General features: G+C 36.9%; 3 protein-coding genes and 1 pseudogene across 8 annotated transcripts; all 4 read left to right on the top strand.

The window, feature by feature from the left end:
* The first annotated feature begins 8,294 nt into the window (after positions 1-8,294).
* Positions 8,295-13,611, top strand: LOC142875610 (histone-lysine N-methyltransferase SETMAR-like; annotated as a pseudogene).
* Positions 13,612-30,470: 16,859 nt separating this feature from the next.
* On the top strand, positions 30,471-49,310 carry LOC105862726 (guanylate-binding protein 2). Its single transcript, XM_012749236.3, is given in 11 exon segments — positions 30,471-30,666; positions 32,782-32,989; positions 35,737-35,864; positions 41,358-41,467; positions 41,786-41,982; positions 42,589-42,831; positions 43,683-43,963; positions 44,610-44,822; positions 45,618-45,720; positions 45,957-46,150; positions 47,264-49,310. Coding segments are annotated over 10 exon segments (1,776 nt in total). The 5' UTR covers positions 30,471-30,666; positions 32,782-32,799; the 3' UTR covers positions 47,381-49,310.
* Positions 49,311-58,446: 9,136 nt separating this feature from the next.
* On the top strand, positions 58,447-104,139 carry KYAT3 (kynurenine aminotransferase 3). Of its 6 annotated transcripts, XM_075999783.1 has the most exons (15): positions 58,447-58,633; positions 62,522-62,603; positions 75,987-76,045; positions 76,668-76,812; positions 80,742-80,891; positions 84,999-85,088; positions 87,214-87,339; positions 87,434-87,554; positions 92,952-93,028; positions 94,004-94,093; positions 94,510-94,696; positions 99,898-99,971; positions 100,241-100,327; positions 101,904-101,980; positions 103,924-104,139. In XM_075999783.1, the coding sequence occupies exons 2-14, from the start codon at positions 62,523-62,525 to the stop codon at positions 101,964-101,966; spliced, it is 1,350 nt and encodes a 449-aa protein (XP_075855898.1). In that variant the 5' UTR covers positions 58,447-58,633; position 62,522; the 3' UTR covers positions 101,967-101,980; positions 103,924-104,139. The 6 variants fall into 6 exon arrangements, with proteins under 6 accessions (XP_075855898.1, XP_075855899.1, XP_075855897.1 ...); XM_075999784.1 differs by lacking the exon at positions 103,924-104,139 and having other exon boundaries at positions 58,447-58,583; positions 101,904-103,052; XM_075999782.1 differs by lacking the exon at positions 103,924-104,139 and having other exon boundaries at positions 101,904-103,052.
* A 12,061-nt stretch (positions 104,140-116,200) lies between these two features.
* Positions 116,201-143,540, top strand: GTF2B (general transcription factor IIB). Its single transcript, XM_012749238.3, has 7 exons — positions 116,201-116,322; positions 120,557-120,663; positions 135,619-135,752; positions 138,705-138,851; positions 138,968-139,097; positions 140,634-140,915; positions 142,991-143,540. Exons 1-7 carry the CDS (start codon positions 116,306-116,308, stop codon positions 143,122-143,124), a joined length of 951 nt encoding a protein of 316 aa, XP_012604692.2. The 5' UTR covers positions 116,201-116,305; the 3' UTR covers positions 143,125-143,540.
* Positions 143,541-144,179: the final 639 nt, after the last annotated feature.

Raw genomic sequence — 144,179 nt, 5'->3', positions numbered from 1 at the left:
AGATTCAATGCAATACCTATTAAAATCCCATCAGCATTCTTCACAGATATAGAATAAATAATTTTACGCTTCGTATGGAACCAAAGAAGACCCCGAATATCAAGAGCAATTCTAGGCAACAAAAACAAAATGGGAGGCATTAATATGCCAGATATCAAACTATACTACAAAGCTGTAGTAATTAAAACAATATGGTATTGGCACAAAAACAGGAATATTGACCAGTGGAACAGATGTGAGATTCCTGATATAAAACCATCCTCATATAGCCGTCTCATCTTTGACAAAGCAGACAAAAACATACGCTGGGGAAAAGAATCCCTCTTCAATAAATGGTGCTGGGAAAACTGGATAGCCACCTGTAGAAGGCTAAAACAGGACCCACACCTTTCACCTCTCACAAAAACCAACTCACGCTGGATAACAGACTTAAACCTAAGATATGAAACTATTAGAACTCTAGAGGAAAAAGTTGGAAACCCTCTCCTAGACATCGGCCTGGGCAAAGAGTTTATGAAGAAGTCCCCAAAGGCAATCACAGCAGCAACAAAAATAAATAAATGGGACATGATCAAACTACAAAGCTTCTGCACAGCCAAAGAAATAGTCATGAAAGTAAACAGACAACCTACAGAATGGGAGAAAATTTTTGCATCCTATGCATCCGATAAGGGACTGATAACTAGAATATACGTAGAACTCACGAAAATTAGGAAGAAAAAATCAAATAACCCCATTAAAAAGTGGGCAAAGGACTTGAACAGAAATTTTTCTAAAGAAGACAGAAGAATGGCCAACAAACATATGAAGAAATGCTCAACATCTCTAATCATCAGGGAAATGCAAATCAAAACCACAATGAGATATCACTTAACCCCAGTGAGAATGGCCTTTATCAAAAAATCTCCAAACAATAAATGCTGGCGTGGTTGCGGAGAGAGAGGAACACTCCTACACTGCTGGTGGGACTGCAAACTAGTTCAACCTCTGTGGAAAGCAATATGGAGATACCTTAAAGCGATACAAGTGAATCTACCATTTGATCCAGCAATCCCATTGCTGGGCATCTACCCAAATGATCCAGTGACACTCTACAAAAAAGACACCTGCACTCGAATGTTTATAGCAGCACAATTCATAATTGCAAGGCTGTGGAAACAGCCCAAGTGCCCATCAATCAAAGAATGGATTAATAAAATGTGGTATATGTACACCATGGAGTACTATTCAGCTCTAAGAAACAATGGTGATATAGCACACCTTATATTTTCCTGGTTAGAGCTGGAACCCATACTACTAAGTGAAGTATCCCAAGAATGGAAAAACAAGCACCAGATATATTCTCCAGCAAACTGGTATTAACTGAGTAGCACCTAAGTGGACACATAGGTGCTACAGTAATAGGGTATTGGGCAGGTGGGAGGGGGGAGGGGGGCGGGTATATACATACATAGTGAGTGAGATGTGCACCATCTGGGGGATGGTCATGATGGAGACTCAGACTTTTGGGGGGAGGGGGGGGAAATGGGCATTTATTGAAACCTTAAAATCTGTACCCCCATAATATGCCAAAATAAAAAAAAAATAATTAAAAAAAAAAAAAAAGAATTCTGCTGCCATAAACATTCAGGTGCAGATGTCTTTATAATAGAATGTCTTATGCTCTTTTGTGTAGATGCCTAATAATGAGATTGCTGGGTCGAATGGTACCCAAGTGTCCGTCAATTCATGAGTGGATTATTAAAATTTGGTATATGTTTACAATGGAATATTTCTCAATTCCAATAAACGACATCGAGCTAGCACTGCTTATATTATCCTGGATTGAGTTTAAGCCCATTATCCAAAGTGAGGTGACACAAAATCAGAATAATCGGCTTCACATATACTCGCCATCAAATTGGTACTGACTGATTAACACTATGGTGCTCAAAGGGTGGTAGTGTTATCCAGGGATTTGGGGATTGGAGGGGTAGTCCCACATCTGAGGGATGTGGTGAACATTGTGAAGGGGAAGCGCATACCTCTACCCCTTGCTAGGCAGAGGGAGAGGCAAAGATACAAAATGTAACCAAAATGTTAAAAAAAAAAGTCGGGTGTGGGGCAGGTAGGAGCAGGGAGGAGGGGATGGGTATATACATACATAGTGAGTGTGATGTGCACTGCCTGGGGGATGGACACGCTTGAAGCTCTGACTTGAGGGGGGGAAGGGAGACAAGGACAATGTATGTAACCTTAACATTTGTACCCCCATAGTATGCTGAAATTAAAAAATGGACTTCTGTGGGTCAAATATTAATACAATGAACCTTCTTTTTTGCCTTTCTGTAATGTGCTATCCCAATAGCCATTTTGCTACAAATAGAGATCCAAATACTGCACAGACACCATTGCTTTGAACACTCTGTGTCAAAATATGTCACAGGAAAACATATACATTCAGTTTAAATCAAATTAGGCATTTTGAGGACTCTTTAGGTGAATTTTCAGTGGAGCAGCAACTGCACATGGCATAAAATTATCCTGGCCTATGAGACAGAGGTAGCCCCAGTGGAAGAATGTTGGGTCTGGAGGTGCCTTCAGAAACAATTGTTTATTTATTCCTCATTGAATGCTTCTTAGCCAGAGTGCTATGGGTTTATATTTAAAAAATCATGTTCTTGTCCTGCTGAAACAGAAAAGAAGTGGTTTGTAGAGATAAGCCTATTATACCCTAAGTAACTCTCCATTGCTTTCAGTTTTAATCTAAAGCACAAGTATAGAAAAGACCATTTTGAGTTGTCTTGAATTGACAAAAGAGCTTATTTTCTATCAAGAATCCCTTTATGCAAGACCATTTTAAACATAACAACTGGAAGCATATGCAACTTGGAGGAGGCCATGGGAGAAACATCATATTTGAGAGTATCAGCAATTATCTGTTGCTATTGTTTTTCAAGAGCAAGTACAAGGCAGTCAGTTCTTGAACTCTTTCTACATAAAGACTAGTCATTTTAGGAAGCTTAGGAGTTGTTGCTCAATAAGTACAGAGTTTGACTTGTGCAAAATGAAAAAGTCCTACAGTCTGTTGCACAGCAATGTGAATATACTTAAAACTACTTAACTGCACAGGCCATTTGCACTGGGGTTAGGTGGTATCTCATTGTGGTTTTGATTTGCATTTCTCTACTGATTAGAGATGTTGAACATTTTTTATATGTTTGCAGGCCAACAAAGAAGACAGGTAGTCTGTCTTCTTTGGAGAAGTTTCTGAGCATTTCCATTGCCCTTTTCTTGATGGGGTTGTTTGATTTTTTTCTTGTTTATTCTTTTAAGTTCTAAATAGATTCTTGTTATTAGACCTTTATCAGAAGTGCAGAGAGCAACTATTTTCTCCCATTCTGTGGGTTGTCTATTTGCTCTAATGATCATTTCCTTGGCAGTGCAGAAACTTTTTAATTTGATCAGATCCCATTTGTTTATTTTTGCTGTGGCGGTGATTGCCTTGGGGGTCTTCCTCATAAATTCTTTGCCTAGACCAATATCTGATAGGGTTTTCCCAACATCTTCTTCTAGGATTCTTAAAGTTTCATGTCTTAGGTTTAGGTCTGTTATCCATCTTGAGTGAATTTGTGTGAGCGGTGAGAGGTTGGGGTCCTGATTTGCTCTTCTGCATATTGCTAACCAGTTTTCCCAGCACCATTTATTGAAGAAAGAATCTTTTCCCCATAGTATATTATTGTCTGCTTTATCAAAGATTAGGTTACTGTATACAGATGGTTTGATCTCTGGAATCTCAGATCTATACCAGATATCGATGTTTCTGTTCTTGTGCCAGTACCAGGCAGCTTTTACTATTATTGCCTTATAGTACAGCTTGAAGTCAGGAAGATTGATCCCTCTCAGTTTGTTCTTTTTACTTAAGATTGCTTTGGCTATACGTGGTTTTTTTCTGGTTCCATACAAAGTGAAGGATTATTTTTTCTAGATCTGTAAAGAATTCTGGTGGTATTTTGATGGGGATTGCATTGATTCTGTAGATCACCTTAGGTAATATTGACATTTTAACAATATTGATTCTTTCAAGCCATGAGCATGGTAGATTTTTCCATCTGTTTAAATCATCTGCAATTTCTTTTTTTAGTGTTTCATGGTTCTCCTTGTATAAATCTTTCGTATCTCTCGTTAAGTATACTCCTAGATATTTAATTTTCTTTGGAGCTATAGTAAATGGTATTTCGTTTTTGATTTGAGTTTCTGCTTGATGGTTTTTGGCATATATGAATGCTTCTGATTTGTGTATATTGATTGTATACCCTGAAACTTTACTGAATTCATTTATCAAATCTAGGAGTCTCTTGGATGAGTCCATGGGGTTTTCTAGATATAATATAATATCATTGGCGAAGAGTGAGAGTTTGATCTCATCTGACCCAACTTTGATTCCCTTAATACCCCTCTCATGCCTGATTGCTATAGCTAAGACTTTGAGCACTATGTTAAATAGGAGGGGAGAAAGTGGGCATCCTTGTCTAGTTCTGGTTAGAAGGAGGAATGATTTCAATTTTTCCCCATTTATAATGATGTTTGCCTTTGGTTTGTCATAGATTTAATGGATTTAATAAGATTAAGGTATCGGCCATCTACGCCTATTTTATTAAGGGTTTTTATGATAAAGGTATGTTGGACTTTATCAAATGCTTTTCTGCATCTATTGACAGACTCATATGGTCTTTGTTCTTGACTTTATTTATAAAGTGGATTGCATTTATAGACTTGGGTGTGTTGAACCAGCCTTGCATGCCAGGAATAAACACCACTTGGTCATGGTGAATTATTTTTTTGATATTTTGCTGAATTCTATTTGCTAAAATTTTGTTTAGGATTTTTGCATCTATGTTCATGAGGGATATTGGTCTTGAATTTTCTTTCTTGTTGCATCTTTTCCTGCCTTTGGTATCAAGGTGATATTGGCTTCATAGAATGAGGTAGGAAGAATACCATCCTTCTCAAGGGTGTGGAATAGTTTCTGTAGTATAGGTATAAGTTCATCCTTAAATGTTTGGTAGAACTCTGGGGTGTAGCTGTCTGGACCGGGACTTTTCAATTTGGGGAGGTTTTTAATTACTGCTTCAATTTCTGAGCTTGTGATTGGTCTGTTCAGGAACTCATTTTCTTCCTGGGTAAACTTAGGGAGGTTGTGGGATTCCAGGAACCTGTCCATTTCGTCTTCATTCTGTATATTTGGGCATATATATTTGTATAGTAGTCAAACATGATGTTTTATATTTTTGTGGAGTCTGTTGCGATCTCTCCATTTTCATTTCTTATTGAGGTTATTATAGTCCTTTCCCTTTGAGTTCTTGTCAGCCTAGCCAGAGGGCTGTCAATTTTGTTGATCTTTTCGAAAAACCAGCTTCTGGTTTTGTTGATCTTCCATAAAATTCTCTTATTCTCCATTTCATTTAGTTGAACTTTGATCTAAGATATTTCTTTTCTTCTGCTAGGATTGGAGTTGGTTTGCTCTTCTTTTTCCAATTCCTTGAGGCTATTCATTAGGTTGTCGGTGTCTAATCTTTTTGTTTTTTGGATGTGAGCATTTATTGCTATTAGTTTTCCTCTCAGATATGCTTTTGCTGTATCCCAAAGGTTTTGGTAAGATGTGGCTCCATTGTCATTTTGTTTGAAGAAATTCTTGATTTCCCTCTCAATTTCTTCCTTGGCCCAATAGTCATTCAATAGTAGGTTGTTTAGTTTCCATGACTTAGTGATGTGGTATGTATTTCTGTTAGAGTTGAACTCTAATTCTATACCACTATGGTCAGAGAAGACACAAGGTGTTATTTTTATTTTCTTGAATTTTTTGAGCTCTGCTTTGTGGCCTAGTATGTGATCAATTTTTGAGAAGGATCCATGGCTGCTGAGAAGAATGTAAATTCAACTTTATTTGGGTGAAATGTTCTGTATAGACCTGTCAGAACTTTTTGTTCGAAATCTTTGTTTAGGTCCCTTATTTCTTTACTTAATTTCTGTTTGGAGGATCTATCCAGTTCATTTAGTGGTGTATCGAAGTCTTCTGCTACTAGGGCAGCATTGTTTAGGGTGGTATTTAGCTCTGATAAGGTTTGCTTTATGTAATTGGGTGCTCCTGCATTGGGAGCATAAATATTAAGAATTGTTAGGTCTTCTTGTTGGATCATCCCTTACACCATTATTAAGTGGCCTTCTTTATCCTTTTTAACTTTTGTTAATGTAAAACTAATGTTGTCTGCAAATAATATAGTAACCCCTGCTTCCTTTTCACTTCCATTTGCTTGGATGATACTTTTCCATGACTTGATCTTCAGCCAGGAGGCATCTTTAAGGTTTAGGTGTGTTTCCTGTAGACAGAAAATACTAGGCTTTTGGAATTTTATCCACTCTGCCAGCCTATGTCTCTTCAGAGGACAGTTTAAACCATTTACATTTATTGTGAGGATTGAAATTGGAGGAAGATTTCCGTTCATATTGATGGGTGAAATCCTGTTGCTTTGACTTAGGGCTTGAGTCACCATGAAGTTCAAGATCTAGACTTTAATTCTTTGAGGATTTCATTTTGAGGAGTGTCTATAGCCCTGTTCACTGTGGAAGGCAGGTCTGAGAATTTCCTGTAGTGCTGGTCTAGTCTTTGCATAGTCCTTCAGTGATTGCTTGTCTGAGAAGGATTTTATTTCACTCTCATAGATGAAACTTAATTTTTCCGGATAAAGAATTCTAGGTTGGGCTTTGTTCTGTTTTAGAAGATTAAGGATAGGCACCCACTCCCTCCTGGCTTGTAAGGTTTCAGATGAGAAGTCTGCAGATAGTTTGATAGGCTTTCCTTTGTAGGTTATTTGTTGTTTACGCCTTACTGTACGGAGGATTGCTTCTTTAACATTTACTTTGGTCAGCTTAATAACCACAGGACGAGGCGATTGCCTATTCGCATTGTGTCTTCTGGGAATTCTGTGCACTTCTTGAATTTGGATTTCCAGATTTCTAGCTAGGCCCCGCATATTTTCCTCCAGTATGCTGTAGAGTAAGTTTTCCAACCCTTGTGAATGTTCCTCTTCCCCACTTCTGCAATGCCAATCATTCTGAGGTTCGACTTGTTTACATAATCCCATACTTCCTGTAAGCTTTGATCTTGTCTCTTGTCTGTGCACCCTTTCTTCCTCTGATTTGTTTAGCATGTAGGTATAATCTTCAAGCTCTGAGATTCTTTCCTCAGCATGATCTATCCTGTTTTTGAGGCTTTCCACTGTGTTATGGAGTTCCTTGAATGTTTCCTTCATTGCTAGAATTTCTGTTTGGTTTCTCTGAATTACTTCTATATCTTTGGAGAATTTTTCATTAATTTCCTGGATTGTTCTTGTGGTTTCTCTATGTTGGGATTCTATTTTCTCTTCAATTCCATTGAGCTTTCTAACAATCTATATTCGGAATTCTTCCTCTGTTAGTTTAATCATCTCATGTAAGTTGGTGTCAGTTGGTAGAGAATGAGTATTTTCTTTTGGAGCTGACTTTTCTCTCTGATCTTTCATGGTTCCTGATGTTTTTCGCTGGTTCTTCCTCATCTGGATACTTTGTAGAGGACCAGAGATGCTAGAAGTCGATTATAAGCTGTGTACTTGGGTTCCCAAGGAATGATCCTTGGAAGACCTGAGGAGGATGTGTTCTGGTTGTGTATCGTCTCTCCCAAGGGTTCTTCGAGACCTCAGGAATAGCAGCCTCCTTTGCTTCTCTGCCTTGCTAAGACAGGCTCTACTCTGTGGGCACAGAACACCAACCACTGAGTGCAGCAAGATACCACTCAGGTTCAAACTTGTGAGATAGCTGCCCAACAAAGCACCACTCTTAACTTTCCACCCTCATAAATTCAGCTTTCAAGGCCACCTGCCAGGTTAGGGCAGAGGGGAAGACTGAGTTTACTACCAGGGCAGCCTTCCATAGTGTTTTCACGCTAAGGAGCGGCTCGGTGGAGCTGGGAAGCAGTTGCTAGTTTCGGACCCTCTCCCACTTGCTTCTGCTTCAGCATAGCCCTGGGAGCTCAGCAAGTTGTCTTCTCCAGAGGCCCAAACAGATCAGCCAGTTTAGGGTAGGAGAGGTTCAAGAGAAACGCTTGAGCACTGCCCTCCGCAGAGTCTCCAAGCTTAGGGGCATTGTGGCAGTGCTAGGAAGTGGCTGCAGGGTTTGGACCCTTTCTACTCCCGCTACTGATTCAGTGGGGTTCTGGCAGTTCAGAGAAGTGTCTTCTTCAGCCAATTGAAGAGTTTGTCTGGTTTGGGGTAGTAAGAATGCCTGGCAAACTCCGCCAGTGCAGTACTCCACAGCTTCTCCAAGCTGCAGTAAGGTAGTGGGGCGGGGGAGTGGCCACAGAGCTGGGCCCTTCTCCCTACCCACTACTGCTTCAGAGGCGCTGTGGGCTCGATAGGCTGCCCTCCCCTGAAGCAGGAACAGTTCAGCTGGTTTGGGGCCCTGAGGAAGCCGGGATAACGTCTCCCACGTGGCTCTGCGTGGAGTCTCCAAGCCGCGGGGGCTGGGTGGCAGAGCGGGGGAGCGGGCACAGAGCTGGGCCCTTCTCCCTACCCACTACCACTTCAGCGATGCTGTGGGCTCGATAGGCTGCCCTCTCTTGAAGCAGGAACAGTTTAGCTGTTTGGGGGCCCTGGGGAAGCCCAGTGAATGTCTCCCACACAGCTCTGCACTGAGTCTCCAAGCCGCTGGGGCTGGGCGGCGGAGATGGGGAGCAGGCACAGAGCCGGGTCCTTCTCCCTACCAACTACTGCTTCAGTGGTGCTGTGGGCTCGATAGGCTGTCCTCTCCTGAAGCAGGAACAGTTCAGCTGGTGTGGGGCAGTGGGAAAGCAAGGAGAACATCTCCCGCACGGCTCTGCTCAGAGTCTCCAAGCTGCGGGGGCTGGGCGGTGGGGCTAAGGAGCGGGTGCTGGGTTCAGACCCTTCCTGCACTCCCCAGTGCTTCAGCGGGGCGCTGTGTAGAATTCAAAATGCTGCCTGCTTCAGGGTCCTGTCCAAACCGCTCATCTGCCCACGTTGCCACCTCCCATCAACTTCAGACAGTTCCCTGCCTGTGTGGGCGTGGGGACCAGTGGGGAAGGGATCTTCTCCCTGTGTGGGGGAGAAGGGATGATTCCTCTGGCCAGCCCGTGGGGTGGCTGGCGCGTGGGTGTGCTCCCTCCCCACTATACTTCCGACTCCCGGGTTTTGTGAAAGAATTTCCATTCACCTTTAATTGTTGTCCACAATTTCTGTATCCCAGTGTCTCTGCCTTCCTGCAAATCTTCTCCAGAGTAGGTGCAGATGACCTGCGTGTGGTTGTCCATCCTCTTCACCCCTCACCCCAAGAGCCCAGAGTCAAGAGGGTAGCACTATTCTGCCATTTTCCCCTCCCCCCTCATTATGTTTTAATTTGCATTTCTGTGATGACTAGCAATGTTGAGTGTTTTTTCAAATGTTTGTCAGCCATTTGTTCTCTTTTTCTTTTAAATTGGCTCTTTGTGTCTTTTGTTTGCTTTTTAATGGGATTATTTGTTTTTTCTTACTGATTTGTTTGAGTTCTTTATAGTTTCTGTATATCAGTCCTTTGTTAGATGTATAACTTTCGAGTATTTTCTGCCATTCCATAGGTTGTCTGTTTACTCTGTTGAATATTTCTTTTGCTAAGCAGAAGCTTTTTAATTTAATGGTCCCATTTTGTTTTTGTTTGTGTTTTAGTTTCATTTGATTTGGGGTTCTAAGTCATAAATTCTTCACCTAGGCCAATGTCAAGGATTGTTTTTCCTACTTTTTCTTCTAATATTTTAATAGTTTTTATTCTTACATTTAACTCTTTAGTTAACTCATCTTAACTTACTTTTTGTATATGGTGAGAGATAGAGATCCAGTTTCATTCTTCTGTATGAGGCTATCCAATTTCTCTAGCACCATTTATTGAATAGGGTGCCCTTTATTCAAAATATGTTTTTGTCCATTTTATCAAAGATCAGTTGGTTTTAGGTATTTTACTTTATTTCTGGGTTTGCTATTCTATTTCATTGGTTTATGTGTCTACTTTTATACCAATGCTATGCTGTTTTGGTTACTATTGCCTTGTAGTGTAATTTGAAGTTGGGTAATGTGATGTCTCAAGATTTGATCTTTATGCTTAGGATTGCTTTGCCTGTTTGCCATTTTTCTTGATTCCATATGGAGAAATTGAGAAATGTAAAGATATATGACAGAAAACAAATAGCAAAATGGCAGAAGTAAATCCTTCCTTATTAGCAATTTTTTTAAATGTAAATGGATTGAACTCTAAAATTAAGAGGAAAAGATTGGCACAATGAAACAATAAAAACCATGAACCATCAATATGCTGTGTACAGGTGACAGATCTAAGATCCAAAAGCATGGGGCCCAAAGCAAAAGGATAAAAAGAGATTCTCCACATAAATAGTAACCAAATGGGGGCTGGTGTGGCTATACTGGTACCAGACAAAATAGATTTTTGTGCTAAAATGTTATGAGACAAAAATGATATTATATGTTGATAAAAGGGACAATTCATTAAGAATACATAACACCTAGAAATATATATGCACCTAACTGCAGTGCTCCAAAATATGTAAAGCAAAAATTTTTTTAAATGAAGAAAGCAATAGAAAGGTATACAATAAGATTTGTAGACTTCACTACCACACCTTCAGCAATGAATAGAACTAGACAATAGATCAATAGACATATAGTAGACTTAGACAATCACTATAAACCAATTAGACCTAAGAAATGTACAAAACATGCCACCCAACCACAGGAAATTAGACATTTTTCTCAAGTGCACATGGATCCTTCTTTAGGAGAGATCTCATGTTAATAGCACACCATCACTCAATAAATCTAAAGATATTAAAATCATATAAAATATTTTCTATGATCACAAAGAAATGAAACTAGAAATTAAAAAATAGGAGGAAAATTAATAAATATGTGTAAATTAAATCACATACATTTAAAAACCAACTGGTCAAAGAAAAATTGCAAGAGAAATTGGAAAAATTTTGAAACAAAAATGAAAGCATCTCAAAATTTATGAGATGCAGTGAAGGCAGTGTTTAGAGAAAAATTTATAATCATAATGACATACATTAAAAAAGAAAAACCACTCAATAACCTAAATTTACACTGCAAGAGAACACTAAAGCCAAAGCTAGTAGAAAAAAATTAAGTTTAGAACTGAGATAAATAAAATAAAAAACAGAAAAATATGAGAGAAAATTAACAAAAATGAAAGTTGGTTCTTTCAAAAGAATAACAAACTTTGCAAAACTTTAGCTATATTGACTAATAAAAAAGAAAGAGGACTCAAATTACTAAAATAACAAATAAAATCATAGATATTCTTATTGATCTTGAGCAATTAGACCAGGAAAAGAAATAAAAGGAATCTAAATTGGTAAAGAGGAAGGAAAACTCTTTCTATTACATGTGACATGATCTTATATAAAGAAAATGCTAAACTATCAAAAAAAAATACTGTTAAAGGTAGTTAATATATTCGGCAAAATTTCTGGATACAAGAGATACACCCCCAAATTATTATATTTGCATACACTGGCAATGAACAATCCACAAGGAAATTAAGAAAACAATTCCATTCATTATAGCATAAAACAACAGGAATAAATTCAATAAAGGAGTTGAAAGACTTGTACTCTGAAAACTACAAAATATTGCTGAAAGAAATTGAAATATCTAACTAAATAGAAAGATACCTCACATTCACAGGACTTAATATTGTTAAGATGGCATTATTCACCAAAATGATCTACAGATTCAATGTGATTCTTATCAAAATTCTTTCCTTTTCAGAATATTTAATAGAAAAGCCAATCCTAAAATTCGCATAGAATTTTAAGGGATCCTAAATAGCCAAACAACTGTGAAAAAGAACAAAGTTGGAGTACTCACACTTCCTAACCTCAAAATATAGTATAAAGAGCTATAATAATCAAAACATTGTGGTACTAACATAAAAACAGAACAAAGGAATATAGTTAGGAGTCTAGCTATAAATTTATACAGCTATGGTCAATTGATTTTCAACAAGGGTGCCAAGAAAATTCAATAAGTTAAAAAAAAAAGAAACAGCCTTTTTAATAATGGGGCTTGGACACCTGGATACCAACATGTAGAAAAATGAATTCGCACCCTTTCCTCCTACCCTAAGCAAAAATTATCTAAAAATAGATCAAAGACCTAAATTTAATAGCCCAAACTATGAAACTAGTAGGAAAAAATAGAGATGAATTTCTTTATTGTGGATTTATCCATGATTTCTTATTAGCTTGGTGCATAAGTAATTGTGGTTTTAGCATTGTTGAAATTTGCCTTTTGATTTTGGAATACATTCTTAAATAAATGTGGTTATGTTATACATCATTTTAATGTACATTTCTTGCTTTATGTTTTTTGTTAATGACATTACTTGTTTAATTTGTATTTATTTTAGACTATGGAAATGAGGTTAGACAAAAAGCAAATTTGACTAATTTTCTTATTCGATTTCATAATTGGATGTAAAGCAAGCAGAGGCAACATGCAACATCAACAATGTATTTGTCCCAGGAACTGCTAAGGAACATACAATGCAGTGGTGGTTCAAGTTTTGCAAAGGAGACGAAAGCCTTGAAGATGAGAAGTGCAGTGGCCGGCCTTCAGAAGTTGACAACGACCACTTGAAAGCAATCATCGAAGCTGATCCTCTTATGACTACAAAAGAAGTTGCAGAAGAACTCAACATCGACCACTCTATAGTCATTTGGCATTTTAAACAAATTGGAAAGGGGGAAAACTTGGTAAGTGGGTGCCTCATGAGCTGACCGAAAATCAAATATCATTTTGAAGTGTCCTCTTCTCTTGTTGTATGCAACAACGAACATTTTCTCTATCTGATTGTGACATGCAATGAAAAGTGGATTTTGTACAACAACCGGCAATGAGCAGCTCAGTGGTTGGACCAAGAAGCAGCTCCAAAACACTTCCCAAAGCGAAATTTGCACCAGAAAAAGGTCATGGTCACGATTTGGTGGTCTGCTGCCAGTCTGATCCAGTACATCTTTCTAAATCTCAGACAAACCATTACATCTGAGAAGTATGCTCAGCAAATTGGTGAGATGCACCAAAAACTACAATGCCTGCAGCCAGCACTGGTCAAAACAAAGGGCCCCATTTTCTCTACAACACTCTATCACACCTTGCACAACCAAAGCTTCAAAAGTTGAACAAATTGGGCTACAAAGTTTTGACTCATCTGCCATATTCACCTGACCTCTGGCCAACCAAATACCATTTATTCAAGCATCTTGACAACTTTTTGCAGAAAAACACTTCCACCACTAGCAGGATGCAGAAAATGCTTTCTAAGAGTTCCTCCAATCCCAAAGCATGGATTTTTACGCTATAGGAATAAACAAACTTATTTCTCATTAGCAAAAATGTGTTGATTGTAATGGTTCCTATGTTGATTAATAAAGACGTGTTTGAGCTTAGTTATAATGATTTGAAATTCATGGTCCAAAACCACAATAAATAGAACACCAAAAGTACATACAGTGAGGAGGGGATCAAGATGGCAGACAAGAAACACCGCTAGACAGACTGTCTCTCTAGAAAAGAGAGATTCTAGCAGAAATTAGAAGAAAGAAGCAAGCAGATGAGCATACATCGGACGAGGGTCGAAGGAGGGGTACCTGAGACCACGGGAGACTCCACGGGAGGAGGTTGTGGAGAAGAACTGGAAGCAGAGACCTCCGGAGCAGCCTGAAGACCAGAGGCAAGGGTAGGCACAGCAATTAACTCTCCCCTCCCTTGCATCTCAGACTGCTGATGGGCTCCCCAGCAGGTGGAGAGGCCTGCAGACATCAGCCCAGAGACGGCCACCACCAGTGAGCGGTAAGCCTATAGCGGACGCGGCACCAGGCTCCCAACTCCTGTAGGGCACTTCCCTGTGCACAGACCCGAGCCACGCAGCAGGCACCATATTGCCTCTTTCTCCCCTCCCCGACCCTATCAACGGCTACCAAGAGATACAATATAGCCACTAGCTGGAGGCACCTCCAGGGAATGGGACCTTCCCTTTTGGGATCCTACAGCTGACTGAGGAGAACTCAGATGGTGAGCTCCCTACCCACCAGCCCTCCCAGGTGCTGCTTGCCCAGTAATCCCAGGAGAACAGGGCAGACCCTGAGACTGAAAGACATAGAGCCAGCTTGGGCTCCCCATGGGTGAATTGAGATTGGCACTCCCCTCCCTGATGGGGATGTAGTTTGAACTCTTGGATCCGGAGGTCAGACCTACAGACCAGATAGATCCCAGGCACGCAGGTCGTGCATTGCCCGGTACACATAAGGGATATATGCGAAAAGCCTACTGAGGTGTGTGTGCCTTCAGGGGCAGATGAGTGTCCTAGAAGGCAACCCTCCTCCCAAAGGGAGGCTGTGCACCCAGAGCAGGTGGCGGTCCTGAGCAGGGAACCTCCTGGCTGGCATCACAGCCAGGGGAGGCGCAATGGCGGGAGGTCTAGCCTGCTGGCAGAGGCCCAGGAGTAGCCACGGAGTTGAGGAGGGTGGAAAGAAGCGAGCCCCGCTCCAGACTGTGGGTCTTAGACCCACCCCCACATGTAGACTTTCTGACTGAGCAGAGTCATTCCAGCCCCTCCTTGGCAGCTTTTCCTGGAAGCAGAAAACAGAACTTTGACTCTGGCTAACAGTATTGGTGGTGCCTGAGGGCAAGCTTACCCAACCCAGCTCCACCGAGACTCTCTCCTAGACCAGCCCCCACTGAGGGGGAGAAAAGGATACACCTGAAAGTCCCAGGGCCCCACCAACCACCTGAGGCACTAGAGTGCCTCTCTAGAGGAACAAGAGCTGGTCACAGGTCACAAAAACAACAGCATAGCCTGTTCCTCCAAGCAAGCACCACCTACTGACAAGGAGGACATCCTGCACAGCCTTTTCATGGCACCTACTGACTCATTATACAGGGAGTGGTCGAATCTGATGCACAGACACCACCTACCCAATCAGAAACTAAACAAGGCATGTGAATACCCAAACGAAAACCTAAAGGAAAGAAGCAACAACTGATTGACATGGGAAGAAATTAGAGAAGACACTCAGGAAATATGAAGAACCAAACGGAAAACACAACCCCAAAGAGGACGACCAGCCCCTTAGAAACAGACACCAACCAAAATCAGGCAACCAAAATGACAGAAGAGGAATTCCAAATGTGGATCATAAGAAAATTCAACGACCTACAAGAACAACTCAATAACCAACACAGAGAAACCACAAAAAGCCTCCAGGACCTGGAACAAAAGTTGACTAAAGAAATTGATACAATGAAGAAAAGTTTAAGCGAACTCCTGGAAATGAAGAATCAATTCAGGGAACTACAAAATTCAGTGAAAAACCTCAAGAACAGGGTAGATCAAACAGAAAAAAGAATCTCAGAGATCAAAGATAACACCTTCCAATTAAATAAATCAGTCACAGAGATAGAGCAGAGAAACAAGAGAAAAGAGCAAAACCTACAAGAGATGTGGGATTATGTGAAGAAACCCAATGTGAGGGTCATCGGGTTGCCAGAAGGGGAATAAGACAACAATCAAGGGTTGGACAAACTATTTGAAGATTTAATAGAGGAAAATTTCCCAGGCCTTGCTCAAAATCTCAATATACAAGTTCAAGAAGATCAGAGGACCCCTGGGAGATTCAATGCAAACAGGAACATGTCACGGAAATGCAGTCATCAGACTGAACAAAATATCAACTAAAGAGGTTTTTCTAAGAGCTGTAAGATGAAAGAAGCAAGTAACATACAAGGGAAAGCCAATTCAAATAACACCAGATTTCTCTACTGAGACTTTACAAGCAAGGAGAGACTGGGGCCCCATTCTCACTCTTCTGAAACAGAACAATGCCCAGTCTAGAATCTTATTCCCTGCAAAACTAAGTTTTGTGTATGAAGGATAAATCAAGACATTCTCAGATAAGCAAACACAGAGGGAATTCACCAAGACAAGACCAGCCCTTCAAGAAGTACTCGAAACAGTGTTACCCACGGATCAGCACAATAAACACGGATGTAAATCTACTCAAAGCTAAAGATCAAAGCCCAGACACTACAATGGCTCAAGAGAGAAAACAAAGCAACAAAGTTAAACCCAACATAATGAACAGAAATCTGCCCCACCTATCAGTTATCTCAATAAATGTGAATGGCTTGAACTCCCAACTCAAGAGACATAGGATGGCTGAATGGATAAAAAAAACACAAGCTAAATATCTGCTGCCTTCAGGAAACACATCTAACTGGCAAGGATGCAATTAGACTAAAGGTAAAGGGATGGAGAACGATATTTCAAGCCAATGGAAGCCAAAAGAAAGCTAGTGTGGTGGTGCTGATTACAGATAACTTAGTTTTTAAATCAACAAAAGTAATAAAAGATAAAGAAGGTCACTATATAATTGTGAAGGGTACAGGTCAACAAGAAGACATAACAATTCTAAATATATATGCACCCAACCTTGGTGCACCCAAATTCATAAATCAAACTCTACTTGATCTAAACAAATGGATAAACAACAACACCATAATAGTTGGAGACTTTAACACCCCACTGACAGCACAGGACAGATCCTCCAAACAGAAAATCAACAAAAAAATAATGGACTTAAACAGACCCTAGAACAAATGAGCCTGACTGACATTTACAGGACATTATACCCTCAAACCACTGAATATACATTCTTCTCATCAGCTCATGGGTCATTCTCTAAGATTGAATATATCCTAGGACACAAGGTAAACCTCAAGAAATTTTTAAAAATAGAAATTATACCATGTATCTTTTCAGACCACAATGGAATAAATGTAGAAATCAATCCTAACAGGAGTTCTCATTTCTACACAAAGTCATAGAAACTAAACAACCTTCTGCTGAAAGATCACTTCATAAATGAGGCAATCAAGATGGAAATCAAAAGATTCTTTGAACTAAACTACAAAGGTGACACAAGTTACCAAAACCTGTGGGACACAGCTAAAGCAGTCCTGAGAGGAAAGTTTATTTCCATAAATGCCTATAACCCAAAGTCAAAAAGATCACAAATAGACAACCTAATGAATCATCTCAAAGAGCTGGAAAAAGAAGAACAGACCAACCCCAAACCCAGCAGAAGAAGTGAAATCATTAAGATCAAATCAGAACTAAACGAAATTGACAACAGGGAAACTATATGGAAGATTAATAAAAGAAAAAGTTGGTTCTTTGAAAAAATAAAAAAAATTGACACACCTATGGCTAGACTAACAAAAAGCAGAAAAGAAAAATATCTAATAAGCTCCATCAGGAACAATAAAGGAGAAATTATAACTGATGCCATGGAGATATAAGACATAATTTATGAATACTACAAAACCTCTATACACACAAACTGGAAAATGTGGAGGAAATGGATAATTTCTTAGAAACACACTGCCTCCCTAGGTTCAACCAGGAAGAAACAGAATTCCTGAACACACCAATATCAAGTACTGAAATTGAAACAGCAATAAAAAACCTTCCTAAAAAGAAAAGTCCTGGACCAGATGGTTTCACACGCGAATTTTACCACACCTACAAAGAAGAACTGGTGCCCATCCTGCAGAAATTATTCCACAACATTGAGAAGGATGGAATCTCCCCAACACATTTTATGAAGCGAACATAATCCTAATACCAAAACCAGGAAAGGATGCAACAAAAAAAGAAAACTACAGACCAATATTCTTTATGAATATAGATGCAAAAATTCTCAACAAAATCCTACCCAATCGAATCCAGGTGCTTGTCAAGAAAATAATTCATCACAACCAAGTGGGCTTCATCCCAAGGATGCAGGGATGGTTCAACATATGCAAATCTATGAATGAAATTTACCATATAAACAGAAGCAAAAACAAAGACCATGTGATCCTCTCAATAGTCACAGAGAAAGCATTTGACAAAACTCAACACCCTTATATGATAAGAACGCTCAACAAAATAGGTATAGGCAGGGCTTACCTAAAAATAATACAAGCCATATATGACAAACCCACAGCCAATATCATACTGAATGGGGAAAACTTGAAAGTATTCCCACTTAGAACTGGAACAGGACAAGGTTGCCCACTATCTCCACTTCTATTCAACATAGTGCTGGAAATCCATGCTACAGCAATCAGACAAGAGAGAGGAATTAAGGGCATCCAAATGGGAGCAGAAGAGATCAAACTCTCACTGTTTGCTGATGACATGATATTATACCTAGAAAACCCCAACGATTCATCCAAGAGATTCCTTAATCTGATAAATGAATTTGATAAAGTCTCAGGATACAAAATCAGTACACAGAAATCAGAGGCATTCATATATGCCAACAATAGTAAATGTGAGAACCAAATTAAAGACTCAATTCCCTTCAAAAGAGCAACAAAGAAAATAAAGTACCGTGGAATATATTTAACCAAGGAGGTAAAAGACCTCTACAGGGAGAACTATGAAACACTGAAGAAGGAAATAGCAGAGGACTTAAACAGATGGAAGAATATACCATGCTCATGGGTCAGCAGAATCAACGTTGTTAAAATGTCTATACTACCCAAAGTGACCTACAGAGCCAACACAATCCCTATCAAAATACCATCATCATTTTTCACAGATATAGAAAAAATAATTTTACTCTTTGTATGGAACCAGAGAAGACCCCGTATAGCAAAATCAATCCTAGGAAATAAAAACAAAATAGGAGGTATCAATTCACCAGACTTCAAACTATACTACAAGGCTATAGTCATTAAAACAGCTTTTTACTGGCACAAGAACAGGGACATTGACCAATGGAACAGAACAGAGAACCCAGATATAAAACCATCCTCATATAGCCAACTAATCTTCGACAAAGCAGACAAAAACATACACTTGGGAAAAGAATCCTTATTCAATAAATGGTGCTGGGAAAACTGGATAACCACATGTAGAAGACGGAAACAAGACCCACACCTTTCACCTCTCACAAAAATCAACTCACGCTGGGTAACAGACTTGAACCTTAGGTGCGAAACTATTAGAATTCTAGAGGAAAATGTTGGAAATACTCTTCTTTGCATTGGCCTATGCAAAGAATTTATGAAGAAGACCCCAAAGGCAATCACAACAGCAACAAAAATAAACAAATGGGACCTAATGAAATTAAAAAGCTTCCGCATAACCAAAGAAACTGTCAAGAGAGCAAACAGACAACCTACAGAATGGGAGAAAATCTTTGCAAGCTAAATATCTGATAAAGTGCTGATAACTAGAACCTATTTAGAACTCAGGAAAATCAGCAAGAAAAAATCAAACAACCCTATCAAAAAATGGCCAAAGGACATGAACAGAAACTTCTCAAACGAAGACAGAATAATGGCCAACAAACATGAAAAAATGTTCAACATCTCTAATCATCAGGGAAATGCAAATCAAAACCACAATGAGATATCACTTAACTTCAATGAGAATGGCCTTTATCAAAAAGTCTCCAAATAACAAATGCTTTCAGTTTTAATCTAAAGCACAAGTATAGGAAACATCATTTTGAGTTGCCTTGAATTGACCAAAGAGCTTATTTTCTGTCTAGAATCCCTTTATGCAAGACCATTTTAAACATAACAACTGGAAGTGTGTGCAACTTGGAGAAGGCCATGGGAGAAACATCATATTTGAGAGTATCAGCAATTACCTCTTGCTATTTGTTTTTCAAGAGCAAGTACAAGGCAGTCAGTTCTTGAACTCTTTCTACATAAAGACTAGTCATTTTAGGAAGCTTAGGAGTTGTTGCTCAATAGGTACAGAGTTAGACTTGTGCAAAATGAAAAAGTCTTACAGCCTGTTGCACAGCAATGTGAATATACTTAAAACTACTGACCTGTACAGGCAAAAGTAGTTGTAATGGTCAATTTTGTGTGTTTCTTAGCACAATTTAAAAGGAAAAATGAGAAAAATTAATATACCAGTGATCATGAAATTTAAATTTGAATAGAAATGTAGAGAATTACCAAATAATAGTAAGACTGATTATACCAATAATAGTAAGACTTATTTACAGCAATAAACTGTGATCCAAAATGAAAATAATACAAAAAATAGTAACTATAATTCAGTTTATATTTGCCCACTATAGGCAGTACAATTCCAGTTCTGGTGGAACTTTGCAAAGTGACCCTAGTTTTCACTCAGAAATATTGGTTGATAATAGGAGCCAACCAAATGTATTGGAAAAGATTTCACTATAGTATTAACAGAAAATGTAAATGATGGTCCTATGTAGTGTGGTACTGAGTTTAACAGAACAAACAGAAAACAGAACAGAATAGATAGTGAAGAAACACATTTAAATATGAGTAAGAACAACTGTTAGGCCATTTTTTTAGTTAACAAATAATAACTGTTATGGGATATAGAATTATATTTCAATACATATATATCATATGATCAAATAAGACTGATTAGCATAGCCATCACCTCGAACATTTATCATTTCTTTGTTTTAGAAACATTCAAATCTTGTCTTAGCTTTTTGAATATTACAGTAATTATTGTTAACTATATTCACCCTATAGTGCTATAGAACACTAGAACTTGTTCCTCCTATGCAGCTATAATACTGTATCTGTTAACCAATCTTTCCCTATTCTTCCTCATTCCTACACTTTCTATCCTCTGAGAACCACAATTCTACTCTCTACTTCTATAAGCTCAACTTTTTTTAGCTCCCACATATGAGTGACAAAATGCAGTATTTATATTTCTGGGCCTGACTGATTTCCTTAACATAATGTCCTCCAAGCTTATCTATATTGCCTTGAATGACAAGATTTCATTGTATTAATGGTGGAATCGTATTCCATTGTGTAGTTGATGGACAGTTAGGTTGCTTCAATATCTTCCCTATAGTGAATGATGCTGCAATAAACATGGATGTAGCTATCTCCTCCACATACTGATTTCCTTTCCTTTGGATACATGCTCAGGGTTGGGATCACAGGATCATATGGACGTTCTATTTATAGTTTTTTAAGAAAGCTCCATACCATTTTCCATAACAGCTGTGCTAATTTAATAAACATTCTAACTGGGGTGAGATAATGTATCAGAGTGCTTTTGATTTGCATTTCCCTGATGATTAGTGATGCTAATTCTTTTTTCATATATCTGTTGGCCATTTGCATCCCTTTTTTAGAAATGTCTATTCAGATACTTTGCCCATTTTTAAATCAGATTATTTATTATTTTGCTGTTGAGTCATTTGAGTTTCTTATATATTCTGGATATTAGTCCCTTGTTAGTTGAATAATTTACAAACATTTTATCCCATTCCATAGGTTGTCTCTTCACTCTGTTGATTGTTCCTTTTGCTGTGCAGAGCATTTTAGTTTAATATAATCCCATTTGTTTTGTTTTGCTATTGTTCAATGTGCTCTTTTAAGTCATACTCATCAAATCTTTGCCTAGGCCAATGTCCTGAAGTGTTTCCTCTAAGTTTTCCTCTAGTAGTTCTAGAGTTTCAGGTCTTATATTCAAGGCTTAATTCATTTTGAGTTAATTTTTGTATATGATGAGAAATAGGGGCCTAGTTTCATTATTCTGCAAGTGGATATCAGTTTTCCCAGCACCATTTATTGAAGAGGGTATCCTTTCCCCAGTGTATGTTCTTGGCCATTTTGTCAAAATTAGATTGGTTCTAAGTGTGTGGATTTAATTCAGTGTTCTCTAGTCTGTTCCATTGGTCTATGTGATTGTTTTAATTCTCATGCCATTATTTTAAAAAAGTAAAATTCAACCCATTTCACATGAGTGACATCAAAGTAAATCATGGATAAAAGTTTCAATGATCCAATTTGTGATCACAGGCTACATTATTTTGGTGTTCGGTGCTTCTCCTTTCCTATCCTCTCTAATCCTCTGCTTTTATGATGTGGATGCAAGTCAGTCTTACTAAGTAAGTCCTCTTTAGGTCAGTGACTGTGTCTTGTGGGGAGCTGTCCCAGACATGGGAGAGTTAAAGTGTGGCTGCTGCCTGGAAAACTAGGGTCCTTGAGACATAGCACCTGGCGCCTTAACTCAGAGCTCTGACATTCTTGGCCTTTCTTCCAGCTCATGGAGGATGCTGGAGACAGCAGTAGCAGTTATAGAAGGTCACTGAAGTAATCCTGTGCACACAGTCCTCATAGCTTATAGGCCCCCCGAAGCCCTGCACACTCCTTTCCCAGGATTGTTAATTATGCTTGGGTGCTCTTTTCCTTGAACTGTCTGAGTGATCATAGTTGAGTTTTTGTAGCTTTATTGATATCAGAAGAAAGTTAAGTTGTAGATTAGAAAACTGCTTAAGCAAGGGAAAGGACTATCAAAATGACTTAAGGTTGAAAGAAACAAGAACTGTTTTGTTTTCTGGTTTAATGAAGACATGTACCACCTGTTCCATTGCATTTCACTTATCCTTTGTTCTTATCCGTATAAATATAGCAACTGAAATAAACGCAGCACAGCAGTCACCAAGGATTCCGTCCTCTCGCCCCCATCTGTTTGTTGTCTCTTCATTTCTCAGCCTCTCCCCCTAACTCCAAATGCCGCACATGGCCGGCTGGTTCTGGCAGTGTCTTATTAATCTTCATGCACTACTTGGCATCTAGCACAGTGCTGTGCACAGAGTACATTTACTTTCTATACGCATGCATTCATGTGGTTGATTGGTTTTCTAACTTGCAGGTCTCGTCTCCTTTCTGTATGAGACTTTATGGCCCCACTGAATGAATAAATTCCTGCTGCTGAGCACTGCAGAGCACACTGCACGAATTCTTCACATAAAAACATTCCACACTTGAAAGTCAGTCTGTTCTTGGGAAGCTAATATTTGGGACAATTTTTGAAACCCCTAAGCATATATATAAACATGATTGTGCCATGTAATAATATTAAATTATGAATTAATTTGATCTATGACTATCTACTTTAAGGATGTAAGGACCCATAGACTGTAAGCCAAGTAAACTAAGTGAGGAATTGTAGCTTCCTCGTACCAGCGTTTAAAAGAAAAAGTCCCTAGAAAATTTTTCCAGCAGCCTGATGTAAAAACAAAATGTACAAACACTGCTTCCAACTTATTGTACTAAACAGGAAGAAGCTGTTTTCTTAACTTCTAGTCTATTTCCCAGAAATGGAGAGCTTATTCCTGCTTTCACTTTCAATCTGATGTGCAAAGTTTCAAGTTTTCCTGAACTGACACCAGAAATTCTTCACTGATGAAAAAAAGTAGAGGGCCTTAGACTTTTCATTTATAAGAGGACTAATCAGACTTCAAAGTTAGGGAGAGTAATGGGAAAGGCATATAGTACCAGAATGTCTCAGTCCACTTTGGCAATATATTGAGCCATGAATAAACCTAATTTGATCTGCTTTTAACACACTGACTCATTTGAAGAAACTTCAAGTCAGGCAACTGTTAGGGCCTTGTAGCCTGACAAACTGTTATGTAAAAGCCATGGAGCATCTTTAAATGGTATTTAATGGTTTGTAAAATGTAGATAATAATACTTACATCATAAGTAGTACTGAAGAATGAATTTAATTAATAACACCTGTAAAAAATTTAGCACACTGCCTGCCATATGCTAGATACCAAGTGTATTTTACTTCTAATCACAACACTAACTTAGGCTTCATTGCCTCAAGGAAGCCTATGTACTATGTGATGAAAATGTGGTAAAAATTATTATGTGCGTATATGTTCTTTTTCAGTAAATATCAAAAATTTCCAATTAAAACAACATGCCATTTTCTACCTGTCACTTGAGTTAAGATTAAAAGGCATGATTCCAGCTTTTGGGGAGGATGTGAAAGGTAGAATAAGCACTTGGAGGAGTGGGAAAAACAACAGATACTTCCAGAAGCAAATTTCATAAAATGCCTCAAAAATCTTAAAAAAGAGCATAATCTTTAACCAACATGTTCACTTCTACAGTTTTGATAAACGAAAACACATTGAAGACTTACTATGTGTCAGACACTGTTTTGAGGTACAAGGGATTAAGCAGTCAGAAACAGACTAAGAATTTTGCCATCACGGAGAGAATATTCTAGCAAACAAAATTGTATGACATATTGAGTGTCAAATGACCACAACTTCCATGCATAAGAATGAAGTAGAGATGAGGCAGAGCAAGAGCTGGCAATGTAGAGCATGGCAGTTTAACGCAGGAAATCAGAAATGGCATCAGTGAAGTAGCATTTCACACCTAGAGTAGTCAGAGAAGCGGGGCAGAAGTCACCGGGATATCTGGAGAAACAACCAGCATCAGAGTCAGAAGGAACAGCAAATACAAAGGTCCTAAGGCAAGACCATGCCCAGCATGTATGAGAAAGGCCAGGCAGGCCAGGCAGTGCCATAACCCTGTAGTCACTTGTGAAGACAGGTTTACACATCCGTAAGCAAGACGGAATCAGCCTAAGAAGAGTCTAGGCCTCCTTTGACCTGCCCAGCACAGCCACAGGTGGGATGAAAGGAGAGAGTGAGAGGGTAAGTAAGTGCATCAAATGCGTCTGATACAGTCCACCCTTTTCCCACTATGGTCACTGTGCCGTACATTGAATTCAATCCATTGCTACCTCTCCACGTTAGAGACCAACTGCAATTCTATAAAGGACTTAATACACAGGAGATAGCAGTACATGCCCCAGACTTCGCTCCTGCAACTTGTCCTAAGGTCGTAATTGATATTCATTACCTCCATCCTCCACCATCCATTCTAGATTTTCTTTCCTTGTCATAGCCAAAAGAAGGCATTATACTTAAACTATTAAAAACAAAAACAGGCCGGGCGCGGTGGCTCACGCCTGTAATCCTAGCACTCTGGGAGACTGAGGCGGGCGGATTGCTCAAGGTCAGGAGTTCAAAACCAGCCTGAGCGAGACCCCGTCTCTACCATAAAAATAGAAAGAAATTAATTGGCCAACTAATATATATATATATATATATATATATATATATATATATATATAAATCAGCCGGGCATGGTGGCTTGTGCCTGTAGTCCCAGCTACTCGGGAGGCTGAGGCAGGAGGATCGCTTGAGCCCAGGAGTTTGAGGTTGCTGTGAGCTAGGCTGACGCCACGGCACTCACTCTAGCCTAGGCAAGAAAGCGAGACTCTGTCTCAAAAAAAAAACAAAAACAAAAACAAAAAAAAATTTGAGTTGTATGCTTAAAACACTCCTTCTACAAGACTCACCCAAAAGAAAACATAACTTGAAAGAAACTATTCAACAACTTCAGGTGTAAGAATGTTGGCATATTCTCTGGTTGACAACAAAATGAGCACCACACAGCACATTCTACTTAGTAATGCTTTTTAAAGCATACATGCAGCCCTTTGTCTTTTCTTTTCATAATAATTATATTGTCATATAATATAGTAATGCTACTACCCACAAATACTGTTCACAAATACTGTGCAACCATTCAGAAATTGTTTCACATTGTTGGACAAATTTATAGATAGATGGTTTTCAGGTGGCAAAAAAAATACCAACTTTCTGGGTTTTCGATAACTTCAGCTCACAGTTATCACTATTGAATAGTATTTGTCAATCTCATGGAAAACTTACAATACTGGAGTCTGATTTATTGATTTATTATTTTCCATATTTATATATTTTTTATTTTGATTAATGTATCCTAATCTATTTTCCATACAGATGCTACATTTATGGGGTTTATTTTTTTTTCTTTTTTTTTTTTAGCGTATTATGGGGGTACAAGGGTTAAGGGTACATATACTGCCCATGCCCTCCCACCCCCCTCCAGTAAGAGCTTCAAGTGTGTCCATCCCCCAAACATTGCACATCATACTCGTTGTGGTTGTATATACCCATCCCCTCCTCCCCCCTTTCACCCTCCCGACACCCGATAAATGTTATTCCTATATGTCCACTTAGGTGTTGATCTGTTAATACCAGTTTGCTGGTGAATACATGTGGTGCTTGTTTTTCCATTCTTGAGATACTTCACTTAGTAGAATAGGTTCCAGCTGTATCCAGGAATATACAAGAGGTGCTATATCACCATTGTTTCTTAAACCTGAGTAGTACTCCATGGTATACATATACCACATTTTATTAATCCACTCATGGATTGATGGGAACTTGGGTTGTTTCCACAGCTTTGCAATTGTGAATTGTGCCACTATAAACATTCGAGTGCAGGTGTCTTTTTCATAAAGTGACTTTTGATCTTTTGGGTAGATGGCTGGTAGTGGAATTGCTGAATCAAATAATAGATCTACTTGTATCGCTTTGAGGTATCTTCGTATTGCTTTTGTGGGTTTTTTTTTTTTTAATTTTGGCATTTTCCCAAATAGTAATGCAAAAATGGATCAAGTTCAGCAAGTAGTTACATGATTCCCATGAAATTTCCATTATTTGAAAATGTCACTTTCAATCATGACCTCCAGTAAAGAAAGCCTCATTTAAAATGTATTAACTGCCACTTTTCATTCAAAATAATAGCAAATGGTCATTAAGACTTTGTTAAGTGTTATTATTTGATTTACATAGAATCCAAATTAAACTGCAGCCTTCTTATGCTGTGAAACTTTCAACTTTCTTGATATATTCAATCACTTGGAAAACCATATGTTGTAAATAAATCTGTCCTAGTGAAAACAGTTTACTAACTAAACAATACATGCAGACTTTCAGTTCTAGAATAGACTAGCCAGAATCTCATAATAGTTTGAACAGTTTTAAAATTTTGAATAGTATTTATTAATCTCAGGAACAAATACAGATCTAAGTAGTCCCAACATAAAGTAGCTCCAATCCCTCACCCCAAAGAGGGTGAAGAATGAAACCAAAGGATTCCACAAGTCCTGAGTCAAATGCCTATCATTTTACAGTAAAGAGGATAGGCATAGAAAATAAGATATCAACTATTTGCTTCTTAGAGCCACATGTCCATTTTACCAGTCCATTTGCAATGACCGGTTTAAAACATCCGTTACATATCAGTGTTCCCTCACAAGGGGGAGGAGCAGAATTCTATCTTTTAAAAAAATAAACTACAAAAATGTGTATGGCCTAACAAGGACTTTACCTAAGTATACCGTGGTTCTGTAAGAGAATTTTTTTCCTTTTTGCAAAAAATGCACGTAGGACTATTTAGGAGTAAAGAGACATCACGTCTGTCACTAACTTTCAAATAGTTCAGATAGAGGAAAGAAACTAAATGTAGAAAATGTTAACATTTGGGGAATTGAGGGAAAGATGGTATAAAAATTCTTTGTAATATTTTGCAACTTTGTGTAAGTCTGAAATTATATCAAAATAAAATGTCAAAGGACATTATCAGGTTGAGAATTTCCCTTCTGTCCCCAGTTTGTTGACTATGTTTATCATGGAGGGTTATTAATTTTATCAAATGCTTTTTCTATGTCTACTAAGATGATGTCATTTTGTTCTTTATTCTGTTGATGTGGTGTTTTACATTAACTGATTTTCACTTATTAAACCAAACTTGCATTCTTGGGCTAAATTCCACTTGATCATGGGTACAATCCTTGTTATACATGGCTGGATTTGGTTTGTTAGTATTTCATTGAAAAATTTTACATTCTTTTTCACAAAAGATAGTGGTCTGCACTTTGACTGTCATGTCTTGTCTTTGGGTTTAGGCATATTTTAATACTCACCTCATACTGAGTTGGAGGAGAGGAATTCCGTCCCCTTCCATTGTTTTGTCAAGTTTTTGAAGAATTTGTATTAATTTGTCTTCAAATGTTTAGTAGAATTCCCCAGTGAGGCCATTTGGGACTGAGCTTTGGGACTGAGCTTTTCTTGGTGATAGGTTTTGATTAGTAATTCAGTCTCTTTACTGATAGTTTTATTTAGATGTTCTCTTTCTTATTGAGACAGTTTCAGTAGTTTGTGTCATTCTAGAAATTTTTCCATTTTGTATAATTTAATTTGTTGGCATGCACTTCTTCCAACTATTACCTCATAATCCTTTTTATTTCAGTAAGTTCAGTAGTAAAGTTCCCTGTTTAATTCCTGATTTTAGTATTCAAGTCTTCTGGGACTTTTTCTTTTTATTTTTCTTTTGGCCAGAGCTTTGTCAATTTTGTTGTTCTATTCTAAGGATAGATTTTGGTTTTATTGATTTTTCTCTATTTTTTTCTATTCTCTATGGTTTCCAATAGTCTTTATTATTTTCGCCCTTCCACTTGCTTCAGAAAATATGCTTCTTTTATCAGTGTCTTAGATGAAAGAAGGTTATTGATTTGAGATCTAGTGGTATCTTAGTAGTTGCTCTAAGGCTTACCATATAGACAATTTATCAGAATACCCCTCAAATTTATGCCAAATAAATTCCTGTGAGATATAGCATTGTTACTGTCATAACTCCATAACTATTGGTTCTTACCTCTTTTGGTGCTATTATTGTTATATATCTTAAATCTATATATGGGTCAGGTGCAGTAGCCCATGCCTCTAATCCTAGCCCTCTGTGAGGCTGAGGCGGGAAGATTGCTATAGCTCAGGGGTTCAAGACCAGCCTGAGAAAAAGGAGATCCTATCACTACAAAAAAGAGAAAAACTAGCTGGGCATGGTGGCATGCACCTGTAGCCCCAGCCTCTTGGGAAGCTGAGGCAGGAGGATTGCTTGAGCCCAGAAGTTTGAGGTTGTAGTGAGCTATGACGCCACTACACTATACCCAGGATGACACAGCGAGACTCTATCTCTAAATACCTTAAAGTGATACAAGTGGATCTACCATTTGATCCAGCAATCCCATTACTGGGCATCTACCCAAAAGAACAAAAGTCACTGTATAAAAAAGACACCTGCACTCGAATGTTTATAGCAGCACAATTTACAATTGCAAAGTTGTGGAAATAACCCAAGTTCCCATCAATACATGAATGGATTAATAAAATGTGGTATATGTATACCATGGAGTACTATTCAGCTATATGAAACAATGGTGATATAGCACCTCTTGTATTTTACTGGATAGAGCTGGAACTCATTCTATTAAGTGAAGTATCCCAAGGATCCCAAGAATGGAAAAACAAGCACCACATGTACTCACCAGCAAATTGGTATTAACCAATCAACACCTAAATGTCCACCTAAGTGGGTGTTGGGCGGGTGGGGGGAGAGGGTGGGTATGTGTATACATAATGAGTGCGATACGCACCAATTGGGGGATGGACACACTTGAAGCTCTGACTCAAGGGGGGAGGGGGGAAGGGCAATATACATTAACATTTGTACCCCCATAATATGCTGAAAAAAATAAATAAAATAAATAAATAAATGTGTGACAAACCCAAGAATACATATTCACAATTATTAATTTATATAATTTCATGCCTTCTAAAGAAGCTGAAAGTGAAAGCATACATTTATAGAGCTTATTATATTAACTTCCTTACAAATTCTGTTTCTCTTTATTTATTCCTGAGGGTTCCAGTTAACATCTGGTATCATTTCTTTATTCCAATGCAGTTTTTCTCCCACCTATCTCCTTTGTGCTGTTCTTGTTAAGTATACCACACTTCTACATGTTATATGCCCTGCAATACAATTATATACATATTGTTTCACACAATTGTTTTCCAAAATCAGTTAAGAGGAGAAAGGAAAAAAATATGCATCTATGCTGTCTTTTATAATTCCCTTAGTGGAGCTTTGTTTTTCTATGCGGATTTGTAGTACCATCTGAGGTCACTTGAAAACCTTCTTTTAGTATTTCTTACAAAGTAGATCTGCAAGCACTACATTTCCTCAAGTCTCCAGGCTTGAACTTCTTCATATACTATTTCAATATAGTCAGTTCCTTCGAAAAGAGCTTCAGAGCTCTCTGACTTTATGGACTGCCTCTTTCCCTAGGCAAAATCTCTGAGCCATGGCTACTTCTATGGGGCAGGGGTGGTGGCCTCTGGTCTTCTCTACTTGTCTCTCCCAGCATAGAAACTCTTCCCCTGCAAGTGAACCAGAGCAAGGGTGATTAGGCCAGGTATGCTGAGCATTAAGTGGCACGTGCTAGATGTTCATGAATGTGTACAACATGTCCTTTCCCCACTTGCTACAGCTCTAAAAGAGTAAACAGCTACACATCCTGAATGTGGCTTTTATTTTAGGAAATTAGACCTAAAATTGATGTGATATCTCCTCATTCTAGGATTCTCAAACTGACCTCCAACCTTAAGACATATTCCATTATATTCCATGCATAATGGACATTTTTTTAAAGCAACAAATGGTCTCTAAGATCTCTTTCCACAAAAAAAAAGCTGAAGCTTCTGGTTGAGAAACATTGAACCCTCCCAGCTGCTAGCACACACTAGAAGTTCCTTTTATGGTTGTTGAGTCACTCTGCCTTGAACAAAAGTACTTTCTGTTTCATATTACTTTAAATTCATTTCAGAGGTGGCTCAACTTCTAATTATTTGGTCACTCTTATCCAGGAAGCTCCACAACACTGGAGCGGTAGCGAGAGACAGAGAAGTGATAGAAATCACTCCACCCAAACTGAGGAGAAAAAGAACAGGTAAGAACATTTACTACTCCTTTTTCTTTGAGGAGCTTTCTCTGCAGCTCCAAAGAGCCTCTGCTCAGGAACATGGAGCCTATAAGGTTGGGGCAGGAATGGGAAAGGATTTCTAAGGGTCAGTTAGTTTTCTTAAAAATAACCAGAACCAAGTTAGGTTACAGCTGAGCCTGAAGTAGAACACAGGTCAGATGAAATCCTGATGTTATCTGTTATGTTATGTCCCTAAGTGCCACTACTGTGCTTGTGTTGAATTAGCCACCAGCAGGCAGGGGAGAGTTTGAGATGCACTAGGATTGGTTTTCTCTCTGTTGACATTGTCTGTGTTGACTAGGGACACAATTAAACTTCGATTATCATTGATGAGGCTTGTTCTATTCTGCTGCTATTGCAGCTAAGAAATTGAAAGGGCTACAAATGGGTTCTTTTCATGAAAAGGAAAGAACAGTGAGATGCAGGCTAAGCGGCCCCCTGACACTTTTAAAGACAAAGGAAGAACAAACTGAAACCCAGAGTGAAAGATGAAGATTTAGGAAAGTAGCATATCTTTTAATCATATAGTTGAACTTTGTTTCAGAGTGGATTTCTTCCTTCAGAAATAGTATAGACTTACTAATTTAATGCCCACTCTCCCCCGCCCCCATAAAACTAGAATTCCTTCTCACTACTTTACTAAAGGGCTTCTTCTCTAAAGAATCTCCTGTACAGCCTCAGTAACGGGAACATCTTTGTTTATCTTGACCTCTCCATGCCCTCTGATGACCTTAATCCACTTTCTGGAAACTCCTCCCTAGAATTCCTTGGCAAGGCACCAGCCTCATTCATCCCCTTCTTGCCTGACAGCTCTCTCTCTCTTTTCCAGACCTTACCCTCCTCCTCCTCCCCACTCCCTCGACTCGCGACCTCTTTCTATTTCTCCCTCTCTTTCCCTAACAACTAGAAAAACAGAACACAACAGAAAATCTAAATGTGTGTGGCTGGAAATAGAGAAGGTTTCCTTAAACTACTTCCATCCAGCTCTCTGGATCTGCATCCTGATCTTTAATCCTTATTGCATAGTCTTTACTGGAAACATTCAGTATTCACAATTGTGCACTCATACCACACTGAGTTAGAAGCTAATTTACAGTGAAGATAATAAAGCTTAAGTTTCAGGGCCCCTCTCTTGCATATGCCCCTTCCAAGCTTTTGGAAGGGGCCTAGTGCTGTGTTTCACATGGTCACATAATTTGATAAAATTTTCAAAAATAGGTTATATTGGTTCCACTTCCAGAATGTCAATGTGAGGGGTTTTGTGAGTCTTCATTCCCATAATATAAACATAACTATTAACATTTAGAGTTACAGAAAGGAACACATCTTAAAATATTTAGAAATTGTGCTAAGGGCATTCATCAAACAATGAAACATTTATTCATGAGGGTCTTTATTCAATGTAAGAATTAATGAGTAAATAAATCAATATTGAATTTATTACATATAGCCAGGATGCAAAATAAATTCTGTAAATCCTATTCTATCTTCTATTCATTGGTGCAAATTTTTAAATAAGAATCCAAAAGGAAAGTTTTTCACAATAAATTAAATGAAAGATTTGGGTCATGAGAATAGTTGAATGTTGATAAGTCATTGTTATACCAACATTTTTTTTAATGAACTACATTGATAATACTTCCACAACTTTCTCAAATTATAGAAATTTACCCTCATATATCTCACTGATTGATGCACACAAAAATTTCAGAAATTGTATGACTCCATCTGTAGTTGCAAAAGACTGGAAATTCTCCTAAGCAAAGTAACTCAGGAACAGAAAAATAAATGCTACATGCTCTCACTTATAAATGGGAACTAAACTATGACTACACAAAGATACACAGAGTTGGTATAATGGACACTGGAGACTCCAAAGTGGGGAGGTTTGGAGGGGGTGAAGAATGAAAAATTACCTATCAGGTACAATGTACATTCAGGTGGCATGCACACTAAAATCCCAGGCTCCACCACTGTACAATATATACATGTAATGGAATTCAACTTTTACCCCAAATACATTTTTTAAAAAGAAAGAAAAAAGAGTGGAAATTCTCATTCATCCCATAACTTCCCTTGCAGACAAGGGAAGACCTGGACATGGCCTCAGAGATCCACATGCCAGGCCCAGTGTGCCTCATTGAGAACACCAAAGGGCAACTGATGGTTAATCCAGAAGCCTTGAAGATCCTGTCTGCCATTGCCCAGCCTGTGGTGGTGGTGGCTATCGTGGGCCTCTACCGCACGGGCAAGTCCTACCTGATGAACAAGCTGGCTGGGCAGCAAAAGGGTGAGTAGCACCAGCAGAGCTCTGGCAAGTCCCTTCTGTGCACCTGCACAGTCAGCATTCAGTCTGGGGATCTGAGGAGGCAAAGTTAGAGGTGGGGATGAATACTGAAAGCTTTCTATCCATCAATGTACTCTTATCTTCACTCTGTTCTAGGGGATAAGAGTCAGCTCCCTAACTCTTCCCACTATGCCTTAGTTTCCCCTTTTAAAGGAATAAATTATTCTTTCCACAGGAGAAAAAAAATAATTAGTATACATAATAAACTACAAATCATTTATTATTAATAAAACTTTCATGTGGTAACAGCAAGTTTACATTGATCTTCAAGGTTAAAAAAATGTCAGTCTGTATAGTATATTCTTTTTGTATTATTATAAAATATACATAACATAAAAATTTACCCTTGGAACCATTTTTTAAGCACACAGTTCTGTGGTATTAATTAAATTCATATTGTTTTGCAACCATGGCCACCATCCATCTCCAGAACTTCTTCATCTTCCCCAACAGAAATTCTGTAAACAAAACTCCACATTTGCCCATCTCCCTCCCCCCCACCAATCTTTATTCTGTCTGGATGACTTTGCCTACTATAGGAACCTTATATAAGTGGAATCATGACAATATTTGTCCTTTTGTGACTGGCTTGTTTCAATTTATATAATATCTTCAAGGTTCATCAATATTGTAACATGTGTCAAAATCTCTTCCTTGATAAGGTTGAATAATTGTATGTGTATGCCGATATGTTTATCCATTCATCTGTCAATGGACACTTGGATTGCTTCCACTTTTTGTCCATTATAAATAATGCTGATATGAACATGGGTGTACAAATATCTGTTTGAGTCACTGCTTTCAATTCTTTTGGGCATATACCCAGAAGTGACATTGCTGGCCCATTTCAGTCATTCCACGCTTAATTTTTTAAGGAACTGCCCTACCACTTTCCACACTGTACCATTTACATTCCCAAAAGAAATGCAAAAGGCTTCTAATTTCTCTACTTTCTCACCAACATTTGTTATTTTCTTTCTTTCTTTTTTTTTTATAGTGGCCATCCGAATGGGTGTGAAGTAGAATCTCCTGAGGGTTTTGATTTGCCTTTTCCTAATGACTAGTGATGCTGAGCATCTTTTCATGTGCTTCTTGGCCATTTGTACATCTTCTTTGGAGAAATGTTTATTCAAGTCATTGCTCCTTTTTAAACTGGTTGTTTGTTTGTATTGCATTGTAGGAATTTTTTATATTTTGTAGATATCAATTCCTTATCAGATACATGGATAGCAAAGAGTTTCTCCTATTCCATTTATTGTCTTTTTTACTCTATTGATAGTGTCCTTTGGCACACAAACATTTTCAATTTTGATGAAGTCCAACTTACCTACTTTTTCTTTCATTGGCTATGCTTTTGGGTCATATTAAACAAATCATTGCCAAATCCAGCATTATGAAGTTTTTTCCCCTGCGTTTTCTTCTACAAGTCTTCTAGTTTTAGCTCTGATGTTTACTCCTTTGATCCACTTAGAGTTAATTTTTGCATGGTATAAGATAACAGTCCAACTTTTTTTTTTCTTGCATGTAGATACCTAGTTTTCCCAATGGCATTTGTTGAAGAGACTCTCCTTTCTTAATTGAATTATCATGGCACCCACATTGAAAATAATTTGACTATATATGTGAGAGTTTATTTATGAGCTCTCTATTCTCTATTGTATTCCATTGGTCTATATGTCAGTCTTTATGACAGTCTTTATGTCTTTTAAATACCATGGTTTTGTAATATGTTTTAAAACTTAGTGTGAGACTCCAACTTTGTTCTTCCTTTTTAAGATTATTTTGGCTATTTGGGGGATTTCTTGGAGTTTCATATAAAAATTAGGGTGGATTTTTCTATTAATATTTATATGAAATAATTCATTGGAATTTTTATAAGGATTACATTGAATCTTTATATCATTTTGGGCAGTAGTGACATCTTAAGAATATTGTCTTCCAAACCATAAACACAGGGTATCTTTCTACACATTCACATCTTCTTTAATTTCTTCAAGAATGTTTTTACTACGTAAGTCTTTCACCTCCTTGGTTAAGTTTATTCCTCAATAGTTTGTTATTGTGATGCTAGGGTCAATAGAATTGTTTTCATAATTTCCTTTTCAGATTGTTCATTGCTAGTAGTGTATAGAAATGCAATTAATTTCTGCATCTTGATTCTGTATGCTGCAACTTTGCTGAATTCTTTTATTAGTTCCAATAGATTTTTGTGGAATATTTAAGGTGTTCTGCATGTAAGATCATGTCATATGTGAACAGAGATAATTTTACTTTTTTGTTTCCAATTTGGATGCCTTCTATTTCCTTTTCTTGCCTAATTACTCTGGATAGGACTCCCAATACTTTATGGAACAGAAGTGATAAAAGTGGGCATCCTTTTCTTATTTCTGATAAGCAAAAGCTTTAAGTCTTCATCATTGAGTATGAAGTAGGCTGTGGGTTTTTCACATATGGCTATTAATATGTCAAGGTATTTTCCTTGTGTTTCTAGTTTATTGCTTGTTTTTTCTATGAAAGAGTCCTGAATTCTTTCTTGCATTAAATATTCAAACTTTCCTATTTCTCTGATTATAAGATCAGTAGTGATTGTGGTTTCAGTTATGTCTCTTAGTTATGCTACTTTTGCATCAATTTCCAGAAATGCCCACTGTTTAATCTCCTTCACCTCTTACTCCCTCTCTCCTTTGCAGGTTTCTCTCTGGGCTCCACAGTGCAATCTCACACCAAAGGAATCTGGATGTGGTGTGTGCCTCATCCCAAGAAGTGAGAACATGCCTTAGTTCTGCTAGACACCGAAGGCCTGGGAGATGTAGAAAAGGTAAGGGTCAAGGATTCAATTTTTGAATAAGTCCTTCATCTATGAATATTTTATGTACGTTTTAGTTTTTCCTTTAAAAAGAACTTGCTCTAAACCATTATATGTCTTCTCATTTCTGTTTACATGGCATGAGGCCAAGTTTAGCAACCAGAGGTGAAAACAATTTTCAAAAGGCAGAATACTAGCAGAAAAGCATAGTGGTAAATAGACAATATTCTACTAACAACAGACTATAAGTTATGCAAGTTAACACAGTCGCATGAAGATAGCACAATAAACACGATGTCACGAGTCATCCTGCAGAGAATTTATTTAAAGATGTGGGTACTGGTTGAATCTTTGGGGTTTTCTAGGTATAGCATTATGTCATAAGCAAACAGTGAGAGTTTGATCTCTTCTCCCATTTGGATGCCCTTAATTCCACTCTCTTGTCTGATTGCTATAGCATGGACTTCCAGCACTATGTTGAATAGAAGTGGACATAGTGGGCAACCTTGCCTTGTTCCTATTCTAAGTGGGAATGCTTTCAATTTTTCCCCATTCAGCATGATATTGGCTGTGGGTTTGTCATATATGGCTTGTATCATTTCTAGGTAAGCCCCGTCTATACCTATTTTGTTGAGCGTTCTTATCATAAAAGGGTGCTAATTTTGTCAAATGCTTATTTTGTGTCTATTGAGAGGATCATATGGTCTTTGTTTTTGCTTCTGTTTATATGGTGATTTGCGTATGTTGAATCATCCCTGCATCCCTGGGATGAAGCCCACTTGGTTGTGATGGATTATTTTTCTTGACAGGGATCTGGATTCGATTGGTTAGGATTCTGTTGAGAATTTTTGCATCTATATTCATAAGGGATATTGGTCTGTAGTTTTCTTTTTTTGTTGCATCTAAATGAATTTGGTAAAAAGTCTCAGGATACAAAATCAATACACAGAAATAAGAGGGTCTGACTGACATTTACAGGACATTCTACCCAAAATCCACTGAATATACATTCTTCTCATCAGCTCACGGGACATTCTCTAATATTGACCATATCCTAGGACACAAAGGAAATCTCAAGAAATATAAAAAAATAGAAATCATACCATGTACCTTCTCAGATCACAGTGGAATAAAACTAGAAATAAACCCTAACAGAAACACATTTCTACACAAAAACGTGGAAATTAAACAACCTCCTACTAAATGATTACTTCATAAATGAAGAAATCAAGATGGAAATAAAAAATTTCTATGAAGAAAATGACAATGGAGAGACAAGTTATCAAATCCTCTAGGACACAGCTAAAGCAGTTCTGAGAGGACTGTTTATCTCATAAATGCCCATAACCAAAAGTCAAAAAGATCACAAATAGACAATCTAATGAAATGACTCAAAGAACTGGAAAAAGAAGAACAGACCAATCCCAAACCCGCAGAAGAAGTGAAATCAACAAGATCAAATCGGAACTAAATGAAATTGAACACAGGGAAGCTATTCAGGAGATTAATAAAACAAAAAGTTTGTTCTTTGAAAAAATAAACAAAATTGAAATGCCATTGGCTAGGTTAACGAAAAGCAGAAAAGAGAAATCTCTAATAAGCTCCATCAGGAATAAAAAAGGAGATATCACAACTGATCCCAGAGAGATACAAGATATAATTTATGAATACTACAAAAATCTTCATGCACACAAACTGGAAAAAGTGGAGGAAATGGACAAATTTCTAGAAACACACAGCCTCCCTAGGCTCAACCAGGAAGAAATAGATTTCCTGAACAGACCAATCTCAACAGCTGAAATAGAAAAAGCAATTAAAAATCTCCCTAAAAAGAATAGTCCTGGTCCAGATGGTTTCACACCTGAATTTTACCACACTTACAAAGAAGAACTAATACCTATCTTGCAGAAACTATTCCACAACATCGAGAAGAATGGAAACCTCTCCGACACCTTTTATGAAGGGAATATTACTCTGATACCAAAACCAGAAAAGGATGCAACAAAAAAAGAAAACTACAGACCAATAGCCCTAATGAATATAGATGCAAAAAATTTCAACAAAATCTTAGCTAACCGAAGCCAGACGCTTATCAAAAAAATAATCCATCACGACCAAGTGGGCTTCATCCTAGAGATGCAGGGATGGTTCAACATATGTAAATCTATAAATGCTATTCACCACATAAACAGAAGCAAAAACAAAGACCACATGATTCTTTCAATAGATGCAGAAAAAGCTTTTGACAAAATTCAACACCCTTTCATGATATGAACACTTAAGAAAATAGGCATAGAAAGGACATACCTAAAAATGATACAAGCCATATATGACAGACCCATAGCCAACATCATACTGAATGGGGGAAAATTGAAAGCATTCCCACTTAGAACTGGAACCAGACAAGGCTGCCCACTATCTCCACTTCTATTCAACATAGTGCTGGAAGTCTTGGCTACAGCAATCAGACAGGAAAATGGAATTAAAGGTATCCAAATAGGGGCAGAAAAGATCAAACGTTCACTGTTTGCTGATGATATGATATTATATCCAGAAAACCCCAAAGATTCAACCAAGAAACTCCTAGAACTGATCAATGAATTTAGTAAAGTCTCAGGATACAAAATCAATACACAGAAATCAGAGGCATTCATATACGCCAACAACAATCTAATTGAGAACCAAATCAAAGACTCAATTCCCTTCACAATAGCAACAAAGAAATTAAAGTACCTAGGAATATACTTAACCAAGGAGGTAAAAGACCTCTACAGGGAGAACTATGAAACACTGAGGAAGGAAATAGCAGAGGATGTAAACAGATGGAAATCCATACCATGCTCGTGGATCAGCAGACTCAACATCATCAAAATGTCTAGACTACCCAAACTGATCTACAGATTCAATGCAATACCTATTAAAATCCCATCAGCATTCTTCATAGATATAGAAAAAATAATTTTACACTTTGTATGGAACCAAAGAAGACCCCAGATATCAAAAGCAATTCTAGGCAACAAAAACAAAATGGGAGGCATTAATATGACAGATATCAAACTATACTACAAAGCTGTAGTAATTTAATCAATCTGGTATTGGCACAAAAATAGAAATATTGACCAGTGGAACAGATCTAAGAATCCCATTGGTATTGGCACAAAAATAGAAATATTGACCAGTGGAACAGATCTGAGAATCCTGATATAAAACCATCTTCATATAGCCATCTAATCTTTGACAAAGCAGACAAAAAACATACACTGGGGAAAAGAATCCCTTTTCAATAAATGGTGCTGGGAAAACTGGATAGCCAACTGTAGTAGGCTAAAGCAGGACCCACACCTTTCACCTCTCACAAAAATCAACTCACACCAGATAACAGACTTAAACCTAAGGTATGAAACTATTAGAATTCTAGAGGGAAAAGTTGGAAACACTCTCCTAGACATCGGCCTAGGCAAAGAGTTTCTGAAGAAGTCCCCAAAGGCAATCACAGCAGCAACAAAAATAAATAAATGGGACATGATCAAACTAAAAAGCTTCTGCACAAAGAAATAGTCATGAAAGTAAACAGACAACCTACAGAATGGGAGAAAATTTTGCATCCTACGCATCTGATAAGGGGCTGATAACTAGAATGTACTTAGAACTCACAAAAATCAGCAAGAAAAAATCAAATAACCCTACTAAAAAGTGGGCTAAGGACTTGAACAAAAACTTTTCTAAAGAAGACAGAAGAATGGCCAACAAACATATGAAAAAATGCTCAACATCTCTAATCATCAGGGAAATGCAAATCAAAACCACAATGAGGCCGGGCGCTGTGGCTCACGCCTGTAATCCTAGCACTCTGGGAGGCCGAGGCGGGCGGATTGCTCAAGGTCAGGAGTTCAAAACCAGCCTGAGTGAGACCCCGTCTCCACCATAAAAATAGAAAGAAATTAATTGGCCAACTAATATATATAATATAAAAATCAGCCGGGCATGGTGGCTCGTGCCTGTAGTTCCAGCTACTCGGGAGGCTGAGGCAGGAGGATCGCTTGAGCCCAGGAGTTTGAGGTTGCTGTGAGCTAGGCTGACACCACGGCACTCACTCTAGCCTGGGCAAGAAAGCGAGACTCTGTCTCAAAAAAAAAACAACAAAAAAAAAAAAAACCACAATGAGATATCACTTAACTCCAGTGAGAATGGCCTTTATCAAAACGTCCCCAAACAATAAATGTTGGTATGGATGCAGAGAAATGGGAACACTCCTACACTGCTGGTGGGACTTCAAACCAGTTCAACCTCTGTGGAAAGCAATATGGAGATACCCTAAAGCAATACAAGTAGATCTAGCATTTGATCCAGCAATCCCATTACTGGGCATCTACCCAAAAGATCCAATGACACTCTAAAAAAGGGACACCTGCATTCAAATGTTTATAGCAGCACAGTTCACAATTGCAAAGTTGTGGAAACAACCCAAGTGCCCATCAATTCATGAGTGGATTAATAAAATGTGGTATATGTGTACCATGGAATACTACTCAGCTTTAAGAAACAATGGTGATATAGCACCTCTTGTATATTCCTGGATACAGCTGGAACCCATTCTACTAAGTGAAGTATCTCAAGAATGGAAAAACATGCACCACATGTACTCACCAGCAAATTGGTATTAATAGATCAACACCTAAGTGGACATATAGGAATAACATTTATCGGGTGTCGGGAGAGTGGGAGGGGGAAGGAGGGGATCGGTATATACAAACATAATGAGGGAGATGTGCAACGTTTGGGGGAAGCTCTGACTCAAGGGGGGAGGGGGTCATGGGCAATATACATAACCTTAATATTTGCACCCCCATAATATGCTGAAATAAAAAAATAATAATAAAAGCAGAAAACAATAAAATAAAAATAATAATAAAATAAAATAAAGATGTGGGTACTGAACCCTCATGACTTGGTGTTTAAATTTAAACTTTGTCACTAATTTAAAGGCCTTAAAATTATTTGACTTCTTTTAGCCTCAGCTTTATAATCTATAAAATGTATGTAATAGGTCTAGATTTTCCTCATGGTATTGCTTTGAACATCTAACAAGATAAATAATTTCAGCAACAGGTGCATAATAATTGTGCAATAAAATAGCTACAAGTGTTATTAATCTTATATAAGTCAATGTTGCTATTAAAAAAGAAGAGAATTTTTAAAATATTAATTGTATTTACAGCTTTAGAGTGCCAGTCAACCTTGACTGTTTATTTTGCAATGATTATTACCTGCCAATGATCATAAGAGGACCTAGTGAAAATCAGTTTAAGCCAAAAATACTAATCAAAAAATGACCCAAAGTCCAAGAACTATGGAGAATCATTTTTGTTTGTAATTGAATTCCTTTTATTGATCATTCATCTAAAAAAAATCCTCTAATGTATGAACATACTTTTAGTACTGATCATCTGGAAAGTACCATGAGAATGAAATATGCTCCTTATCCAAATATGTTATGATTTCCAGGGTGACAACCAGAATGACTCCTGGATCTTTGCCCTGGCCATCCTCCTGAGCAGCACCTTTGTGTACAACAGCATGGGAACCATCAACCAGCAGGCCATGGACCAACTACAGTATCCTTTTGTGGTCCTGAATAGTACAAAAGTCAGAGGGGAGACCTGTATTAATAAACCAGCTGCCTGACTGTGAGTCTTGGGGAATTTAGCTCAAAAAAAGGAAACATAAAAAACAATTCAAGTACAGGGGAAAGATCCCATGTATCTACTTTAGAATAGAGGTTAAGTAGAATACGGGTTAAGTTTTTAACCCGTATTCTACTTTAGAATACAGGTTAAGTTCAAAGGCAAAATGAGAGTTGGGGAATATGTGTGTACCTCATACAGGATGGTGGTACTCTTCGTTTTGCCACTTTTCCTTAGTTAACTACTCAGCTATGTGACAGAGCTGACAGATCAAATCAGAGCAAAATCCTCACCTGAAGAGAATGAGGTTGAGGATTCAGCTGAGTTTGTGAGCTTCTTTCCAGACTTTGTGTGGACTCTGAGAGATTTCTCCTTGGACTTGGAAACAGATGGAAAAACCATCTCAGCAGACCAGTACCTGGAGCATTCTCTGCAGCTAAAGCACGGTAACAGGGACTTACCACTGATAAATTAGAATGACAAAACATGAGAAATTATCATTTTTGAGTTTACCATTCATAGTTTTCTTACATTTACAGTTGTCTATTTTCTCTAGGTTGCTATTCCTTGGAATTAATGCTTCTTTAATATCTGAATAAATAGCTTTGATTTTAAATTATATTCTCCCTTACTCTAGAACAAGTTTTCACCTTTTCATGTGCTATAATTAGGTTAATTTTATATTCCATGCTTAGAGTTTGTGATTCTCTATTTAGCCATAGAATATGGATTACAATGGATATTTATGTGAAGAAAATAGATTAAAGTATGAACAGTGTACTAGTCCAAATGTTGGCAAACTACAGTCCACAGATAAATGATGGCCAATACAGCCGGCTAGCTGTCTTTGTAAACAAGGTTGTATTAGAATAATGCTGTGCTCATTCATTTACATGTTGTCTATGTCTGTTTTCATGCCACAATAACAGAGCTGAGTACTTGGAGAAGAGACCAGCTGGCCTGCAAAGTCTAAAACATTTACTATTTGGCCCGTTACAGAAAAAGTGTGCAAATCCTTACAGGAGGATAATCTCTTTTTTATGTTCTTCCAGGTACCAGTCAAAAAGTTAAAAATTTTAATCTGCCCCGTCTCTGTATCCGGAAGTTCTTCCCAAAGAAGAAATGCTTTATCTTCGATCGGCCTACTCATCGGAAGAGGCTAGCCCAGCTTGAGACACTACATGAGGATGATCTAGAACGTGATTTTGTGCTACAAGTTGCAATCTTCTGTTCCTACATCTTTAGCAATTCCAAAATTAAAACACTTTCAGGAGGCATCAAGGTCAATGGACCTCGTGAGTCCCCTTCCCAGTCCTTTCACTCCTTGCTAAGATTATGGGAACATGGAATAATACCAACCTACTTTCAGCTTTGAAAAATGTAAAGTTACTATTATTGTTGTGTTAAATTCCAGAAGGCACCAACATTTCTAATACATTTTGTTAGTCAAATTTTTGGTTGGAAAAGAGCAAAGGCCAAAGGAAAAAGTTCTATCACTTAAAATTGCCTGTACTGCCCTATACAATAGCTCCTAGACAAATGTGGATATTTAAGCTTAAATGTAAATTAATTAAAATAAAGAAAATTTAAAAGTAATACTACATGGCTATATTTCAAGGGCTCATATCTACATGTGGCTAGTGGCTACTGTAGTTGACAGCACATAGAGAACATTTCCATCACTACAGAAAGGTTTCTTGGACAATGCTGTGCTAGATAAACCAAATGGAGGACTCCTTTTGATGGGGATAGTGTCAATTATTCCATAAATATTGATCAAATGCTTACTATGGACAGGCTGATGATATACACACATAAATGAAATAAATAATGTTTCTTTCCTAGTGGTCTTTGGTATTAAATTGAATGCAAACATTCAATAAACACAGGCCTATGTAATCTAGAAAAAGAATTCTCAACCTTTGGTTATGCATACATATGATCTGAGATCTTCCCAAAGAGAAGGGTATAATTCAGTAGATCTGAGACAGGTGCTGAGAATCTGCATTTCTAGTAAGCTTCCAGGTGATTCTGAGAACACTGATGCTGTGAGACAAAGAGGTGGTAATTCAAGTGCTCAGAATTACACAGAATAGAGACTTTTCTTTACTTGCAACCAACATTACCATTTGTTCTCTATTTGTAGGCCTAGAGAACCTGGTGCTGACCTATGTCAGTGCCATCAACAGTGGGGATCTGCCCTGCATGGAGAACGCAGTCGTGGCCTTGGCCCAGATAGAGAATTCGGCTGCAGTGCAAAAGGCTATTGCCCACTACGACCAGCAGATGGGCCAGAAGGTGCAGCTGCCCACAGAGACCCTCCAGGAGCTCCTGGACTTACACAGGGCCAGTGAAAAAGAAGCCATTGAAATCTTCATCAGGAGTTCATTCAAAGATGTAGACCATCTATTTCAAAAGGAATTAGCGGTGATTTTTCTCTCAATTTATCTGGATTAGTGTCTTGGAAGGCAAAGTACTACCAGGAAATGAAAGGAGAATTTGTTTTCATAGAAGCAATTCTTACTAGCTTTTTAAATGGTGAAAACTACCTGTTTGTAATCATAATAATTAGATAGACCAATTTTATTATTAGACTGAAAGTTTTAAAACATTTTTCTTTTCTCGATAAAAAAGTCTTCATTTTAATTAAATGCATATAAGTGACAACCAGAGCTTCTAACCAAATTACATGCTCACTGTTATCAGACTGATCAGATATTCTAGCTAAAAGCAAAGAAAATTTTAGTGTTAGTTATTTTGAGCAGGCTTATTTGAAACACATTTATGCCATACGCAATTATTTGCTCAGTCTGAAAAAAGCAGAGGTTTACCTCTAAAGGTTGGCACAAATCTATCAGTATACGGTGTGAACTTCACCTCCAAGGACAAGGGACTTCAGTAGAAAGGTGAAGTCCGGAGGAAGAATATGGTCTTCCTAAGATGCTGTCAGTGTTTCTAGAGGGCATAGAATTTTCTTTTCCTTTCTTTTTTTGAGAAACCTTTCAAGAAATTCTGAGATCAAGCTAACATCTGTTTCCTGTTACTCGTTTTACTTACTATTTTTACACTATAGGCCCAGCTAGAAAAAAGGCGGGATGACTTTTGCAAACAGAATGTGAAAGCATCATCAGATCGTTGTTCAGCTTTACTTCAGGATATTTTCAGTCCGCTAGAAGAAGAAGTGAAGAAGGGTATTTACTCTATACCAGGGGGCTATCGTCTCTTTATGCAGAAGATACAAGACCTGAAGAAAAAATACCTTCAGGAACCGAGGAAGGGGATACAGGTAACCACAATTTATCTGTTGACTATGGGAAACTGCTGAAGTGCCTCCTTGAATCACCAACGTGACCTAGTGTAATTGCACACAGATGTGCATTACCATCTGCATAGCATTCACACTTTCATTCAATAACATGTAGGGAGAGCCTGTTATACCAGATATTTCCAGGCGCTCATCAGAGACAGTGCAGCCAATTAATAATTGAGTTACAAATTGAATTACTGGGTCAATCACCAAGTTGTTGTCATCCACTATTACAGCTGCATTTTTTTTTGTGTTGCAAGAGACAAAAACCCAGTGATGCATAGCTTCTTAAACAAAAATGGTAATTCATCCGTTTAGGCTTCAAATTGGCTTGAAGGACAACTGGATCAAAGAGTTCACACAACATCATCCTCTCTTCCTCTGTCCATCGCTCCACATTATCCCTGTGCTTTCCTCCCTTTTCTCTTCCACCTCCATCTCTCTGATCTGCTTTCTGAAGGATGGCTTCATTCTCCAGCAAGCTCAGCCCCTGTGGAACCATAGCACCAATAGCTCCAAACATAGAGCCCTCAATGTCACAGGACACAGAATCCCCTTTTTCTCATTATCTATATTGCCCTTCTAAAAAAGACTCCACTTAGTGGGATGCTTTGGCCGGCCTGTCTGGAGCATGTGCCTGCCTCTGTGACATGGAATCTTGACCACCAGGCCCAGGAGGAGCATTTTCTAGAGGAAAAGATGGTGGGCACACAAACAGGAAAAAATGCGTACAGCCATTTCCTGATGCTCACTCTGTGTTCTCTGGGTTTTAAGGCTGAAGAGACGCTGCAGATGTATTTGAATTCCAAGGAGTCTGTGACTGATGCAATTCTACAAACAGACCAGACTCTCACAGAAAAGGAAAAGGAGATTGAAGGTGAGAAGCGAATCGAGAGATTTAATGGTCTCAAAAGCTCTGGAAAGTTTAAATAATTTGGGTAAACCTGGGACCCTTGAAATAGATCAAAAAGAGCAAAGACGGTCATACTCACAGAAGCGGTATCTGAGCAGGGCTTATGCGCTTAGCAGCAACATTAACAGGTAAGTGTACAGGGAAGAATGAGGCAACATGATAACCCCACACAAGTTTTTCTTCTTCCTTTTTGTCCACAGTGGAACGTGTGAAAGCTGAATCTGCACAGGCTGCAGCAAAGATGTTGGAGGAAATGCAAAAGAAAAATGAGCAGCTGATGGAACAGAAAGAGAAGAGCTATCAGGAACATGTGAGACAGTTGACAGAGAAGATGGAGACAGACAGGGCCCAGCTGTTGGCAGAGCAAGAGAGGACCCTCGCTCTTAAACTTGAGGTATCCAATGGCATCACCTTGAGGTTGCTGTTTTTCTGTTTGCTCTCCATTCTCTCTGATCACAAACTCAGTATGGTGGGGAGAACATAAGCCCAGGGAATGACCTTACTTGCTCACTTGTAGTTTTCAGTTCCTGCATGTCTGGCCTGGCCTGGCCTGGCTGCTGCCTATTTCTGGTTACTGAAAGTTTTTTATTTGCATTTTTATCACATTCAGTCCTTTATCAGTATATCCTTCAATTAATGGCAGCTATTATCTGTAGGCATCATAAAATTATCTGTATCTCTTGCTTAATACCATATGAAGGAAGAATGATGTCCCTATTACTTAGGAGAAGAAACAGAGTTTCCAAAAAGACTAAATAACTTTTGTAGGGTCACATAGCTGGTAAATTGTCTTCATCACTCAGTAGAATTTGTAATGATTTTTTTCTGTTATACCTGGTATGAATTTAGCTCTAAGAGAACTTTTATGAGCAGAATGACTCCTCAACCCTCACAATTATGTGATAATCCACCTCATCTGCCTGTTTTCTATGCCCTGCTCCCAGTTTGTGTTGAGTTGGGAGCTATGTGCAGAATTTCATTTGGTCAGTCTAGGACTTTGATTTCCTTCCCTACCTTTTGCCACCCCTGCTACCAAGTTGAGGAGGCTTAGATCAAATTTTCTGATCTAAGACTGAGACACTTCATTAGATTTTGAGAATATTTATTTCTGTGTCATTTGTAAATAAATTTACATAATAGTATGTGTGTAGGTGGGTATATAAAAAAGTCTATAATGTATAGATAACATTAGAAACCAAATATATGATTAAGATTGCCCACAAAGGTTGTGTACAATTAATGAGGGAAAAATCAAGACTGGTAATGTGGGTTCATAGATATATCAGGACATATAAGCTGAAACCCTTTCTTAGCTAAAGGTGACCCAGGAGAAGTAATCACAGAACTCAAATGCTTAAGAAAAGGTACAATGAAAATTAAGGGTAGAGAAAATCTCAAGAAGAAATTAAATACTAAAAAAAAAAAATCAATGAATGTGGAAACTAGATAGCATATAGAGACTTACTTAATGCTACATTTTATTCAGCTTCCATTTGTCCCTTTTTAGGAACAGGCCCGACTGCTGCGGGAGGGATTCCAAAATGAGAGCCAACGACTTCAAAATGAGGTACAGACTCTCAAGAGGAACATAAGCAGACCAAGAAAGAGATGTACCATAAGCTAAAAACATAAAGAGTAGAGCTTTCCCGTCACCCTTACCCAAGGCATAACTGAAACAATTTTAGAATTGCACTTGATAATCATTAGGTCTTGCATTGTAACACTAGAGGTTTGCAAATATAGGCAATATAATAATTGAAATCATGTTCATATTCTAGAATAATTGTCAATTGTGTAACAAGGATGCATTTCACCTTTGTAGTAGCACAGGAGGGATCATGAGCTGGTAAGTAAAAGTCTTGGGGCATAGTTGAGTACCAGTTTGGTCAAGTATAAACTTGGGTCAGGGACAACTCTCCCAGCTTCTTAGTGAAGACCATGTACAGTTCTCCATTATGTCAATGCCAGTCTATGAACAATAATGTGTTTTCAGGACATTATCAATGTATAATCCTCACTATGGACTTTAAGCTAAAGCAAACCACTTAATATTATATAAAGATCTAGAATCTATATATGATCTACAACACAGGCAGATAGAAGAAACCATTAGCATGTATTGGAGTTGGATCGTAAACTTAAAAACTTTTGGGTCATAAACATAAAAACTTTTCCTTCTTGTTCAGTTCATTCAGATTATAAATTTAATGGGATACTTTAGATCTTTAAGCAATTGACATTGGATTAAACATAGTAACATGATGGCAATTGTGCACTGTGTATTTATAGTAATGCATAATTTGCAAAGATGGACTTGAAATGATAGACTTGAATTGAAGATGGATAATGTGTTAGAAAACTGAATTAATATAATTATTTGATTATGTATAATCCTAAAACTTAGGCTGGTCTGTTGGGAAATAGGCTAAGAGATGTGATAAGTTTCAGAGGTTTTGCAGGGCTTTGCATTGAAGGAATCTGTGACATGTTAGTTCACAGAATAGAAGCTGCTTCTAACAAGGGAGGTATTGTTAGAGCAAAGCAATGTTTCTTCTTTCCTCCCGACCATCACCTTGAGCTTTTGTGCAAGGCAGAAGCTCGGTTTGGACCCTTGGCGGAGAAGCTGATTAAAATGCATGCCCAGCAGATAACGTGCAGCTGGAACTATCTTAGACTCTGAGGCTACTCCTGTTTCACTCCTGACTACATATCTCTGTGTTTATAAGAAGTAGATTAGAATAGTACACTGACCCAGTGTTCTCATTTTATACATTTTATCTTTAATTTGTATGCTCAGCTAGGTCTGTTTCTAACTTATGGCTTAACATGCTTATCTTAGAAAAATTTTGTTTCCATCTATTCTTGTAGACAGAATTAGGTAAGGTTCCCTGAAAATCTCAAAAAATGAACTGTATATGTAATTCTCTAACAAAAGACAACTATTTGCTGTAGTGTCAGGCGGGTGGGAGGGGGGAAGGGGGAATGGGTATATACAAACATAATGAATGAGATGTGCAACATTTGGGGGATGGTCATGCTTGAAGCTCTGACTCGAGGGGGGAGGGGGACATGGGCAATATATGTAACCTTAACATTTGTACCCCCATAATATGCTGAAATAAAAAAAAATTTAAAAATAATACAAATAAAAAAAAATAAATACTGATGCAGGACTTTACTTGTGGTCTCACAGTTTACAGGAATGCTGGAGACTCCCTAAGTCCCCCATCATTTAAACTGCACTTTGTCTCCGTTTCAATCATTTCTCCATGTATATTATTTCTTTCTTTATTTCCTATTATTTCCAAATCCCTGGAGATGGAAGAGTCACTTACTCTGGCACAGGTCTTTTCCTAATTCTTAACAGTCATACTTGAAATCCTGCTGATTATTCCCAAAGAGAATGTAGAATGTTTTTGACATTTATGATCAATAGAATAATGCTCTTCTTATTACTTATTTTATGTAGACTTTATCCTAATTGTCAAAAGTCCTAAGTAAGTGGTCGATGTTTCTTGTAGCAATAAAGAATTAATTGTGAGCTAGAAATAAAATGTGCTTCACTAGGCCTCTTATTTTTTATCTTTTTTTCTTTTTTCAGCTTTTAAACAAAAAATAAGCTTTTAGTCTTCATAGCAATGGTTGGGCTACTTTTCTGTAAAATACCAGATACTAGGTATTCATGGCTTTGCAGATAATACAGTCTCTATCTCTACTAAACTCTGCACAGTGCAAATGTAGCCATAAATAATACATAAATACATGGGCTTGGCTGTGTTCCTGTAAAACTTTATTTTCAAAAAAAATGGCACCCATAAGCCATAGTTTTCAGACTTCGGCTTTATAGAAACATTGGTGAGGTTCTATATGCCTGCCTTATGTTACTTACATTTATCAGAATAATATGGGGCCGGGTACAGTGGCTCATGCCTGTAATCCTAGCACTCTGGGAGGCCGAGGCAGGCGAATCATTTGAGCTCAAGAGTTCGAGACTAGCCTGAGCAAGAGTGGGACCTCATCTCTACCAAAAATAGAAGCAGTTAGCTGTTTCTCACATAGTAGCTTACATGGTAGCACATGCCTGTAGTCCCAGCTACTCAGGAGGCTGAGGCAGAAGAATTGCTTGAGCCCAGGAGTTTTAGGTTGCTGTGAGCTAGGCTGACTCCACAGCACTCTAGCCCAGACAAGAGAGTGAGACTCTGTCTCAAAAAAAATATTAATTAGAGTGTATATATTAGAATCTTGAAGTAATTATATGGCGTTTCAAAATATTACATGATGAGGCCGGGTGCAGTGGCTCACGCCTGTAATCCTAGCACTCTGGGAGGGTGAGGCCGTGCAGATTGCTCAAGATCAGGAGTTTGAGACCAGCCTGAGCAAGAGTGAGACCCTGTCTCTACTAAAAATAGAAGCAAATTAATTGGCCAACTAAAAATATATAGAAAAAAATTAGCCAGGCATGGTGGCACATGCCTGTAGTCCCAGCTACTCAGGAGGCTGAGGCAGAAAGATCACTTGAGCCCAGGAGTTTGAGGTTGCTGTGAGCTAGGCTGACACCACAGCACTCTAGCCCGAGAAACAAAGTGAGGCTCTGTCTAAAAAAAAAAAAAAAAAAAAAAATTACATGATGAGAAAAAAGCAAGGAAGCAGTTAGTGCCATTAAATCCATATTAATAACCATGCCTCTTCTGATTGCTTTGGAACCTTTTCTTACCTTGAACTCCCTCTGTCCAATCAGATAGCAAACACCTCCTTTCACAGCTGAGCATGGTGCTGCCAAGCAGTATTTCTTCACTCAAACTGAAACTTCTTAAGGGACCAGGTGAGACTATAGCATATTAGATAGAATGTTTATGCAGATATGCTTTATGTTTTCTTTTCCAAGCTGCATTGCCACAGAGGAGTAAATAAAATACATTTTTGTTAGTTGAAGAAACTTCATAGTAGAAAAGAATAACTCTGCCATCAAAATGAAATAATGATTTCTTTATTAATAATTTAAAAATAAGAAAATTAAAACTCCTCAAAATTAAGTTCCTTCCTTCCCAGCTTCGTAGAACCAATGTCCAGACCAGATTCTAAATCCTCTGACTTCTGGTTTAGTGCTTTTGTATAATATCTCCAGGAATGAAATATCTCTCTCTCCAGGGAGGCTAGTTGCTTTCACCAGTGGTCCTCAATCCTGCTGTGCATTAAAATCAACTTACTAAATATAAAGATTCCCTGGCCCCTACCCTTCCTCAGACTTTCTGACATAGTAGGTCTGAGAGTGTCATTGGGTGCAACGATGACAAGAAAATGGCAGCACAAGGTTATGCACTTTCAGTCTGTTGCAGCTACCATAGGTTAAGACCTACATTTGCTGGCCCTTATGGTGTTCTGTGTCAAAAATCTTCTTAGTTTAGAGAAGTATATCTTCTCTTGTTTAAGTGGTAAGTGCTACTTTTCCTTCTCTGAATTTAGTTAAAGGAAATATAAGCTCCCCTGATCTAGGGGGAGGGAACACATTAAGCACCAAGATCTTGACAAAAGAACAGAAATCCCTCAGCGAAACTGGCTTATCTGTCTTACAAATGTCCAGGCTCGAGAATCAACTGAGCCAAAGAAAGTACATCTACCAAAAAATTAAAATACGCATAAAGACTTAAGAAAACCTTTTAATCTTTGGTCCATCAAATAGGCAAACTAAAAATCAACATTCTGAAACTCTATATGCATAATTTCAACAGCTCAAATGAATGGACTAATTTTTCAAAAAGCACAAAATACTAAAACTCACCCACAATAAAGTAGATAACCTAAATTGTCATATAACTTCTAAAGAAATTGAGTTTTCAGTAAAAAAAATCTGAGAAGCAGTTCTCCAGATCCAGATGGCTCCTCCTGTCAAATTTTACTAAGCATTTAAAAAAGAAAGAATGACAATTCTACACAATTTCTTTCATAAAATACAAGAAGAGGGAACATTTCCAAGTTCATTCTGTGAGCATAGCATTATACTGATACCCAAATCAGAAAAAGATAGTAAGAAGAAGAAAACTACATGCCAATATCCCATATATATGAACATATATGCAAAAATCCTCAATAGAGTATTAGCAAATCGAATCCAGCAATATACAAAAATAATGTACCTCAATCAAGTGGGATTTATCCTGGGAATGCCAGGCAGTTCAAGAAATCAATTAATGTAACTCACACACTAAAAGTCTACAAAAGAAAAAACACATGATTATATAAATAGATATCCCAAAAAGCTTGGCAAAATATGACATCCATTCATAAGAAAATTCAGCAAACTAACGGTACAAGTCAACTTCTTCAAGCTGTTAAAAGGCATCTACAAAAAAACCCCTACAGCTAATGCCATACTTCATGAAAGACTGAATGGTTTGCTCCTCAGATCCCGGAACAGCACAATAACATCCATTGTCACCACCCTTATTCAATATTATGCTGGCAAGAAAAGGACATAAAAGGCATACAGATCAGACAGGATAAAAAGAAAACTGTGCTCATTTGCAGACAGCATGAATTGCCAATGTATAAAATCCCAGGAAATCTAAAATAAAACTCTTAGAATTAGTAAGTGAGTTTAATACAATCAAAAGATACAGGACAATACACAAAAATCAATCTTTAACTGTTTCTATATATAATCAATGAACAACTGGAAACCAAAATTTAAAAAACAATACCATTTCCAATAGCTTAAAAAAAAATGAAATAGGCATAAATCTAACAGCATGCAGCAGATCTCCATGCTAAATGCCATTCTGAGACCAAGAGACTGTCAGAACCTAACTCCAACCTAACTCAAAACAGTCCCCCTAGGAAGTGAGACTACATAGAACACAACAATTGCCTAGGCTAGAGGAATTTATTCAAGATATTTGTTATCTACAAGGTACTCTACCAAGGACTGGGAAACATGATTGTAGTTTCTATCATAAGGAGCTAAAAGTAGCCTGGGCAACATAGCAAGATCTCATCTCTACAAAAAACAAAAAAATAAAAATTTAGCCAAGTGTGGTAGTGTGTGCCTGCAGTCTCAGCTCCTCAGGAGGCTGAGGCAGGAGGATCGCTTGAGCTCAGGAGTTCAAGGCTTTCAAGGCTGCAGTGAGCTATGCACTCCAGCTTGGGTGACAAAGCAACATCCTGTCTCTAAAAAAAAAAGAAAACAAAAGAAAAAAGGCTAAAAGTCTATGCTGAATACAGATATTAAATAAACAAAAACCTAAAATTAAATGCCCAGGAAGTTGAGAGGATAGCATATACCTATGATTTAGGAAGGAGTGGGTTTAATCCCCTTACACCAAGACAGTTCACAGAGCTCATTAGTATGTCCTAATCCGCTTTCTCTTCATGAGTCAATTAGTACAAAAAAAGAAATCCAGCTTGGGAGGAGAGAGATAAGAGAGATAAGCTATCACCTTGACTCAGACACAACTTTAATGTGTATCAGGTATTCAGCATCCATCCCCACCTCAATGAAGAAGTTAGGAAAACAATGAGCTCCATCTAGTGGCCGGAATTTTTATTTTTCTTCACAGTATTTTATCACTACCTTGTATTACCTATGAATTTGTTCAAATGTATTGCCCGTCTCGCCTACTAGAATACAAGGGCCAATGGGCAGGGTCTTTGTCTTTTTTGTTCATCGCAGCATCAACAGAGTCTAGAAAGGTGCCAGGCACATATTAAACACTCCACCCAATAAATAGTTTTTAACAAATGAACATCTTTTTTTAGTTTTTATTTTTTGAAACACGGTCTCACTCTGTCACCAAGGCTACAGTGAAGTAGCATCATCATAGCTCACAGCAACCTCAAACTCCCAGGTTCAAATGATCCTCCTGCTTAAGCCTACCAAGTAGCTGAGACAACAGGGGTATGCCACCACGCCCAGATAATTCTATTTTTTTGTAGAGATGGGGTCTTGCTCTTGCTCAAACTGGTCTCTAACTCCTGGCCTCATGCAATTCTCCCACCTTGGTCTCCCAAAGTGCTAGGATTACAGGTGTGAGTCAACACGGCTGGCTGTATAAACATCTTATATGCACTGTTTATCACCCCAACCCCATCCTGATGCTTCTCCCTGAACATTTACCATTTAATTATTAAATATTATGTTGAATATTTCAGGAGTTTGAAAATTACTTAGATTTTTGTGCTATTAAGAATAGAACCTTCTCCTTCTACTGTCCACAAAGGACTTCATCATTAGCCTTACTTAAGGACCTAGAGAACCTGGGGTTGACTTATGTTCCTTACATTGCCCTAGTGATCTATCTGGCGTGAGGATGTAGCAATGACTTTGGACTAGTAGTGATGCCAAGAGGACATTGCACACTGTAACAAACTGAGAGAACACAAAGGCAGTCCCCATAAAAACTCTCTAGGAGGTAAGAACCTACATTTAGCTTGTGAGAGGCCTCTGAAAACTAGAAGATCCATTATAAATGTAGATCAAGAATTCCAGAGGCAAAGTCATACTGAGAAAGGAAACAAGACACCTTCATTAGACAAGCAATTTCTACCAGGTTCTAATGCAGTGATACTCACCTGTGCATTGACATTTTCTAACACTATTAGCCAGAAGCTGCACAAATGGGAAGGGCACAGAACTTACCAAAGTTTTCACCAAATACACTTTTTATTATTATATTATTATTATAGTTTATATATGATTCTTATATTTTGAATAAATTTTTTCCTACCAGACTGATTTTGAAAGTCAAATTTATTTTCCCTTCTTAAAAATTGTTCAAAGATTGTAAAGACTACTGTGGCGTTGGTCTTTGTGGTTAGCATAGTTGCCTTCCAAAGACTGTAAAGAGTTTCTCAGCGGTCCCCGATCTTTTGACACCAGCCACTGGTTTTATGGAAAACAATTTTTCCATGGACTAGAGGGTGGGGTGGGGGATCGTTTCAGGATGATTCAAGCACATTACATGTATTGTGCATTTTATTTATATTATTATTACAATATAATGTATAATGAAATAATTATACAACTCACCATAATGCAGAATCAGTGGGAGCCCTGAGCATGTTTTCCTTCAACTAGATGGTCCCATCTGGCAATGATGGGAAAGAATTTATTTATTATGGTCTCTGTGCAGTCAAACCCCTCTGCTAATGATAATCTGTATTTGCAGCTGCTCCCCAGTGCTAGCATCACTGCTTCAGCTCCACCTCAGATCACCAGGCATTAGATTCCCATAAGTAGCATGCAACCTAGATGCCTCGCATGCACAGTTGACAGTAGGGTTTGAGCTCCTATGAGAATCTAATGTTGCTGCTGATCTCACAGGAGGCTGGCTGAGCTCAGACGGCGATGTGAGCAGTGGGAAGCAGCTGTAAATACAGACAAAGCTTCAGCTTGCTCACCTGCCGCTCTCCTCCTGCTGCGCAGGATGGTTCCTAACAGGCCACAGACTGGTACTAGTCTGACTGGTTCAAAAAACAAATACTAACAATTAAGTTGCTATCAATTCAGCCAAATGTGTATGTAGATAGAGAGACAAGAGATAAACAGATACATAGTTACTTTCCACAGCCTTTCTATGGGTAAACATACAATTGCTGTTATGGTTTTCGAAATATTTAAACTAATGTTTGCACAGCTATTATCACCTGGCTGAGAATTTACATTAATTTACTGTAGTATTCTAGTATATATATATATATATATATATATATATATATATATATATACAAAAAATATTGCATTTAAAATAGCTACATGAGACTGAAAAGTGAATGTAATTCTTCATAGCAGGAAGGTGCAAAAGGCTTTAGGAACTTACAAATCCACACTTAATTGTCATGTTTCCTAGAGCAGGTCCATCTTAGCACTACTCTAGGGGTATGAGATAAAGGGAAGTGTAGTTCTGACTGCTTATTAATAGTACCTAGAAGTCACAGACACCTCTTCAGCAGCATTTGCAGATAATAAGGCATTGCTAATATCTTCCACCTTGTTCTTCTTCCTGTCACTCTTCTATTGTCACCTGGAAGGTCCATGTAGAAGTAAAGTGGAATGCCTTTGGGAATCAAACTAGAAGAGTTGGTAAACCATTACAGGCATACTATGACACATATAGGAAACAAATACAAAAGATTTAAACAAAACCAAAGTTTTCTCTCTCAGTTTGGAGCTGGAGTGGTGGCTCCATGATGTCAGGGCTTAGGATCCTTCTCTCTCATTCTATTGCTCTAGATCACCTTCAACTTGCAGATTCCATGTGGTGGTCCAAGGGGGCTATAGCCATGAAGGCTGCACTCAAACCGGCAGGGAAACTGCAAACCAAGGGGATGAGAAGGGCCTACTTCCCCTTTAAGACATTTCACAGCAGCTGCACATACAGCTTCCAGTTACATGCCATTGGCCAGAATTTGGTCATATGGCCAAACCTAGCTATAACAAAGACCAGAAATGCAGTCTTTATACCATGCATCCATGTACTTTGCTGAAATTTAGGGGCTCTATTAATACAGACAGAAGAAGAGAATACTAAATAGTGGGGGATAACTAGCAGCTCCATCCTAAAGATTCTCTTTCCCTTTTTCTTAAGGAACAATTTTATAGTACTTACTAAGAGCTGAGCATTGTCCTAAGTTTTGTTTGTTTTGTCTATTAAATCATTGAGTCCTCACAAGAGCACTATGAGTAAGGTTCTATTATCCACATTTTACGGATGAAGAAATTCAATGGCAGAAAAATGAAGTAACTTGCCCAAGGTCACACAGCTAGAAAATTGAAAAGCTGGAATTTAAATCAGACAGTTTTGCTTATCTACTATTCAAGACTGCCTTCTCTCTGCTACATTTCAGGATATTTTCAGTCCTTTAGATGAGGCAAGGGAAAAGAGCTTATCTACATCAGGAATATATCATCTTTTTATTCAGAGAACAAATAAGCAGAAGGTATAAGGGTAATAAACCTATTAGCTAGTCATTTCAGGAAGTCACTTTACAACCCCTTTTCCCATATTTAGGGTCTTTTCAACTGCTGTTTTCCTTTCCAGAATCATTTCTGCAAAACCTTATTATTGAATTCTTCATTCAAATATCACCCCCTCAAAGAAGCCTTTCCTGACCATCCTATTTAAACACCCAGCAATCTCCACACATCATTGCTTCTTTCATAGCACTTACAACTCTCAGAAATCATTTTATGTTTACTTGTCTATTGCCTTTCTCCCTCTCAGAATGTAAGGTTTAAGACATACTTTCTCTGCCTCCTTCTTCCTAGTAGCCTAACCATCTATGTATTCAATTCATATTTGGTAAATGTGACAAAAAGAAGAGTAGCCCCTGGAATCAGGAACATAACTGATACTTAACCTGAGTATTGTTAGGAACTGGCTGTGGTATCCTTTGTGAAAACATAACAATCTCACAGAACACTATCAGACAAGGTCATTCTGTGATCATGAAGTGCAACAACAAACAAGATCACTTAATAATCTTGCCTAAACACAGATAAAAACAAAGTCACTGTGAAACTACAAAAATATCAAACTATCCTCCTCTTCCAGCTAATATGATTGTTGCTTCTTGCCAATTACAGCTTTAGCCTTGCATTTTCCTCCTTTCTTATAAGTAAGATGGATTATGATACCAGATCTTAGAATTAGCCCCACTTCTTGACAACACCCAATAAATATAGATCAAACCTCCATTTCCTTGAATCTTCTCCCAAAATCACCTAATACGAGCCCAAATCTTATGAGTTGTTTCTTATAAGATTTCTTAAATCTTATCTCCTGTACGAGATGACTCGTAATTCCCCAGGATGTGTGTCCTCCCTCCTTGCAACAAGTAATAAACCTAACTTTCTGATTTACAGGTATGTTCCTGGTGGTCTTTTGGCTGGAAAACCTTACCAAATAAATGCCTTTCACAGTAGCTCACAACCTAGGGGTTTTTCTTTTCTATCGTAGGTAATAATTTCTCCAAGCCTAATCTTCTGAATCTCCCTGTATCTAGTTCCTTTTAACCAAAGATTATTTTTGTTCCTTTCTCTAGGCCTGAATAACAATGCTAACGCTGCTCCCATTCCCTCTCCTTTCATCCTTTTAAAGTAGAATAGGAAGGAAATTTAAACATAAAACTCGATTTTTAACAGGAACTCTCCTTTTGCTAACACCACCCTCCCCAAAGAAGTAACCAGTGGTGTTCTTCCTCCTCTTAACTTTTAAAAGTGTCATTTATCTTTCTCCTTTAGTCTGACATGCCCCTTTCCTTCCCATTTCGCTGATCAAGTTCATCGAACTGTTCAGGAAAGTAAAGTTTTTCTCCGCTTTTCCCCCCTCACCCGCATCTCAGGCGACAGATACATCTACAATCCCTTTTCCACATTCTTTTTAGCCTCGCCCTCTCTCAGGCACCTTCCAAAGTTGTTCCAACCGGAACCCTGCCCTTGAACAAGCCCAGCGGCCTTGGCTTGCCCATTCTTCCAAACCAGTCTTCATCCTATAGCCTGCCCCGACCCAGTAAGTCACACACAGCCATTTCCAGCCCTGGATCTAAACTCCATTCCCAATCCTCATCCACATCTAAGTCCCGCCCCATTCCGCCCCCTCATCGGGTCAGCCAATGCGCGCCCTGAGTCCACACTCCTTAGCCAATCCCCGGCCACATCCAAGCCTGGCCGCATCCCGCCCCCTTCCGCCTCCGGCCCTGCACCCTCCCCTCATTCGGTCTCCTCCAGTCCGGAGAACGCGGCTCACCCCGCGGCCAGTGAGCGCCCTGAGTCAGTCCCCGCCCAGGCTCCGCGCCCACATCCGAACCCCGCCCAGCCAGGCCCGCCAGCCCAGGTGGGACTCGAGCCTGGGAAGCCAGGTTGTTGTTGCAGCCTGTGAGGGAGGTGAGTGCGGCGGCAGACGCGGCACTTCCGCGCGGAGGAGCTGTGAGGGCCGGGGCGTGAGGCGTTAAGCCGCCAGGGAAGGTGTGCGGGGCGCAGTTGCCGGCGCGCGTGGCGGGGCTGGGGGAGGAGCCGGGCCGGGCTTCCAGCGGGACCCGGACTCGCCCTCCCGAGCCGCGGCGCGAGCAGGCGGCCGGACCCGCTGACCCCAGCCCAGAAGGACTGCGGGGGCAGCTGCAGAGGGTCAGCCCTGCAGCCAACACAGTTTCTTTTGGACAGGGACTGGCACAGAGGTGACTGACCTCCTAGGAAGGAACCCCGGGACCGCGGTCGTCGTCCTGTCCTTTTGCTCTTGGTTTTTGCAGTTTGGGCTTTTAGAAAGCAGTCTGGGAAGGGTAACCCTGGGATTCTTAATTTTAAAAGGAAACAAAGGCTGTTAACTTGCCATATAAGTGAATCTTAGTGGAATCCAGAATTTTTTAGCTAAAAGAGAAAAGCAGTCCAATCTGCTGCTTTTGGAGTCGGAGCCGCTCTCTAGCAGTGCAAACCCCTAGCCACTGCAGAAATCTGTTACCCACGTGTCCGACCTGCGGGCTCCTCTCCTGCTACCTGAGGGGAGAGTTGGTCAGCTGGCCACTTGGCACCAGGCACTGCGTTGCAGAGCGACCTTTAGAAAGTTTTACTTCATGTGCTAAAAACCTAATTCCTGCTAACTTCCAACCAGTGAACCATACTCTTTCGGGAGGTTACACGAATTTATGGTTACACGAATCCCATTTTCACAGACCAGCTTTTCAGCCATTTCAGGATCTGTCTCCTTAAATCTTGGGCCGGCTAACTGGCTCATTTTTTCCACTCTTGCTCCAATGACCTGGCTTTGAAGCCTATCCTCCCCCGCCGTACTTCCCCAACCAGTACCTGTTCACCTCCAGATGTCCTCTGTTGTAACAATGAACCTTACCAACATTTTAGAAGTGGACTAACATCGTGAAAGGAAAAGAATCTCCCTCGCTCTGTACTCTTATAACAGTGTGGGCTATGCGCTATTAGTGGTAGCCCTTTTTGCCTCATGTTAGTATTCCTGGAGCTTGCAGTTAACCCAAATGTTCTGGACTTTGTCAAATTAACTAAATCTCTTCCTAGCTCTCTTCCCCTATGTAAAGCATTTATAAATTGATAAATTTAAGTCCAAAGGTTAATTCATTTTGATTGCTTTGTCTGCCTTTTAGCTTTGGATTGTGCCCCCAACAATTTACCAACCTTCTCAGTTTCAGACCATCCCCAAATCTGCCAAGCGTACCTTATGAATCTTCATTTTAAACCGTCTACCAGGGGTCCTCAAAGCACAGCCTGCGGGCCTCGTGGGGCCCACCGAGGAAATTTATCAGGCCGGCGGGTGTTTTTGCTGCCGCTGCCTGTTAGCAGCCTACTCGTCCTGGGCCCACAGTGTGTACTCTCCAACAGTCTGAGGGACAGTGAACTGGCCCCCTGTTTAAAAAGTTTGAGGATCCTTGGTACTCCATTGATAACAAATCAACAATTTAATCGTCTGTTAATCATGTGTATTTGAATATGGAGTTTACCTAATGTAAATACACTACAATTAGATCAACTAGATTCACAATTTGCCTGTTTTTCTGAACAGAAATTGTTTTTAGGGAGAAACTAGCAGAATACAGTGAAAATATTGTTTAGAATTAAGAGCCATATACCTTTTGATTTTCTCCAACTTTTCCAACATCCAAGTTTATTAATTTATCTTATTGGTGAATATACATACGCAATTTTGATTGTATTAGAAAATGCAGCCCAAATATGTTTAAGGTACACAAGAAAAATAACTTGCTACAAAGGGTCTGAATTTGCATCTGTCAGCCTGCTTACATTTCTTGCCAGCAGTTTTTTCACTATGGATCTCATGGTTCCTTCCACAATGAGATCACCTACTGAAAGAGTAATGAGTGAAATAGGAAGCGAGCCTACGTCTGAGTTTCAAGGAATTCCATCATTTAATGGTGGACTGTGGACAAGGTAGTAAGAAAAGGAGGGATTGCAATATGTCAAAAGCCAAGGGAACATGGCATTTCCGCAGGGAGAGAAGGCTTGGCCGGCAGTGTCTGCAGCTGCAGAGAGCTCACGGAAAGTGAGAGATGCAAAATGTCCACTAGATTGAACAATATAAAGGTCAAAACTGGTTTTACCAAGAGCTGCCTCTATGGAGCAATGGGTGCAAAAGTCAGATTATACTGGGTTGTGGAGTAGAAATTGAGGAGAAGGAGACAGCTAGTAAAATGAGCAACAGGGAGAAGGTAGAGTCAAGAGTTTTATTTTTGTCCATTTGTGATTTTGTTTTGTTTTTGTTACTTTTTAACCAGAAAAGACTTAAGCAAGGAAAGTTGAATATGCAGGAGAAAGGTCAATGTGCAGTTGAGCAAGATCTCTGTAGAGGTGGGAGGAAATGAGATCTAAGTCATGAGAGAATTCTGACCCTCCTTCAAAGCATATCCTCTGTGACTTTCCCCTGCAGTCTACAACTGCAAGGACCATAGGAAAAACAGAGACTGCTGGTGGGTTTGACAGACAGATGGAAAGATGGGCAAGGAGGGATAGGGCATTGTTAAAAGCCTTGTTGAAGTGGTGGAACTTCATCTAAATTGGGCGAACAGGAAGGTAAGGGCTGATTGGGAAAAAAGCAACCTCCTGGAGATGTTGATGCTACTGAAGAATACTGATAGTTGGAGTAATTAAACAGATTGAAAGGATAGATAGTTTATGGTCAAAGAGCAAAATGCTTCAGTTAATTATTTTGGAATTAGACCAGATTGGGGGAATGGCAACGTGCAGGTTATGACCATAGGAGAGAGTGACTAAGACAGAACGGAAGATGAGAGCAATGACATTGGGGGGCAGGTGCCAGATATTTGATGGTTCATCTCCGAAGGCATTAAAATTATCTAGGATGATCACAGTACTTGGGGTTGAGGATAGGCAGTCAGGAGATAACATCAGTGAGGCTGTTGAGGGAAATAATTGTCTGGTAGTGGTGAAATAGCAAGAAAGAGGTAGGTGTTACAACATGGGCACAATAGTTAATAACAATGTATTGTATATTTGAAAATTGCAAAGAAAGATTTTGTGTGTATCAAGGATCTGGTATCTATCTTTTCAAACAGCTTTCTAAATAACCTATTTCTAGTATCTTTAATTTACTGTTATAAATTGTGCTTTTACTAGTGACCATATCCAGATAATTTTGAAATTTGAGTAGTTCTTAGATTGAAATATTCTGGATTTTATAGCTGCTAAAAAATGGAACTTTTACTTACTCAAATTCAATACTCTTCATTAAATTAAAGACTTATTTTTAAAATTCATAATATTCTTACAGATCTCTAGTTTAAAGTGATATAAGTATTAGTCATAAAAAAGAATGAAATAATGTGTTTTGCAGCAAATTGGATGGAATTGAAGACCATTATTGTAAGTGAAGTATCTCAGAAATGGAAGGGAGGAGGAGAAAGAGGAGAGGGTCAAAAATCAACCTCTTGGGTACAATGAACACTGTTCCAGTGATAGGCACACTAAAAGACCCGACTTAAGCATTATAAAAGGTATCCATGTAACTAACTAAATAAATAAAAATTTAAAAATTAAATTATATAAGTATAAATTTATATAAGATAATCAGGAATAACTTTATTAGAATGATACCAGTGATTAGAGATTATATCATAGAAAGAAAACTTGAAAGAAAGAAAAAAAGGCTCAGTTATCAAAAATTTTTATTTATATTTTATATAAATTTATGTTCTGTCAGCTAGCTGTAAGTATCTCATAGTGATGTAACTGTAAAGTATTTACTCTTCTTTTCAATTTTTCTTTTATTTTTAGCATGTTTTTGGCTCTTGGCAGTGGAACAAGATTCCTGAAGACAATTTATTCTTCAAAAATCCTTAGATTCTCTACTTCTGCTGTAAGTATTATTTATTGCTTACAGATAAATATTGTACATATTCTACAATGTCCAAAAAAAAAGATGTAACTTTCAGGTACTTTCTTATGAATATTTTATTAGAATGAATATTTCTCTTTTGTAACCAAAGGCATCTCTTGTCACTGACTAGAACTGATGTTCACTGAGCAATTGCTTACCTACCTGTGGGCCAGGCCATGTGTTGGGCACTGTATATTCATTATCTTATTTTATCTTCCCCAAAGTCTTCAAGTTATGAATTGTTATATTCCTATTTTACATATGAGAAAGTGGAGGCTTAGGTAGGTGTAGTACCTTACCCAAAGTCACACAGCTTATAAGTGCCTAACCAGAATAGCACACTCACCCTTGTCTACTTCTAGCATGCTGAAGGGCATGTGCTTTCTACTCAAGAAGGGATATTTTATTTTTATTTATTTTTTATTTTTTTGAGACAGAGTCTCACTTTGTTGCCCAGGCTAGAGTGAGTGCCGTGGTGTCAGCCTAGCTCACAGCAACCTGAATCTCCTGGACTCAAGCAATCCTCCTGCCTCAGCCTCCCAAGTAGCTGGGACTACAGGCATGTGCCACCATGCCCGGCTAGTTGTTTTTTTTTTTCTATATATATTAGCTGGCCAATTAATTTCTTTCTATTTATAGTAGAGACAGGGTCTCGCTCTTGCTCAGGCTGGTTTCGAACTCCTGACCTCGAGCAACCCGCCCCCCTCAGCCTCCCAGAGTGCTAGGATTACAGGTGTGAGCCACTGCGCCCGGCCTAGAAGGGATATTTTAAAAAGTACAAAAAGTACAGGCTCTGTGACTTCCACTTTATAGGAAATATAGCAGGTAGAAGAACAAGCTAAGTGTCATCATGGAAAAATCAAACAGAAAAGTCCAGAATGTGGGTCACATCACAGGATTGATAATTGACCTAGTTACCTCTACAAGTCAGTGGCATAGAGAAAAAGTAGGAGGTGTATTTCAGGGGGACTGCTTGGGAAAGAAAGAGGTTTAAGAACCATAACCACCAAATACAATGTATGGACCTTATTTAGGAAATTGATTAGGTCAAACAAATTGTAAAAAGACATTTTTAAAGAGAGATATGAATGCAGACTGGATATTAAATAATAACAAGGAATTATTGCTAAGTAGGTTTGGTAGTAACATTGCAGTTATATAAGAAAGTATCAATATTGTTTTAGATATATGCTAAGTGTGTAGGGGTGTAATGGCTTAAGGTTCAGGGTTGCTTTAAAATTACTCAGCAATTAAAGAAAAGAGAAGAAAAAGGAAAAAGAGAGAGACAGGCAAGTGACTAAAAATCTTGATAATTTTTGAATCTTGGTAATGTATATATGAGTGTTTTATATTAGGTTAGGTCATATGAAATTGGCATTTTCATAGGACAAAAATGGTTAAATATTGGCAATTTCATGTTCAACCTAATTCTAATCTCTCAACTTTTAAGTAGGCTTGAAATTTTCATAAAATCTACCATTTGACTTTCTAAATATAAATACTATGAATTTTACCTCATAAATGCCTTGAATTCTCTCTCTCCTCTTTATTGCCACCGTGACTATCTTAGTTCAGGTCTTCTTCCTTACATAGCAGTTGGCTGAAGCCAAGGAAGTGGGTGTGGTCACCCAAAGGGATCATAAGTAGCCATGGGACCAAAAGGGTGTTTGTGTGCAGAATTATCATTTGCGGACCTTTTGTGAGACTGCACACATCCAGGACTCTTCCTGAGGTATTCTGATTCTATGAGTCCGGAAAGTATTTTGAAAAATCTTTCCAGGTGATTCTGTGTACATTCCAGGCAAGAATCACTGACAATCCATTATTCAAACTTGCAGATAATTTGGAATAGAATTCAATCTAGATGTTGTGGTAGCTTTGTGTTTAATTTTCAAGTAACTGCCAAACCACTTTCCAAAATGGTTGTACCATTTTAAGGACAATATTTTAAAAGTCCCTGCAGTTCATCTGAGGCTTTGCATTAGAAATAGGCACAACATAACAAGATGAAAAAATCTAATATTGAAGTGCAAATGAAAAAAGCAAACTGGTCAATGTTATCAAGAGCTGTGGTGATAAGTTTAAATTAAGAAAAACCTATTTAGAAAATTCTTTTCATCTATACCATTGTAAATATCCTTGAAAACTTACTATGAAAGTTACCTCTGAGGAAGGGAAGAGAATGGAGGAGAGGATGGGCTTTTCTGGATTATTTGCTTTTTTTTTACAAAAACATTTTCATTACTTCTGTAATTTTAAATAATGTTTTGAATGTTAAAGAAAAATTTACTGTTATACAGCAAGAAAAGAAACAAGAGGAATTCAGGATAAAAATCACTTTTAGTCCCCTGTTTTAGCATCTAGATATTAAAACTTTAGAAATTAGAAAATAAAATTTATGTCTTCTCCCCAGAGAATGTATTGATTAATAGATGATTGATTGATAGAGAATGAGAGAAGGAAAGGAATAAGCAAAGAAGATTTAACAAATGAATGTTGACAAATGTAGGACATGTATCCATAGTATGCAGAATTTCCCTGAGAAGTCCTATTTTAGGAAGGATATGTTGGGGATAAGCAATCAATAGATTATTAATGGAAGAGGAGTAGGAAAACAGACTGGTTCGAATTGCAATCTGAATGACTAAACCTTCAATGAAAGTTAGCCTAACAAAGGGTGAAATGTGATGGTAGGAGGGATTGTGGGGGTAGTGAGGGGGTATGTGGGAACTCCCTGTACTTTCTGCTGTTTCATTGTGAACTTAAAATTGCTCTAAAATAAAGTATTTTTTTTAAAAGGGCTTCTGAAATTTAAATGCCCACCAGAAAAGCACACAAGCAAAATCAGGATTTAATTATAGCAACTGGACAAAACCTTTTCCCTCTCCTTACGTCTATCTTTCCATAAAGAATTCAACCCTCTTTTGATGTGACAGTGATATCTATTGTACATTTAGTCCATACCCATCATCTCCTTGCTCCCTTGGTGTAAAGTTATTAATCCTATTTGTATCTAAGAGAATCTTTTCTACTTTCTGAGTGGGCATTAGTTTTTGACTATGTATTATGTGGGATGAACTATGTTTTTCCAGTTATACATTTGCCTCATTTAATCACCATAGCATTTACATGGGGCAAGTATTGACTTTCATTCTTAACAAATGAAGAAACAGCCTACTTCAGACACCAGTTTTATTTTGTTTTTTCCCTAAACATTACACCCTAAGAAGTAACACTAGTATTTCGATGTTTAATTTTGAGCTAAGATCTATGTGACTTGAAAGCTCTTTGCACTAAACAACCTAGGAAATTGTGCTTCAAATGTAGGTGTATGTTCCAGGGCACAGAGCTTGGCATGAATGTGAGGGACTGAGCACAGGCTGGCCCCAGATCCAGACTTACCACTCCTGGCAAAAGTGCACAATAGAAATGACCTGTCTCTGAGCCTCAAACCCAAATTTCCAGTTTTGCCTTATTGGTTTAGTCTGGCTTTGCCCTCCCTAATCCAATCAGATATGGCTGGTGGGTGCAGTTGCATAACGTGGACAGGCAAAAGGGCTCAGGCCTGCTGATATAGGTGGGGACAGTGGTCAAACATGCATTCTTGTAGGATCTTTGCTTGGCCCTAGATTTTTAAGAGTTTAAATCCAGCTTTTTGTTACTGGCTTGACCTGACCATTTCCTGATATTCAAGGTATATATTTACCTAAGCTATCAGCTCTCAGGTTTAGAGAAAGCCTGTTTCCCATAAGCTCATTTCTCTAAAGTTATTGTTAAAAGATAATTTTCAGAAAAAGGTTCAATCATGACTCTTAGAAATATAAAAATAAGCATGTGTTAAAGATTTTTATTTTACTCATGTGAGGGAACCAGGGTTATAACCAGTTTAAAGGGAAAGTCAAAAAGCATACTGTATATGTGATAAAGGAATTGAATTGTAAATAAGGCAGAACTGGGTTTTCCACTGGATGGAAGGAAGCCAATCTAAATTCTAGACCCAGTGCTTGCATCCTTATCAGTTACCTTCAATTTACAAAAGTGTGAAGTAGCTCAAGGGCACAGTCTAGCCCTGCTAGCCTCAGCCCCAAGGTTGTGCTGTATTGTAGCCAGTGCATAGTTTTCCATTGAAGTACAGATTTTTTTTCCTGCAGTATGTTCTCTCTCAGGGGAGGTCCACATGGCTTCTCTTTCACTCATAAATTCAGTCAGCAAATATTAAATAGCTACAACATGTCAGGCACAAATAATTCTTTATAAAATAAGGTAACTAAATATGTGTTTTTTTAAAGTCTCAGTTAAATATGCACACTTTTGTGTTCATCATGATTGGATTTTTTTTTCTTTGTATATCTGTAAGTCATCTTTCCCTACTTTGCATTTCCACTTCTGAGTTTTAATTTCAGTTCTTCCATCATTACAGGAACATTCGTTATTTTCCTCTGCCATCTAGTGGCAAAAGACAGTAATTTGTGAGGTTTTTGAATGGATAGTTATACCTTGGAAAACATCTAAAATCTGTAAAATAATTTTGTTATAGTCAGCTTGCTTAAGGGGCATTTTGTCCAGAGGGAAAAAGAAGGCATGATTTCAGAATATCCTGGCAGCTCTTTAAAATCAGCTTTATCAAGGTAAAACAAACTGCATCCTTTTGAAATTACAACTAAGTGATTATTGCACAGATGTATATACCAGGAAACCACTGCCACAATAAACATTTCCATCACCCCTAAAAGATTCTGCATGTTCTTTTTCACTCCTATCTTCTGTGAAGTGGCTGTCAAATTTTTTTTTTTGCCCATTTTTAATTGAATTGTCTGCCTTATTCAGTTGTAAAATTGTTTATATATTCTGCATAAAACTCCTTTGTCAGCTATATGCATGTAAATATTTTCTTCCATTCTGTGGCTCACCTGGCAACTTTTTAAGAGATATTTCAGCCTATTGAATGATATAATAGATTTTATAGGTTTTATTTTTAAGTCAGGCAAATATAATAATTACCATTTTTGAGTGTTCAATTCTCAATCCTTCTATCATAGTGAAGTTGGGAGATAATGATTATACTTAGTCTCATGTAAAGAAAAGCATACTGAGAGAATGGGTACAAATGGAGATGAACCAAAGCCCTCTAAGGTTCAAATTCCTGGTTTCAGTTCCTTTCAGCCTGGCTATATCTCTGCCCTTCCCCAGGTAACTTGAGCTTCCTAATAAATAAATTCTCCTTTTCACCTAAACTGTTTCAGATTGAATTTCTGTCTCATGTAACTAAGAGATCTGATTAAAGCTTTGGAGCTACAAAGGCATCTTATGCACTGATCTCTTCCCCACTGTCCAACCTGGAACATGCACTCTGCCCTTCGGCATAAGTTACAACTCTGCCCTGAGAAGTCACAAAATCTCCTGGAAGCATGAGCAGCCAAAATAGTTATGCAGCACAAAAGAAAAAGAAGCGGGGAAGCTAGGAAAGGATTTAACAAAGTTTCTTTGTACTTTTAAACGTTATTGGGGTCTCAGCATCCTACGACTTTAACAATGCATTCTTTCACAATTTCTACATCACTGCATGGCTTCCCTTTTTTCCCAAGTATATAAGCTACTTTGTAAATTGCTTCAGTGACATTATTTCTAGATCTTATTGCTGCTCAGAAGAATTGGCTTTGCTTTTACTTTTCAACTTTTAATTTCTGCAACACAACCTTTCGTGTCTCTTCCTCTAATTTAAAGTATTTGTGGTCCTTATTAGTGTGATAATGCTGATGAGCATTGAATTTCTTTAACATTGATATTGCAGTGTCACAAAGCAAGCATATCATCTTGTCTTTAGCAGAAACAAGATAATATTGCAATTCCCAATCCTCATTAAAAAAAAGTCTGCTTTCTTACTCTGGCATTCTCTTGGTCTTCTTTGACATGGTGGGCTACTAAGCAGACAGAATTAAAAAGTATTGTTGAACTGTGCAACTATTCACAAATTCCACTTCAAATAGAAACTCAGTGCACCACTGTCAAAAGCTGATAACAGACCAGAGTACTTGATCCCCATAAATTCTCGCCAGCCATCCTCATGTGGTAGTGGTGCCAGTCAGACGAGACAAGTTAGAACTAAGTCATGAGCATAGCAGCCGTCAATTTAGCCCATATGACTTACTAATGTTCTAATTGTGCTGGTTAATCGGGGAGGATTATTTTGTTGAATCTTATTCTTTGGTATTTTAAATATGTTCATTTTTAAAATAAAATATAAAAAGACAAAATGTATTAATAAAAATAAGAGGATTTGTTTATAAAATTTGGATTTAGTCAAAAGGCCACACTTCAGGACCACACTTAAGTCCACATGTGGCCTTCAGGCCGCAGGTTCTCCACCCCTGCTCCAGCCTATAGTTTCTAGGCTACAAACCTGTATAGCATGTTACTGTACTGAATGCTGTGGGTAACTGTAACACAATGGTAAGTATGTATCTAAATATAAAAAAGGTACAGTAAAAATACAGTATAAAAGATAAAAAATGATACACCTGTACAGGGTACTTACCATGAATGAGATCTTGCAGGAATGGAAGTTGCTCTGGGCAAGTCATTGAGTGGTGAGTACATGTGAAGGCTGAGGACATTACTGTACACTGCTGTAGACTTTAGAAACACTGTGCACTTAGGCAACACTAAATTTATAACATTTTTTTATTCAATAATAAATTAATCTTATCTTACTATAACTTTTTTGCCTTAAAAATGTTTAATTTTTTAAATTCATTGAATCTTGTAATAGCAGCATAAAACACAAATTGTACAAAATATTTTTATGCAAAAACTTTATGTCTTTATTCTATAAGCTGTTTCTAACCTTTTTTTTTTTTTTTTTTTTTTTTTTTTACTTTTTAAATTTATTTGTTAAAAACTAAGATACAGCATACACATTAGCCCAGGACTAGGCAGAATCAGGATTATCAATATCAATGTCTTCCAGTTCTACATCTTGTCCCAGTGGAAGGTGTTCAGGGCAATAACACACATGGAGCTGTCATCTCTTATGATAGATAACAATACCTTCTTCTGTAATACGTTTTGAAGGACCTGCTGGAGGCTGTTTTACAGGTAACTTTTTTTATTAAGTAGGAGTATACTCTAAGGATAAAAACTTTAATGGAATAAATACATAAACTAGTAACAGTTGTTTATTATCATTATCAAGTATTGTGTGCTGTGCATAATTGTATGTGCTGCACTTTTATGTGAGTAGAAGTGCAGTAGGTTTCTTTCAGCCAGCATTGCCACAAACACGTAAGTATATGTGTTCTGTCATTGACCAAAATGTCATTATGCAACACATGACTATGTGTGTCATATATAATATAAAGCTTCCATAAGCATAAATCAAAAGTTAATGTAGTTTGGTTAGTTTAGATAGAACTAGATGACTATACTATTGAGGATATTTTTTATCTTTCTTGTGATAATGAATAGTTTTGTTAGGGCACTTACCCTCTACATCAAACTTTAAAACTAAGGGAAACAGCAGAGATCATACAATTCAATGGACAGCATACCTTACCTACAATTCCAAACACTAGAAATAGCAAATGCCCACCAATCAATAAATTAATGAATAAAGTATGATGCATAAACAACCTGAAATACACCTAATAATTAAAAATGAAAATTTTATGATGACTAAGAAAATTCATAAAATGCTTAATGTACAAGTACTCTGTTCAGAGACAATGAAAAATATTTTAAAAATTACACGATTGCAACTATAAATGCCCAGGAGAATAACTGTTTTGGCTACCCCAGCAGCCAGGCGTCACACGAAATGAGTGCCTATTTTATGCATGGTGTTCACTCTCTGCCTCTTCCTAGTCCTGAAGTGCTTGTGTTCATCTGACTCTCAAGCCTGATTTTCTTAAATTTATTTTTTATTTTCCTATATTCATGGAGTACGAGTGCAATTTTGCAACATAGCTATGTTGCACTGTGGTGGAGGCAGGGCCTTGAGTGCATCCGTCACTGGATCAACACACATTGTACCCACCAAGATGATCCTGATTCTTATTGTTTTCACTTCTCCAACCATTAGCTTTGCTGTTTCTATTTCTGGCCGTTTTTTGCACTTATTATTAATATTAATTTTTTTTGCTGTGACCTTGGCTTCTCTGGATGAAGACTTCATTTACAGCTGGTACAACGCAGATATCAATAGCTTTGATTGCCCAGCTTCAGCACACTATTTGGGAAAACTTTTTCCACACCTGTCCCATCCTACCTACCTGCATCAGGTTTTATAGGAAGTGTCCTCTAAATATATACAATGGCAACTTTGAGGTGCTAAGGTCTCAGAATCATCGGCAATTTTTTTCGGCAATTTTTTTCGTCTTTCCAAACTTTGCTTGTTCCAGCGCATTTTGCAGTAAACATTTCAGAGATGGGATAATCTTTTCTTTGTCAGTAGCACCACCTGGTGGTCAATATGTACAACTGCATTTTTAGCTTCAAGTTAACAAAAGTAAGATTAAAGGGGCTGTTTATGATTTCACTAGCAGTTTTGTGCTAATAACATAGTATAGGCCTGGCGTGGTGGCTCACATGTAATCCCAGCACTTTGGGAAGCTGAAACAGGAGGATTGCTTGTGCTCAGGAGTTCAAGACCACCCTGGGCAATATAGCAAGAGCCCCTTCTCTACAAAAAAAGTTTAAAAATTAGCCAGGCATGGTGGTATGTGCCTATAGCCCTGGCTACTCAGGAGGCTGAGGTGGGAGGATCACTTGAGTCCAAGAGTTTGAGGTTACAGTGAATTGTAATGATACTGCTGCACTCAGTGAGACCCTGTCCCTAATAAGTAGTAATAATAACATGGCAGTACAGTATAATTATAACAGACAGTATCACTATGATAGTATATCTACCTGATAGCAAAAGTCATCTCACAGGGTTAGCTGATCTAGAAATTATACAAACTTTATGGATGTTCTCTGATATACCTGGGGCTCATGCCTCATTCCCCATAGGATTCCAAGTTTGTTTCAATTTCCTGATACTGGATCTGCCCTGAGCAGCGGTTCTTAGACAGCGAGCACTTCCGTCTACTGCTGAATCTTGGTGTCTTTGGACATTGCAGGGTATATTGTAAACTTACCCCGGTGTATTAGTTTCCTTGGGTTGCCTTCACAAAGCACCACAAACAAGTGGCTTAAACAACAGCAGTTTATTCCCTCACAGTTTTGTAGGATAAAGACTTAGATCAAAGTATCAGCAAGGTTGGTTCCTTCTGCGGGCTGCAGGGGAGGTTGTTTTCTACCTTTCCCATATCTTCTCGTGATTTCCTGGCAATCTTTGGCATCCCTTGGCTTATAGAAACATCACCCCAGTCTCTGCCTTCATCTTTACGTGGTGTTCTCCCTGAGTCTGTCTCTGTCCAAATTTCCCCTTCTTATGAGGACATCAGTCATATTGGATTAGGGCTCACTCTAATGCCCTTGTCTTTACTAATTCCATCTGCACTGACCCTATTCTGAGGTACTGGGAATTAGGACTTCAACATACGAAATTGAGAGGGACACACAGTGCAGCCTATCTCTTTATACTGCCAGACTTCATTTCTGCCACATTTTCCCCAATTATCTGCTGCTCCTCCCGGCCGGACAATTATGTTTCCTTGCCCCACTGATGTGAGGCTTAGCCATAATTACTATGGCCAATAGCATATGAATAGAAGTGGTGTGTGTACCTCCAAGCAAACGTTTGAGAGCTTTTCCCCTTTGCCATGAAACAGGCAGTATTCCAGGTAGAGACTGTTTCATCAGCCTGTGTCTCAGATGGCAATGACATGGAACAGAGCAGCAGCTGAACTCCAGTAGATATGTAGTGTGAACAAGAAAACCTTTATGATTTTAAGTCACCAAGACTTCAAGGTCATTTGTTACTGAAGGATACATTCGCTTAAGATGACTGACACAATTAACTTCACTCCTAATGTGGGTGGGGTTTTTTTCACTCATTCATCAGATATTTGTTGCAAACTTGCCCCGTGCTAGGCATAGTATGTGTTGGACGCTGATGATGTCGATGAGGGCATGGTACCCAGATATTTGCTAAACACCAGTTTAGGTGTTACTGTTAAGGTATATTTCAGATGAGATTAACATTTAAGTCAGTGGAACTTTGAGTCAAGCTGATTACCCTCTGAATTGTGTGTGGACCTCATTCATTTGAAGGCCTTAGGAGAGAAAAGATTGAGGTCCCCTGAGGAAGAGGGAATTCTGCCTTTGGACTCTAGTTGCAACATCAGTTCTTCCCAGGTCTCCAGCCTGCAGCCTTCTCTGCAGAGTTCAGATTTTCCAGCCTTCATAATAGCATGAGCCAAGTCCTTAAAATAAACCTCTCATACATTCTATTGGTTCTGTTTCTCTGGAGAACCCTGACTAATAAAGACACATGTCAGGGAACAAATTATTCTCACAGTCTAAAGGAAGGTGCAGACAAACAGAAATTTATAATAATAAATGCTAGAAAGCACAGCAGGTCTTTGAATAATGTCATCTTGTTCTAATGTTGATGAGAAAAAAAAATTGATTTCCAGCCAGAGGCACTGTATGCGTGGAGTTTATACAGTCTCCCTGTGTCTGCATGAGTTTTCTCTGGGTGTACTCAGTTTCCTCCCATGTTCCAAAGATGTGCATGTTAGGTTAATAGGAGCACCTAAGTTTTCCCAGTGTGATTAGGCGTGGGGGTGAGTGTGAGTGAATGCACCATGTGATGGGACTATGTTCCGCCCAGGGCTGGTTCCCAAGATGGGCTCCAGCCACCTGCAGCCTTACACTAGAATAATTGGGTAAATAGTCATCTTACTTGTTTTTATTAATCTTTCTTAAATGTATGTAAAGCTCACATTATTTCAATATTTAATATTAGAAATGTTTTAGTCTTTATTTAGAAGTTTGGTGATATTTTGTGATCAGAAATGTGCTGTAGGAATTTACCTCTTGTTTGTATCAATTATCTTGTGTTATATTGGTCTCATTATATGCCAGTTTGCTCAAAGTTTCCAAGAACCTATCAACGCAGGTAAGTGAGAACTTACTATAGTGCACATAGTGGGAGCACACAGGAGCACTTGACCTTGACTTGTGGCATCAGATGGAGTCAAATGTGAAGACAGTAGATGGGAAGGAGACTAGGAGCGAGCCGAGTGCAAGGACAGTGTGGCTGGTACCAGGGATTGGACTGAGTAGAGAACATGCATTCTCAACAAGGGTATTTATTATAATGGTTCGTGGCCATCCAAAGCTCAATTGTATCTGACAGAATCTTATTCCTTATTATTTAATTTAGGGATGGGGAGATGATTAGGAAAACATGTCTAAGAAGGCTCCATGGGGGAGCAATGATACAAAAGAGACTGAGAAACATTGGTATAGAAAGACCATTTGGGCTGAGGAAAGATCACATATGAAGCTGCAGAAGCGAGAGAGAATGTGGACTATTTGAGAAAATAGAATGGTTGGGCATAGAATTGGCAGGAGGGGGAGAGCAGCGAGAGAAGAAGCTGGTCGAGATACAGATTTTAAGGAAAATTAAATTGGAAAATGCATTTTGACCTCAATTATCTAAACAATTTTAAGTAAAATTGGACTTTGTGTCTATATTAATTACAACACAGCATGCTCATTTGTTTATATGTGACTCTGTCCTTCGTGTTTGCAGTCACATACTAAATGAATCACAAAACTTTAAACATTGTTTTAGAGATAGCAAAGGGCATTTATTAAAATATCTGTTTCAATCTATCATACTGGCACCTTTTAGTTTTACAATTATACTCTCTAGAATAGTATCAATAGTTCAGGTGGGTACTTAATCATAATGCTATTCCAGAAGATGTTTTAACCTCTGGAGAATTTTCGTGTGATTTACTTCACTGGCGTTTCAAAGATTAAAAATATGAGACTAAAAGAGGTTTTATTCTTCATTCCATTATTGGGAATAGAATGAGAACAATGGTCTATTTAATAATCATTATCATTATCTTCTTCCCAGATTGAATTAAAATTACTTTAATATTCTGTTAGAAAATTCTTTGCAAAAATGCTGTCAATCACTTTTTTTATTTTCACCAACTTGTTAACAATGAACTCAAAGCTAATTCAATACTTTTGAGAAATAGTATAAACTTAATTTTAGAATCTAAAGAACTAAAAAATTATATGCTATATGATTATTTTAACTTCTAATATTTTTCTACCACAGCCTTAGCTTGCTTGGTATAAGTAGACCTAATCTAAATTTCTGATACACTTTTAAGAGGCAGCATTCTGGTAATCTTTTTGGAAGGTGTTATTATGTAAAAGACAGTATAAGATAACAGTTCTGAGTATGGGTTCTGGAGTCAGACTGTCTGGGTTCAAATCCTGCTTTAAACCTGTTTGGGTTTAAATATTACTAGCATTTATAAATTTTAGCATATGTGAAAAGTTGTGTGATCTTACCCTCTCTATACCTCGCTTTCCTCATATGTAAATTGTAGCTCATGATAGAACTACTACATAGTGATATTGGGAATATAAGTTAATAAGTTAATTATGTAAAGTACTCAGAAGAGTACCTAGTATATACTCAGTACTCAATGTTAGCTATTATTAGTTGAGACCCCTTATTGAATAGTTTTAAAACCATTGTTGAGTGCTTCCTGTATGCCATACAAGGAACTTACTTAATACATCTTACCTAAAGTGATCTTCAGAACGTGGCTCAAAATTTCTTTTTTTAGCATTATTATTTTTCTTTTTAGTACATTTCGGGCTTTTAAATTGATTCGCTTTTTAGGCTAGTATGGTACTTTTTGTCTGTAGGTGAGAAGATGAACTCGTTATGATGGGGGCCTGTTCATTCATTATCTGTGGTGGACGTATCTTACTCTTGCTCTGTAAACCTATCTTGCCCTTCCTCAATAAACTTCATTTCACATTTGCCTTGCTTTGGGTGTACCTGGTCATTCTTCGGCCAAGAGCACACAAAGAACCAAGATCAGACAACTGCCTGCCCTACATAAGGAGATCACAAAAGAGTGATTCTAAGAAGAATTCTTATTCTTTTAGCATAACTCTGTAACTAATCAATAAAGTAAATTAAATTTATAAAAAAATAAAAATAAGTAAAATGAAATTCACTTTAAAAAGCATTCCGTCAGGCAGTAGATAGGAGATGGATTCTTCTTCAGAATTTTGTATTGGAGTCTAGAATTTGTCTTTATGGAACTGTTATTCACATGGTGACAATAAGGAAAAGGAAGAGTTACCCATGATTTACTGGAAGTTTTGAGTTTTGATTAAAGTAATTAAAATTCTTCTAATATTTATACCTTTCAGAAAATGTCTTTGAAATTCACAAATGCAAAACGAATTGAAGGCCTTGATGTTAACGTGTGGTGAGTATCTTAGAATAAACAATAATAATTTGGTCAGGTTTTCCTACATATTTTTATAACCTTAGTTGGGAATTTTTAGCCTCATCCACAATGTGTAAATAAAGCCACTCACTTAATATATCTATTAAGTGGAAATGGAAAGACTTTAGCAATCAATATGCTGAATTATTTCGTTTAGCAAGTGTGCCAAGTCCAGTGCTAGGCACTGCACACCTGGCAGAGAAAAAGACAAATATGGTTGATGCCCTCGTGGAACTTAACTTCTAGTCCACGAACTTTTCTTATTAGTTCTATTCTCTAACAGTTGCTAAGCCAATCTAGCAGCAGCTAAGTTGAGGGGAAAAAATAGATATAGATGTATTACATATGTTTAAAATATAGGTAGCATGGAACTGAGGTTTGTATGGAGCATTAAGTTCATTACTATAGTCATCATTTTATTAGGTAAATTCATTTTATGGGTGGTAAAATTTTTGTTGGGAACTTGCTGGTTTCTTAATTCATAAGACTTAGCTGGGTCTTATTTTTCAGTTTTATAATAAGACTATAGGTAATGAGAAGTAAAAAGCAAATTTTGTAATTATCATCATTATTAATATCAGTATTTTTTTTTTAATCTTAGGATTGAATTTACAAAGTTGGCTGCAGACCCTTCTGTTGTGAATCTTGGCCAGGGACTTCCAGATATATCCCCTCCTATATATATAAAAGAAAAATTATCAGAGATTGCAACCATTGATAGCCTGAATCAGTATACACGGGGCTTCGTAAGTATACCAGGACCTTTCGGGGCGTGGGCTTGTGTTTTATATTGTTTTGTGTGTGCACTTCTATCACTTATATGTAATTGACTTTCTGGGACCCACTATCCCAACCTGGTAACCACAGGAACTCCTGCCCTTGCCCTTATGTGCTAGGATGAGGCTTTCCCAGCTTCCAGCCCGTCCGTAGTTCTGTTTTGGTCCTTACTTTACTGTTGTTCCAACATGGGCTCCTATCGTAGCAAGGGAAGGAATAATATTCTCTTGAGACATGTCTTTTCCATCTTGTTAATAATACTTAAGCAGTCTTAGCATTGACCCCTTAATTAATATGCTCTATTTCCAACTAGTTACTCTCTTCCTCTCCACCCTGACTCAACTCCCATCCTTCTGCAATGAAATGCCTAGGATATCCAGAGATTTCCTAGATGTAGATGTACCTTTGAACTATATCTTATATATCTGTTAACAGACTTAGATCTGTGATGCCTCAAGCCATCCAATTATACGTCTGAGCATGTCTTTTCTTTTTAATGATAGTGTGGGAAATGGGGGAGGGGTATAAGAGGAAGCCTATTCACGTTTTGTCTTTTATAGCAATCTAACTATAAAAATCCAACAAAGGGCTTTGCTTTGGGAATGAGAGCACAGGGAAAAGCAGTGAGACTGGTGTGTGTACCAGGGTTTGACACTGGTGAGAATCCCTGCTCTCCATAGACTCTGATTCCCTGGCCCACCCTACAGACCCACATCTCAGGTACTCCATATAGTCCCCTTCCCGGCCTATGTAAGTCCATAATGAAAGGCTAGAAATGAACAAGCAATAGAGAAAATTAACAAAACCAAAAGCTGGCTTTTTGAAAAGATCAAGAAGTAAAAGTTTTAGCTAGATCGATTGATTAAAAAAGAGAAAACACAAAGTACCATATAAAGAATTAAAGGAGGAATATCATTACAGATCATACAGACACTAAAGCAATAATAAAATAATATGAGTAATTTTATATCAATACATTGACAACTTGGATGAAATGAACAAATTATTTGAAAGTTATAAATTACCCAAACTTACACAAGGAGAAATAAAAACCTGACTAGCCCCGTATCAAAGAAAGAAAGTGAATTTGTAATTAGAATCTTTTACAAGCAAACCTTGATACCCAGATGGCTTATTGGTGAAGTCTATGAAGCATTTAAGGAAGAAGTAATACCATTTCTCTATACATGCTTTCAGAAAATAGAGCAGAACAAAAAACTTCCCAACAAATTTTATGAGACCAGTGGTATCCTGATACAAAAGCCAGACAAAAACAGAGATAAAATTCAAATATTGCTCATGAACACAAAAACAAAAATCCTGAAATTTTAGCAAATCAAATCCAGATGTGTGTGGTGTGTGTGTGTGTGTGTATGAATGAAGATATGAAATATCGTATGTCCTGACCAAGTAAGGTTTATCATAGGAATGTAAGATTGGTATAATATCCAAAAATCTATTATTGAAGTTCAGCATATTAACAGAATATAAAAAAAAAAATCATATGATCATCTAAGTATATACAGAAAATGCATTTGACAAAATTCAACCCTCATTTATAATAAAAACTTTCAGCCAATTGGCAGTAGAATGGGAATTTCTCAATCTGATAAAGGGAATCTGGGAAACCTAGAGATTACACTTGTAATCCACATAAAGTAGAAAAATTGGGAACACAGCAAGGATGCCAGTCTCACCATTGTTATTCAACAATGTTCTGGAGCCCTATGAGATGGAAAATATAAAGAAGAAAGAGAAAAAAAACCTTTGCAGAAAACATAATCACGTTCATAGAATATCCTAAGGAGTTCTACAAAAACCTACTACAGCTAATAAATGAATTGAGCAGGTTTGCAGGACAGAAGGCCAATATACAAAATCAATTGTATTTCTACATATTAAGAACAAACAGAAAGTAAATTTTTAAATTTTTTTTACTTTTTTCTATTTTTTAATTAATTTTTATTTTATTATTTTATTCTTTTTTCATTGGATCCAGTGTATGCATTAAATTTTTAAATTTAAAATACCATTTATAATAGCATGCAAAAACATCAATTATATAAGACTAAATTTTTAAAAATATATGCAAGGTCTGTACAATGAAAACTATAAAACATAACTTGAGAGAAATTAAGCAATATCTAAATAAATGGAGTGATATATGATGTTCATGGGTTGGGAGACTAAATATTATTAATATGTCAGTTCTCCAAAATTAATCTATAGCAGGGTTCAGCAAGCTGTGGCCTACAGGCCAAATTTGACCCACCTCTGATTTTGTAAATAAAGTTTTGTTAGAACACAAGCATGCCCACTTACTTACATATTTTCCAGTTTTTGTAAATACATAGGTACATATATGTATGTGTGTTTTTACATTGGTTTAAGCACTGGGAGTGGTGGTGTGCTATCACCAGGCTATGGACATCTGTCATCTTAGGGGGAATAGGAATGGAGTAATATTGAGGAGAAGTGTAGTTTTTTCTTTATGCATCTTTTCCTAGCTTTATTTATTATATAAAGCATAACTTAGTTTTGTAATTAAAAATTTAATTTAAAAAGCACAAACCCTTATCATTCTAAAGAAACATGTATAGTGTTTATAGTTGCTTTTCGGATCATCTTTTGTTCGAATTTGTTAGACCTGGTATTATAGTGAAATTCAAAGGGACCCAGTTTATTCTTCTTGAGTCCAAAGTGCTTTCAAGCAAAGGCACGTGACCTACATACATTGCACTCTTATTTGCAAGTGACAGAAAATCAAGGTAGTTCCCCAAAGCATAATGGGGAAGTAGATGCTAAACAGAATAAGACATATTGACTTCAATACCAATGAAAACAAGGTGGTGGTGGTGGGGGGGGGGACTAAAAAAGAAAAAGAGGGAAGAGAAGAGAACATAGAAGAGAGGAATTGAGGGAGAGCTAATCCTGGGTCTTAAGACTCCCTGCATGTCTCAGACACTGTGCATTTATACTCCCTTCACTCCTCTTATGAAAGCAGTTATCCTAGAGAACTACTACTGCTCTCTTGGCTGTCAGCGTGAAGAATGTTTAGCTTCTTCCTAACAGTTGTTATCACATCAACATGAGTGTGCATGTGTTTGGTGAATTTGTTTTTGGCCTCTCTCCCCATCACATTGGTTGGCATAACCTTCCATCCAGCAACTGGGAAGAACAGATCCAGGGATGTGCAATGAATGCAGTATTTTAACTTTTTTTATTTTTTTTTGAGACAGAGTCTCACTTTGTTGCCCAGGCTAGAGTGAGTGTCATGGCATCAGCCTAGCTCACAGCAACCTCAAACTCCTGGGCTCAAGCAATCCTTCTGCCTCAGCCTCCCAAGTAGCTGGGACTACAGGCATGCGCCACCATGCCCGGCTAATTTTTTTTCTAGATATATTAGTTGGCCAGTTAATTTCTTTCTATTTATAGTAGAGACAGGGTCTGGCTCTTGCTCAGGCTAGTTTCAAACTCCTGATCTCGAGCAATCCGCCCGCCTCGGCCTCCCAGAGAGCTAGGATTACAGGCATGAGCCACTGTACCTGGCCTATTTTAACTTATTTTAACTGAGAAACAAATCTAATTCTATCATTTAAGTATACTAAGGAGTTTTTTTTAGTTCAAGGCAAATACTTTGAAGTTACATATTCCCAAACAATGTATTTAGTAGGAAGTTTTAACCATTGGCAAGTCTTCATGACTATCCATCTAGGAACCCTCTGAATATAGGAAATTTATTTTTAGTTTTTTGCCATTAAAAAATACAAATTTTCTTTGAATAATTGTAAACATCAAATCCAGATTTTAAAAATTCTTATATTTTACAGCCATATTACCTCAAAGAAGTAGTTCCCAGAATCAAATTCAAGTTTTTTTCTTTTTTTTTATCCAACAGGGTCATCCAGCACTTGTGAAGGCTCTGTCCTGCCTATATGAAAAGTTTTATCAAAATCAAATTGATCCAAATAAAGAAATCCTTGTGACAGTAGGAGCATATGGATCTCTTTTTAGTGCCATTCAAGCTTTAATTGATGAGGGAGATGAAGTAAGTATATTAACGTTATTGTAATACCTATATTAATAATTATCATTTCCCCCACCTTTGAATCTTTTACTTATTTTACATTTTCTTTTATTTTTAATTATTTTTGAAGTGCAATGCCTATACAGTAAAGTTGACAAATCTTAAATGTACAGCTGAATTAATTTCTATGTAACTATAAGAGATAGTATGATGAAGAGATAGTACGTTTCCAGCACCCAGAAGGCTCCTTTGTGCCCCTTCCTAGTCTATATTCTCCCAGAGATAACTAATCTTCTGTCTTTTATCACCATAGGTTCATTCTGACTGCTCTTTTACTTCATATAAATAGAATCATACCGTATGTACTCTTGAGTCTGACTTCCTTCGTTTATCATTATATCTGTTGGACTCATCCATTTTGTTACATATAGTTTAATCTTATTTTTATAGCCTATTTAAAAATAAATAGAGAAAGGACTAGCACTAAGAGGAAAAATAATCTTTTGTTTTCATTGCTAAAAAAAAGTTTAATCTGAACCCAATCAACAATTATTTGATTAGTGCCTTTTTATGCCCAGTATTGTGTTAGCAGTACAGTGTGAGGATATATAACCTAAATAGAAGAATAAATGATTTCTGCATGTTAGTCCTGTGATATCAGACCAACTTGGGCACCTACCTTAGTCATCTCTACCCCTACTTCTCCATTATAATTCTAATACACTTGCTTTAATATTTTCTGACTTCTTTCATTTGTTCAGAAATTACTGAACACCACCTGTATGTTAGGCACTGTTAGATTTTTAACACATTGACTGCCATACTAGAAAAAAATTTTTTCCCTTGGGACTACGGTGTTTTAGTATGAAAATAAAATAAAAACTTCAAAAACAAAACAATCCTTTCTAATTTAATGCAAGACAAAATTTATTGACTTCTATTCATTTAATCCACCTTTTAAAAATTAATTTGTTGGCCGGGTGCGGTGGCTCACGCCTGTAATCCTAGCACTCTAGGAGGCCGAGGCGGGTGGATTGCTGAAGGTCAGGAGTTCAAAACCAGCCTGAGCGAGACCCCATCTCTACTAAAAATAGAAAGAAACTAATTGACCAACTAAAACATATATATATATATATAGAAAAAATTAGCTGGGCATGGTGGCGCATGCCTGTAGTCCCAGCTACTTGGGAGGCTGAGGTAGTAGGATTGCTTGAGCCCAGGAGTTTGAGGTTGCTGTGAGCTAGGCTGACGCCATGGCACTCACTCTAGCCTGAGCAACAAAGTGAGACTCTGTCTCAAAAAAAATAAAATAAAAATTTTTTTTTTAAAAATTAATTTGTCAATATTAATTGTAACAATAAGAACATCAATAAGCTTAAGATTTTCACAAACCAACTGCAGGGCTTTGCCCAAGTTTTTCTTCACAAGACTCTGGGCTCCAAACTAGCTTGAGTTAAATAAAATTCACATGGTAGTTAATGTGTTAAAAGATGGTTTCTATGCAGAAGAGTTCCCTGTCCAGTAAATGAGATAGATTTCCAAACAGAAAATTTGGAGGATGTATAATTAGTGGAGGATGTATAATTTATGGTGGTGACAAAAGGAAGAGGTGATCAAATCTGCTAATATGGGTCTGGAAAGCTCCAGAGAGGCGTTGCTTAAGCTAGGTCTATAGAATGAATATTTATATCTATACTGTTAACTTTCTTTGAACTCTCACAGCCCCTTATCATACCTAACTTTAGAAAAGTTACCACTACTTTGTATAATGTTATTCTTTTATATCTCTAATTCTATATACTATGCCAGACAATAAGCTATTTAAGGAAATCTGTTAAGGAAGTACAGTCACACTTTCATCTCCTTTCAGCCTATAATGTAGTGCAAAGTTTTGTCTCACACTTTGGTGTTGTTAATCCTTTGTTGTTTCCGCCTCTGCACCCTGATGGAGTATCTTTCCTATCTTCTTTCTTCCCTGATCACCTCATCTAATATTTTGAAACCACCTACAAGTCACTTTCTATCCTACTGGCCTATTTTATTTTCTTTACAGCATTTGTTACTACCTGAAATTATCTAATTTCCTTAGTTGTTTTCCCATGCATTTATAAGTCTCTCTTAGTAGGATGTAAGTTGCAGGAGAACTTGTTTATTGCTGTACTGCCAGCACCTAAAATAGTTAGGGCTCAAATACTCTTAGAAAAGAGAGAGAGAGGAATTATTCCCATCATAAAAATAAAGAAATTAAGGCAAAGCAAATCAGATATATTCTTTCCACTTTCCTGCCCATTTCCCCAGTTTATTTTCCTTTACTGAGCTCTCACTTTGTACTGGGTACTATATTTCTCCCCACTAGGGTTACAGAGATGGATCATCTTAGTCCCTGAGAACTTCACAGCTGATTAATACCTTACAGTCTGCATGAGGGAAAGATCTGCTCTGTGTTCATTTCCTTACCCTCCACATATCACATTGTCCTTCGTAGGCACTAAGTTTGAGTTGAAGGACTAGTATAAACAGATGGGCTTTTAGAATGTATAACTCCAATGAGAAAGTCCTTGAACAAGTATTTACATCCTAAGAAATACAAACAGTAAAAAGTACACATTTAAAACAATAATTGGGTGCCATAAATTTAACCAACAAAAAGTTAAATGGGACAACTAAATGTAGACTTGTAGAATTATAAGTTGTTACCAGATCTTTCAAAAGCAATTTGGATATATATATATATATATATATATATATATATATATTCATAGATGTAAAACCATAAAAATGTTTATACCCTTTAATCTAGAAATGATAATCGTGTGAATTTATTCATCAACTGTTTTAAAATAAAGAAACTACACCCTCACAAATAAACATAGCACAGTTATTTATGTAAGATAAGAAAATTATTCTAAAAATCAATAGACTCTCAGATAGCCATTAAAATAATAAATATGAAAACTGTAATAGCATGACATTTTCATGAAATGTTGCTAGGTTCTAAAAGGTAAAAAGAAAAAATGGATGTATCTGATGGTTATAAATTATGTGTTCAAACTCTCCTTATAGAAACACAGAGAGTCAGGGGTGGTAGATCAGGATGGCATGATTAGGTGTTAGGGCTGGGATAATGACCAACTAATCCCTGGTTAGATGGGCCCAGTGGCTGAAAGCCCTGGCAGGAGTGACAGAGAGAGAGCATGGAGGGACAAAAAGATGAGACTATATTCAAGGGGCTAGGAAAACAGACAGAATCCAGATATGAGGCACCTGGAGGGAAATTGTAGATACCAGACAAGAATAGCATACTAACCAGTCTCCTAGCATCCACTCATTGTTTGGGGATGTTTTTGAGAAGAGGGAAGAATCTTCACTCTCAGGATGTACTTTTTTCTTTTATTTAGAGATAGGGTCATGCTGTCACCCAGGCTAGAGTGCAGTGATGTCATTATAGCTCACTATAACCTCCAGTTCCTATGCTCAAACAGTTCTTCCATCTCAGCCTCCTAAGTAGCTAGGACTATAGGCACAGGCCACCACACCTGGCTGCCTCTTTTTTTTTTTTTTTTTTTTTTTTTTGGTAGAGATAGGGTATTGCTATGTTCTGGCCTCAGTCAGTCTTCCCACCTCAGCCTCCCAAAGTGCTGTGATTATAGGTGTGAGCCACTGTACTTGGCCTGGATAATGCTTTTAAATTAGCAATTCATAACAAAGAGCATTACACTGTTCTCTTTCCTTATTGTCTGCTTCTGTCACTGTCTGATAGATCACTTATATTCTAGATTCTATTTTTTAATTTGAAATATAAAGAAATTCTTAATGATTTTGGCCAAAACGTCTTTTTGAAAGTGTGATGACTCCTTTCCCCAGATAAATCTACCTGTGCACATCTAAAATTTTACATACCACATGTAAGTTCATCGATAAATCTCCCTCAGAGACCAAGGAATGCAATTAAAACTCCTTGGAAAAGTTTATCTCCAAGGTCTCTTCCCCTCAGATGTTATCTCCATCAAGGCAAAGCCTGCCTTTTTCATTGCTGCATTGCAACATCTAGTACGCAGTAGGTACTAAATATATTCATGAAATGAATTAATGATTGATATGTCATATTCTTACTTCCTTTTATTTCAGGTCATAATAATAGTGCCTTTCTATGACTGCTATGAGCCCATGGTGAGAATGGCTGGAGCAACACCTATTTTTATTCCTCTTAGATCATCTGTAAGTTTGCCAATATGATTCATATGCTTTAAGAAGTTTGGAAAATAGCAATTATTAGGTTATTAAGTATGAAATGTCTGATTTCCTTAAATACTAAGTTCAACAGTTGGTATCTCTGACATTTCACTTTGACACTTCTTGTTTTATTTTTATTGTGAAGGTACATCCTCATTCTTTCAAACCCATGGGTTGGCTTGTGATTATCTTTCAAAGTTTTTTTAGAGCAGCTGTTGTGAAACCATGGATAAGTCAAGAATTTGTGTTATTTTTGAGTATGAGTTCTGACGTGGAACCAATGCCACACAAACAGCTTGAAATATCAGCCAAGTGTTTGGGAAGGACATGCCTAATGAACATACAGTACGTCGATGGTTTGAGAAGGTCTGTTCTGATGATTTTAATCTTGAAAATGAGGCATGTGGGTGATCTGAGACCAACGTGGATAATGATGAACTGAAAGCCGTAGTGGAAGCGAATCCATCTTAACCTATGTGTGAATTAGCAGCAAGGTTTGACGTTCCTATTCCAACAATATTGGACCATTTGAAATCAGCAAGGTACAGAAGCTGGATAGATGTATAACACCTGAATTAAATGAGCATCAGAAGAGAAATCATCTAGAAGTTTGCTTTTCTTTGCTGTCACAACATAAAGGTGAACCATTTCTATACCATATTATTATGTGTGATAAAAAATGGATTCTTTTTGACAATTGCAAGCATTCTACACAATGGTTGGATAAAGATAAAGTGCTGAAACATCATCCAAAACTGAATATTCATCAAAAACAGCTAATAGTGTCTGTTTTGTGGTCCAGCATTGGTAGTATCCACTACAGCTTGATGAAATGTGGTCAATTACAGTTAATTGGACAAAATAATGAGTTTGCTTGTGATTAAGCAGCCAAGATTGGTTAATAGAGACAGGCCAATCCTCTTACAAGACAGCATTTGACCACATGTTGTAAAAGCAATGCTGCTTGAACAACAGAAACTGGACTTGGAAACTCTCTGTCATCCACCATATTCATCAGACCTTTCACCAACTGACTACCACTTCTTCCAGGCTTTGGATCAATTCTTACAAGGAAAAATATTCAATTCTCAACGAGCTGTGGAAAAGGCCATTTGCAATTTTATCGTCACTTGCTCTGTAGGCTTCTTCACTGCTGGAATAAACAAGCTACCATTAAGATGGCAAAACTGTATCGATAGTTTAGGTGCATGCTTTGATTAATTGTACTGCTTTTCTGAGATATTATAGACCAAACTTTTGATTTGAAATCAGACATTTCATATTTAATGATCCAATACTTTGTCACTGATAAAGTTTCTACTTTAATTGTATTTGGAGATTTATTAAATATCTCCATTTGTCTAGATGTCTTTTCAAAATCTTTTCAAGGCCGGGCGCTGTGGCTCACGCCTGTAATCCTAGCTCTTGGGAGGCCGAGGCGGGCGGATTGCTCAAGGTCAGGAGTTCAAAACCAGCCTGAGCAAGAGCGAGACCCCGTCTCTACTATAAATAGAAAGAAATTAATTGGCCAACTGATATATATATAAAAAAAAAAAAAAAAAATTAGCCGGGCATGGTGGCGCATGCCTGTAGTCCCAGCTACTCGGGAGGCTGAGGCGGAAGGATCACTGAGCCCAGGAGTTTGAGGTTGCTGTGAGCTAGGCTGACGCCACGGCACTCACTCTAGCCTGGACAACAAAGCGAGACTCTGTCTCAAAAAAAAAAAAAAAAAAAAAAAACAAAATCTTTTCAAAATAACTAAAACACCACAATGAGTCACAAAATCTTCTATTAGCCTTATAATATAAAAAATGCTAACTACAGTTATATCTGGCTCCTATGAAGGAATATAAACACTTTAACAGCTGTTAATGTTGACAGGAATCATTTTTCCATTTAATAAGTGTGAGCGTAAGACTTAGGTCCTTTTGGGCTCTCAAGGCAAAACTAAAGCCTAGTTACTTTTATTTGTGTATGTTCTTTGTTAGTCATTTATTCAGTTACCTTTGCCATGCCTTTCTTTAATTTTTTTCCTTATTAGATTATTTATTTGTAAGACAGCAAAGATGAATTAATTGAATTAAATCACATCTTCATTCTTCATGCTTAGAAACCTGTTTATGGAAAAAGATGGTCTAGTTCTGACTGGACATTAGATCCTCATGAACTGGCAAGTAAATTTACTTCCAGAACCAAAGCTATTATACTAAATACTCCACATAACCCCCTTGGCAAGGTAAGCAAGTCTTTCCTTCATACAGTTTTCTGACCTATTGTTCCCTCATATGTTGGATAATAATTGGCTGTGCTTTTTTCTTTAATATGTGTAGGTGTATACCAAAGAGGAACTCCAAGTAATTGCTGACCTTTGCATCAAATATGACACACTCTGCATCAGTGATGAGGTTTATGAATGGCTTGTATATTCTGGACATAAGCATTTAAAAATAGGTACTGATTATTACATAGAGTCACGAATCTAAATGTGTTTGGGCACATGTGCAACAACTGATTGGAAACAATCCCAGACCAGCTTTAAAATAGTCTTGGTAATGGGTTTCTGTTTGTACGAGCACTGAAAAATAGTATTTGAATGAATGACGTTTGAGTAAATTAATGTACAGCTTGAAGAACAGATAGTACAAATTTAGGGGAATAGATTTTGGATCACAGTATAAAGCTAGGACACCAGAGAAGTAGTTATTTTGCCTGTATCCCTGGCTTCTTTGTAGGAATCCAGCTATTACTTGGCACTTAAGACACAAGGAGCTGACTTCTTCCTAAAGAGGTTCTGGACTGTCTTTGCTGAGCAAGTTGCCAAAATGCCAGGTCAACAGGGAGAAATTAAAGGGGCAGTAAGGTATTGCTACTTAGCCCTTGCATGAAATTTTGCCAATACTACTGGGCCATTTTACAAATGCCACAGTGTCTTCTGGGGTAGTCCAAACTTATGTCAAATATAGGATTATAAGCTGGGGTGCCACCTTTGAGTCCTTGTACCTGCCCTTCCTTTGCCTGGAAACACTTTTCTGCCAAATATCCACATGGCTCAGTCCTTTGCCTGCTTCAGGTCTTTGTTCTGATGTCAATTTTCATGACTACCACATTTGAAGTAGTTACACCTCTCCCTCCAGCATTTTTGTCCTTCTGTTCTGTTTTTTCATTTGTAGTAAAAATCAGAATCTATATATTTTACTTCTAAACAGGAAGGTAGGGATTATTATTTGTTTGGGTCTCTTCTGAATCCCCATTTTTCAGAATAGGGTCTCTTGTACATGGTAGACAGAAAGTAATTGTTGAATAAATGAATAGGAAGGATGAAAAGATAAGGGAAGGATGACTAAAAGATACTGTGGCAGGATAGATAAATTAAAAAATTAGTACATTTACATATAAACAATTATTGCATTATGGTAGGTGTCATAGTTGTTCCTATAGTACATTACATATTGCTGTAGAGCTGGGAGGAGAAAGCAACTACTTGAGGGAATCAGAAAAGGAGTGGGCAAAAGGTGGAATTAGGTAGGCAGAGAAATAGAAACTAAATTCAGATAACCTAGCATGTACTTAGGCAAGGAGGTGTGAAAGATCAAGATATACTTAAGAAAGGTTAAGTGATTTGATTTATATGGGTATGTTACAGTAATTGGCACAGACCAGGGTGGAAAAGTAAGATGATTCTAAATGACTTTGTATATGAGAATAAAGAGTATTAACTTTGTTGAAGAGGTCAGTGGTTCTGAAACTTGCTTTAGTGGTAGATCACCTTGAAGCCACAGTATTCTGCATCATGAAATAGCAATATTATGAATTCCATCCTAAAATTAGAAGCACTTTTCCTAATAGAAATTCAACGATTAGAAGTCAATATAAAAATGACAATTCTGTGTAGAATATATTCAAGGAAAATAAGAAAAAAACACCCACAATTCTATTCATACTTGTCTGTAACAAAGAGCTATTAAAATAAACACATTTGAGTTTTACCGATTTTTGCCATTGCATTAATATGCATTTACTAAATGCTCATTTGTTTCACTGTCGAAGCATTCACTATCAGATAAGTGACAACAATTGCTAAAGGCTTAAGAAAATTACATGGAAGAAATCTTAAAATTGACTTTTTAAATTCTGTACATTAATTTGATTACCAGAATGCCAGTGAGCATACTTTAAGAACTACTGCCAAAGGTGTGACAGAACAGGGGAATTGGTTCCATGATAAGATTTTATATATATATATAAAAGTAAGACCCAGCTGCAGATGAAGGTCTTAAGCAAATCAGATGCCCTGGCAGTGGAGATGGTACTTGGGGGCTAAGTAGTAACTATAGGTATAGAGTGTTGCATTTGAAGGTGAGAAGAGAATGAGCAGGTATGATTCTGAGATTTCTAGCCTGAGCTACTCAGCAGTGATGAGGAGCTTAACCAGAGTAAATAAGGCAAGAGGAGGAGCAGGTGTCTGGGAAGAGCTAAGCAAAGGAAATTCCTGCTTCTCATGCTTGAAACCTGCTTCTCATGTCAGTTTAAGTGTCTATGAGATGTAGAGGAATAGATATCTGGAGACAAGTGGAATTACAGGCCTGATGGTCAGAATCAAATTGTGAGGGGATATATTTTTGGTAGCCATTAAAATTCGGTAGTAGCTGGACCCATGGAATGAATTTTCCCAGGGAGGATATATAAACAGAGGGGCAGTCAGGGATTTGCAGGGCATGGTACCGTAACAGCAAATGTTATCATGTGTCTCAATTGCATAAGTCCACCATTGCCCATCTTATTCTTGACCTTTGTCTCAGGTCATTTGAACTATTTCTCAGTTGAAAATGAGACTAACATGGGCAAGTAATTTTTTTTCTGGTAATGAACTCAATTTAGCAATGTTTGCTCCAAAAGATCACTTTAAGTGACCCCAATATTTATTGTTTGGATTTACTATTAATAATTTTAAGCCCTTCAGTGTAAAGTGTAACTAATGACATTATTTGCTAAGGATATGCAAGACATATATTTTTAACTCAGATTTTTTAGTTATAATAGCCCATAAAATTAAAGTAAAAAAAAAATTCTCTATTTCATTATTTAAAAAGTATAGCTTGTTTGCATAAAAACTTAGGTATTCTATCAAATATAGTGTCTTCGATACATGAACAATGCAAAATGGCTATTATATCAATTTTCAAAGTGCGACATTCTTTAATATAATACAACAAGGCTGCATCATGAAATTAGTGTATCATCTTCTTCTCATCTTCAAGTTGTCACAGAGGCAGTTTTCCCTGGTGCAGCACTCCTCGTGTCTCTGATCTTCATGGCTTCTATTGAAGCCTAAGTTGCTTATGATTAATGGTTATAACTGCTTTGGCTGAATTAAGGATTATGAGTCATAAATGAGCAGTGTAAAGACCAGTTGCTGTTCAGATGTAACTGTAATTTAAACTTACAATATAATGGATATTATTTTCTAAAATCATTAGATTATTATTATTTTTTTTTGGCCTGTAAGTTACCACATCCACACACAACAAAGCTGTGGCCATCTCTTCTGCCAATCCACATTAACTTCTGTGGCTCCCCAGATCTCCAAGATTGAGAAGATATTTTAATATTACTTAAGGCTCTTCTTATGAAATAGTAGAATTTGCTCTTATTCGATCGGATTTTTGATTCAAATGATGTTTCCTAAGTTGGGTGTGGCAGCACATGCCTATAGTCACAGCTACTCAGAGGCTGAGGCAAAAAGATCACTTGAGTGCAGGAATTTGAGGCCAGCCTGGGCAACATAGTGAGACCCTGTCTTCTAAAAAATAAAAAGGAAAATAATAACAAAATAAAAAAAAATTTTTAAAGAAACAAATGATATTTCCTGGTCAGTAAATTGATATTTTAGCCAACAAAAAAAGTTCTCTTCTCCATTTATATACAAATACACTGATTTTTATAAAATTAATATAAAATTCCTTGTAAGTTATTCAGCAGATCAGCTTACTCCTTAAAAAAAAAGATATCCACATTTATGGCTAAAATAGTCATCAGCAAATTAATTAGCTCTTCTTTTAAATAGCGCTATAATAGATTTGATATTTTATGAATGAAACCTATGTTTGATATTTGAGTAGTTTTGGTTTCCTTCATATATAACTTATAGTGAAAACATGTTAGGATTATATTAGTTTCTCTGGGGAATCCTTATTTTCCAAAGAATTTATTTCTAAATATTGTTCTTTCTAATAGGTCTTCCTGATTTTGAATATATGTTATTATTTTAAAGGAATTGATATTCTGCATTATACATAGTTTGTATGTTCTCTGGTCAAATAGAAAAGTGGGGCACCGTGTCATGATTTTCTTTTGGAGTGCTTTGGAAGACTGGAAATGCCTCAAAACTTGAAGGGAAATAATTACTTATATCTAGTCTTTCTTCAAGTGGACCTTCTAAATATTTTCCAGGTTTATGTCTTTGGCTTTTGTTATGTTCCACAGAGAATTCAATTATAACTTTTCCTATTTATATCATTTTCCTACTATTACAAGTATTGGCAGGTATTTCATGATAGACTGAAATTACTTATATTAATTATATTTGATTATGTTAATTAAACTTATTATATTAATTAAAATTAATAAATATTTGATGAGTGAATAGATGAATGACTTTATTAAAAATGTTAATCAGCTTGAAAACCTTTATACAGTCCATTCTTGTTATTTTCCAGTTCTATATTTATGAATTCACCACTCCCTAAGATGTATTCATAACTCCAAAATCAATACTTTCGGCACTTCATTCGAAAAGGGGCAAAAACTTAGAGTCACCCTATACACACATTCCCAGTTGATGTCGAATAAGGCAACACTGCGCTCCGTGTTTCAGCTCACAGTATAAACAAGTATGCTTTTCATGGTGAATCTGCTGTTTATAGATGGCCCCCAAGCATTGTGCTGAGTGCTGTCTAGTGTTCCTAAGCACAAGAAGACTGTGACTTATGGAGAAAATACGTGTGTTTGATAAGCTTCCTTCAGGCACAGGTTCTAGGGCTGTTGATCATGGGGATATTAAAGGGTGATAGCTAAAAGTACAGAGCTACTGTGGGGTGAAAAAAATGTTCTAAAATTGACTGTGGTGATAGTTGCACAAATCCATGGATATACTAAAAACCACCAAAATGTACACTTTAAATAGGTGAATTATATGATATGGGATTTCTATCTTCATAAAGTTGTTAGCAAAATAACACACACACACACACATATTTTTGGCCCTGTACCCAGAGTTTCTGGATCAGTGGTTTAGGGTGAGACCTAATGATTTGCCTTTCTTACAAATTTCCCAGTGATGCTGATATTGCTGGTATGGGACCACATTTTAAGAACCATTGCTCTAGGAAGCATGGAGAAATAGCCTTAGAAAATGGGTAGAATAAAGGGGACTGAACAGCCATAACTGGAACCAAAGCTATGCCACAGAATTATTGCGTTGAACATACAGTTACTACAAACACTGAACACAAGATGCCATGGCTCCTGTGACAGCTGCCTCGTGAGCCAGCCTGAAACTCTCCCTACTCAAACCACTGTTACTCCTACCCAGGAAATAATTTTGCTCCTTGAAATTATTAGATCCATTTATATATTATTTTGATGCAACATGATAGTGTTGTAATGTTTTAGGTGTGTTTTGAGTTAAAGACACATTATCTTAAAACCCCTATTGAAATAACTATACTGACTACACCATAATAAACTTATTTTCATTGAATGTATATATCTTTGTTACGTTTTTATTACACTGAATGTAGATTGATGTGAAAGTCATTATTTAACTTTTTTTTTTTTTTTCCTATTTAGCCACTTTTCCAGGTATGTGGGAGAGAACAATAACAATAGGAAGTGCTGGAAAGACTTTCAGTGTAACTGGCTGGAAGGTAAGATGACTAAAAATCTTATTGCTTAAAAGTAGGCATCTCTTTTTTTTGTAGACTATTTTGTGTTTTAAATGCATACATATTCAGTTTCCACAGGTTTCTGAACTTAATGATTTTTTGCTTATCTATTGATTTATTTGGCTCTCATGTTAGGCTTTATCCTTTTAATTATTTCTTTAAAAGTAAGAAAAATTGGATAAATTTTCATTTTATAGAATCAACTAGTGACACATTTTTCTTTGCAAAGAATGGTCAGATACTGTATATTAATATAAAAAGAGGAAAAATCAGCCAGGCGTAGTAGCTCACACCTGTTGTCCCAGCTACTCAGGAGACTGAAGCAGGAAGATCGCTTGAGCCCAGGAGTTTGAGGTTGTGGTGAGCTATGGTGCTGCCATTGCACTCTAGCCAGGCAATAGAGTGAGATTCTGTCTTTAAAATATATACACACACACACACACACACACACACACACACACACACACACAGAGGGAGAGACAGAGAGACAGAGAGATAGATATAAAAGGAGGAAAGAGCCTCAGCTCTCCTGAACATGGCTAAGAAGCAGAGTGCATCAAAAATAAGGCTTATAAAATCAAAAGTCTTTGATTATGGAAGGGTCCCTTACATTCTCATTCAGAGTTACTTTTATCTGTAATTCAAACAAGCTTTGTTACCAGTTTTCAGTCCTCCAGAATATCATAAGTAGCAAATTAAAAGAAGGGAAAAGGCTAATAATGATTGCAGGTTCTGTTAGCCTACTGAAGGCAGAACTTCATGACTCCAGCTAGAAACTTTCCACCAAAAGAACAGCATTGAAATGATTCTAAGTACTAATACTGCACTATTTTCATAGTGTGAATACTTTAGAATTGCATGTATTTAACAATTGCATTAAGTTTAACTACTCTCTCAGATTTGGTATATACAATTAGATTATTTTTTGAAATCTTCTTTTATTTTTTCCTTTCCCAGATTGGCTGGTCCATTGGTCCTAATCATTTGATAAAACATTTACAGACAGTTCAACAAAATACCATTTATACTTGTGCTACTCCTTTACAGGTAGGTGTAACTCAGGGTTGAAGCGTGGTCTTTTGGTGAAGGGGTAACTTCGTCACTTCTCTGGTCATTTTTCTGACTTAGATTTAGCAAGTCATTCTATAGCTCACCTCAGCAGAAAATATTTTAATGTCTTTTTGTTCCCAAGTATGCCATCTTTATATAATAATACCTCTTTTTTGATTTGGATTTCATGACTCATTCTCAGTTCTTCACATTAGATTTAATCATGTAACTGTAACAGGTTCTTCCATTAATCTATAGAGTTTATAGGTTTACAGTAATTCAACTGTAATTTTCTGAGTGACCTTTTTGCCAATAATGTAACTCAAATTATCTTTATTTATTATACCAATAAACTAAGCAATAAGTAACATTGGCCATATTTCCTTTCCACATCTTTCAATCTTAACATACAGGAAGCTTTGGCTCAAGCTTTTTGGATTGACATCAAGCGCATGGATGATCCAGAGTGTTACTTTAATTCTTTGCCAAAAGAGTTAGAAGTAAAAAGAGATCGGATAATTTGTCTACTTGAAAGTGTTGGCCTAAAACCCATAGTTCCTGATGGAGGATACTTCATCATTGCTGATGTGTCTTTGCTAGGTTTGTAAAGGTTTTTATTGTTTCAAATACATGGAAACTTATGTGTTAAATTATAGCAGAACTGTGGAGAAAAGATTGGTGTCAAAGCCACAGCAGCATTTTATCTGTAGAAAAGGATGAATTTTCACAATATCAATGTTTTTTCTACAATTATCTCTACTTTTAGGTCTTTCACCTCTTGTTAACTGGTTATGGAGTTAGTGTTGTTCTAGGTAGTCTATTAAACATAGAATTTGCAGTCATTCTGTTCTAGTGTGTAATTTGAAACACAGATACACGAAATGATATATGTACTCTGTGTTCATTTGAGTTAAATTTTAGTTTCCTTTTCATTTAACAAAAAAACATACTATTTTATTAGAAAAATAAGATTTCTAGAAATTTTGAAGCCATCAGGGAATTTGCCATTTTAGAATATACTGAAATGAAGTAAACAAGGAGAATAACTTTATTAAGGATCTACTATGTACCAAGCACTCAAACACTCTTTTGAAGGAAACATTAACTACATTTTTGCAGACAAGAAGAGTTAGAAAGTTTTAAATAACTTGCCTGAAGTCACACAGCTAGATTCGAAATAGTTCTGTCTCCAAAAAGCAAGGGTCTTTATATTACCTAAAGCTGTTATATGTAATTCCGACATGTCATACAAATCTAAGGTTAGAACTAAGATAGTGCTTTATGTATAACTTACTTTTCTTAAAAAAAACAAAACATTACTAGTAGTGAACTTTAAAGCCTAATTTATTCTGACAGAAATTACAGCCATTCTAAATGTAGCTTTAAATGTTTTAAAATCTTATTATAATAAAGTTATATACCAATGAACTTGAAAAACTGAAGTTTTTTAAATTTATACTAAATTTTATAAAGCTGGAAAGAATAAATTTTTAATTTTATAACAAAATAGTGATTATTTTTTAACATTATATCCTTCACATAGGAATTTTCTAATATTACGTATTTGATGTTAGCAGTGTCTCCTTCTTGTAATATTTCATTGGCATCTTCACAGATTTCAGGGAAATAAGGTGTTATGATTTTCCTGTAAGTAGGTTTTGAGGTCTCTTTCTCTGGAAAGTGACTATAAACTCTAGCCCTGCCCTGGTGGGGCTCTAAGGGAGTTGTTTGTGGATGTTCAGTGTGTCTTTTATGGGATACTTCTTTATCCTGGTCTACAGCCCAATGCCTAAGTTTGATCCATGACCAGATGTCCCTCTCACAGGAAACTAGTTTATACTGGCAGACACCCTTGTGGCTCTTGTCTGACTGTGTCCACGTTATTCCCACCAAGATATTTATCCACTTTCTAGGAGAGCCCTGACCAAGAGGAGAATTAGGTTCATATGTGTGGTCAGGTGAGATACAGAAGAGGAAGAACACCTCCCAGGGCCAACAGGAAGTAGGGAACCATATGAATTCACAACATAAGGCTCAAACTGAAGCAAATTTTTCTTTCCTGTCTCATTAGCATATTTCTTCATTTGTTGTGAGAGAAGAAGAGGCGGTGCCTAGCAGAGGCTCTTGGAGTCCTATTGCCAGAGAGCTATACTGGCAGGCTCCCAAGCTCCATTCGTATATAAAATCCCTTAAAATGTTCTATATTCTGAAGTTTGGAAAGCATTTTCCCATATTGGGTTTCAATGTGAAGCTCATTTCATGAAATGATAAAAAGAAATAGCACAGTTGTCATCATTTATATTTTTGTCTTTGAATCAGAAATCCACGAGACTTTCACATGAATTATTTTATTTATAAGAAAATGGTTTATACTTTCTATGCTTCCAAACGGAATTTTAGCCTATTCATAGTAAAAGTCTTCTATGCAATAATATATAAATAGCAATGATGATATATAAATCAAAAATCAGTGACATATAGAATGACGAGAAAGCAAATATTTCATTCACTGAGGGTAATATAATTAGCATTATCTTGAGACCAAACTTCCTGGAACCAAAGGCAAATAGAAAAATGGAATTAGTTACATAATTCTTGGATAAAAGAAAATTTAACAGCTTTTTAAATAAGAGTTCTTTCCTGGAACCAAACTTTACCAGATAGTAAATTCTAAAAGAGATTTATCACATTGTGACATTACATATCAAAAGGACAGTGATGCAACTTGGAGTATTACACTAAGCTCTTAATTAGTTTCCCATTCTTTCCTCAGTCAATCCATCCTATATGCAATACTATTAATAGTTTAGGACTTAGATCTTGAACTAGTGTGGTTATAATAGGAGCAGAAAGAATTTCAGTTAGAAAACCTTTTCTTCCTTCTTCCCTTCCCCTTTCTCTTTCCCTTCCTTCTTCTCTTCCCTCTTCCTCCTTCTCTTCCCCCTTCCTCCTTCTCTTCTCCCATCCCTTCCCCTTTCCCTTCCCTTCCCTTCCCTTCCCTCTACCCTTCTTTTCCCTTACCTCTTCCCTTCTTTTTCCCTCTTCCCTTGCCTCTTCCCTTCCCTTTCCTCTTCCCATCCCTTCCCTGTCTCACAATGTTGCCCATGCTGGTCTCAAACTCCTGGCCTCAAGCAACCCTACCTCAGCCTCCCAAAGTGCTGGGATTACAGGCCTGAGCCATCACACCCAGCCAGAAAACCTTTCCTGATGGTGGAAAAAAAGAAACAGAGATGTCCTTTATGGTCTTCCTTTACCCATGTGGAAAAATGTTAATGTCTATAAAACCTTCCTACATATGAAGAAAATTTTTGTTTTATTTTACTCTTTCGTCTGCTTAGATTAATTTGCAATGTGGGAATTCTTCCGTGTACTAGAGGTTGGTCCTATCATTTGCTAAAAATAAAAACAAAAACTTCCATTTAATGGTAGCTTAAGAATAAAAGTAGACTATAATATTCATGAACATAGTAATTACTTCTCTTTACAATTAATAACAATGGCTAACTGGTTAATATTTTTGAGCATTTATGATGTAGTAATTATTATATTAAGAGCTTTACAAATATCACACTCTCACAAAAGTCATATGAGATTGGTGCTATAATAGTGCTATAATATTATATAACTATTAATAAAGATGAGATAGAGACTTAAGTAATTTACTGAAATTAATCAACTACCAAGTAGCAGAGCTGACCTCTGAACCCAGAGATCGATTTCCTAACCAGAGAATTTATCCATTTTCTGCTCTACTAAGCACCTTTGCAGACTAGTGAGCTTCATCCTGGAACTCAAAAGGGAAACATGTGATTAGAAGACAAGATGACAAATAAGGAGATTATTATAGTTTTTCTAGTGAGATAATAGGATCCAAAATTATGGAGGAGATGGTGGAAATGCAAAAACCAATTTGGATTCTCACAGATTACTTAAATATGCTAATGCATGTGGTTTAAATTCTTTTCTTCAATAAAGAACAACTTTGTTTAGTTCCTTTGAGTATCTCTAACGCAAGCATTTCAAAAGAAATAGATTTCAGCTACCTTCTCCAACTATAAAACCTTTATAATTGTATGTATTCCCTTCTTTCCTTTTTCAGCACCACAGCAATAAATTCCTTTTTTCTAAGCTTTCTAAGAAAAAAAGAGTAGCACAGTGTCAATTACAGTTAGTTAATAACCTTCTGCTCTTCCTTCTATTCCCATAGGTAATCACTCCTTTCTCTGGGCTGCTTTTGTACCTTGAATACACTACTATTGTGTACTTGTCACAGAGAACTTTTTACATAATTTACAATTAGTCTTTAGCTTTTTTTAATTTTGTATTTTTACATATAATTATACCTACTCATGGGGGATATTTAGTTTCAGTATATATACTATATAGTGATCAGATGGGTTAATTAGCATAATTAATCAATCATCTCAAACATTCACTTCTTTGTGTTGACAAAACTCAATATCCCCCTTCTAGCTATTTGAAATTATTAATTTATATTATTGTTAACTATAGTCATACCACAGTGGTATAGAACACTAGAACTTGTTCCTCCTAGAGTCTCATTGTTTTAAGCTGGCAGTTTTTGTTAGGGCCAAACCTGAATTAAGCGCACATACACACATATATCTTGAAATAGTAATTAGAATTTCTTACCTATAAAGAGAGGATTGTAACTACTGCCCAGAATTGTGGTGACAACCAGATGAGAGGATCATGTAACATGCTTAATAGTAAGCATATGGTAGTATTTTATTAGCATTATTATGTGGAAATTTTACATTCTCCTTAAAGTATAAGAGAGAATGAAGATATCGTTAGGTATAGTAAAATCAGTGCTTAGACTTTGTTTTAGAAGTACAGGTTACATTTTCTTCTGTGTAAAGGCTTTTTTTACATGGTTAATTTGGAAATAAAACACTAGTATTTTGTAAATAAAAGAAAAAAGTAAGATACCCACCTCAATTTGTTTCCAGCAATAAATTGTAAAATTTTATTGATTGCAGTAACCATCAACATTAGTTGTTTGGGAACATTCAAAATGATCCAAGAGTACAAGTCAATAAAGTTGAAACAATATGAAATATAAATTACTGAAATTGAATGCCAGAGAAATATCTTACCCAGACTCTAAAGCAAGATTGTTAGAATAGGAATACATATTTGAGGTTTTTTTTCTCCAAATTTAAAATTTAAAAAACAGCATAATATATGTAATTAAGAGATAAAAAATAAGGATCACATTTAGAAGACCCAAACAGACATTCTTTATAAATAATGAATAATATTAATTTATTCATTCAACAAATATGCTTTTTATTACGTGCTAGACACTGACCTACGGGTTGAGGATACACTAGGTTGCAAAGCGGACACTTTACCTTTGTGGAGGTTATAATCTAATGAATGGCTGTTTGGAGATATAATTATTACTGATGAATACTTTATAAATAATTTACTTGTTATTTCCTTAATAATGATCATAGATAGAGTCTTATTTCTAGATGAAGAGGCAACACTCCTCTTCCCTTTTCCTTTCCTACTCTCTTCCTGTGTCAAGAACTGCATGTACAAGCATGATCAACCAGACGTATGTGTGGGTACTGCCATAGCATATCAATAAAGCTTCTCTCACTTCCCACCCCACCATGCAGTATGACTCTAGCATATTCTTTGAATATCTTCTGAGAAAATTTTAAACCAGTCTAAATCAGAAGAAAATTTTGAATTTTGATGGACTTAAGTGAAATACATATTGCCTCAGATATAATTCATAGGCCACCTAATTTTCATTGTTGTTCTAGATGCAGACCTCTCTGATATGAAGGACAATGAGCCTTATGACTATAAATTTGTGAAATGGATGATTAAAAATAAGGTAATGTTTATTGGCCTTTGCAACACTGTGTTATATTTTATAGTTAATTTATGAAGGAAACCTGCTGACGTGCTTTGGAAAACATTAAATGTAGTTTTGTTACATGATATTCCACTTGTGGCTTTTGAGGGAAATTTAAAACTATTTTTCTCTTTGGAAATTGTTGTGACTATTTAAAAGTATCTATTAGTTTCTAATGTCTGTAATCTCAAAATTAATATTTGAAGTATAAGTAATTTTCTTATTATGTCTTCCTATTTATTTTTCAGAAACTATCAGCCATCCCTGTTTCAGCATTCTGTAACTCAGAGACTAAATTACAGTTTGAGAAATTTGTACGATTTTGCTTCATTAAAGTAAGTCCCCTGTTCTACTGAAAAACACATTTATAATATTCTCATTTCTATTGATAAAGCACTGGGGTTTTTTTCTGTTGCTAAAAATGATATGCTCATATCAGTAAAAGAATGAAGCAGCTCTCCATGTAGTGACAGCACATAAGCTGAAATCACAGAGCAGAACAGTTTGTATGGAATGCCATCATTTGTATATAAAAAGGAAAACACGTAGGTGGAGAGACAGATGCTTATAAATGCCTAGAGTATCTCCAGAAGGACACATAATATTAATAAAATCCCAGTGTTGCCTTTGGGGAGGAAAACTGAGTTACCAAGGGACATAGGGAGATGCTAACTTACTTTAAAAATTTTTTTTTTAAAAAGCTCTCAATATAAAAGATTCAATAACTTTTTTTCTGAACCATTTCAAAGTCATTAACTTAATTACTGATGATGCTCCTATCACCCCCAAATACTTTATTCTGTATTCTTCACAAACAGGGACATTCTCATCTCAAACCACAATATAACCCTCAAAATCAAGAAGTTAACATTAATATATCATTCCATCTAATCCTCAGATCTAATTCAAGTTTCACTCATTATCCCAACAATGTCCTTTTTCTAACTAACAAACCAATAAATAAATTCAAGCCATAATCATGTCAATCAATCCAGATCAGAATCATGCATTGCATTTAGTTGTCATATGTCCTTCAATCTGGAAAGGTTTCTCAGTTTTCTTTGACTTTCATGATTTTGATACTTTTGAAAATTATTAGCCAGTTATTTTGAAGAAAGTCCTTCATTTAAGGTTGACCTTTCCTCCTGATTAGCTTCAGGTTATGCACTTTGGCAGGAAAAAACTGAAGTGATGCCCCACTCTGGCTATATCATGCCCTGGCCCCCTACACATGGACACCCACTTTGCTCAGCCTCACCTATTGGCTTTCAGACTGAATCATTTTGGTAGACAGGAAATAGAAAGAAAAGTAGAGAAGTAGAAGAAGAAGAGAAGGCTGGATTTTTACTGTTTACCTTTCAGTTTAATTTTATAACATATGTATGTATTTCATAGTCAAAAAACAGGTGGGTTCTTTTTCAGAAATTATAACTGAAACTTTGAAAGGGGAGAACAGAGTAGTGTGAATGAACTAAATTTTCCTTATTCGGAGCAAAGTATAGGTATAGTGGTTAATATGTGAAGTTCACAAAGAAGGAAATAGAAGCATAAGCATATTTCTTATATTTTAGTGGTAGCCATTAGAACTAAAATCAGAAATTGCCATAAAAGGTTATCTTGGAGGAGGGAGGGGTTACTAGGAAGGGGTGGGAAGGGGCAGAGCAGACAACTATTATTTTTCTGTACTCTTTGACTTGATTTTGAAATTATAACTCATTTCATGAACTGTTTTCCTCTTCGAGGTTCTGCCTTTGCATTTTCACCTTGAAAGTTTTTCTATGCCTGAGATCAGATATTCACTTAAATCTTCATATAGTGCTATTATGATTTGTATTTTTTATATTTAAATCTTTGCTTCATCTTGAATTTATGCTGATATGTAAAGATGATGATTATTTCATTAATTTACAGAAAGATAGCACACTGGATGCTGCTGAAAAAATCATCAAAGCATGGAATGTGCAGAAGTCTTGATATGTGCAGAATGGGTCAGTGTTTCTTTTCTATTAGATGACCTAGTATGAAATTTCTACTTAGTGCTGCCACCTGCTGAATGTTGAAAAACAAATATTTCGGTACAAATGGCATTGAAATAAATATTTCTTTTGTTTTTCCAAAGAAGTTAACCCTACTCCTAACAATATTCAGGAGGTCTGATTTTAATTTTCAGTTGACATGTAGTAAAACACTTGCCACTATCATTTTATGAGAATCAGCATAGCATTGTGGATAAGAACTGAGATGCTTACCCTCTCTGTTCCTTAGTTTCCTTGTTATAAAAGGGGGGTAAAAATACCATCTGTTTCATATAAAGGTTATTTTTGAGGATTAAATAGACTAATGTATGGAAAGCCTAGCAAATAGTACTCACTCACCTGATATTAGCCAGTTTCACTTCTCCACAGTTGTATGAAAACTCCTACCCAGTTATACCCCTCTACCCCATATATCTGCTTTGTCTACCCACTTCTCCTTTCCTCCCCTTCATTTACCAGTGGCCTTGAACTTTGCTCACAGGTTTGCCTCTCTATCCCAAGTACTGCTTTGGAGTGGCTTCAAGGTCCACATGGATAACCTAAGGCTTTCCGTACCTTGACCTCCTCACCTCTGGGGATCTTCCCCTCCACTCTACTTCAGCCACACACTCCTTGGGCACTCTTGTCTCTTCCCCTCAGTGGATGACTCCACCAATCCTGTAGCTCAAGTCAGAAGACAGAAATCATTCTTAACTTTTTCTTCTGGCTTTTCTCCCCACATCCAAGTAGGCCCCCTGTGTACTATCCTAACTATCCCTTAAATCCATCAATTCTCTCTGCACCCCCCACCCCCACCACCACTATGTGCAAGCCAATATCATCTCTCGACTAGATTAGTATTCAACTTCCTGACAGGTCTTCCTGCCTTGTGCTTTGCAATCCATTATCCCTGTAGACCAAATGATCTTTCTAAAATGCAAATGTGATCATGTTACATATATTAATTAAGAATATTCATGTTGCAAGTTATAGAAAGCCTAAGTCATATATGTTTAAATAAAATAAAAGGGAATTTTCAGTCTTACCTGAAGATTTAAGGGACAGTCTAGTTTCAGTTACAGCTGGATCCAGGACTCAGAATATAATTGTCACTGAGTGCCATGTTGTAGCCCTGTCTTCTGTGTGTCAGTATTCCCTTCAGGCTGCCCCCTCTTGTGATAGCCACATGGCTGAGCAGTTTCTGAGCATCATATAGTCACACTAGCAAATACAACAAAAGAGGACACTTTCCCAGAAGCTCTAGCAAATAGTATGTTGTGTCTTTTTAGCCCATCCCTGAACTAATACCTGTGGCCAAAGGAATTAGACATGCTAAGTGTCTTAGGCCAATCTGGGGTCAAACCACACAAACTACATTGGTTGGAAGAAGGGACAGAATGAAGATGGGAGGAAATGGATGGGCAAGCATCTTAAGTGACTTAAAACCCTTCATTACTCTCCACTGCTCTGCACAGAAAGGGCCTACAACACCCTACATGATAGGGCCTTTGCTCACCACTCCAGCTTTATCTTTCCCATGCATTCTTTCTGACTCAAAGATCCAGTCACTGAACCAATTTCTCAGATGATCCTTTTTCTCTCTACCTTCCTGATGTTCAGGCATGCTCTATTTAGGTGCTAAACCATGGTTAATTTTATGTGGGCCACAGTACGCAGCGTTTGGCAAAAACTATGGTATGGCTATCTAAAATCAATAATATCCACCTTCTCCTTTGACAACTTCTATTAAGGCTAATAAGCCAAAGTGCCCAATTCTTCAGCTTCCTTTGCAATTAGTCAAAAGTTCCTGAGAAAGGCTTCCCTTCATGGAGAAAGATAAAATACAAAGTCCTACTCAAGCATTTTTGTCTTTTTTGCCCTTTCCACCCTCTACCTTCTTCCTGCCTGGAATGTAGAAGTGAGACCTGGAGGTGCAGCAGCCGTCTTGCATTCATGCAGCAACTAGCATGAGAGTGAAGGCTTACATTCTAAGGAGGGCAGAGCAGAAAGATGGAAGAGACTGGAACCCTGGAAGCATTTTGAAGCCACTATACCTAACCCCCTACATTTTGTGATGGGTGAGATAAAAAACAAACAAACAAACAAACAAAAAACCCTATTTGTTTAAACCACTAAGAGTTTTTTGTTATTTATAGATAAATGTATTACAATTTGATATAGGTTATATGGTACAAAGATCAAATTTCTCTTCTAGAAGATAAGTTGGCCTGAGGGAAAGGCCTGGAGGCAGAGAGAGAGGCCTATTAGAAGGCTCCTGTGAGAGCCCAGAAGAAAATGGTGAGGCCCTGAAGGATTTAGTATGAGAGAAGGGCAAATTATCACAAGTTTTTGTCAAACTCATGAACTTTTCCCATAATTCCTATGATGAAAGTAATTATATAACCACACAATTACCAAATATTTTAAATTAAAAATTATTCCCAGATAAAACAAAGAGTCTCCTTGGTCTCAGTTGGATAAACCCAAGGGTAAAACAAAACATAACAAAACCCTCAACCACGTTACTGAGACATGAGAATTTCCTTTTATTGCTGCTCTGAGAATACATCTAATTACTCAATCATGCCAATTAAATAGGAAGTTCACCTGCTGACAAACAGCTGTCTTGGGATACATCAGAATAAATTGTAAAAATAATTGGATTTTCTAATCAATATTAACTTCATGATATTATACAGCTGCTACTTTCCTTTACATTTAGATACAGCCTTTCTTTCTTATAATGGTAAAAGACTTTCATTTGCGGCAAAAATCTCATGGTTAAGAAGATAACATTTTGTCCTTTTGTCAGTGAGAGTAGTCATCCTGTCTGAAGTATTTTTTTCATAAACTCTCATTAATCATGCATTAAAAGTATAAACATCCTACTTTAACTGAAACCTCAGAGCTATATTCTTCTAAACACCATAACTCCGTTTTCTGTATAAATCCCTGAGATGACTTATTTTAACACTATTTTTATAATTGTTCTTAAGCATTCTACTAACCAGTACATGCATGAAAGAGTACAAAACTCACGAAAACCATTCAGCTTTCTAAAATTCTTCTCTCTAGAATGTCTTTCTCCTTGTAAAACAAAACTGTCCATGCTCCATGCTTAGAAGTGATAATTGTAAAGGACTCATGACACTTCTCTGCTGAAAACCCTTGAATGACTCTGTCTCACTTAGAGTAAAAGCCAAATTTGTCACCATGACCTTCAAGTCCCTGCATGACCTAACCCCTGTTCTCTAACCTTGTCTCCTACTCTCCCCCCACAGTGCCCACCCTGTCCTCCTTGCCTATCCTAGAACACCAGGCACACTCCAGATTGGCCCTTTGCACTCGCTGCCTGGAATGCTTCTGCCCCAGCATCCCCCTCACCACTTCAGATCTTAGCTCCATTATCACCTCGGGACAACCATCTGACCTCCTGTGTAAAGTTGTAAATCCTGGCTCTCCCCATCCCTTTTCCTGCCTTATTTTTCTTCTCACCACTAACCATCATCTAGCTCACAATATGTTTTTCTTATTTAACTTGTCTATCACCCTTCCAAATACAAGTTCCATGAGGACGTGGATTTTTACTATTCTGTTTACTGCTATATCCCCAGTACCTAGAGCAGAGTCTGGTATATAGTATACACTCAGTAAGTGGTTTTTGAATGAATGATTTTCTGCCAATTGAATTTGGCCCTCAGAACACCATTATTTTTGTTGTTGCTATTGTTTTGTTTTTAACCACAGGCCTCTCCTTGGGCAATATCTTTCACTTATTAATGATTTTCTGAAGTGGCAAAGATTGTTCCTAAAACTGCAGACTACAGTTAGCATGTTTCAGGGTCCCTTCGACCAGGCTTCTGAAGCATCTTTGCTTGGGCTTTAGCTAGTCAACAATGTGGAACTGTGTCTGACCCCTGGAAGCCCAATGGTAGTAGGATACAGGATTCAAAATTGCACTCAATTCCTGGGGCTCCAAGACGATTAGATTCAGTAGAGTAGTGGTCTGCAAGGTATAGTTAAGCTATGGAGTACATATACACATATGCACATGCACACATGTTTACACACTCACAAAAGCTCGGGAATTTGCTATTTTAAAAGTCAGGAATGGTTGAAGACAATCTAAATGCCCATGGATATGAGAAGGGATAAATAAAGGTACTTCTAAAATATGTGAGGCTAAGTAGAAGTTAAAATGAATAAATGAATGAGGAGGAACTTTCTGTAAAGCCAATAAATTATCTCAAAGAAATATTAAGGCCAGGTGTGGTGGTTCATGCCTGTAATTCTAGCACTCTGGGAGGCGAAGGCAGGATGATCACTTGAGGTCAGGAGTTCAAGACCAGCCTGAGAAAGAGCGAGATCCCATCTCTACTAAAAATAGAAAAATTAAGCAAGCATAGTGACAAGGCCAGCAGTCCCAGCTACTCAGGAGGCTGAGGCAGGAGGATCGCTTGAGCTGGAGAGTTTGAGCTCTGATGACACCATTGAACTCTAGCTGGGGCGATAGAGTGAGACTCTGTCTCAAAAAAATAAAAATAATATCAAGTGGAAAAAAACTTAACAGAATAACTCTTAAGCATATAATAACCTCTTAAATATAAAATAAATGCATGACAGTAATATCTCTATATTCTATTTTTCTATTGTGTATATATATAATTTTTCCACAATTATTCATATGTAAATCCATATGAAATAGATCTAGAAGGATGCACACTCATTGAAAATAGAGGTTAACTTTGGGAAAGGGAATAGAATTGTGGTCACTGTGGCTGAAGATGTTGGTAAGGAAGGAATTTTGCTCATTTTTACTCATGTATTGATATATTTTCATCTTGTTTTATAATTAATTTATTCAGCAAATAATTATTGGATGCTTACTATGTGCCAGTCATGGTTCCAGGTGCTAGGGATACAAAAGTGAACAAAAAAGACAAAAATCCTTACCCTCACAAAACTTACATTCCCATGGGGGAAACAAGACGATAAGTAAGTCAAAGATACAGTACTTTTTATGTGCTAAGGAGAAAAACAAAATAGGGAAGGGGCATATAAAATGACAGGAGAGGGCCGGGCACGGTGGCTCACGCCTGTAACCCTAGCACTCTGGGAGGCCGAGGTGGGCAGATTGCTCGAGGTCAGGAGTTCGAAACCAGCCCTAGCAAGAGCAAGACCCCATCTCTAGTATAAATAGAAAGAAATTAATTGGCCAACAAATATATGTAGAAAAAATTAGCTGGGCATGGTGGCACATGCCTGTAGTCCTGGCTACTCGGGAGGCTGAGGCAGAAGGATTACTTGAGCCCAGGAGTTTGAGGTTGCTGTGAGTTAGGCTGACGCCATGGCACTCATCCTAAGCCTGGGCAACAAAGCGAGACTCTGTCTCAAAAAAAAAAAAATAAGAAAGAAAGAAATGACAGGAGAGGTACTGATATGCATTTTAGCAATGTTTTTGCATTAATGTTTGTATAAATAAAGCATTAAAAATTATAAAATTAAATAAATAAAAAATAAAAGCCAGGACTGGTACATCCATCTCCCTTTTGACTGGTATATAGATATTTCTAAACAGGGTCTGTTTCTAGGTCTACAATGATATTGAGAGGATGTTTCAGCCCATGCTGTCCAAACATGGGGAAATTAGACACCTTCCTAGGAATACTATTGGCGTGAGTATAAATTGGTGCAACATTTCTGGAGGGCAATTTCACAATATTGAACAGAATGTAATTTGAACATGCCCTTTGATGCCCTGATTCTATTGCTAGGTATGTACCCTTTGAACATATAAGTGTTCATCCACAAAACTGGAAATAGCCAATTCCTCCATTATTAGAGCTGTAATTAAATAGGTTATGGTATCTAATCAAAGAATTAGTTCAACTGTGTTACCTGAAAAGAAAAAAACCCAGATAGACTGTTGAATGTGATCTGTTTATGTAAATAAAACAAAAATAGATTTAAAAGAAATCTTGGGGGAGGAGGGCAGAGCAAGATGGCCAAATAGAAACTTCCAGCGGTCATCCCTCCATACAAACAGCAAATTCAACAACTATCTACTCAAGGAAGCAACTTCAGAAGAACTAAAAATCAGGTGAGCAATCACAGTCCCTGATTTTAACATTTTATAAAGGAAAGAGGCACTGAAGAGGGCAGAAAAGAAGATCTTGCATTGCTTACCCCTGTGGTTCCCAACCTCGGGGCCGGTACTGGTCCGTGGCCTGTTAGGAACCGGGCCACACGTCACCACCTGAGCTCTGCTGCCCCCGGCCCCCCACCACCACACCCCATCTGTAGAAAAACTGTCTTCCATGAAACTTAGGAACCCAACAAGCTGCATAGCAGGAGGTGAGCGGCAGGCAAGCAAGCTAAGTTTCATCAGTATTTACAGACTGTCCCCCACCCCCATGGAAAAAATGTCTTCCGTGAAACTGGTCCCTGGTGCCAAAAAGGTTGGGGTTCACTGGCTTATACCACCCCTTCCCTGTCCCCCAGAAGTGCTGTGCCAGTGGGCCAAGTAGAGAGAGAAGCTTTGTGCCTGGGGAAAGGAGAAAGGAGTGCCTTTTCATTGGAACTTCAGGGCCGCCTAGTCACAGGGGAACACTGCACAGAACAAAATGATGCCAGCACCCAAGACCAGCCTGGCCAGAGGGAAATCCTCTGTCCCAAAACCCAAGTTCTGGCTACCCCAAAACTGGCTAACAAAAAGTGTACTGGGGCCTGGAATAAATTCATAAGGCAATTGAGCCACACAGGCCACCGTCCTTGGGCAATTCTTGCAGCTGTGCTGGCTTGGAGCCAGTGGACTTGGCGTGCATGTAACCCAGTGAGACACCAGCAGCAGTGGTCAAGCCAGTGACCGTGTCATGCCTCCCCAACTCCAGGCAGCCAGCTCAGGGAGTCTTCTTCCACTTGGGGAAAGGAAAGGGAAGAGTTCAGAGGACTTTGGTTTGCAACTTGGGTACCAGCTCAGCCACAGTAAAAAAAAGTACCAAGCAGACCCCTGAAGCTCCTGATTCCAGGCCCTAGTTGTTAAAAAAAAAACACTGGCAGGTCCTGTGCTTGCTTATACAATTGCAACAATGGTAGTGTCACTTGTGCTGTAAACATCACCTTCTTCTGGCCCAGGTGCTAAGGTGGGGAGGAGTTTGAGAAGTTGGAATGACCACCTGTGTGGATACAGCACTGATGTCCCATTGCAGTTTTCTGGTGTAGCCTTTTGTTCAGGAAGTAGCAGTTCACAGTGCTCATTTTGAAATGGAAGTAGCAGTTCACAATGCTCAAAAGATCTTAAGAAGTCACATAAGCTTTCTCTTATAATAAATTAAGTGAAAGAGTATATTTCCATATGAATAAATCCAAATACTTTTAAGTTGCAAATAAAAGTACTCAAAGGTAGAATCTATCATGTAGTTAAGTTGTTTGAAAGCAAGAAAACTAAAGTTTCATTACCATGAAGTATATTTCATATCACATTACTCTGAAATAATTTTATGAAAATCTGAAAGAACCAAATATGTCTAGTTATTTTATATTTTGAGATTTGTACATATAAAAGAGATTTACCTTAGTGGGGAATTCTTGGGTTCTCTTTTTGTAAACTGCTATTGATCATGGGTTTGGGGAAAATACTTTTTTTAGCATTAGCTTCCACATGAAAGAAAAGCAGAAATATATAACCTACCCCTCAGTTGCAAAATAGATAATAATGTAAGACTACAGCCAGAGTTTAAGATAACTGGACAACTGGAAGAGCAAATATGAGTGAGCATTTGATGAGAGTACTATAAAAGTAGCTTTCTATGGTCAACTTTAATTTTTTTTAACTTGAGAAAACTCAATCCAATAAAAGTACCCTTGTAATTGAAAGTGAACCAAATGCCACCTTTATTAAACTGTGTAGGGGAATTGCTTATGTCATTCAATATACTCATTAAGAGACTTGGTTTAGTAGTGAGTGAATTGTTAATGCTTAGATGATAATAATACTACTAATAATAGCTTGGACTCCCGTGATATCTGAACATAAGACACAGAGCAGATACTACCCATTGTGGCTAAGATCAGTGGTAGGACAATGGGTGGCAAATGTTTCACCTCCTAAGAGTGTGGGGCAATGTCCTTTCATCTTGTTAATATGAAAGAGCAAAATCCTAAGTAGGAAAGGTCAGAAAATAATGAGAATAAGCAAGTACAATAGAAAAATTTTTAGAAGAAAGAAAATACTAAGGAAAAAGACATAAAAGACAAAGCTAGCTATAATGAGGAAAACTTGGTAAAATTCAGTAATTTGGCTTAATTATTTTGAAGAATGGTCTAAATGTTGATGTTTGTAAATACATTCTTTCATTCAATGCACCAAGAAATCACACAAAGCAATATGTGTGTCTACACTCAATATGAATGTCTACTATCACAAAGGTCCAAAGAAAAAATTCAGATGCTTCAGCCCTCAGTGAGCTCACTGTAGTTTACTTTCAAGCATCTGAAGCAACAGAATCAGCCTTGGGAAAGCATTGGTTAGAAAAGGTCCTTGGTACATGGTTGCTTTCAACACTTATATTGCACTAAGACATTAGGAACCTTTTGTTAAAGGTTGCTTCCTGTTTTACAACATTAAAATTAAAGTTATAAGTTTTCTATTTTTAGCATTTCTTGCTTTCCATTTTCTATTATAAATAACATTGCAATGAGCATCTTCAGGTATATAGTACCCCACATTTTAGCTTATTTCCTTACTCCACATCTGAGAAGTGGGATTACCGGTTCAAGAGGCTTTAACAGCTAAATCACTTTTGGAGTATTGCCAAATTGCTTTCTAAAAAGGTTGTGTCAGTTTATAATACTGTGAGCAATACATGACAGTAATGAGAGAAGCAGTTTTATATTCTCATCACATGGCCATACTTTACAATTAATATTTAACACTTTCAGAGTTTTAATTTAAAATTCAAATAATATGAGATAATTTGCATATAGGTGCTCATTTTACACAAAAAGGCTTTTATCTTGTGATTTTTGTGGAAGCAATAAAAATCAAATGCTAAAATTCAGTCTTTAAGAAGGTTATCTAGTAACAGGTCACATGAATATGAACATGTTCCACCTTTTCATTTTCTCCCAGTAGTTCATCAGAGCCCTGATTAATAGGATTTTAAAGACAAATATTATCTAGACTGAAATAAATGTACTCAAAAACGTTTTTAGAAAGTTGTAGTCTCTATCATTTATTTTCCCATGTTTTTTTACATAAGATGAGAAAATGTGTTACTTTGGGAAAATATTAACTTCAAGACATATAGTAAGACAACATTAAATAGTGTGGCAAAACTTTTGAAGTCACATATTTAATGCAAAATGGTATCTTTTTGGAAAAAAATATTAACTTTAAAACTCACAAGCTATTAATGTGAACCCCTTTGAGGTTGTTTATTTTCTTGTATTTTGTTTTTATTAAAAAATCCAGCACTTGGAAACATGCTGGCTTTTTCTAGTGAAAAAGCTGGATTTATTCTCAAATGGAGGACAAGCTGCCAATACTCGGGGACCACAGTTTTAAATAAATCAATAAACAAACAAATAGAACAGTTAAATTCAGGATCACATATACAAGTACATTTAGCAGTGGGATATGAGCCAGGTGCATTTCAGTTTAGGTAGCACATGATCTGACTAACACAAGTGTCCTTGTGCAGACAACTGGCTAGCATATTTTAGATTACAGCTGCCCCCATAAAACCAAGAGTCATTGCTGCAATTACTGTGCTTGTTGAATCCATCTATTTTTTTGCTTTGTTTTGTTTATTTTTTTCATTTTTTGCTGCAAAGTTCAGCTGAATAACATGGATCCATTTATTGATCTTAAAATCTGTAAATCTATATTTCTGTATATTAAGTTGATATTAGGAGGCATACTTCATAGATTCTCGAGCCAATTTGCCAGGGTTCCAATCCCAGCTCTGCCATTTACTAGCTATATGACTTTAGGCTAGTAACTTAACCATTTAGTACCTCAGTTTCTCCATCTATGAAATGGAGACAATAATAGCACTCAACTCATAGAGTTGTTGGGAAGATTATATGAGTTAATCTACACAAAGCTTTAAAATAGTACCTGGCATATAATAAGTACTATATGAGGTATTCCTATATTCCTAATATCATGATTTCTAGTTTTTATTGTTACTTCTACCTAAATTTAAATAAAGCTTTATAGCCCTTATTAAGGAATCAAAAAGATAGTGAACACATCTGCAAATATCTGTATTTCCATAGCACAGTTAATTTGGGCCTAAAAATACAGTTTTGCAGTAAGTTACATGGTATGTATGCGTAGAGGTGGGAAAATTTGAGTCAGTTACTTCTGGCTGTGAATTCTACCACTAACTTACTATGTGACTCTGGGAAATTTACCTAGTCAACCTCTCTAAGCCTTTAAAGGAGAAATAATACTTGCCTGACAAGATAAGGCTAAAGGATTTTCCTTAAGTAAAAAGAGGAGGTCTGAAGTTCTGTGTCAGGAGGTAGGAAAGAGAATGAATGTGAGGACCTCAGGCCTACTTCAAACAACTCAACTATCAGGTTAAGTATGGAATGTCCGAGTTCCTTAAGTACTAAGTTTGACAGTTGATATCTCTGACATTTCGCTTTGATACTTCTTGTTTTATTTTTATTGTGAAGGTACATCCTCATTCTTTCAAACACATGGTTTGGCTTGTGATTATCTTTCAAGTTTTTTCTTTGGAGCAATTTTTGTGAAACCATGGATAAGCAAAAAGTTTGTGGTATTTTTTAACATGAGTTCCGTCGTGGAACCAATGCAGTGCAGATGACTGGAAATAACAAAGTTTGGGAAGGATGTGGCTAATGAACGCCCACTATGTCGATGGTTTGAGAAGTTCCCTTCTAGTGATTTTGATTTTGAAAATGAGCCATGCGGGTGACCTGAGACCAAGGTGGATAAGGGTGAACTGAAAGCTGTAGTGGAAGCAAATCCATCTTAATCTATGCGTGAATTAGCAGCAAGGTTTGACGTGACTATCTCAACAATATTGAACCATTTAAAACAGATTGGGTAGGCAAAGAAGCTGGATAGATGGGTACCACATGAATTAAATGAGCATCAGAAGAGAAATCGTCTCGAAGTTTGCCTTTCTTTGCTGTCATGACATGAAGGTGAACCATTTCTACACCATATTGTTATGGGTAATGAGAAATGGAATCTTTTTGACAATTGCAAGCATTCGGCACAATGGTTGGATAGAGATGAAGTGCTGAAACACAGTCCAAAACTGAATATTCATCCAGGAAAGCTAATGGTGTTTGTTTGGTGATCCAGGCTGATAATAGCCACTACACTTCATGAAACCTGGTCAATCAATGACATAAGATGTCTACTGCAACCAATTAGATGAAATGATGAGAGTGCTTGCAATTTAGAAGCCAAGATTGGTCAACAGAGACAGGCCAATCCTCTTGCAAGACCACATGTTGCAAAAAACAGCACTGCTCAAACTACCGAAGCTAAACTTGGAAACTCTGTCATTTACCATATTCACCATCAATAACTGACATTTATCTAGAGAAGAGTGGAGAGAATATTAGTTCTACTTTTAAATGTTGTTATTAAGGCCAGGCGTAGTGGCTCACGCCTGTAATCCTAGCACTCTGGGAGGCCGAGGTGGGCGGATTGCTGGAGGTCAGGAGTTCGAAACCAGCCTGAGCTAAGGGCGAGACCCCGTCTCTACTATAAATAGAAAGAAATTAATTGGCCAACTAATATATATAAAAAAAAATTAGCCAGGCATGGTGGCGCATGCCTATAGTCCTGGCTACTCGGGAGGCTGAGGCAGGAGGATCACTTGAGCCCAGGAATTTGAGGTTGCTGCGAACTAGGCTGACGCCACGGCATTCACTCTAGCCTGGGCAACAAAGTGAGACTCTGTCTCAAAAAAAAAAAAAAAAAATAGACACTTATATATCAATATTTCCAAAAGTGAGACCATAAGGTAAATTTAAGGAATCTCCAAAATATCATGCCAGGTGAAAAAATCCTGACACAAAAGACAACATATGATTCCATTTATATAAAAAATTCAGAAAAGGCAAATCTATAGACACAGAAAGTAGATTAGTGGTTCCTGAGGGTAGGAGTGGAATGAGCATTTACTGTAAATGGATGTGAATGATCTTATTGGGATGATGGAAATGTGCTAAAAGTGGATTGTGGGGATGGTTGTACAACCCAGTATAATTGCTAAAAAATCATTGACATTTAAACAGGTGAATTTTATGATATGTAATTATATCTCAATAAAGTTTTTTTAAAGGATAAATCTATGTAATCACGAGTACTTTTTAATCATTTACTAGGCATGTAAATCATATTATACTCTAGAGGAACTATAACTAGCACATTAAGTTGTGATTTCACAGTAGAGATATAAAATTTTCAAATAAATTTCTAAGTTAAAAAAGATGAATTAATGTAAACAATTGATTTAATTACATTATCTTAATTTATGTAATTGATTTAAATAAAAGTGATGATATATACTAGAAGTTTTGGTAAATGCTAGTCTAGGTCATTGATTCTTAGCTGATAAAACCCAGCTCTGTGTGTGTGTGTGTGTGTGTGTGTGTGTGTGTGTGTGTGTGTGTGTGTGTTAATCTCAGGATCAGAAATAAAGATTAAATGGGATAATACTGATTTAAATGCTTCATAAATTGTCAATGCTATACTAACAAAAGAAAAGGAATGGCTTACTTAAGCTGCCTTTATTTTAATATAAAAGAAATCTTTACAAGGTTATGACAGATAAGAAGCTTTCCAGTTGGGACAGGAGTAATTTAACCAGTTTCTCTGCCTCCTTCTTCTGGAGTTTCAATTTCTTCCTTCAGTAAACATTATTGAATGCCTACCAGGAATCCACTAGGTGCCAGATCCTTGTTCTTGATCCTCAAGAGATGTCTAGTTGCCCTCTCCTCTTCTTCCAAGCTAAGATGCTCTACCATGAAACCTCTACTGGATTGGGGTGGAACACCTCCAAGCCCTTTCCTGGTTGTACGTGGCACAGCTGAAAATGGGTTGGCATTTTTGAAACTTTTCCAAATATTAACCGAGGGGAAAAAACCCACAAGAATATAATCAAGTCTTTAAATTACAGATAACTGAAAAAAAAAAAGAAAGAAAGAAATCATCCTCCCTCAACCCCATCTAGATTCAGTTTCTAAATTCCTGCCTTTCACACTCCTTGTTCTTTCTAAAGAGGCTAGCAGTTCCCACCTTCTCAAGAAAACAATGCTGTGCTTGCTCAGTGGCTTTTAAGTCCCACCCCCAAATGAACAAAACAGTCACTATATTCTAAGTTCTCATTCCCATAGAAACCATGGAACACCCTCACTCTTCCAATCTCCACATTGTTAAGATTGATTTGTTGTCACCAAAATGTTGTTGTTTTTGTTATTGTTACTATTTTGATGTTAGTTTCCCTAATGAATAAATCCAGGGACCTTCTGCAGTATCTAGACATTCTGATAAGTTCTCTCTACTTAGCTATCAGCCAAATTTGCAAAGGCTGTGAAAAAAAAGATCAGGGCAGGCCTCATATCTTCGTGCCTCTCGTGTACATAGTGCACTCACATGGTTTTGTTTCATCTCTTGCCAATTCTAAAAGGGTATGCAAGGCAGATACTATTACTCCTTGCACTGAAGAGTTAAAGGACGTGCCTAAAGCACAGCATGCTAGATGATGACAGAGCCTGAATTGACAACTGTTATGGATGACCTAAGTGAATTTCTCTTTTTATTCCAAATTCTTTAGTAAGAAAGAATCGCCCCTTGGGGGAAGTAAGAACTGAGCTCAAAGGGGAGTAACTGACTGGGGGATAGGAGTGGTGAGAGGGAAGAAGGGGTGGTTAGACCTCAGGGATGTGGGCTTTGCCCCCACCACGAAGCCAGGGTTTTCTTTTTGTTTTAAGTCATTCAAATTGAGAGTAGGTCTGGTGTAGCCTGTTTGCTGGGCTCCCTTCAGACCTATCCTGGTAGTTATATTGACTCACCCAGCAAAATAGCAAATTACAGAAACACAATAAGAAAATAAGAAAAAGCAAAGCACGTGGCGTATGGGATCTCACTGTTCTTGGCCCTTCTCCCGACCCGTAGCCGCTCCCTGTTACGACTGCGCAGGTGATTCGCCTATAAAAGCCAGTCTCGGAGCGTCTTACCGCCACAAGCTCTTCCTGTTTTCGTCGCAGTTGTCGCTTGTTGCTGGAACCGCAGTGGCTGCGAAGATGGCGTCTACCAGCCGGTTAGTATGTCAGGCCGAGCCCGGCTAGCTGAGGGGCGGGCGGCGAACGCCGGGGGTTTCTCGGCGGCCGCCGGGGCCGCCGTGTGGAGCAGAGCGCCCGGAGGAACGAGCGAGAAGCGGCGAGACTGGCTGGCTGGCCCGGACAAAGGCATTTGCAGGCGGCAAGACTGTCAGGGGGTGTCGCAGGGGGTACCGAGATGTCGGCGTTACTGCCTCGGCGATCTAGGTCGTCTTATCATCCAGGCACCACCCTGTGTGGGCGCCGGTAGGGTCCTGTGTCCTCAGCTTCCTGGCCTCCCGTCTTCTGCTAATATTTCTACCTTCTTTTTCTGTTAAATTTTTGCTACGCTGATTTTTCCATCTACGGCCCGAATAGCCCAAGGGTCCGTAATTTCTCCTTTCCAAAGGAGCGGGAAACCATTAGTTCAGGTCCCTATCAATATGACAGCTAGAAAGTTAGGAACGTCAGCATTAGTAAGCCGGATGGAAACTGGTTACCATCGCAGCGGCCCTCTGAGGTGGAAGCTTGAGCACATACGAAGAGTTGATTAGTTTCCTGCTGAAGGATTTCTTTACGAATGTTGTCTGCCTACTCCTAAAGAAAATCTTGACTGCAGAAAATTAAGTTACATATGCTGGGAAGTCGCTCTTTAATATATATTTTAAAATGTACTCATATATACAGGAAATGTATGCAGTGCCCTCAGAGACAGGCTTTAATCTTGTGACCTGAACAATGCTTGCAGACCCTAATTATATCTCTCATTACACTATGAGGTAGATATTAGTATTTTTGCATAAGTGTAAACTGACTCATGCCAATGTTGATTTTTTAATAATTGGCCTAGTTTAGCTCATGCTGTATTGAAAATTTCAAATTAATTCTATAGCTTCTAGGAGGCAATTCTGGCACAATTTTTCTGAACCTATTATCATTTATAGAATTGTTGAATTTCACCAAAGTCATTTTCACAAAATAGTAAGCCCTTTCTGGTAACTGCCAAGACTTACCATTTTATGGGGAAGACAAAAAAAAGAATTGGTGGGCAGCTTTAGTTAATATCCTGTTTGGAAATAACTTGTAAAGCCAATGACACTCCTGTTTACTGATTCTAATTCTGTGATTGAATACTCAATCATTCTGTATGGGTGTGGTTATGTCACGTAAGGCTTCCTTATTAGTAAATGGAAAACTTAAGGTTTCTCAAATCACCCAGATACAACTTAAATTCTCTCCTGGCAGTAGGTATGGAAGATAAATGTTGTTATATTTAGGCACAGCTTTTGCATATAATAAACAAGAAATTTTACTTGTTAAAAAAGTTGCAGTTGTTAAATAGTACATATAGTAAATTCACTGGATAGATGTTTTTTTACCCAAAGAATACCCTTTCCTTTGCCTTTACTTTCTTAAAAATTTGAAATAAATTTTTTCTAGATACATCCAGCTCTTAAATTTATGTCAGTGCAGTTATCTCTCTCTCAGGTGTTTCTACCAGTGAGAACAAAGAAAAGTAAATGCAGTATTTCTACCTTTAGCATTTTTTTCCCTGAGGAAGATCTATACTTACTAGCCTATGAAACTACCTGGTGTTCTGACCGAACACCACAAATGTTCTGAGTTCAGATCTAAGCTCCAACACTTATTAGTTCATGACTTCAGGCAAATCATTCTCTGAGCATAATCTTAAAAACAGGAATAAGGCTTGTCTTGCAGGATTGTTGTGGAGATTGGTAATAATAAATGTATAGCACTAGACACATAGTAGGTACCCGATAAATGATAGCTATAAAATGGGGTTTGCGCTTATTTGGCACCTTAGGTAGTCTATATTGTTTTAATGTCATTGTTGTTTTCTCCATTACTTCCCTATTGTTTCTCTTCATAACTACTTCCACCACCCCCATTCATGTTGTAATGTTCCTCTTCTATATTTGTGGGTAATTTTATTAAAATTTTACTATGTCAGCATGATTTTATTTTATTTTGATAGGTAACATACAGTAATAGTACAAAAGCAAAAGAACAAAAGATTATACAATGAAAAGTAGTATCCCTTCTTTCCTAGTTCCTAGCCATCTAATTCTCCCCAGATCAGCCATGTTGCCAGTTAGTTTCTTGGTGTTTTCCTAGTGATTATACTTTTTTTTTTTGAGACAGAGTCTCGCTTTGTTGTCCAGGCTAGAGTGAGTGCCGTGGCATCAGCCTAGCTCACAGCAACCTCAAACTCCTGGACTCAAGCAATCCTGCCTCAGCCTCCTTAGTAGCTGGGACTACAGGCATACGCCACCATGCCTGGCTAATTTTTTCCATATATATTAGTTGGCCAATTAATTTCTTTCTATTTATAGTAGAGTCGGGGTCTCGCTCTTGCTCAGACTGGTTTCGAACTCCTGACCTCAAGCAATCCGCCTGCCTCAGCCTCCCAGAGTGCTAGGATTACAAGCGTGAGCCACTGCCTCCAGCCTAGCGATTATACTTTAAACAAACACACATGTAGCTCTGACCTCCCCCCCCCAAAAAAAGTGGCTTAATATAAACCCTACTACTTTTTGTACCTTTTTAATGAAGTTAGCACACTGATTTTAAATGCACAGCTCAATTAAAAAGTAAGTACATATATAAATATATACATACCACTCAGGTCAAGAAATACCACTAGCACTAGGTAAGACACTAGCAAAGCCCGCTTTACATCTTTAGTCATTACCCCTTCCCGAAGAAAATCATATGCTGACTTTTAACATCATAGATTTGTTTTGCCTGATTTAAGGTTGGCATAAGTGGCATATGTATTCCACTGTCTAGTTTCTATTGGTCATCAGTTTGAGATTCATCCATGTTATTGTATATACTTTTTAAGTGTTGTATAGAATTCCTACCATACTCTTCACTTACTAAATCTTGAGATGTTTTCATATCTTTTACACACACACACACACACACCCTCACAAACCCCTCTCTCGCCCCCCAACCTGGGTTTTCTGTCTACTTTTAAATAGTGCAAAAATATTATTGATCAGTCATTTGGATGCTGTGTTACATATGGCTTGCTGTTTTACTAATTTGTAATTACTGTTTCTTTGCTAACATTTTCCTTTATTTCAACATAGTTTTTTATAATTTATACCAACTGCTTAATTTTGTCATAATTTATTAAAATATTTTCCTAACAGGAATTTATGGAATAAGCACAAATAAAGCAATTCTCTTTTCCCATTTTCCCAATGAGAAGATTCAAGATATGTTCTGATTATCTTGACTACATAAACTTGTGGGATATAGATTATTTCATCAGTTTTCCAGTAGATCTACCTTCTAAATTGAGAATAACCATTTCGAATTGTATTTGCTAGCATGAGAAACATTATCCAAAACCACAAATACCTCTTTACATACCATAAGTATAGTTGATCTTGTCTGTGAGATGTATGTGATGGCCATAACCTAACCATTTACTATATTACAAGTGGATTTTTAAAAAGAGCTTACTTGCAGTGATACCAAGCTTTTGTGATTATAAAGTCAATACCCCCAGAAATAATTATTAAATCTACATTAAATATCTCTGTTGCTTTTAAAGCTGATCTTATCAGGTCATTTAAGATTAATGTGTCTTCCCCAAAATGCTTTATTATTAAAATATAAAATGAGCAAATTATTAATGTTACAAGTAGATTATAAAGTAGCTTTTGAATCTGTTTCTTGGATGTTGAAAAACCCAATTCTGGACTAAGTGAAATCATCAGGTCTTAAGTTTAGCAGTGCCACATCTACCATCCTTCATTTATATACCTATTGGGTTCAGTGTACTCTTTTAAAGCTGATACTGAGGTAACTAACAAGTAGAAAAATACAGGCTTGAACTTTATTCTCTGACCAGAGAAAAAAGTGGCAAAGGCTACAGGCTGGATGGTTATATGTATATCAGCTTATTACAGTAACTAGTGATTACTCCACTGCTCAAAATTTTTTAAAATCTTAGCAGCCTACATATTATAAGAAACACTTGTTTTCTATTTATGTTTTGAAAGCCTTGCATACCTGCAAACCAGTAACTAATAAATATAATTCCAGTGGAATCTACCTACTAATGACTAGAATTTAAAATGGCTAGAATGCTTACTTTAAAAATAACTAGTATGTCTCCTTTGAAAATTTAATTTTTATGCGTTTTAAATGTACACATGAAAAAATGTTTGAAATCTTACTTTTTTTTTTTTTTTCATTTAGTTTGGATGCTCTTCCAAGAGTTACATGTCCAAACCATCCAGATGCAATTTTAGTGGAGGACTACAGAGCTGGTGATATGATCTGCCCTGAATGTGGTTTGGTCGTAGGTGAGTAGTTGTTATGGTTTTAATTTAAGTTGCTATTATAGGTACTTTGCTTTTGTATATTTTCTAAAGTCATTTAGTGAACATATTTTGACTTTTTTCCTGACAAGTAATTTATATTGTTAAAAAAAAATTGGAAGCAGAAACGAGTAATATCATCCAGAGATACCACATTTTATTGTATATTCAAATGTGTATTTTCATAATGTGGGATAGGAGCTGAACCAAAAGAAAAGGCCCACACAGTAACTTTCTAAGTCCTTAGTCTTAAATATTTGATGGGGGCTTGGAAGAGGAGGGTGACAGTCATGCATATTAAATAATGAATCCAACTTTTGTGGCTTTTGTATACTTTAGGAAGTATATAAATATGATTTATTTCAGAGTAACTAAGGTATATCTGTACTGAGTCTTCACCTAAGGCCTTTCTGTCAACAGAAAAGATGTGTTATAACTTTCATATGGAATCATCTTTTGATGAATATCTAGATTAAAATTTTTATTGGCAGAACTACCACTTTTTAAAATTTTACTTTTATTCCTACTTGCTTACTAATCTAGATATGCAGCAGAATTTAGAGTAGAGGTGGTCTGTTCAAAAAGTATTCTTATAATGGACTTGTAGCCAGCACCTGAAAATAGTGGTAGTACTTAGCCGTTTGAATTACTTTGGAATGAAAATGCTAGAAGAATTGTAGGAAGTATAACAGAAACATTGGTAGTGACATACCGTGGAATTGTCTTACTCAGCAGATATCTGTAATGCTCATCCAAGAAGGCTGCTTGCTTCAACCTATGGTGGGAGTTTTAAAGCACAGAGTTGATAATAGGAATTGAGAACCATTTACAGTTGTATCCTACTCCCAGTAAATAATATTAACAGCTAATAACTTGCTATATCATTGGCATTGTTCTAAATGATATATGTATTTACTCAGTTTATCCTCACTCATATCCTGTGATATGAGTACTGACATTATTTGCATTTTATAGATGAGCAAACTAAGGTTCAAGTAGTCGGGCAATCTGGCTCCATTGTCTGCATGGGAGCCAGATTTCTATTCCGTATTGCCCTTTTTTTTTTAACTTTTAGTTTTTTTAATTTTTTGAGACAGTGTCTGGCCCTCACACAGGCTGGAGTGCACTGGTGCAGTCATAGCAGCCTCAAACTCCTGGGCTCAACCAATCCTCTTGCCTCAGCCTCCCAAGTAGCTGGGACTACAGGTGTGTGCCACCATACTTGGCTAATTTTTTTTACTTTTTTGTAAAGATGAGGTTTTGGTATGTTGCCCAGGCTAGTCTCAAACTGGACTCACATGATCCTCCTGCCTTGGCCTCTCAAAGTTTTGGGGTTGCAGGCGTAAGCCACTGTGCCTTGGCCCTTCATAATAAAATGATTTCAATATGGAATTGGCAAACTATGACCCACCATCTGTTTCTATATGGCCTACATGCTAAATATGACGTTTGTACTTTTAAATGGTTGAAAAACAATCAAAAGAAATAACGTATTTCAGGACACAGGAAAATAATATCAAATTCAAATTTCAGGATCCATAAATTTTTATTGAAATATAGCCACACTCGTTTACACAGTGTCTATGGCTCCTTTCATTTTTACAATAGCAAAGTTTAGTAGCTGCAACAGAAACCACACGTGGTGCTCTCATCACTTTGTCTGGTGCTCAGCACGCTAAAGATTGTAGTGATGCAGTTATAACCTACAGCGTTTTGAGTTCCACTCATGTCACCCATACTGCATCATGCCAAAAGAAAAGTGAACTTTGAATGACATTCTTTTAAGGCACGATGGAGTGCGGATTATTTTATTGTTGAATTAGATGGCAAAGCATTGTGTGTATTATGCAATAATAGTAGGGCTGTGTTAAAAGAACACAATAAACATAGACATTACCATACTGAGCATTCATCACAATATTCCTAACTCAAGAAAACAATGATCAGAAAAAAATTTTGTAAATAGCTTAACACAACAAAATTTCTTCACAAAAGTAAAAATAAAAAGGAGCCTGCAATACAATAAGTTTCTGAGTGGCTTATTTGTAGGCCAGGCAAGGAAAGCCATTTGCCAATGATAAGTTAATTGAATTGTATTTAATTACAGCAGTGATGGGATGTATCCGGAGAAAATAAACTTATTTAAGACTGTTAGCTTTTCAGTAAGAATAGTTGCTTAAAGAGTTGAGGACTTTAGGAGCAACAATAATCAATTAAAAATCAAGGCAAATTATCTAAAGTATTTTTTCCTTCTCTCTTGATGACTTAGACAGATGTTACTGATACTGCTCAGTTTATTCAAGAAGTCAGTGCTGAGTATAAAGTGACAGAACTAGCCTCTGAGACTTGTCTACGTGGAATAACTATAGGAGAAAATATTTTCAAAGAAATTGCAAAAATACTAATTCAGTACAACCTGAAGTGGAATCTGCTAAGATGCATTATAACTGATAGTAGTAAAAATGTATAGAGCAGATGTCATTGGACAAATTTACTAAGTGTGAAAATATAAGGTGCTTAAATCCTATGATTATTCATTATATTATTGAATGGCAAGTGCTTTGTGGAAAGAATTTTAATCTACTGTGTGTTGATAAACCAGTAGTGTCAACAGTGAATTTCATTCTTGTGGACATAACTGTCCTCAATTCTATGAAATTTTGTGTTAAAGAAATAGAAGCTGAATGTCCTGACTTGCCTTACCACACAGTAATTTGGTAGCTTAGCTTCCATTTTAACCAGTAAGACAACTGGATAAGATTAATCAACTGGAGAAGGAAGATATAATTCACAAGCCTTATATGCTTTCTTGTGCTTGGAATCCTTAACTTTTATGTGCATTTTTCTGCTATATCAAACCAAAGGAAGTTTATTTTCTTTTAGTTTTGCTTTATTGACTTATTAGTATTGAACACTAATAAGTATTAAATCTTAAGTTCTGAAAAATTTAAAATAGAATCCTATAAAACTTCCTTTCTATAATTTATAGCACTATTTCTTTGTGATATTGGTTCTTATACATAAAATATGACTAACACTTATTTTTAAAATATATAGTATGCTCATTCACAGATATTTTTGGTTAAATGTGTAATATGTCCTACAAGTGAAGAATCCATTCCGTGACCAAACAAGGGTGGGTAGAGAAGAGTCTGTTAGCAAAATTCTATTTTGCTGAGAATATTATCAAGCAAATTAAGTTGAAAATAGCTTAATTCAACATGACAGGTAATGAGTCTAAATTAGTATATAGCCACACATGTGTGTATATATATATATCATTGTAATACCTCAGTAGTAAATTTAGATTGTGTTATACAGTCATGCATCACTTACTAATGGGGGTATATTCAGAGAAATAGTTTCATGACTGTATGAGCATCACAGTGTACTTATGAAACCAAACCTAGGTGGTACAACTTACTATACACCTAAGCTACATGGTATAGCCCATTGTTTCTATGCTGCACACTTGTACGGCATGTTACTGTGCTGAATACTATAGGCATTTGTAACACAGTGTTAAGTATTTGTATATCTAAACATAGAAAAGTACTATAAAAATACAATTTGTCACACATTTACTATCTTGTTTAATGTTTTTTCCCAATATTTAAATAGCTGTATAATCTTATGGGACCACTGTCATATATGTGATCAGTTGGCCAAAATGTCATTATATAGCACATAATTGAATTTGCATTGTCTCACTGGTTAGGCATCTGTTCTTTGTTGCCAACTCAATTTAACCTTTACCTTTTATGCCAAGGAAAACAGGGAAGAAATCAAGCTGGGCAAATATTCTACAACCCACTAAAAGTATAATATTTGTGGCTTTTTTCTTATTTGACATAATGATTTTCATAGGAATCTGAACCTAGACAATACCATGTGTTTCCTAATAAATGATCTTGGTGTACATGGTTTGAATGTGCTAACCATAAAATTTTACATTGTCTGAAACTTTTTAGATTACACTATATTCATTGAATAAGCATTTGAATAACTTTTGGGTTAAATGATGACCAGACAGCTTTAGAAACTGAAATTTTTTCAAAGTGGTTTTGGACAATCCTGTATTTAATGTTTAATTTGTGCTTGAAAATTAGGAAGCTCATTGTTAGTAATCCTCCTTAATATCAAACTCAATTATATCAACTTGGGCTAGATACTACCCAACTTTCATATTCAAAGCCATGCATGACTGTACTCACCTGAGTCAGCAACTAAGAGACCCCATTACTGTCACCTTTTTAAATGAAATAATTTATAATACAAAAAAAATTACTTATATAGACTACCTTTTCTCCAGTCTCTACGAACACCTTTCTCATTGTCCTTCAAACCTTCACTCAGTCTTCTTGAGGCCCACTGCTGAGTCTCAAAACCAATGCTATGTGTTTTCAGTATTTCTTAAAGCAACATCATACTTCAGGAATCAATTTCCATTTCAGTTACATAACAAACTACCCCAAAGTTTGGTTGGCTTATAACAACCATTTTATTTTGGTCATGATTTTATGGTTTGGTTTTAAAGATTATTGGGTTATCATCTTTAAATTAGCATTAACAGTGTTTCCTAGAGGGAAGAATCCAGGTTTAGTTTAATATGACCAAGTTATGTTTTTAAAGTAAGGCGTTATTTGTATTCAGTTTGAAATTCTTGGATTGGCTTTCAGATATAGCCTTCTTTCCTGATGTAGAATTTTTAATTTAAAGATGGCAACTTTCTCTTAAGTATCAGAAAATACAAATTTCACTTGGTTAATAGACTGTTCTTTGAGGTAGCTTGTTTCCATTTTACAGAAGGAAAAACTAAGACTCAGAGTGCTTAGGTAATTAGCTTGTGATTCCTCATCTAGTGAGTGACAAAGCCAGTTAAATCCAAGTCTGTAGAACTTAAACTACCTCTGGTCTTTCTACCACACATCTCTGTTAAGCACTGTGCTGATCACTGAAAGTGATAGAAAGATGAGGTGCTATAAACAAGTACTGGAGCAACTCTTTGGATAATGTGAGGAACAGAGGAGGGTAAATTAATACAACACAGTGTGGTAAAAACTATTGTAGGTCTTCTAAGTATGGTGAAAACACAAAGGAAGGAAATGGTAACTTTCTGGAGAAACTACTATTGAATTTACAGTGAAGCACAATCTTTAAGAATGAATAAGTTTATGCGGGGGGAGATTCATGCCAAGTAGGGGGAAAAAGAAACCTGTGCCATAGGATAGAGGACTGAGAAGTATTAGTATGTGAATGACTTGAGTTTATCGTGGCCAACATTAGGATGCATTTTCAACCAGAGCCTCAGCTGAGGTGCTGCTGCTGCTATAGACCTGCTTGTATTTGAGGAAAAGCAAGATGTAGTAAGATATTCAGGGATGGAACTTATAATGTATTTTCCCTTAGAAACTATTTTCCAAGTAGCAATTACACTGTCAACTTGTACAGAGTTTTCTTTAGGGTCTAAACATCAGGGATAAAGTAGGCTTTTATGGGCTGGCCTGGGAAATAAACCATGATATGGTTTGTTTCTAGGAGATAATTCATTTTGAGTTCCTTCTCAATTTACATTATGGGAACAAACTGTGATTTAGAAACTAGCTTTATTATAAAGTATCTCTTGATCAGAGTTCTCTTTAAAATTGCAAGATTTCTGATAAGAATGTATTTTGACCCTTGCTGGGTGCAGTGGCTCATGCCTATAATCCCAGCTACTTGGGAGGCTGAGGCCGGAGGATCAGTTGAGCCTAGGAGTTTGAAGCTTCAGTGAGCTATGATCATGCCATTGCACATCAGCCTGGGTGACAAAGAGTGAGACCCTATCTCCAAAAAAAAGAAAATGTATAGTGACCCTAGACTAAAAATTAGGATTCTTTGAAATGTCATGAGAAGGAGAATGGTAGAAAGGACTAAATGACAAGGAAAGTAGGAAAGCTAGTAACATTTCATTTTCAACATTAGACTTATTATATAAGATGTTAGTTTAAATAGTTTTCCAAAGCACCTTGGATTTTTTCTTTTTCACTTTTAATTAAAAATACTGGATGCCTTGAGTTTGTCATCTTGAATAATAATACATTCTGATTCCTGAATGTTTAGACTTATTAGCACATTTTGAAAAAATGTGTAGTTTTATACTAAATGAGTATTAGACAAATCTAGCCTGTGAAAAGAAGTAATTTGGGGATATATTCTAGACTTCTACTTCTGAATTTTCTACTACAGGTTATATGCCAAAATATTGAAATAAGATCAGTTTTCAGAAAGATAGCAGAAAAAACTGAAATTCTGGGAAATTCCTCTTCATTCTACCATTTTAAAAATTCCATTATAAAAATATAATAAGAAACGGGAAACAAAAACATTCTATAGGAGTCTAGATCAGGCTAGAAAACCAGACCCTCTCCAGTATTGGTTTCCTGATTGCTTTTGGTATGTTGCAATTTCCCCCTGCACTATTAAGATTGCTACGTTAAGTCCTTCTGGTTTTAATATTGTCTGGCAAAATATCTTTAGTTGAATTTACATAGCTTGCATGGTAAGGAGGTTAAATGTCTTTTTAATTTGTCTTTGTGTACTGTTTCCTCCTGAAAACAAGGCAGAGTACATTGATTTTACTGGACATCTTTCTCGCCTCTCCTCTCCCCCTACCCTATTATTTCTGTAGCCAAGAGTGTTGGTCATTTGGCAATATCTATTTCCCCATTCCTCCATTAGTAAGAGACTTGTGTAGTTGCCCATCTAGACCAGCGGTCCCCAACCTTTTTGGCACCAGGGACTGATTTCATGGAATATGATTTTCCCATGGACTGGGAGTAAGGGGTGGAGATATTACTGCCTCATCTCCACCTCAGATCATCAGGCATTAGATTCTCATAAGGAGCCCACAATCTAGATCCCTTGCATGCACAGTTTACAGTAGGGTTTGCCCTCCTATGAGAATCTAATGCCACTGCTGATCTGACTGGAGCCGGAGCTTATGCTCTCATGCGACCGGTAGGGAGTGTCTGTGAATACAGATGAAGCTTCACCTTCCACACCTGCTGCTCACTTTCTGCTGTGTAGCCTGGTTCCTAATAGACTACAGACTGTACCAGCCCATAGGTTGGGGACCACAGATCTGGACTATATGCCCCAGCTTCACTTGTAGCTAGGATTTATGTGATTAAATCCTAACTAGTGGGTTGTCAGTAGAAGAGATGTGCAACTCTAGATCCTTTCCTAAGAAGAGGTGTGTTTTCCCTTTTTCTCCTTCCCAGTAAGGAAGACAACTTATCAGAAAGATGGAAAAAGCCTGGGTCACACTAGCCTAAGGCTATTAAGTGTGGAGTGTTAAGATGAGAAACTTCTATCTTGTTTAAGTCACTGTTATTTTTCCTGATTACAGCAACCTTTCCTATATATTTCATAATACACTTCTGGAATCCTACTTAGAGTTTCTTGTTTGGGTTATCTGTTATCCGCCAGGAACTTTGTAGTACCCAGAGAGACTGAGAATACTGGTAGCTGTAGATGGGAAGATTTTTCCAACATCATACCACCACTGGGCTTGGATTGACAGTTCTTTATTATAGGATGAATAAGCTTAAAAATCAACATGTTTATGAATACAAACTACAGTAAAGAGAAACTCGATCCTATATACTTACTAAAAAATTCTGCCCCTGACATAGTTTAATTACTAGAAGAAAGTTAAATAATAGAAAATATTTGATTTATGTGATCAATAAGCTAACGCTTCCATAATGTTACTATTAAATATTATTGTGGTCAGAAATAAGACAGCATAAGGAGACAAATGCAATGCAACTGTTTTTAGGCAGCAGTTAGCGGGCTTTAACATTCTAGAAAATTGAATCAGTAAAGCAGAGAACAACCCTGAGACATACCCATAGTAAATAGGAAGATAAGATATTCATTATAGTGCTACTTGAAGATTCAGGTGAATAAGGTAAAGTATTAAAGGTACAATAGAAGAAAACTTTACATTCCTAGCAGAAGACCTCAGGGTTGCAAATCATGAGTCGCACACACTACTGGGGAGGAATGTATCCTTTTAAAATTTGAAATTTTTTTATTAATAAAGTCTTGCAATCAACCAGTAAAATTACTCTCAAAGGACCTAAAATGGTATTGACAGAATACTTCTCTGTGACAAATGCCAAAATACAGTGAAGTTAACTCTGATTCCTCAGTTTGTCATTTGGTACAAAAAGGAGGTTATAGAACAATCTTTTTTATGAATTTATACATAAACCTCCCTAAATATAGTGCTGAATTCTGTTTGCTAATTGTCACATGGAACAGCACTAATGACTATTCACTGCCACTTTTTGTTGTTCTCCTTTTGGGTACATGGTCCAATTGTACTTCCTACCCCCTTTAAAGTTAAGCATGACCCCATGACTGGCTTTGGCCATGGGAATGGAAATGTTAGGGTTACATTTGGTTGGAAACCATTAAATCAGTGTATAATTCACCACATTCCTTTCCCTCTACCAAGGTGACTGGAGATATCTCAGGGGATAGAGATTTATCACCTTGAATAAGAATGGCATACAAAGCCCCCAGCCGTCACTCGATAGACATGTAATAGGAAGTAAGAAATAAACCTTCAATTTTAAACTGCTGAGCTTTTGAAATTAGTTGTGACTCTAGTAAACTTAATTTATCCTAACACATAAATAGTAAAGAATAATAACCCACAAACAACTATAGTTAGCTTTCATAATATAAGAAAACAGTATGTGAGAATGGTGTGGTAACAAGACATTTAATAAACTCAACACTTATTTCTATGCAAGATACTTAGGTAGAATGATGCTTTAATATAAGACTTTTACCTGTTATTTGTATGTATAATGTTAAAATGTTTCTGTTTAAAATCAAGAGCATTGTTTTGAAAGTTCTGACCAATGCTTCAGATATAAAACAGAAATGGAAGTTAAGCATTGGAAAAGGAATACTTTTTTTTTTATATGACTGATGGGGTTCTATAACTAGAATATTCAAATCAAATTGTAAAGATTGTCTATTAAAAGTCGCTGTATATAAGCATAGAAAGTATTACAGCAATTACTAGTTAGAAAATGTAATATACATAATACTTTGAAATCTAAAAGACCTTGAAGAAAGAGAGTATTCCCTGCCAAAGATGATTGATAAGAATTGTTCTGTCCTAAAATAATATATAGGTTTGGTGTAGTTGTTCAAAATCAACAGCATACTGGTGGGAGTGAATTTTAATTTTTAATATATTGAGGTACAATTGCATACACTAAAATGCACAGGTCCCAAATTTCTAGTTTAAAAATTTTGACAGTGCATATGCTGGTATAACCAACACCTTCATCAAGGTATATAGACCATTTCCCTCACCTCAGGAATTCCTTTATGCCATTTTCCAATTACCCCAGCCCCACACAATAACCACTGTAGTGATTTCTAGTCTCATAGATCATTTTGGCATTTTTTTTTCAACTTCATTTGAAAGAAATCTTACAGTGTGGATTTGTTTGTGACTGACATTTTTGGCTCAACATTTCAAAAATATTCAAAAATGTTTCAAAAACTTTGGAATGCATTTATGTTATTGCATATATCAGTAGTTTATTTGCTGAGAGATATTCTGTTGTACACATTTTCCTGCTGATGGGTTGTTCCCAATTTTTAGCTAATTAGGAATAATGCTGCTATGAACATTCTTGTATGAGACTTTTGTAAGTGAATACTCTCTATCCCTCAGTGTCCATGGGGGATTGGTTCCAGGATATTAAATTGGTTCCAGGATACTAAAATCCATAGGTGCTCAAGTCGCCGGTATAAGATGGCATAGTATTTGCATATAACCTGTGTACATCTTCTGTATACTTTAAATTGTCTCTAGATTATTACCGTGTTTCCCCGAAAATAAGACCTACCCATAAAATAAGCCCTAGCAGGATTTCTTAGCATTTGCGCAATATAAGCCCTAACCTGAATATAAGACCTAGCGATGGGCGTGGCTACGCAGTGTATCTGCACAACCCATGCATTTCTTCGAGGAGCAGTAAAGAAGAGCAGCCCTTCTCATCTGCCCCATCATGACAGCTACTATCCCAGAGGTGACCAGAAAGGTGCGGGCAGCCTCACCAACGAGGTCAGCCCCCATGTCAGGTCCCGGCCATCCTATGCGTGCTGCAAGCTGAGGCTTTGAGGGGAAAAGTATCCTCAGTGAAGTGAGGAGCAGGACGCTCTGCTCTAGGTATTGTGTGTCCCCAGGAGGGAGGAGGAAAGGTGTGACTGCCATTTTACTCAGCACTGTGGGCCTCTTCTCACCTGTCCACAAACACCAGGGGATAGATCAAATAATGATTCCTGAGGAATGACTGGCTATCTGCAGACTCTTGATACTGCAATAAACAAGCCATTCAAAGACCATTTGCACATGGAAATTAACAACTACATTGAAAATAGAATGACAAGAAATCAGCGTGGAAACTTTGTGAAACCTAGCCTGCAAGAGGTTGTGATTTGGGTAAAGAATTCATGGGATAAAATCACTGACAGTGTTGTTACCAATGCACTCCGAGCAGGTTACATGGATAAGAGCTGCTCATTTAATGAAAGCTCTACTGCTCAACATGAGAGATTGGGGCCAATGGTTCTAAAGAAAATAGAGTCCTGAGAAATTCAGGATGGAATTCGGGGTTTGGAGAGTTATGATGATGTTTCAGAAGATGACGACTTAACTGTATTTGAATAAATGTAGATTGTTGTACTGTACTTAAAAAAAAATAACACATACCCTGAAAATAAGCCTTAGGGTGTCTTCTTGAGGAAAAATAAATATAAGACCCTGTCTTATTTTCAGGGAAACATGATACTTATGATATAATGTAAATACTATGTAAATAGTTATATTGTCTTGTTCAGGAAATAATGACAAGGAAAAGAAATATAAATGTTCACTACAGATGTGATTTTTTTCCAAATATTTTTGATCTGGAGTTGGTTAAATTCACTGATGCAGAACATACTGATACAGAATGCCAACTCTACTTAATAAGAGAATTGCCAAATCCTAAGTTAGGTGCCAAAATGATTGAAGCACTTTAAACAGGTGCAAGTGATTTTGACATTTTCTTTCTTCCTGAAAAGCCAAGAGATGAAACTCATTCTGTTCAGAATAAGGTAAAATGTTTTAGTTAATACTTTTTTAGACATCACTGTAATATATGGATTGAGAGCTATACATGTGGGTAATATGTAAATATATACATTGGGTGTATTTACTTTTTTGGTTGGGGAACTTGATTAAAAGTGTTAGAGATCATACTCTATGATGGAGAGAGTAGTGCTTTTATATGTACATATTATTGTAGTGCTATTGTTTTGGATATTATAAATCTTCATATATGGACCTTCTATCGTCAATTATATAGAAAGAAGTGTGTGGTTAAGAAGGAAACTAGTACAAGTTGGCATGTTTCTCTGTTTCTAGAACATTAAAAGATACTTGAAGGGGTGTGTTTATGTTAATTGGTAGGCTTCTTCCTTGTTAAAGATTGATTATACCCAAATATATGGCTGCCTTGTACAACTTACCCCTCGAAAAGATTCTGTATTGCAGTTGTCTTCCAGAGCAACTTTTAAAATATTACCCCATTTAAATTTTCTTCAAATAAAATTATTTTATGGCAGTATATGTAACCTTAACATTTGTACCCCCATAATATGCTGAAATAAAAAAAGATCCTAAAAAAAATATGTATTCTGATTTTTTTTCCTCAGTGGTCTTGCCCTATTTGTTGTTACTCATGCACTTAATCTTCTAGGCTGTTTGTAGTTTGGGCTAATTGAGTTATTTTGGAAATTTTATTCCTTATAAATGCTGTTTGAGCAGTAAAATGTTAATATAAAAAGAGGGAATTGTTCTTAGCGCAAACTACAGATTCTTGAATGCGTCATTTAGATCATTGCTATGTATGTGGAAAAATTACATCACTACCCAGTGCCGGGTTTTCTGGGTATACTATACTACTTTTTAAAATCCAACTTGTCTTTGTAAAGGCAATATAAAGCAAGTAATATTAATAAATGAAATTCATAGTAAGGTACTTTGGGACCAAAAGGAAAATGCTGTGAAATGAAGCATCTTGGCTAATGCTTTATCTTTAGATTTCTAGAGAAACTTAAAAGATGTGGGCATACCTACCTGCCCTTTCATTTGTACTGTTCTCTTAATACATTCATGTTCATATAAATATTACACAATAATGATATTTGACTTTTTTTGAAATTATAATTTAATAAGTAACTCCAGGCAAGCCATAATTATTTTTGTTTTTTCATGTTTGTGTGTAGGGTTTTTTCCCAAATAGGAAAGTTAGATTCTCTTTTCTCCTTTGAAAACATAAGTGTGTGGGAACACCACAGTATCACTTTAATTGATGGATGGTACTAAAAGGGCTAAATATTGCCTTAAAACACTATTCTTATGTTTATGATATAAATTTAGTAAATATTGCTTGTCATAAAGATACAATCTGATCTAATTTTAATTTTTTAAAATATATAAAATATTTATATACACTAGAATTTTATAAAAGGCAAAAGAACATATACCAGAATATTTATAGTGACTATTCCTGGGTGTTGAGAATGCAAATAATTTTTTTCTTACATATCTATTTTTTTAGTGAGCAAATATTCTTTTCTAAAAGGAAGAAAAATTAATCTCTTTAGTGTGATCTCTTTGAGATGTAGTCCTGTTGATTAATATTGTATGTAGTAAGGCTTCAATGCACAATGAAAGATTTTTTTGATACTTTTAGGTAAGTTTTTAAAATCTTATTTATATAATTAGAATTGCTTCCCAAATTTACTGGTGTTTGTTATTAGGAGGAGGAAACAGAAATCCATGACAGTCCTATCCATCTAACACTTTTATCCTTTTGGGGCACTGCTTAACATGTTATACTAAAATTGCCTTATAACTGATCACCCTCTTCTGGTTTCCCTGGCTGTTCTCACTGCATACAGGAATACAAATGGGGACCCTGCCTCTAATCTCAGTCCCACTGTGACATGGACATGTTAGGGTCCAGGTGATATCTGGTTACTCCCAGGTCATTGACTGTTTTACAGAAAAGCAAATTTTCCAAAGCCTTCAGGAATAAGTCATTCTGTTGTGCGTTTGCCTGCTTTCTTAAATACATCACTAAGATTAGAATATAAAAGATTTAGCATGGAGTTCCTTCCTTCTGTTCCTTCCATCCTCCTTTGTAGTTTTACTGACCAAATACCTGCAGTAGAACACTAGATACTTTTAAAGTCTTATATGGATATTAATGTTTTAAAACTGATGCTTCTCATTACCAACCCCACCCAAAAGGGAGAAACTTTCAGAATATCTGCCATTTTTTTTATTTTCATATTAGTAAATATCTAATATTGAGCACTTAAAACTACTTTTTAAGTACTTGATGTGCACCATGGGTGTATTAGCTTATTTAGTCTTTACAGTCTTTATAATATGAGGTTAATGGAGAATTTTAAAGCTGAAGAAGTGAAGACAGAGACGATATGTCCAAGGCTAAGCAGCATGTAGCAATCTATACTCTTAATCATTATATTAATTGACTGTCAGCACCATAACTTCTTTTCATTGCTGCAGTAACTGATTTCTACCATTCCTTTATTCTTTCTGCTTGTTGTATATACACAAAGATGAAAATGGTCTGGTTCTTGCTTTTATCACACTTCATTGAAAAAGCTCATGTTTTCCAAATACAGGGTAGAACAGACTCAAAAATCAGATATGCATTGCATTTCTAGCTGTGTGATGTTAGGCCAGTTAATCTAATTTGTAAAGGGGCAATAAAAGTGATACCTACCTTTTAAGATTGACTGTGAGAATTAAATGAGAACATTTATAAAGGGCACAATGAGTAGCATGTGTAAGTGTTCAATGTTAACTCTTGTCTACTCTGAAGATATTACCAGAGATAAGTTTTTCCCCCAAAAGAGTAATCAGATTTATTCATGTCTGTTGTTTTTGTTTTTGACCTGATATATCTAACTGCTGCCTCTTTGCTTAAGAAGTAGTTTACTTACCTGGGTTTCTTCTCACTAATTCTAGGCTTAAGTTTTGGCAAAAAATATTTTTCATGAGTTAATTTGAAGCTTAGGCTTATTTTCTATATCACATTTCTTATGGAAGATTAATGATTTTTTAATATTATGTGCATGAATACCATTCTGAAAAGTGTTCTCCTTTTGCCATACCTGCTGCAAGTTTTGTGCAAAATTTGGTTCTTTTTTTTTTTTGAGACAGAGTCTCGCTTTGTTGTTGCCCAGGCTGTGAATGCCCTTGCGTCAGCCTAGCTCACGGCAGCCTCAAACTCCTGGGCTCAAGCAATCCTGCTGCCTCAGCCTTCCGAGTAGCTGGGACTACAGGCATGCACCACCATCCCCGGCTAATTTTTTCTATATATATTAGTTGGCCAATTAATTTCTTTCTATTTATAGTAGAGACAGGGGTCTCACTCTTGCTCAGGCTGGTTTCGAACTCCTGACCTTGAGCAATCTGTCTGCCATGGCCTCCCAGAGTGCTAGGATTACAGGCGTGAGCCACTGCACCCAGCCTGGTTCTTAAGCATTATTATAATGGTTGATCTTTATTTTCATTACATATGAATAGCTCTGTTTTGCTATTTTTGACTCTTTTTTATTCCAAGAGTTAGAATGTGATCATAGCATAATGTTTAAAAAGATTCTTACTGAACTGGTACAATAGCTAAAGGAACAAATGTCTGAAACATGATATTTAAGCTGGGACACAGATGTCCATATTGAAATTTCCTAGGAATGAAACAGCTCTGTCAGGCATTAAATAGTGTTGTTAAGTAAACCATATCTTGACAAGATGATTTAGATGTATGCTTATATTCTTAGGTGACCGGGTTATTGATGTGGGATCTGAATGGAGAACTTTCAGTAATGACAAAGCAACAAAAGATCCATCTCGAGTTGGAGATTCTCAGAATCCTCTTTTGAGTGATGGAGATTTGTCTACCATGATTGGCAAGGTAATAAATCCATTCCACAAGAAGTACCAAGTGCAGAGTAACCAAAGACCCTGGGAGTTTGAGAACTTTGCAAAAGCATCAGTCTCTGCCCCAATGGAGAATCTTGACCTGTCAGCAAGATTTGCCATTTGTACCATTGTGAATGATGGCTGACTTGTGTGTTTCTTCCATCTTAAAGGGAAGACCATCAAATAAAAATTACAGAGTCCTTATATCTTAGACCCTTTTTTTCATAAAGCATATTTTGCACAAAAAATGAGTTGAGTACAGTGTTGTCTTTGTGAGTTAATATTAATATGTTCCTTGAATATCAAGAATGTCTTCTCTTACCTCCACACCACCTAAGATAAATAGGAGCTCATTATAACTTATTTTCTATTATTAGTGAATTTATGACTTTCCTAAGCTTCACATTCCTCATTTGTAAAATGAGAATAATAGTACTTCTTAACGATCTTGAGGGTTTCATTAGAATATATGTAAAGTATGTATAATACAATATGTATTGTGTACTACATGCTCAGTAAATAGCTGCTATTACGTAAAGCAGTTACACATCTTTCCTGGCAAGCTGGCTCTCTGTTTTGCTCTGTTATCTAAATTGGAAGTAATAGTAACAATATTCCAAAGGACTAATCGAGGAAGCATGTACTATTTTTTTAAAGAAAGTTTTGTGAAAAAAAAAAGCAGATTATTATTTTTTTCATGCTTTAATTAATAGCATATCAAACTTGAAAAACATAAGTTAGGTTAAAAAGCTTTACAGTGTTCAGAAATATCTTTAAGTAGGTTATTTCTGAATTTGCTTTAGCCTTACAGGATGAGAAAAAAAATAGACTACAGACATTTTAAAATATAAGATTCCAACTAATTTACAATGTGACTTTTTTTAATGTTTAATTTTTCTCAGTAGGAAATACATGACTCAAAAACAAAAAGAGGGGTAAAATAAAAATACAGTAAACTTTCCTGGAGTCTGGAGAGTTCCTGGAGGTTGTAAAATCTAACAGACAGCTGCAGCTATTGTTTTGCAAATGTCAGTTTTCCATTAACCACATTCGGTCCTATACATAACTTTTTGAGTTCCCACCTGGAACAAACCCAACAACCCTTGACCTCCAAACCCCAAACTCTCAGTTTCCGCTCTAACCTCCTTTCTCTCCCCCAAACAGGTAACCACTATTATCAGTTTCTTCTGTATCCTTTGAAAGTTGTTCACGCTTTCATGGAGAAAAGGGAAGAAAAAATTTGAAGATGCTACATTTATCATATACTGAATTTCTGTATGCACTTGGTACTATTTCTGGACTTTCTATCTTTTCCTGTGTTGGTCCAGTTAGTGGAATGCCCTAGCACACTGCTTTAATACCCAGTAACACTAGTCTTTCCTCATTGCTCTTCTTTTTCAGCATTTTGTTCATTGGGCTTTTCCACATAAAGGTTAGGATCATTTAGTTTAGTTTTTTGTTTTTTTGTTTTGTTTTTTTTGAGACAGAGTCTCACTCTGTTGCCCAGGCTAGAGTGTCGTGGCATCAGCCTAGCTCACAGCAACCTCAAACTCCTGGGCTCAAGCGATCCTTCTGCCTCAGCCTCCTGAGTAGCTGGGACTACAGGCATGTGCCACCATTCTCGGCTAATTTTTTCTTTAGTTGGCCAATTAATTTGTTTCTATTTTTAGTAGAGACAGGGTCTCACTCTTGCTGAGGCTGGTTTCGAACTCCTGACCTCGAGCGATCCACCCGCCTCAGACACCCAGAGTGCTAGGATTACAGGCGTGAGCCACCGCGCCCGGTCACTTAGTTTAGTTTTGAAAAAAAAAATTGGTTGTTATTTTCACTGGGATGTTGGTTAGATTTATTTGCAAAGTCACATAGGGACAATTGACTTCATTATGATAAATCTTCTATGCAAAAACATGGTATGCTTTCCCATTTCCTTAGGTTTCTTATATGTCCTTCAAGAGATGTTTTAAAGTTTTCTTCATGGACATCTTATGCTTCTTAAGTTTATTCCTAGATTTTTGTTGCTGTTGTAATTGGAATATTTTCTTTCCTTGTCCTCTAGCTGGGTGATTGTACATATGAAGGGTATTGATTTCTGTTTATTAATCTTGACCTTGACACTTTAATGAATTCTCTAATTTATAGCAATAGTGGGGTTTTTTAGTGATTTTTCTTGAGTATTCTAATATACAAAGATAATATCTGCAAATAGTATTATCACCTTTCCAATTTTGTACTTCTGATTTTTCTCTTAATAATATTGGCTAGCTTTTCTAGTGCTGTGTTATAAAGTGATAGTGGTAGGATTTGCCTTTGTCTTACTTCTGACTTTAATGGCGATGCTGCTAATATTTCTCTAGTAATCACAGTGGTGGGCTTTGGACTGGGAGACTGATTTTCTAATGAGAAGAAGTACTCATCTTTAGTGTTCTTTATCAAAAATGAATTTTGAGTTTTGTTCACTGCCTTTTTAGCCCCTTTGGAAATGATATTTTTCTCCTTAGATCTATTAATATGATGTTTTATATTACTAGATTTTCTAATAAATATTTATACATTTATAGAATAGTTTACACTTGATCATGATATACTAATTTATCCTGTTGGATTCTGCTTTCTAGTATTTAATATTTTATATCATATTTATAAATGCAATTGGACATTTTCCCCATTCAGTTTTGTAAGGTTAAATATCATTTTTATATTCACTTTATACACTCTCGTAGGTTTTCCATTTTCTTGAACAGTTATTTAGAATTACATATTCCCTAAGTATCTGATAGAAAACCTCTTAAAAACATCTTAACCTTAGTACATTTTTATGTGAGAGGATGCACAGTGCAGATTTCCTGGATATATGGACTCAGATCATATAAGTTATATTTTCATAGAAATTGTTCATTCAGGTTTTCCAAAAATTTTTGGATAGTTATAAAACTTTGTTTTATAGGGTACAGGAGCTGCAAGTTTTGACGAATTTGGCAATTCTAAGTACCAAAATCGAAGAACAATGAGTAGTTCTGATCGGGCAATGATGAATGCATTCAAAGAAATTACGACCATGGCAGACCGAATCAACTTACCTAGAAATATAGTTGTAAGTTTAAGCCATTCCGGCATTAACTTAGCATAATTTAATGAACACATGAAATTTTGATACTGCAACTAATTAACTGGCATAAGTTAATTAAACTTAGTTTCTCTGCTTTGAAGGATCGAACAAATAATTTATTCAAGCAAGTGTATGAACAGAAGAGCCTAAAGGGAAGAGCTAATGATGCCATAGCTTCTGCTTGTCTCTATATTGCCTGTAGACAAGAAGGAGTTCCTAGGACATTTAAAGGTAAGCTTTTATTTACATAAATAAAAATATCATTATCTACATCATATTCAAGTAACAGACCAAAGTTAGGCAGCTTTGACAGCTAAGTCATGTCTTTGTTGTTATGTACAACAATCTACCTGAGCATTATTTGCTAGTGCTTATTTTTTTTTTTTTTTTTAAATGAAGGGGTCGGGGATTGTGAAGAGGGTTGCTCAGTTTCTTTGTTTGTCTTTGTTGAGACAAGAGTCTCACTCTGGTGTCCTAGAAGAGAGCAGTGGCTTCATTGTAGCTTACTGCATTCTCCAACTCCTGGGCTCAGGTGATCCTTCTGCTTCAGCCTTTCAGGTAGCTAGAACTACAGGCGTGTACCGTGACACCTGGCTGGGTTTGTTTTTTCCTTTCTTTTTGGTAGACACAGGGTCTCACTCTAGGCTTAGGCTAGTCTTGAACTCCTGAGCTCAAGCAGTCCTGCCACCTCGGCCTCCCAGAGGGCTAGGATTACAGGTGTAGCTACCATTCCTTGACTACTTAGTTTGTTCCTTGAATGCAAATTCATACTGTGATCTTATTGACCATGCATACTGGGTCATTTTAGTCCATGTTTAGTACACTATGTTCTTCGCTAATAAGATCTTTTGACTATCTTGTGGCCTTTGAAGCCTGGCATCATAAGCCAAGTAGGCCTTTTGTGGTAAGTCTGTTCACTTTATGCATGAAAATAGTTCCCAATCTTAGCATAGGTTTCTACAGGTGAGGGAGTCAAGCCTTAGAAAGTATTAGTGAAATTTTTCTCTTGAAATATAATGTTTACACTTTTCACATTTAAGTTGGAGACTTTGAAAGAACTGGTATTTTTCATCCAGTTTGCAGTTACCCATGAATATGTGACAACTTGTTCACAGTGTTGCAATGATACACTGACTTTCAGGGCCAAATCTCACTTTAGCTGAAGATGGTACTTACCCTTGATTCATCCAATTGTTATTTAATTTTTTTATTTGTTTTCTTATGTAAAAGTGAAGAGAAGATGGCCTTTATGACGTTTTTTTTGTTATTACAACTAAAACAGGCTTTTGTTAAATTTATTCTGAAAGTGTATGGTGGTTGAATCTTTAGAATAACAAGGTCAAATATTTTATCTCACTGAGCTACAGCCTATAATCACAGGGATTGCAGGTACACATGACATTATCTCGCTAAACTAATAGTTTTAGTATTTTCATTTCCTTTATACATTCTTTACAACAGATTAATGTATAACTATCAAGGAAGTTTTTATTTAGTTGAAGAAACTTATTTTCATGAATTGAAATTTAAAAGAAGTTAATATTTTGAAAGATCAAGACCTAAATTTAAAGTATGATGAACATTTAAGTTAACCAAGAAATTTTAAATTAGCTCCCTAGGAAGTATCACTGAGAAGATTAAGGTTTCATCTTTAAGGCAAGATTGAATTTTTTTCAATTAGAATATAGTATTTTTATAATCAGAAATGATGAGTTTTAAAATGAACTATATGGCTTATATGTATTTAAATTCTTTTTTTTCTTTCAGAAATATGTGCTGTATCACGAATTTCTAAGAAAGAAATTGGTCGATGTTTTAAACTTATTTTGAAAGCTTTAGAAACCAGTGTGGATTTGATTACAACTGGAGACTTCATGTCCAGGTTCTGTTCCAACCTTTGTCTTCCTAAACAAGTGCAGATGGCAGCTACACATATAGCCCGCAAAGCTGTGGAACTGGACTTGGTTCCTGGGAGGAGCCCCATTTCTGTGGCAGCAGCAGCTATTTACATGGCCTCACAAGCATCAGCTGAGAAGAAGACCCAAAAAGGTAGAGTTCTGCATGTGGAAGGTGGTAATGACATGTGAAGGCTATAATGTGTGATTGTTTTTCCATTTTAAGTGTGAAGCAGGTCAATATCAAAAACCCACGCTTAAGACGTAGTTCATCAGCATCATCATTTAAGAAAATATAGTATTTTGCTTTTAAGTGGTTCATAAATAAAAATGTTTGGAGGCATGACCCTGTGAACAAACTTCTTTTTTTTTTCTCATTTGAATTATTTAGTTTTAGTTTGTACATTTTTCATTTTTAGAAGTTCTGTTTTTCCTCCTAAATATTTCTGGACATTTTGAATACTCTTTTTTCTTCCCCAAACATACCTTTTTAAGTCTTGGAGAAGAGAGGGCATACTTTGTGTCTCACTGCCTGGCATGGTACCCTATAGATAGACAAACTGTAAATGTGTTGACCATCAAGCTTTAACATTCTGTAAAGCCTGTTCTTTTTCTCTTTTTGTATAGTATTCACAGTTTCTTAATAAAAATTATGAAATAAGTAGATATAAGTGGTTTCAACCTTCTGAGTTCATTTTTGAATTTAGTATTGTAGGGAAACTTTCAAACAGAAGTATTAAGTGCATTTCTTTACTTGCATATATTCATTAATTACTTCTGTAATCCTTAAAGATTTATAAAGAGAAAGAAGTCAATTTCTTAAAAGTAAGTTAGTGAATTACTGGCTTCAATAACTTTGTAATACCCTATTCAGAACAGCCTTTCACCTAAGCTTAGGCTGTATGTTGATAAAATAATAAATGATACAGTGGAATGATTAGAGTGAGGAAACCAATCATTAGATATTTAAGTGTACCATTATCTATTCCCTTGGCCTCCACTCATTTTTAAGGGAATTTTGAGTCTTTTGGTAAAAATAAGATGTTACAGCTAGGCAGAATGTCCTCACCTTCATTCCTAGTTGCAAGGTTTATTCTAGTTAAGAGCACAAGTCTGGGCACAGTGGCTCACAATTGTAATCCTAGTACTTTGGAAGGCCAAGATGGGAGGATTGTTTGAGGCCAAGAGTTAGAGACTAGCCTTTGGGAACATAGACCCCGGCTCTACAAAAAATAAAACAAAAAATAGATGGGTACAGTTGCTTGTGCCTGTAGTCCCAGCTACTCAGGAGGTTTAAGGTAGAGGATTGCATGAGCCTAGGAGTTCAAGGTTGCAATGAGTTGTGATTGAGCCACTGCAATCCAGCATGGGTGACAAAGCAAGACCCCCATCTTTTTAAAAAAAAAACACGAAAACATTTATCTCGGTGCTTTCTGTTGCTTATGCTTTATATGAAGCGTTTTCTTGAAATTTAAGGTCCATTTCTTCCCTGCTCAGGGAAGGGTATTGCTTTCAATGACTTTAAAAGGGAAAAAAGTGACATTTAATGACTTAAAGGGTAAAGGTGAATCTACTAAGATTCTATAAGACTAGAGATGTTCATGTGAGCTCTAAATGTATGCTCAAGTATGTGTTTGCAATAGTGAAAAAACTGACTTAATGCTGTAATATTAATTAATATATAGCTGTTTGATCTCTGGTGTATTAAGTAGAAAAAGATTATGGAACAATATTTATAGTATCTCATTTTGTTTTTAACAAGGACCTCTCAACAGAAGTTAGCTAGAGGAAATGTTGCAGGGGAATTTTCAAACACAGAAATGCAAAGTGAATCTTTTTATAAGAATGTAATCATAGATTACTCCTGTGATCCTTAAAAAGATTCATAAAGAAAAAAGAGCAGTCAGTTCTAAATACAATACCCAACATAATAGTTATTACTCATAGTGCTGTGCTCTGAACACTATTCAAATGTTTTACATAAATTAAACCTTTTAAAACAATGATGACCCTTTAAGGTAATAAGTACTGCTACTGTTATTATTGTTACTGACTTTAGCTACTGCTTTCTACCTTTTAATATATCCTTTCCATTGTCAGTTTTGAAAAATCAGTGTTTTGTTTTTCAGTTTGGCACTTTATACTACCAAATCTCACGAAATAGAATGTAAGTAATAGAAAGGAGGTAGGTTAGAATTTGTGGTTAATATTTTGATTTTTGTCTTTTAGAAATTGGAGATATTGCTGGTGTTGCTGACGTTACAATCAGACAGTCCTACAGGCTGATCTATCCTCGAGCTCCAGATCTGTTCCCTACAGACTTCAAATTTGACACTCCAGTGGACAAACTACCACAGCTATAAATTGACACCCCAGTGGACAAACTACCACAGCTATAAATTAATGTGGCTAATGTCAAACTCTTATGAACGTGGAACTTTGCCTATTGTACATAGCCTATACAACATGCTGGTTTGAGCCTTTAATGAGAAAAAAACAAAGACATGGTACGCATTCCAGGGCTAAATATTATTGCTTGGCATTCTGTATGTATATACTAGTGAAACATATTTAATGATTTAAATTTCTTATTGAATTTGCTTTCTTTTGTAGCAATCTAGGAAACTGTATTTTGAACATATCTGAAATTATGTAATTCTTGAATAAAACATTTTCAAAACTAAAGTTTTTTGTTATAATTACATGTCATAAAATTTTATGGTATATAATTACAAATAATGCAAATCATTGCAGCTAATAAAGTTGACAGAGGTCCTCATTTTTCATTGTTTTTCTTTTATATATTTTTTTATTTTAATAAAGTTGTGGAAATAGCAAAAACTTTTGAGAGCCATTATTAACGTCAATAATGTATTTAGTTTGCAGTTTGAAAAGATGTGTATATGAGATTCATGAAGATATATAAACACATTGCCATATAAGTTGTATTTAACTCATGTTAGTTTTGAGCCTGGGGCCTCCTGAAGCAAAACCCTGCAGTTGGTTTGTGAAAATCTTGTGGATATTCTTATTGTTACAGTTAATATTGACAAGTTCTAAAAACATAAATTAAATAAATGGAAGTCAGTAAATTTTTTCACTAAATTAGGATCATTTTGTTTTCAAAGTTTTTATTCTATTTTTGTAATAAAACACCATGGCCCCAAGGAAAAAAATTTTTTTACCTAGTGTGGCAGTCAGTGTTAAAAAGCAAAGAGCTATGTGCCTGGACCTTGAAAGGCACCACCTTGAGAGAGATTAAAAGGTTATGTATTTTTGTCAGCTTACGGAGTGGAGATGATGATGCTGATAAATAACAGCAGCAGATCAATCGATTGTAATGTCTGGATGTTAACATTTCATTTTATAGAATCTACATATCTATAATTCTTTTTTTGTTGTTGGATACTCATAGGTT

The sequence above is a fragment of the Microcebus murinus genome, chromosome 2, assembly GCF_040939455.1.
Source record: "Microcebus murinus isolate Inina chromosome 2, M.murinus_Inina_mat1.0, whole genome shotgun sequence".
In the NCBI taxonomy this organism is placed as follows: Eukaryota; Metazoa; Chordata; class Mammalia; order Primates; family Cheirogaleidae; genus Microcebus; species Microcebus murinus.
Note: the sequence above shows the minus strand (reverse complement) of the source record. Positions and strands in the feature narration are given on the sequence as shown.

Coding starts and splice junctions, on each gene's coding strand:
- KYAT3 (XM_075999783.1), top strand. CDS start 62,523: ATGTTTTTGGCTCTTGGCAGTGGAACAAGATTCCTGAAGACAATTTAT. Junction 87,340..87,433: donor CACATAACCCCCTTGGCAAG/GTAAGCAAGTCT, acceptor TAATATGTGTAG/GTGTATACCAAAGAGGAACT. Junction 100,328..101,903: donor TACGATTTTGCTTCATTAAA/GTAAGTCCCCTG, acceptor ATTAATTTACAG/AAAGATAGCACACTGGATGC.
- GTF2B (XM_012749238.3), top strand. Junction 120,664..135,618: donor TGAATGTGGTTTGGTCGTAG/GTGAGTAGTTGT, acceptor TTATATTCTTAG/GTGACCGGGTTATTGATGTG. Junction 138,852..138,967: donor ACTTACCTAGAAATATAGTT/GTAAGTTTAAGC, acceptor TCTGCTTTGAAG/GATCGAACAAATAATTTATT.